The 130,868-nt window shown below is 47.0% G+C and overlaps 4 protein-coding genes and 2 long non-coding RNA genes across 11 annotated transcripts in view; 3 read left to right on the forward strand and 3 right to left on the reverse strand.

Annotated features, from left to right (window-relative positions):
• The window catches only part of LOC136364424 (uncharacterized), an 8,457-nt gene extending 5,150 nt beyond the window's left edge, over positions 1-3,307 (forward strand). The window contains exon 3 of the long non-coding RNA XR_010744149.1: positions 3,236-3,307. This is a non-coding gene — a long non-coding RNA (uncharacterized lncRNA). The remainder of the gene's footprint in view (positions 1-3,235) is intronic.
• Positions 3,308-28,223: 24,916 nt separating this feature from the next.
• On the forward strand, positions 28,224-84,378 carry COL13A1 (collagen type XIII alpha 1 chain). 2 transcript variants are annotated; one of them, XM_066324354.1, is made up of 38 exons: positions 28,224-28,253; positions 30,649-30,699; positions 34,466-34,501; positions 36,005-36,031; positions 36,856-36,882; positions 37,921-37,947; positions 38,049-38,075; positions 38,355-38,381; positions 40,426-40,482; positions 45,814-45,930; positions 46,376-46,417; positions 47,236-47,262; positions 47,981-48,016; positions 53,734-53,778; positions 55,491-55,523; positions 55,978-56,004; positions 56,607-56,669; positions 58,481-58,525; positions 59,655-59,741; positions 60,206-60,259; positions 60,471-60,515; positions 61,110-61,178; positions 61,767-61,790; positions 62,891-62,944; positions 63,576-63,620; positions 63,907-64,059; positions 64,874-64,972; positions 65,271-65,324; positions 66,062-66,103; positions 66,593-66,619; positions 67,886-67,966; positions 70,378-70,413; positions 72,487-72,540; positions 72,815-72,868; positions 73,769-73,804; positions 76,597-76,683; positions 80,618-80,656; positions 83,871-84,378. In XM_066324354.1, exons 1-38 carry the CDS (start codon positions 28,233-28,235, stop codon positions 83,901-83,903), a joined length of 1,908 nt encoding a protein of 635 aa, XP_066180451.1. In that variant the 5' UTR covers positions 28,224-28,232; the 3' UTR covers positions 83,904-84,378. The 2 variants fall into 2 exon arrangements, with proteins under 2 accessions (XP_066180451.1, XP_066180450.1); XM_066324353.1 differs by lacking the exons at positions 56,607-56,669; positions 83,871-84,378 and adding an exon at positions 81,231-81,679.
• Positions 84,379-94,052: 9,674 nt separating this feature from the next.
• On the reverse strand, positions 94,053-95,201 carry LOC136364427 (uncharacterized). Its single transcript, XR_010744150.1, has 2 exons — positions 94,558-95,201; positions 94,053-94,408 (listed from the first exon to the last, which is right to left on the reverse strand). It is a non-coding gene; the product is annotated as an uncharacterized lncRNA (long non-coding RNA).
• Positions 95,202-95,379: 178 nt separating this feature from the next.
• Positions 95,380-115,372, forward strand: MACROH2A2 (macroH2A.2 histone). Of its 3 annotated transcripts, none has more exons than XM_066324357.1 (9): positions 95,380-95,461; positions 99,838-100,071; positions 106,580-106,686; positions 107,893-108,090; positions 109,360-109,470; positions 109,833-109,932; positions 110,828-110,917; positions 112,563-112,737; positions 114,676-115,372. In XM_066324357.1, the coding sequence occupies exons 2-9, from the start codon at positions 99,900-99,902 to the stop codon at positions 114,839-114,841; spliced, it is 1,119 nt and encodes a 372-aa protein (XP_066180454.1). In that variant the 5' UTR covers positions 95,380-95,461; positions 99,838-99,899; the 3' UTR covers positions 114,842-115,372. The 3 variants fall into 3 exon arrangements, with proteins under 3 accessions (XP_066180454.1, XP_066180456.1, XP_066180455.1); XM_066324358.1 differs by lacking the exon at positions 95,380-95,461 and adding an exon at positions 96,652-96,731; XM_066324359.1 differs by lacking the exon at positions 114,676-115,372 and having other exon boundaries at positions 112,625-112,731.
• A 420-nt stretch (positions 115,373-115,792) lies between these two features.
• On the reverse strand, positions 115,793-120,352 carry AIFM2 (apoptosis inducing factor mitochondria associated 2). Its single transcript, XM_066324356.1, has 8 exons — positions 120,178-120,352; positions 119,207-119,322; positions 118,447-118,566; positions 118,006-118,098; positions 117,627-117,735; positions 117,281-117,433; positions 116,759-116,959; positions 115,793-116,249 (listed from the first exon to the last, which is right to left on the reverse strand). Exons 1-8 carry the CDS (start codon positions 120,350-120,352, stop codon positions 116,095-116,097), a joined length of 1,122 nt encoding a protein of 373 aa, XP_066180453.1. The 3' UTR covers positions 115,793-116,094.
• Positions 120,353-128,181: 7,829 nt separating this feature from the next.
• CHST3 (carbohydrate sulfotransferase 3) overlaps positions 128,182-130,868 on the reverse strand; it is an 8,664-nt gene continuing 5,977 nt past the window's right edge. For 2 of the 3 annotated variants that reach the window (XM_066324371.1, XM_066324372.1), the window contains 2 exons: positions 130,580-130,784; positions 128,182-130,433 (listed from right to left, as the gene is read on the reverse strand). In XM_066324371.1, the coding sequence (XP_066180468.1) occupies positions 129,203-130,433; positions 130,580-130,716 (1,368 nt within the window). In that variant the 5' untranslated portion in view covers positions 130,717-130,784 and the 3' untranslated portion in view covers positions 128,182-129,202. Of the gene's footprint in view, positions 130,434-130,579; positions 130,849-130,868 lie in introns of those variants that run through there. The other variant, XM_066324370.1, reaches the window with a different exon arrangement.

Genomic DNA, 130,868 nt, shown 5'->3' on the forward strand with positions numbered 1-130,868 from the left:
GCAAACAACTGGGAATGCTAAAGAGCTATTAATCTGCCCCCTTTGAAGAAGTGCCCTCCCTCTCACCTAATCTCAAGTACCCATCCAAAATAGACAGGCATTTGCAAGGTTTAGGAGACCACAGACATGGTCCTTTATTGTCAGAAGTGGTGTTGCTGTCGTTGCTCCGTCCACACACGTCAGCCCTGTCCTGTCACGCTTGTGGTGAGTTTACAAAATCCATGAAAAAAGCCCGGGCTGACTTTACTGCTCATTCTCAGCAGGTGTTTCAGCGTGACCCCCCTGGCCTTGCCCTCTTGCAGATGGGATTTTCCCTTTCCTTGCACTCGGCCGTGTACGGTGGCTCTCTAAACCGACAGAGATGCAGGTGGAGGTGATCAGCTGTGGCTCCAGCGCTGGTGAAGGCTTTTTTTCAGCCACTTGCCGTGGTGTAGGGGGAAGATGCAGCTGTTATGTCACTGGATAATGTGACAGTCGAGAGCAAGCTGGCTCTGCTGACAAAGCAATCCCCTCCAGAGGAAGTGTTTTCAACCTTTCTGGAAGGCAGTCTGTTGCTGCTGTTGATGTTACGCGCTCCAGGTATCCCCCAGGTGAAAAAGCAAACCCCAGATCCCAGGAAGGAGATTGCAAACACTAGAGCCTCCCTTCTTTTTAAATTTTGCTTACAGAAGTTAACCTTGCCCTAAATGAATGGTTTTCTTTTGCTTGGGAATGAAGCTTTTTTTCTTGGAAATTACATTTTTAGAGGGAAGTACTTTTGCTTTGCTCTCCTGAACAAAGCCAGCTTTTTGTGTTGGACCAGGCAATATTTTGCACAGTGGAAATGAGAGAAGCAGAAAAGGCTGGAGGGTTTGTTTTGTTTCACCATCTCCACCCAAAGTTGAACTGAGTTCTCCAAGAGGCAAGGAGAAACGCCGCGGCAGCGTTTGTTTAATAGACTGTGCAGGAGAATGAACGCCAGGCGCTCCTAAATCCCTGGTCGGTTTTGCCTCCCACTAAAGGGGAGCAATCCCACAGCACTCCCCAGGGATTGCAGAGCTCTTGGGCTTGAGGAGGACATGAGGGAGGAGAGGCAAGTGTGCAATGGCTGCATGGTCACAGTGCACAGGGCTGTGCTCCAGGCTGACCAGCAGCACCCACACCTCCCTCCCCAGGGGCCCTTATCCTTGAGAAGGCTATTTCACTTGTCCCGGGTCTTTCCACCATCTTGACCCTGCAGATAAAGCCTCAGGGAAATGTTATCAGGCCTGTTCCGTTCCCAGTCATGCTCAAGTCCTGCTAAGTCATCACTTCCCTGTCCAGTTATGCTGTTCCTCTCTTTGTAAGCCTGCACTGCAAAGCGGCTAAGGCTTCTTGCAGCACAGCCTAACTCGGCCATTCCCCTTTAGCCCCTCCAGTGCCTCTGCACTTGGGGCAGGGATCTGTTCCACGTTTCCTTGCAGATTTGCGTCCTGTAAAGGCCCCGTTGCAGCCAGGGTATTTGGACCCTTGTTGGCTAGGAAATGGCTTTCTGCTTCTGCCATTGCAAACCATCACCCCTTCCTCGTCTGAGCCTGATTCCCAAACATGGGAGCACCACCCAAATGTGCCAGTCTTGTGTTAGGATGTTTTGGTTGGCATGTGTAGATGGGAATGGGGCTGTGTATGTCCACATACCAATGTGAATATCCAAAAAAAGGCTCTGCTGTCCCACTTGTGCCCATGTTTGACCACTAGCAGTTAGAAGCCAGGCACTGCTGCAGAGCAGATCTGTGCCATCTGGGATGGCAGCAGGGTGGGAATGTGCCCAAATGCAGCAATTCACATGTCTGTGCTCTTAACTGAGAAGGTAAACACCAATGAAATGCTCTGTAGGAACTGGCAATTTTCCTTGCCTAAAACCTTCTCCTCACCCTGTTATCAAATAAACTTGCTATCAAAACATTTCAGTCTACCATGCAAAATAAAGCTCTGAAAATATTTAATTTCTAGTCAGTCACAACAACCGTTGCTCTTTTGACTTGCAATGAGGAAGCCAGTCCTTTCAAAGTGAAAAAATGGAAATGTTCCAGTCAATTCTGCCTTTCTTCATCCCAGGCAGAAACAAGTTGATTTACTTTTATCTTCTCTAACAGAATTTTCCCCTAAACTGATGCCTTCTTGAAGGAAGATGCTCAATGACTTGTGAAAATAAAGCAATTTCTATATGATCTTGGGCATGGGCTCTGTTGTGCCCTATATAAGGCTATTTCTTCTGAAATATTGATCCACGTGTGAAGTAGTTAAAAAAATACGAAGGCCCAGCTGGGATGGGATGTTTGGCTTGGAGGTTAGGAGGGAAGAGAGAGTGACTCCAGAGCTTAGGAGCCCCAGCAGCTCAGCCTTCTCAAATCATTAACCAAGTGTGGTTCGCAGGCATTAATTAATAACTTATTTAGATTGATTTGCATTTTCTTCACGAAATGACAGTTATTTTATAAAGTCTGTGAAGGGTGGTGAGGATGCTATCTCTGAAGCACATTTTGCTCAGAACATGGGTTAATTTTGTTGAAGTTCCCAGCAAGGGAAGATGCAGTGACCTCACGTCACTTATTTGCCCTTTTAAGAGATACACAGATGACTCCAGAGAGCAGGACACTGACATGCTGGCACCATCAGAAATCCAAACTCATATATGGAATGAGCATTCTGACAAAATTCCACCTTGTGGAAAGCTCTTGATAGGTTTTGTTGTGTTCTGCCCTTGGGGGAAAAGTTAAGTTTCACAGCGTCTGAAGATTTAAGGGAATGCTGTCGCTGTTTTCAGTTCATCTTCAGCCACAATCTTGCAGCAGGACCCTTCTGTCCATCCAGGTGTCTCCAAGAACATAAGGAGTCTGCTGGAGGGTGGAAGAGGACCTGCTTCAGCTCCTCATTTTCTGCCCACTGAGTGGGTCTTCTGAGAAACGCGGCTTTGTCACGAGGACACAGTCACCAATTTATTTGCCGCTGCCGGCTCTTGGTTTTGTAATGCCTGTCAGGAGGACCACATTTGGAGGCCATTACGAAACTCCCTCAGCCTGCTTTCAATCAAATCCCTCATTTCTAGTTAAAGACTATGAACTTCGTTGCCTTTCTTCATTCCTAAACTGCTCTGCCCTGTCTCTCCCATCTCTACTTGGGCAGCATCCCCTCCCAGTTCCACTTTTTCAAGAATCTGAGGCTTTGGTTTCAATGGTATAAATTAATCCTTTTTCTGTTTGTCCTCTCTTGGCAGAAATTAAAGTTCCACTTGCCAAGACATCGAGAAGTTCGAGACACACACCAGCGATGCAACTGTCCGGCAGGTAGGGATCTGGGACAGCTGGCACTTTGGAAGGATCTTTTTTGTCTACATCTCATTGAAGGATTTTTTAATGCAGTCTCCTGTGTGAATGCAAAGTTATGTGTACTTGCATAACAGTTTGCTGGAAGCATAGGAAATTCATATGGACATGTGGGCAACAAGTCTGGTGTGTACATAGATGCCCACATGCGACAGGAACAACAGGAAAAGTGATAGATATCCAGGTGGATGTCTAGATAGCCAATAAAGAGATAAGGATACATCTGGAGGACCAATGTTCCCACTGATTGTAGATATCAGTTTTGAAGTGGGTAGAGAAGCTCTTGGGAAGTGCATCTTTCTTGGCTGATTTTGGAAGGTTTGAGACATGTAGGCTAGATCCAACACCAAAGCTGAATTTTGGTGAGCCAAAATGCCTCTAGGGTGAAAAGATTTGAATTCCTTGGTGTTCTACAGCTATCCAAGGCATCTTGCAGAATTAACAGCCTTCTGCCAGAAGCAGCCATTTATGAGAGGCTTGAATGAAGTGGTCACTTGAGGTCCCACTCATATAACATACAGAAATATTATGGGATTGCCTAATTCCATTATGGTTTTAATCATGTTAATATCAAAAGGCTCTTTGAGACACATCTTCTGAAGTGGTTTCAATACAATAAGTGACAAATTGCCATGGAAAAAAAAATGTTTGTGAATGGCATTTCATTCCACAAGTATGAATCATTCAGCCTTCCTCGTTGTCTTTTGATTCATTTGACTAGAAAAAGATAGAGAAGTACCAGCTACCACTGACATCTGGAGTTGAAGTTCTGGGAGAATTTGAATCTGCATATTTAAACTGGGTGACTGAAACTTGTTTTGCAAAGAACATGGCAGGGAAAGTAATGAGCACATATGAAAATAGCATTTCCATTTTCAGTCATTTCTCTTTTAGTTCTATTTGGTGTCCAGTGTGACAGTATCTGGCAGTGTGCTTATTGAAGGGTATTTAAATGTGGTCAACAGTTGGGATAAGGGTGGATGAAATTACACAGGTGTTGTCTTTGCTGGAGGTAAGGTCTCAAGATCATTGTATTTAGGCTTGTACAGACATAGGAGACTCATTCTCTTGCCAGACTAAAATGGATTTGCAACACAGCAGCTTGTAAAAGCAAGACTTAAACTTGTACAGGTTTGTGGTGGAAAAGAGCTAAAATCCAGGATCCAGAACCGTAGAACATTGGAAAAAGCCTGATTTGACTAGTCCACATCAGGACTATTGGACTTTCTTTTTAGTCCCAGAAAAAAGCAATGGGAGCAATTTTGGTTTAAATTTGAAAGATGGTACAAATGAAATGTTTTCTAAGTATCATTTCTCAAAAGAACAGATCGAAACTGAGTTCAACTGATTGTAAATACCAACATTTTCCCTTCAATGGGAACACAAATCACAGCTCTCCTCCATTTTTAAGTTCTTACCTGGACTTGACAAATAAATGCCATAAAATCATGGGAGTGAATGCCCTCCTGGTGTTTTTGAGCCATCTTGGAGAAGGAAACTTTGAACTTGAATGCAGAGCAGAGAAAAAAAGATTTGTTCCTTTTTGAGGCCATCTGAATGTCACTCCTACACCACTTGTGAGATAGATGAATCACCCAGGTATTTCAGCACTGAGATCATAACGCTTGGTTACAGATACCCACATCCCTTGGGAAGCTTTGGCAGCAGTCTGTGCTGGATTTCTCATAACTCTTAGGTGCCCATTCATTCCATTAAGCTCATAGTATTGCTGAATAACAGCTTTGGTTCAGGAGGACAATAATAATAAATGTCTCCTAAATGTCTCATAAGGGTTGATGCTTCCTTTTTACCTGTCAAACTTCCTTGATCAAACATTCTACGGACACAGAAACTATATAAAAAATTCTCCCCTACCCTGTCAGCTAATCTGTGGAGGGAAATGAAACCATGGTCTAAAGCTGATGTTGTGGCTGGTGAGGTTTTGATTGGCTTGGAGCAGTACAGAAACAAAGGCACCTTCAGCCAGCTATTGTCTCCTCTTAGACCTTTTGCTCCGGGGTATTTCCCTTTGGTCTCCAGGCTGGTGCAATGCAGGCCACCTGACCACTTTTCAACGTGGTCTCTTTTCCAGCACAAGACCTTGGGAATACTTTTCCTCTATGCATTTTTTCCCTTGTGTTTAAAATGCCCCAAGGACTAGACAGCATGACTTTTGCGGGTGACCAAGGTATTCAGAAGCATCAAGATGTTGCAAGACTTGGCGCATGCCTGTTGCTTCTCACTGGCCCACTTCACTGCCTATAAACACATCATGCTCTTCAGCAAAAAAATGTTTATCAGAAGTGACATTTGAGTTCATCCCTAACTGTGAGTCAGGTCCCTGCATAGCAGAGAAGGGGAAAAGGAAGACAAGTTCATTTGCTGACCTGTTCAGTGCGGATGTCGAGGTCCAGGGCAGTGTTACCCATTGCCATAGAAGAGCTACAGAACAGATGGGATTGTGAACATAAATGGTTTGAAAAAGCTGGGAACAGGAGAAAAAGAAGGTTGTGAAGTGTATGACTGTGCTGTGGCTATCTGAGACCGTGTGATAAGGATTCTAGAAATAACATGGTCAGGAAAAGAGCACAGCTGTATTTATAGCAAACAATAAAGAAATATAAGCTGCTTTTGACTGGAGAGAGGCTACTTCGGATCACTTGGGCTGGGTGTGACTACCTGTGACTTGTTGCTCCTTGGCATTGTGGTTTTTGAGTTCAGAGGTCACAGTGGGCTTCTCCAGCAGTGTCTCAATGGGGAGGACATAACTTTCAAGTTTAGCATAACCTATCTGGGTAATTAATTACTTTGTTCCCTCCTTCTGTCCCCACTTACTGCTAGATGGATCTCAGACAACTTCGTACAGGCTGGAGAAGAGAAAGCTCAATGGCAGCATTGGCTGTACCCAGCTCTTCTCCAGTCCCAGATCCTGTGCTGGGATGTGGCCAACTGTGGGCAGGGAGCTCAGCACAGGTTTTGGTCGAAGGTTGTGGCATGCGTGGATGTGACTTGGGGAATTTTTCTGGGACGGAGCATATGCTTTTCCATATGGTGTGTGGATGTGGTTGGGAGCTACCTGAGGCTGGAGGATCCTCTTACAGCCAACTGACCTCCCTTAATTTCCTCCATGTAGTAAAAAAAATGCTGTGAGGGAAAGCATTTTGTTTCAGGTTGACACGGCAAAAAAATCCAAGCTTTCCTGGTCTAATCTTGATCCAGTTGCAGACCCAGACTGTGTCTGCCTAGGCAGCCTCAAACAGCCAGGGATTACACTCAGGGATTACACTACAACCCCTTCCCACAGCTTTCCTGGCAGAGGTGGATGCTTGTGTATTTTGCATATTGTGACTCTCTTTATTAGACCTTTCCCATCTTCCTCTCCTCAGCTCTGATTTTCACAGTCCTCATGTGGCTGTTTTTCACTGTGCTGGCTTTCTGCTCTGGCCTTCAATATCCCTAAAAAAAAAAAAAAAAAAAAAAAAAAAGCTGGCTGCTTTCCCTCTGCCTCCACAATGCTTGTTTTGGTCTGGTTTCTCCTTGGTCAGGTTGGGAGCCTGCAGTGCTGAGGGTGATCAGCCGTGCAAGCAGGGAAGCAGCTCAGAGGGATGCTGAATGACTTTTCCATCCCTCCCTGTGGCAGCACTCGGGGGCAGAGGAGAGACCTGGGCTGCAGGAGGAGGCAGCTCCCAGGGACTGGCACTGCCAGTCAGAGGAAGGTTGCACAGCCCTGCCACAAACCAGTGTATCTTCTGCTATTACAGGGGCTTGGAGGATGGTGCCACATAGCTGCAAAGATTTTCGCAGTGGCCAGAAACTAGTGTTTTCTCCGAAATGTCTTTGAGGCTTTGCAAAGGAATGTCCCCTGGGCATTTCTTCTCACACAAAATTTCACCCACGTTTCCTATCTGCCCCACCGTGGGGCACAGAGAAAGCTGCTTGGCCACCCTTCAGCTGCAGTTGACTTTACAGAGATACCAGCAGGAGATTCTGTAACTCAGAATTGTTGCTGCTGTTCCCTTTCTTGCAGGGAAGCTTGCAGGAGCCAAGGTACAGCAGTGGTCCCAGTTGCACCCAGGGGATGTGTGCCACATGATGCACACACTCAGTCCAGGCATTCTGCTTTCTTCTTGGCTACACACATCCTTTACTGTCCGGACTCCTCGGCACATTGGCAGCTGCTGGATGAGGCCAGCAAGAAACAGTGTAGGCTGCAGTGGGTGTTGGCTTCCACCCAGGATGTGACACCCAGAACCACCAGGTCCAGGTGATGGGAAGTGGATTTCTCACATCCCAACCTGTGCCTGTCCCCACAGACAGGTGCAGAGAAAGGAAAAATGCTGGGAAAGGCAGCAGATGAGGGGTTGGTTGGGATGGCTGGAGCAAGGCGAGGCTCCTGGGTAGTGTAGGATGAGCCTTGGCCCTGCAGCAGACAGGCAGGATATTGTATCCGAGTGAATGCATCCGTTTCTAACTTGGGATTTGTATCTTCTCCCCAAACATCTCTGTGAAGATGAGCCAAAAAGAGGGGCAGTGCCCAAGTCCTGCCTTCTCCCCACATCACAGCTGGGGTGCTCCATCTCTTGCCAGATTGTTTTCACGGCTTTTGTATTTTCTTGCTGTCATGTCTAACGTGATCCTTTTTCAGCTTGCTGGGGCTGCTTGGAGAGATCATAGAATCATAAATTTTTTGGGGTTGGAAGGGACCTTAAAAGATTATCTAGTTCCACCCCTCTGCCACGGTCAGGGACACCTTCTGTTAGACAAGGTTGCTCCAAGCCCTGTCCAGCCTGACCTTGGACACTTGCAGGGATGGGGCAGCCCCAGCATCTCTGGGCAACCCGTGCCAGTGTCTTGATGCTGCTCAAGGGCTCCCATGAGATTAAAAACATGAAGACACTGGTGACCCCTAAGAGGTGAAGGAATGTTTGGGATCCCTGGTGTGGGGTGAGGGTGTGGAAAGGTCAGCTTCAGCTATTTGAACAGCAGCAGCCACAAGCTGTGTCAGTGGCCCTGGCTCAGAGCCATGAAGAGGATGAGGTGGGAGGGTGCAATGGAACACCCTTGGCCCTGTGGCCCTACTGTGAGGAGGTGCATTGGACTGGTTGAAATGCTATGGTTTTGTATTTCACCCCTTTTGAGGACAGTAAGTCAGTCTGGCTTTCTATGCTGACTGTGCAAAAGGTGTTTTCCGCTTTGAAAGTGGCTTAACACAGCTTTTCGACAAGCGCTAACAAAAAAATTGGAAAAGAGCACTTCGGTCTCAAGCAGCTGCTCCTTGCCAAAAGCTTTGAGCTCTCTGAATTGTGTTTTCCCTTGGAAGGACTAAACCCTCGTGGCAGGGCTGACCAGAGAGCTGGGATCTGGAGGGAGCAGTACTTGGGCTGCTGCGATGGGCATCTGGCACTGCTGCAGCCACAGCAGCACATTGCCATGTTAGAAAATGGGATTCTCTGGCACACCACCCCCATACCACATCTGGAAGAAAAATTGCACCATAATAATTGCTTAAATACTACCCTCCTTTTCCCCCTTCTTTGTAAGATATCTTCCTGGGAATTCTATTATTCCTTGAAATTTAAATATATTCCCCCATCCACATTTTTGGGCCCTCCAGAGTATATACACACTTCAGCCTGGGCTGAAGTTGCTCATGCGCCCTGGGCTGCTGGCTGTATTTTGGGTTGGGGTTTGTTTGGTTTAGACATACTGTTGTTTCATTTGTTTTGAAGATGCAAACCACACAATGAATTCCATGGATTCTATGAGCAGTTATGAATAAATGGGGATGAACAATTCAGGAGAAAAGAAAACAAGTAGTTTGTTTGGTCTCTTAACTTTCTTTCTCTGAACATGTAGGGTGCTGTGCTCTTAACTGGAGTGGAGTCACCCCAACCTTGGCTTGTCTCACCTGTGTGTTGCCACATCCATGGCTGAGGGACAGGAAGAGGGAGAAAGGATGTTCCTTAAACCTCTAAGCATCAACTCATCCAGCTTAGTCTGCTTTTGGGATTTAAACTGACTTTATTAAGGAGTATTTAATAGATTTTAATTAACCTGCTGTTGTTGCCTCAGTGCAGACTAGGAGGGCTTGCATAAACCATCAATACACTTGTGAGCACGGTCTGTGCTGCAAGATGGTTGGAGGGCTCAAAGCATCCCTGTGGTGCTACCATCCAATAGAGTTAGGATGGCAAACACCTCAGCCTTTCCCTCTTTATCCAAAATATGCTTAGAAACAGCCAAAGGATTGAAAAGGGAAGGCACTCTGGAACAGTGGTGCTCTGAAAGAGGTTGGCCTATTTTTATGCACCCATCTACTTGTTCAGATAATTCCCCCTTGCTAGGCTCAGGGATGCCTCCTGTACACCCCAAGGCTCCCCTCTTTGTCTTTATATGCCTTCTTATTTTAAACTTTTAAATTAGGCGTTTTTAAAATATTAAACTGGCTGGAAGGTGGGAAGAATTTCCTCCAAAGACATGGAATTGCTATTTTTCTCTGGAGGCTGAGCTCTGCCCAAAGGTTCAAACAAGTGAACATTTCTATTCAGGGGTGTGCATGAGTCCTGGTAATGCCAGCATTAACTTCAATGGTGCTTGTGTATTATGGCCCAAATGTTCTAACCCAGCCCTGGATAAACCTTGGTTTGATACAGCCGTTCCCTGTGCAAACCCAGGGCTAAACTAATCTATTCGTCAGGCAAAGGTATGATGCGGAGAAAGGATTAAATGCATGGGAAAGAGATTTTGGAGCAGATACCTGCTGTGAAGTGCTCCGGCCAAAGCACAGATTGAGGCAGGAAAAAGCATTGTGGCTGCGCTGATTTTTATCAGGCAATGGTTCCGCTGTGACCTTTACTGTCCGTGTCCCAATAACAATCCAGTGGCACATGGCACCCCACGTGCAGACTGGGGCCTGACAGGTTGCCAGTGGGGCACCGGGGCACATGCTGAGGGCTGCAGCAGGGAGCTTCTGCATGTTTGACGGGTTTGTGTACAGATGTTTGGTAGGAGTGTTTACACCATTGCGTGCCTGTGCTTACAATGTATATGGTACATATGGGCATAAATCAGTGCCTTGACAAAGCGAGGCAAAAACATCCCAGCTGGCTGAGGAAACCCAAAGAGCACATTGCACTGCTACTGTATGGCAACGGCTTTGATTCAGCACGAGCGTGCTACCGGGGTGGAGGATTTTTCCCAGGCCCGGGCTGTGTGCACATGGCTGGGCTGGTTTGCGTCAGCTGCTGACGCATGTCCGGGCCCGCGACGCGGGTCTCGCGTGTGCTGCCCATGCTGGCGGCTCTGCGGCGGCCGGAGGAATGAGGGTGAGCCGTACTGGCCGCCAGGCCCCACGGCCGGGCGCGGCGCCCGGTGGCAGCCCAACCCCTTGTGCAAAGCGTGGGCGCCCGCCAGCCACGAGGAGTGCTGAAAATACCCGGGATGGGCCAAAGGAGAGGTTGTAGGCGCCAAGCAGCTTGCTCTGAAGCTGTTTGCGAGGGGACTTCACTTTGGTGCCCATGTTAGATGCTGCCGTGCACCTGAGGGCAATGGGGAGGTAAAAAGCGGGTTGGTGGCCTGGCCAGTGGCTCTGTTTGGTGTCCCTGCAGTGGGGCAGAAAGGGGTTTTACAGTGGGAAGCAGAGACCTATGAGGAGCCGTCCTCTCCAAGGTTTCTGCTTTTGGGGTGGTGATACCTGATCCCTGGTTGGCTTTTCTGGGCATCTGCCTACACCTTTGCCCTGTGGGGACCAAGGGCCAGGCCGATCTGCCGGCGCCCGAGGGTGTCCCAGGACGCAGATCAACAGGAAGAGGGGAGGAGCAGCTTTCCTTCCCCCGGATCGCCTTTCAGCCCTTGTGCCAGGCTGGGGCTGCAGGTACGCTGATGGTAGAGGGGCAGAGTCAGCCTTTAAAAGGCAGAGGTTGCATCATGTGGGGCTGGGCGGGCCTCGGGAGGCAGAAACCTCATCTGTTAAACATATACCGCCCTCCCTCCGCCGGGGAACATTCAATCCTCTCTTTGATGGACGTCCAAGAAAATACTTCTTCCACATCCTAAACTTGTTAGCACCAGTTAATCATCTTAACCTTCTTCCCCTCCGAACACACACTCCAATGAGTTTCCCATCGCTGGCAGCTGTTGGAGACACAGCAATGCTTTTTGCGCCAGCCTTCGCAGGCGAGCATACGGCCATTAATTATTAAACCTTCCGGCTGTCCCCCAGGTGGGAGAGCAGCTACCTACATCTTGTGCTGAAGCCCCTCCAAAGTGACTGTCCAGTGAGTCATTTTTAGGGTGGATGTACTTGATGCAGCTCTCCTCTTCCAGGAGCTGTACCAGGTCTGTGTCCTTCTGTGTATGGCCTCTTTGACATTATAGATGCATTGTGAAGCAGAAGCCCTGGGAAATATTTGTTTGCATTAGAGTGATGATCAAACATCCCAGATTAACATTGCAGAATGCCAGCAGCATGACAGTCAGCAGGGTTGGAGAGATGTGCTCACGTGTGGGGTCTGTGCCATGCACCTGGTGAGAACAGTGGGCTGTGACATGACACCTGGTAACTGGACATCTTCACTTTATTGCATGTGGCTATTTCTCCCTTTCCAACCTGGAAACCCTCTCGCTGCCCATTGTGCGTCTTCGGTTTTCCCCTCAAAATAAGGTTGTGTTTCAGATAGAGTAAAGGTGACACCCTGATGCATCCATCCTCTCTGCAGTGCCCACGGCTCTGGTGGGGCAGTGATGTGCCCTTTGATGCCATCTACCTCTTGCACATATGGGATTGGGTGACAGCCTGCTTGCACGTGCTCCCTGAATTGGACCAATTCAACCCTTCACTCCCCAAACCTGGGCTGGGATGATTCCTGTTCTGCTTGTCCATCCTGTTCTAGCCTGGCTGCTGAGACTCAATGTCTATTTCTTCCTCATGCAATGTCTTGGGCGAGCAGCATCGCAGCCAGGCTGTGCAGGCAGGCGGTAATTAAATCAGCACATTCCCCAGGGTGGGGGCAGCTGATTAACAGCACATGGGGAGCTGAGGCACACACGGGCAGTATCAATCCATCGCTTGCCTCATTCCTCTCCCTTAGGTTGTCCGTTTTTTTTGGTTTTTTTTGTTTGCTTTTTGCTTTTCCATTTTATTTTTTCCCTTTCTTTCAAAGAGAAAATGAAGATTATATCAGCTGAACTGGAATCTGAACTGACATAGCTTTGTGCGGCGGACTTGTTTATTATGATTTGGTGTTGCTCTGGGCAGTGTGTCCGCCTCGCTGGGGACCACCCAGCTGTCCCATCCACACCAGGCTACCCTTGCAGGGCGGCTCAACCTCAACCACCAGCAGGTAGAGGACCTTTTGGGAGGGCTCTTCCAAAGGCTGAACCTGGTCCTGGAATGTGGCACTGGGTGGATGCAGCCAGATCCTGGTGGCGGCTCTTTTCTTGTCCTTCTCCTCTGTCATCTGCCACTGCTGTCCAAGGGAGGAGATGTTGCTGGAGGCAACTGCAGCTGCTGGGAGTTGTGTGTTGGCCTTGTCCCTAACGGAGCTGAAGAACACAATGGACTAGGAATTTTTTAATACTTTTTTTTTTTTTTTTTTTTTTTGTTGTTTTTTTTTTTTTTTTGTTTAGGTTTTAAATATTAGCTTCTTATTAGAGTGATTTTGGTAGCAAAGATGGAGCAGTTATGTTTCCCAAAATGGTAATCCTTGCCTACAGATTAGCTTCTCCTTAGACCCTACAACATATAAGTGCCACACACCTGAAAGAGGGGTTGAAACCCCAAAAGTACCCACAGAGCTTACAGGTCTTTGACACCACCTTGGCCACAGCAAGGGAGCCATGTGTCAGCTCTCTGCTCAACAGGGAGCAGTGTACCTGGCTCTGACCCCTTTGAAACTCAGGGAGAAGCTGTGGTATTGTGAAGCTCTTTGCCATACCCTGTGCAGTGTGATTTAATGTGGGCTTAAAAACAGGAGAGGAGAGGGTTCAAGAAAGTTGAGGTTTCTTCTGAAAGGTGTAGCCTCGTGTTTTTTAGTTTACTCCCAGTTCATGTATGTGGTGATCTCTTGCTTATGGATGACCCGAGTGATTATAGAAAATGCTTCTTTTCTGGGGAAGCAGGTGGAGATGGAGGTTATCAGGTGTGGTTGTGAATATTTCTGTCTCTGAATTCCAAAGCCTTCCTGGATAGATCCCCATGCTCTGATATTGCACTAAACTGTGTCTTAATAGGCAGGGTCCAGGAGTTTCTTGGGACGGTGTTGGGAAGTGGCTCTCAGGCCCTTTAGAAAGGGAAGCTACAAACATGTGACTCTTGGCTCAAGGGCTGGTGTGGGGCATGCGCTATTCCCAGCCCCACATGGTTTGGCATGCATTCAGCCATTCCTCCCTCCTCCACATGGGTTTTTCTACGTGCCTTTCCCATGCAGCAAACTGTTGCACACCATGGTTCTCATTCCTCCTCTGCTCTCTTCTTTTCTAGAACAGTGAGGGCTTCCTGTTTTGATAGAATTTGCCTCTTTAGCAGTGGCTGAGGAGCCTCAGCCTTTTTTAACCAGGTGTACCACATGGCCCATGTACTTTGGAGAAACTCCTCTCTAAATATAGTGCCCTTTCCCCCTCGTGCCCTCAGGGCCTTTCCTTTTGTCTGGGAGGAAGAGCTTCAGAGTAACTGATGTCTAAACTTGCTTGGTTTTCTTCCAAGTTATTTTTTCTCTGCTCTGGGGAGAAGGGAAAGTATTTCTTGTGCATTTTCATTGTGTTCTCTTTTCTTTTTGAGATTATAATGGGATCTCTCATTACCTTAAAAAATAACCACCTGTATGCCTAAATAAGAAAAAATTTTGCCTTCTCAAACAAAATGGAGGTCCTGATAAAATTTAGCAGACTTACTGAGTCAAATCTGCCATGTTGGGGAGACAAGAGAATACAGGTGCCTTCCAGACCAGGCTCAGCAGGAGGCACCAGTTGGTTGGAGTGGTTGCTTCTTTGCCTTTCCACTTCGATGGCTCTCACCATAGTGTGTGCTGTGCATCTGGTGTTGGCACTGGAGGCAGCAGGGAAGGGATCTGCACGCTCAGTTCATTCTAGGTAAGGGAAGCCTTGAGTCCTTTATGCCTGTAAGCCAGCGCAGGTTGTCTCCATATGTGCGTGCAGCCCCAGCCCGGCTCCCACTGGGCATGGGGCAGCCAAGCCAAGCCAACATCTCCAGCATGAGATGTGCTAAAAAGCATCAGCTAGAGTTGGCTGAATGAATACTCTGCTCTTCTGCTCCATAAAACATGCTGAGCAAACCCACTTAGGCTCATAAACCCCATCGCATTTTTCCTTTTGAAAGGACTAGCATGACCCCCACTCTCTTCCACATGCTCTGTTTGGAAACAAGGCGACACATCAGGAAGAGCCTGAAGGAAGAATTTATGGTGTCTCTAATTAGTCAGTTTGTTCCATCCTTGAAGGAGAGGATAACGAGCGACAGGGATGCATTGCTGGCCTCTGGAGGAAGAGCACTGTGGCTAGGCTCATGTCCAACTGCTGATAGGGTAATTAGTGGTAACTGGGAGCTATCAATCATCTGGGGTGGAAAAATGTCTGGGCTAAAGGAAAGACCCTCCCAAACATTTTCATAACTCAAAAGGGTGTGAGACAGGGTCTGGAAGACAGTACTGGCAGTCCTTGAGGTATTTGAGGAAGGAGTCTATTAAAAGATAAATTGAACACAATGGTCTTTTGTTTGTCCCTGGGTAGGTGACAGAATTTGCTGTTATAAAAGTTGCAAAGTATTTTGGAAGGAGGAAGGAAGAAGAAAAGAGCTAGCAGATGAAAAAGAGAGAAGAATAACAAAAATTAGGGGGGAGAAAAAAGTAAGTGCACTAGTTATTAAAATCAGCTGGTTTTACAATTTTTGCAAAAATAGCAAAAACTATATAGGGGTAAAATGAATTATGCAATTTGTCAAGTGAATAGAGTGTGCTGTTTGCATTTGGAGTGCATGAGCAGAGAATTTATTCAAATAATTATTAGTTATAGTAAGGTCCAACTTTCTACTTTTCCCAGGCAACCACATTATGAGAGAGATTGTAATTTTCAACAGGAAGTAAAAATGCCATGGATTTTGGTTTTTTCGCTGTACCCAGCTATGATTTACTACGGCCATTTTTTCCTTGTGGTTCCTTCTGAATTCTGCAGCTCTCTGAGGAATAGGGCTTGTGCAGGGCTTGGCCGAGTGCTGAAGAAGCGGCCAGCTCCTCTGTGCAAAAATGAGAGACTCCTCTTGAACAACCAGCTGCAATTTTCCAACTGGTTTGGATCTCTCCAGAGCTTTCAAATGCCACCTTCTTATTCCTGGCATGGAAGAGGATGTGTTAGGGGATGTAGGGTGAATTTTCCAGAGAGATTATCAAACATGTGCCAAAGGTTGAGGTTTGTTGGAGTGGTACCTTATTGAATTGACATGTGCATCTTCAGACTAAGAGTTGTGAGGTGCTTCAGGTGCTCAGGTGTTTGAGGTGGATTTCTAAAACACAGAAGGAGTTGGGGAATTGGTGGGGTAGCGCCCATGGAGTGCAGGACCTGCGGAAGAAGTTGATAAAACTTAGCAGCTTGACAGAAAAACTGTTGAGGGCACAAGCTGAAGTTGTCCCAGAGCAAAGGAGCTATAGAAAGAGATCAGCTAAAGAAAATCATGAAGTCCTCGGCACAGTGACATTCAAGACAGGAGGGAAGAAAAGCTGTAAGGGTAAGCAATGGCTAAGCAAATGGGGGAGCAAGATGAAAATCTAAGAGGCTAGGGTGGGACTGTCAGGGACACCAAGAAAAGGCTGAGGTTGTGCCTCGTGTGTGAGGAGGAGACCTTCCTCCTCACTGGAACACGAATGCCAGTCACACCTGACAGCAAAGACATCAGCTTCTTAAAGAAAAGAGCCTTTGAGGGCTCATGGAGAGCGAGTGACATGTCAGAACTAAGGGCAAGACAGAGGTGGTGGCAGGGAGAAACTCGTTTTCCCTCTGTGCGTAAGACCCTGTGGATAAGGTAAATAGACACCATGTCTTCTGCCTTCATCAAGTTATCTGCCATTGACTCATACAGTGAGCTGAAGAGGTGGTTGCTGTTTGAGAATTATATTTCAAGAGACAAGAAGGCCACTGAGGGGGAGCAATGAGAACAACCAGAGGTCCAGAAAACATGGCCTCTGCGGAGAGACTGGAAGAATTAGGTTTTGTTTAGTCTAAAGACAAGAGAAGACTGAGGAACAGGACAGCAGACTTCAAATATGAAGTAACCACAAAAAGGAGAGGAATAAAAAAATCTCTTCTTTGAATTTGCTGTGCATCAGAGGTCACTGACTGACTTAAACAACAACACTGGAAATTTTGGGTAGTCTCTAAGAAAGATAATAAATATGAATCAGGGCTTGGGTATTGCCTGGTCTGGATCACTAGAGAAGCATGTGGTATTGCTATCCCCAGAGGACAGCAACAGGTTAGAGAAATATTTGCCCAAATAGGCTAGGTACAGAATTCTTATTCTTTTGGTTGCTTTGAAGATGTTCCCTCCTCAGTTTCATGTCACTCTCATTTCACAGGAATCCTTTAATCTTTGTTTGGTTTGCTCAGGGGAGGCAGAAGGGGAAGAGAAAAGGGGATAGTCAAGAACAGTGGTTTGGGGCTGGTGGTTTGCTGGAGCCTGGGGGCACACTGCCTCTTTAGCAGAAGGTCGTGGAGTGGAATGAGCTTGCCACCATAAGGTTTCCATTTACCATCCAGGGGTCCATACCACTACTGGAAAACCTGGGGGGGGCCTTCAAGCATGAAAACCCACTGGGTGAGCTGACTCTGGGAGTCCTTCCCAGGCCAGATTTCTCTGCTTTCTGTGGTGCTAAGTGCTCCAGCATGGCAGGAACAAATGCGATTATTTGCTGCCTGGGAAGAGCTTGCTGACCCATGGATGCCTGCTGAACACGAGCATTGTGCTGCCCAGCGCTGGCCATCCCATCATCTCTCCCCTGGCAGTGCCAGAGGTGCTCTATTTGTCCTGGGTGCAGCCAGCACTGTGTGGGTCATCTGCTCTCGACCTTTTCCTGCCCTTTGTTTTTGCAAGGGGCTCTCCCAAGTGTTTGTCAGAATATTTCTGCTTGTCTATGTTTGAGCACTTTAATTTGCCTAACAGGCTGGCTGTGGTTATGCCAAAGGCCCCACCTAACCCTTATCAGATTCTTCTGGCTCTGGAGGCTGACAGCCTCCTGATGTCCTTGTTTTGAAGCAAGCAGAGATGTTTGGAGATGCACTTGGAATCTCTGATTAAACTCCACTATCAGACCTCTTCTTTTATTTTTGAGATTAATGTTTAATCATGTTGATTTTTCTGTGAGGCTTCACCTTAGTGACTACTTCAATCATAGCATCCTTTGGACTTTTTTTTCGTGCTGTGCTTGTGGCCTTCTGCTTGCCTTGGGCTGGTGGCGGTGGTGCACTGGGATGCTCAGAGTGCCTGAGCACTGACTTTTATCCTTAACAGCTGCTGATATTAACTGTCAAGTCTTGGTGATGTCATGGGTTTGATTTTGGGCGTGAGCTTGAATAACTAGCATAAGCCGGTGCCTCAGCTTAGCGTTGGTCAGATCTTTTGGCAGTGAAATCCTGATGGTCCTTTCACTGTCCACTGTCCAACATTTCTGCAATCCTTTGAAGAACCTCTTGCCACTCTGCAAGGCTGTGGCCAAGAAAGGAATATTTTAGAGATAGAGGAGCCTGGCCTTTTGCAAGGGCTTTCTGCTCTCTGGAGTGAGTTATCCACACGGATTGTCTACCACTGCTGACAAAACCTGAAGCAAAATTACTGGAGGTTGTGCTTTAGGTAGTCAGTGCTTAAAATTTTTCTCATTATTTTCAAGATCTTTTGTCTTTAATTCCACCTACAGCTAATAATAATGAATTATGGCAAGGCACGTGGCATTTTTGCCTTTTCATTTGAAGTTCTCTGAGTTAATGTTCCCTCTGCCTCCCCTTGTATCATTCGTCCCCTGATGGAGTTAGGGAAGTTGGCTCTAGAAGAATATGAGTACTCTGGATCTGGTGTGTGAAAACTGCTACATGGGCAGTGTTTAAAGTAGGCCAAACCCATTGTTTGTGCTCCATGCACCCAGCTGGGGTATGCCTGCTCCAAAGTGAGGTCAGTCTGCATTGAATGCCCATGGAACCATGAATTAGGGGTTCCATGTCACCCTGGGTAAGGTCATGCTCAGGCCGCTGACATTTTAATCAGCATTTCATAACTAATTTCCTGGCCACAGCTATCTTTTTATCAATTAACAAAGTCCTGAATGTCAGGAAGTAACTGTATCTCTCTAACTCCCTAAGGCTGGCTTCTGGGTCTGTGAAAAGGCTGGATTTCCTCACAGGGATGGATTACATGTTTACATCTTCCCTGCTGCTGGAGTGTGCAGTGAGGATGACCCAAGTAAGCAACAGTAATATCTTTGTGATCCCTCTCTCTCCTCCTTGTCTTATGTATGCTACACAAGAGCAAAAAAACCCCCTTGTATGTGAGCTTTTGGAGCAGGCTGGAAGAAATGCACATTGCAGACACTGTACTGCCTGAATCCAAGAAATTAGAGAGAGAGAAAAAAAAAAAAAAGCAACAGCATTTGGGAACCTTTTGAGAATGGACACTTTTCCAGACTTCAGGAAATGCCTGTAAGTGGATGGGATCATTTCAATGATTCTCTTGGTCCAGAGAGCACTGCCGTCTCAATGTGAACAATATCTCTGTCATCAGCAGAAGGCCTCTCACCAAATCTGCTCCTCTATGTCCAGCTTTTAACATCTGATGGAACATGAGACTTTCCAGATTAGGATAAATTTGACCTGCTTGCAAAACTAAGTAATTCCTTTTCTGAGGCCAGAGAGGAGGAGAGTGCATTTTATCTCTATTAGTGGGTGAGAGAAAAGGAGTCATTGCAATTCTGTATGGGTCAATCACTGGTTGAAGAGGCCATGATGAAGATCAAGTGAGCAGAGGGCTCTGTGGCATGGCCTTGTTCACCACAGGTGTGGTCTTTCTGCATGCAATAAGGTGGACCTACCCTTAGGTGGCTGCTCACTTGCTCACTTGGGCTACGGAAAGGCAGAGCTTCTTTAAGGAAGTTTTCTGTCCGCGTAAAAACCAGAGCAGCTGAGAAGGGACAATGCAGATGGTGCTAATTTCCAGAGGCCATATGTTTGGAGAGACCTTGGGTACCCCTACAAGAATTCTTTGTTTTCTCAATGTTCAGTTTCAAAGGTACTCTGGAGGTCTTCTCTTTGCAGGAGACCACTGCTTCCTCCCACTCGTCCACTCCTGACACATTTTGTCCGTCCCCTCCTCCATCCCCTGCTGCTCCACAAGCCTCGCAGCTGGATAAACAGCACTTCCAGTCACTTACAGCCCTCCAGTGCCTTCCAGCGAGGCGCCGGCACGGAGATGTGCTTCCTGAGCAGCCCGTCGTGGGCGGACGGTCGTGCTGCAGCCTGCATGCCAGCACCGGCATCGCTCTGGTCCCAGCAAGATCAGGTTCAAAACGCACAGGGTCTGGAGGTGCTAATTACAAGCATGGGTTCTCTGTCTGTGCAAAGCTGAGGAATTTGGTGAGCTGGAAGCTCTGGGTCTGTCTGCCTGGCTGGGCTTCTCTGTGGAATGGGCTTGGAAACGTTCACAGAGGCTTTTATCGCATCTCTGTTGACTCGTACATTCTATGTTGACTGTTTATATGGAAAGGGGATCTAAGCTCATCTCCTATGCAGCACCACCTCTTTCTCGTCCCAAAAGAGCCTGCTGTACGGAGAGGACAAACCCTCAATAGGTGTGATTTGTACTCGTGGCTCTCAAGATTGTTGGTTCCTGGTTGTTTGTGAAGCTCTTTGGAGTTCACCGCCAAGACCTGGCCCACATGAGGGCTGGTTTCCACATGGTTGCTCCAAACTGGCTGGGCTTGTAAGGGACATGGGGACTGCATACAGTGATGATGTGGTGACTCTGTTGCAGTTCAGGTGGCTTTTGTAGAGGGTCCCACACAGCCTGGTCAATTTGTGGGTTTGGTCCCTTGGCTTGCAGGGTTGTCAGCATCCCTGTCTGGGCCAGAGCCGCTCTGCCAGGGCTTTGGACAGGGCTGAGCTCACTGCACTGCCAATGCTTGGAGCTGTTGAGAGTAGAGGCTCAAGAATCTCCATCCTCTTTTACCCACTCTTTCCTCTAATGTGCATTAATTTACTGCTTGTATTAAGGACCAAGCCACTTGAGAACTTCTGCTTCGCCTTGCCATTTATCACTGTAACAGAATACGACCAAAGCATTTTGCTGAAGCTTTATTTTGCTTCGTAAAACCCCCTATGCTTTGCAACAGCTTATCCAGCAGCACCTCCCCTCTTCCTGCTGTCTTTAGGACATCTTTCCTCCTCCTTCTCCTCCTCCAGCCCATGCAAGATGAGGTGGCTTTTGGAAATGACTCTGTCTGAGGGCTTTGCTTTCTCCTGGGCCAGACGGATGATGCCGGCATTTAAAGCCCAGTCCCTGGCTGGTCTCTCCCGATTGACTTATTGCAGCCAAGACTGTGTCCCTGCAGCTCTCTGATGATTGTTTACACAAGACTGTGCAGTCCCCTTCACATAGCCATTAATTTTATTGGGGGCAAGTAACAGAGATGGGCCTTCACTATTCCTCCTGCCTTTGATCTGTGTGGGGTGTGTGGCCCAGAGCTGCTGGCATTGCTGATTTACTCTGCTCTGTGCATGGAGCTTCTGCGGCAAATGAGCTTATGTTTGCTCTCAGTGGTATGGCAATACCATTACAGGCTGTGCTGCTGACTGGTTGTGTTAGGGCTGGAAGGGCAGGGATGGCTCAGGGTTTGCACGCTCTTAAGTTTTTATTTTAATATTAGCTCAACAGTTCAGTGCCCCAAGTCCACACAGACAGGTAGGTGGGTTATTAAGGGTCTGTAGTGTTGCTAATGGAAATAAAGTCCGTGTATTGGCAAGCTGTAAGCATTGACCTTGTGACAGGGCACTCAGTCTGAAACAAAATCTATCCAAAACAGTTCTCTCACAGAACTTTAATGTCATCCAAGCCAGACTCAGAAAACTCTCTTTTTGTTTTTTCTTTCTTTTCTCCCAGTCTGGCATAAATTAGGATTCCGGCATCAGTCTGACCTTGCTCTCCTAAGTGAACTGTCTGATGAGAAGCCCTTTTGTGTCTTGGATTTGGTATACCAAGTAGGACAGTGACCTCAGCATCAACACCAGTGGTGGGCGATTGCCAGGCCAACCAAATCTGGGTTGGCCCTGAGCTGCTGTCCTAAATTTGATTGGAGTTGTTTTGAGTTGTTGAGCTTTCCAGCTGTGAGTGTTGACTTAAGCTGTGTCAGCCATCGTGAAGGTGGTTATTATTTTCTGTGTTTTAAGCAAAAGTTGCTTTCTAGAGATAACCTCTTCTGATCAACCACAATGAAGGCTCTGTCTAATAGTGGCAATTTGACAGGGCAGTTTCAGGTCACTAAACCTGGTATGAGAGAGTCATGCTAAGTGAGAGGCTTCCAATGTGGAAAACATTTGTTCATCCAAAGTCTCTAGTTTCTTTTGTGGACTTTCAGCCAGGGGCATTTTCAGGATGACGGCGTATTCCGCAGGTGCTCACTGTGACATCCGTCTCCCATGCGAAGAGGAGGTTGCTGCCTGTTATCTGTCAGCTCGCCTGTTTTACTGCTTAGCCTTACTTCTTGGCACTGTGTGTGAAGAAAAAAAAAAAAAAAAGAAAACAGAATGTCTATAAAGTATGGAAAATGTAGGAACCCCTGACAGTTGTATGGTGTGTCTTGCTTCTCCCACAGAGAGGAAACCACAAAATAGTGAGTCCAGGGGTTTCTTTACACACACACAATATCTGTCAGGATTTTGAGGAATTTTCTGGGAACTGATGAAAGAAATGTGCTGTTTAAGCCCTGATATATATGGTACAACAATTCTGTGTGAGGGAGATGCAGTGCTCCACACTGGTAGGTTCCAAAAAAGATTTCCAAAATAAAAGAAACCCAAAGGATTTGAGGGAATTTCTTCCAAGAGGACAGATTGGCTTCTTTGGGATCAGAGGCAGAAGAAAAGGAGGAAATTTGCTTGTATTAAAGAGAAAAGGTACCTGATGTCTTTAATAGCTCTAGTTTCCTCATTAACCATTTTACACCTTTGCAAAATTAGGGTTAGTGGGTAGGAAATGGGTAGGAATTTTAGCAGCCAAGGGGCTCTTGCCTCCTCAAATTCAACCTTCTGAGCCCCCGGGGGTGGGCAGGATGTGAAGAGGAGTGATATAAACAACAAGTTCCCCACTCTTTTGCGTGATGGAGGACGAAAATCGTGTTTAACAGTATCAAGAGCCTGACTTACACGGCATTCCCAACACAGGGCTCTGACAGGGCTGTCAGAGGCTGCTCTGCACTAACAGTGGTTATTAACAGCTGCTAATTGTGGGGATATCTTAATTGACAAGAAGGGAGTTGGTGAAAGTGCATCAGCAAATGGGAACAGCCTGAGGATTAAGCCCAAAAGATGGTGCAATGTTTTTTTCTAGCTCTTCTTATTAGGATTTATTGCGTAAAAAAATTAATTATTGTTTATTTTTCTTCTCTCTTTCAGGTCCACCTGTAAGTACCAAACCTCTACAGTTTTAGAAGCTGTTGGCACAGGGTCTGTGGGGCATGAACTTGCAGCTTCCTGTCTGTGGTGTCTGGTGTGGTAGCCACCTTTGCAGTCCTGGCAGCCTGGGCCATCCCAAACAGCAAGTACTGCGGGAGCTCAGGACTGGAGTGGGGTGGGATTGCTCTTGGCTCCAGCTCAGCCTCCGAGGGGGAGCTGGAGGGAGTGCAGGGATGAGAAGATGGCAGATCCCCGTGGTGCAGAGATCTGTGTGTTACCAGTTGGCCCCGCAGCCTCTGGGGGAACTGCCTGTATGCGCTTCACATGCATGGGGTGCCATGTGCTGAATGAGATTTGTTTGCAGAAAAGGGAAAGATGGATCACAAACACATGGCAGGAGCTGAGCTGGAGGGATTTTTCCCTGCTACTTACCCTGGCTGGCTGAACTGCTGGGCCTTCAAGTATAGCTGCACGACTATCAATTTCAGAGGAAAAATTGTGTTGACAGCTTCCTTTTCAAATGTTAGCTAATGTAAAACCTCAGCGCAGACAATTTAGGCTTCAGGAAAATAGCTAGGTTATTGCAGAGATTTTCTTGCAGCTATTATGAGACCCACAGTGAACCAGAAGCAGCAATGCAAGGACTGCAGCCATGCATCCATAGTTCTCAACATCTTAAAGAAATGCTGCATTGTCTCCAGCACGGTCCTTCCAGAGGAAATGGTTTATATTCGTGTACAATAGAGGGACTATTCAGAGTTTCTGTGAAGGAACATGAGAAGTTAAACATACGGTAGTCATCTTTTGTCTGTTCACGCAAAAATGTCTTAAACGGTTTGCAGATGACATTCTGAGTAGTAGTTGCTGCACAACCTATTTTCTTTCCCCTTTCATCAAGCTGAAATGCTATAGACTGAACTCCCACAGATATACGAGCGCAGACCTATTTAATGACAGCAATCTTCCAAAAAGTTGCACCTTCTAGGCCAAAAGGTCTGAAAGCATTTCACAGCTGGAAGCCCTGATCCCCACAAAACTTCAGCAATAGCTTATCCCAGGGGCTTTCAGGACTGGCCGCTGAAGTGGAGGTATTTCAGCCTTAGCTGTGGCTTTTTGAGAGGAGAGCATGTCTCTGCAGGTGGCTGCAACTGGAGTCCCTTCATGGCTGTCCCTGCCACTTCAGCCTGGCAGCCCAGATGTTGGCACTAAAGGGTTGAGGTGGGCACAAATTTGTTAATGGTGTTGGCATTTCTATTATTGCTGTAAAAAATTAGGGAGAAATCACTAGATCAGCAGAGGGGTGTTCTAGAGAGCAGTCAGTGCCTTTGTGGGGTGAGGAAGATGCGTGCTCCAGGCTTCCTCTGCAGCAATAAGGGTTAGAAACCCAATATTGTAATGAGAGATTGAAGCCTGGCAGAAGCATATAGGACCACCAGAGAAGTGCTGACATTATATGCTACTGTGTCCTGGCTTTTTGCAACCCCTGAACCTGTCTCTGCAAGCAGCCTTCTAGGACAGGCTGTGAGGATGCTACAGCCAATGGAAATAACAAGAGGAAGTTGGGCAGACTGAGTGTTCTTTGCCAAAGTAGAATTTGTCTTGGACCCCTCATCTCATTCAGGACTTGAATTTCTGATCAGCTGGCGAGCGAATTCGACTCAGTCACTGTGAGCAAAAGTTCACCTCTGAAGGACTGAGCGAGCCCTATATGTCACTGTAGGCAATACTTCCCCACCCCTCTATATTTCTTATGATTGAAATGGAAATGGGTTTATGAGCAACAACCTGGCCTCCTACCTGGCTGATTGTCATACATATTGTTCTGATAGTGACCCCAAAGCAATGACCACCCCACATCTCTCTCCCATTTTTGTTTCCCAGCTTGCAAAAGACAGCAGGCTGTGTGACAGGGCTTAGCTCCCAGTGCTGGTGTTGGCTTGAGTGTGGAGATGGCAGAAATACTCATTAGAAATGCACTGAGCCCTGATTGCAGTCTAGGACAAGGACAAAAGCCAGGGAAATGGATATGCAACAGCACAGCAGCAAAAAGGAACTTCATGTTCTTCTCTTGCCCAACCAACACTTCTACCCTTATTCCTGAAGTCAGTCAAGGCTTTGATGAAGGCAAGGGCAACCCGCAGTCATGTAAGATATTTGATGAGATTGGGACTAAAAGGGGCGAAGGAAGGAAGTGATGAAATTGTGCAATAGTCCTTTTGCTGTCTGCACCACATCCGAAGCAAATGATCCTCTCACGGACATTTTCTCTCCCATTTCTGATCATGCAACATTTCTGTGGCAAGTGCAGCAATTCCATACATGAAAAAAAAAAAAATTTAGAAGATGGAAACTAAGGAAGAAAGTCAAAGCCCTGTAATTAACTTGTTCTCCATGGACTTGCAGATACCTTCAGAGCTCATGTGGAGAGCTGTGGGTGGAGTTGTGCCAAAAGGAGAGAAAACTTCACAAGCAGCAGATTAGGAAACCAAAGCAATCGGAGCTGATTGTCAAGGAGCTGTGGAGAGTTTTTCTAACCATTCTGTTTCCTTCCATGTGATTCCATGTCTTTATCAAGCCCTCCCTTCAGAGTTAGAGGCTAGCTTTTGCTGTTTTGGTGTATTTTGTTCCAGGGCCTCAAAGAAAGGCCATGGTTCCTGGTAAATACTTCATTATTTCTGTTTCATCCCCTCATTCTTTCTGTCTGGCAGTACTTCGATCAGGAGGCCACCAGCATTCCTAAGGTGGTAGAAAGTAGACTTGCATAAAAAATATGACATGGAACAGGACATGGCCCATACAGAAGGGACCACAGAAGCTTTGTAGGTCCAAACTTGAAGGGTAGCATAATCCTCATGGACCCATAATCCTCATTTCCACACAACCCTGTGTGTGGAAAACACTACTTTTGAAGATGTCTTGGAAGGTCTGGTTGAAGAGGCAAAGTGTGCAGTGTTCTCGCTGATGGAATTAGCTAGTTGCAGCAGGATTTAGAAGGCCCAAGTCACCTTGGGACAAATGCAAAAATCCGTAATAACAGTATCCGCATCTGAGTTAGTCATGACTGAGGAAGGAGCGTGGGTTTTGGAATTACGGCAGCGTGACTTCCTGGTGATGGTTCCATGCTCCTCAGGCTGCGGCTCACCTGGAGACTGCACGAGCCATAACAGGCAGGTTCCAGTGAAGGAAATGTAAACTGTGCTGCTGGCTCTCCCCTAACTAAGGACAGAGGCTGCTGGTTGCCTTTCGTGCTCTTTTAACTCTGCTGTGGGAGCTTCAGGCAGCTTTTCATGACTTTGTAACCAACCTACACGGTATCATCCACCCACGAGTGCTTTTTCCTGGCTCCTTGTCACAGACGACTTTTCCTCATAAACATCTGGCATTTATTTGCTGTCCTGCCGGGAGCTCCCCCTTTGCTGCTGTTGCTTGGAGGGCTGTAACTCTGCACAGTCACACACCAGATACGGAGCCATCATATACCACTCCAGGTACTCGTGGGAGACCTGAGACGGCTCAGCCCTGACCTTGGGCTCTTCCTGCTTGGGCACCAGCCACAGCAGAGATAGAAGAGGTAAATTCAGTTTTTACCTCAAAAACCACGAGGGAAATCAGCCTGGGTTCAGCTCTGGAGGAAAGGAGCATTTAAGGGACTAAAAGCAGAGAAAAGCTCATCGTTATGTTTTCCAGCAGCCGCAAAGTAATCCCAGGGCCAGATGCCAACACTGGGAGCTCCACTCACTGCTGGCACACAGAGATAGGCAAATATTAGCAGGACTGAGAACTCGCCTAAAACCCTAGAAGAATGCACTTTCCCATAATATATCCCCAACAAAACTTAAAATCAAGCAGCTCTTCAGGGTTTCATCCATCTAAAAGGGGTACTTTTGCAAAGTGTATATGGCTCTTCAATTTATCACAACATATGCTGTGTGGAAAGGAATGCCCCCTCCCCATACTGAACAGCTCCCCAGCTCTGCGGAGTGCAGTGGCTAAACTTCCACCAGGGAATGGTTTGATCCCAAGCAATAATGTTTGAGTTTGGGATACACAGTCTTTGTGTACAGCCAGAAGAACAAACAGAGCTAAGTGCCTTCCCCTTCCAGAGAATTCAGATTATATTCACAAGCGCTGGGACTGAACGCGTGGGGAGGCATGAAGAGGTGGCACCAATGAGGCTGGTGTCTCCAGCTGCAGAAACCAGAAAACCAGGTTTATGTCAGCCAGGGGCAGGAACCTTCTGTTTTACATAAGAAAACCCCAAACATCACTGGAAACAGAACTGAGGGATTATCATCATGTCATTTTTGCAAAATATAGAGTAAAAGCTACAAGACTGCTGAAGCCATAATCATCAAGATCCTTTAGCAATGAGCTGCTATCTTCCAGATCTGCAAAGCCTTCAGTTTTGGAGACCAGGAATGCAGAGGGGGTAATTTTGTTTTTTTTTTTTTAATTGCATAGTACAGTTTAGCTGTAAGAGGCAGCCAACTGCCTTGTAGGTAAGTGAGTGAAGAAAATTGTCACTGGTCCTATGTTCATGTGTTTATGAGGCTCTGTCCAGTGTCACCTGACCCAAAGTCATTCCCAAAACCACTGTTAGGGATCACTCACATGCTGACAATGCACTGGGAAGTATCTCAAAGGGGTAGAGGACACTGAAAACAGCTGCTCATATGTCTTCTTCCAGATGTGCTTTTTCCTGCGTCAGCTTGTGTTCTCACATTTTTCTCTTGCTTCTGGACAGGACAGTATTTTCAAATCTAAGAGAATGGCGTTTTCAAGTGATAACTCTATAAATAAATAGCCAACATTCAGATTATTTCGGTCAAGAAAGAGAAAAATGTGACAGTTGGCCACTGCAGGAAGCCAGTTCCCAGGACCTGGATTTTATGGAGTGTTGGAAATAGGGATTGTACTTTGTTTGACTGTAGACTCCTGTCCTCCTTTTGCTGCCTAAATTGCTGTATGTAATTTCTGTTGTGAGATGTGTGGGTTTGTCATATGTGCAAATGAACTGGTGGCTCACACATCCTAAAGACAGGTTTGGGCACACGCAAACACACTTTACTCTTTAACTTTCTCTCTCTCCCTCCCAAAACCTCTGGATATTTGTACCACAGTGTGAAGCTGCTGCTGTGGCTTAGTTCAGTAGCGCTGTTTCAGAACCTCGCTTTTGACAAGTTACCAATTGCCTCTGATTTTTGCCTTAATTGCCAGGGGGACAAAGGTGCAATGGGAATCCCTGGGCGGCCGGTAAGTCAAACCCTCTTTTGTGTGCCTTATCTTTCCCATTCTCTTCTAACCCTCAGGATTTGGGGATGGGGGAGGGTGGCTTTCAGAATAACCCTTGTCAGTTTGGGCAAAACTACTCTGCCTGAGCCCCACACCTGAGGGCTTCCTCTGGTCTCAGCAGGGTGACCAGCCCTGGAAGCCACATACATGCTGGGGAGGTGTTTCCATTTCACCTGCTGCACTATCCAGGTCCTCCTCTGGTTCAGCATCCCCCTGTTTGGGTGTCTCCTGCTGCCACCTCGTGCGCCAGCTGGGCTTGCTAATCCTGAGTTTCCTACACACACCCCTGCTTGCCACTGGCAGCTACCCCTTCCAAATAACTCTGCCCTGAGCAAAGGGGGCCATCCCCTGCCTGCCTGAGTGCTGTACTTCAGAGCTGCTCCTTGCTCGGGCATCCCATGGTGAGGATGGGGAAGAGGGCCATGGCAGGAGCTGAGGCCACCCTGCTCATCCCAGCCCCATAGCCAGGGTTGTGGGGTGGGAGAGCGTGCCTTTGCTGCTGACGCCTGTGTTTGTCTCTCTCTCCCTTTCTTTCTCTCTTCCCTGCACCCTCTTGCATGTGGCTGTGACGGCTGCCACTGACCCAGGGATTAAAAGGGCAACCCGGAGAGAAGGTGAGTCAGCTCCTTGTAGCCTGTAGCACCCCCAAACTGTCCTCTTCTAGGGCCAGCCCAAACTCCCCTGTCACAGTCATGGCCACTGCCGCCAGCCTTGGGCTTCCACACCCTTGGGCTGCCCCATCTTCCGTGTCAGTGCAAGTATATATTCCAAATTCCTTCTAGGCCACTCAGCCTCCAAAGATGCTGTGTTTCTTGTTTATGACAATTTACTAACAGCATAAGAGCCAGTGGGCACATGCAGGGCTTCCCTCAAGGCTCCCTGGATTTTAACCACTGACTTTCTCCCTTCTGGCAGCTCTGCTTGCCCCAACAAACCTGCAGCTCCCCTCTACCTCCCAGGTTAGCCTGATCCCTGGTGCAGGTGGGAGCAAGGAATAAAAGTGGCACAGCACGCTCCTATTTCTGACACAGTGGGATCTCTTCCTCCTGAGGAAAGCTGATTGTGCAGTTTAAGTCTGTAGGACACCATCTCACAGACTGTTTGCCAGGCAGTGAGTTGCAATTTGTACCCAAAAAGAAGTGCTGGCTTACAAAGCCATCCTGCTGCTGGCCCCCGTTTTGAGGTGTTTGGCATTTCAGTGTTAGTATGTTTTCCCCAGGGCTGTGAGTACCTCCCACCTGTGAGAGCAGGGAAATGGAGGTGTTTGGGATCCATGAATAACTGAATAACAATGTGTAGAAATTTAGAAAGGTATGGATATTTACCGGACAAGGAGGGTCATCTATTCACCATACCACACCCATTTGCTCCTCTAAACAACAGAGAGAGAAAAACACATCAAGGAAGGGTAAAGTAGGATTGAGATTCTTCATCCTTGTGTTCACTGTTTGCTCATTGGAGCCAAACAACATTATCCAACAGATCAGAATTTCCCACCTGAACCCATTCTGCTTTTTTCTCTGCATGTCCTTGCACTCGTTTCAGGCCAAAGTTGTCATGAAGGGACAGCAGATAGATACAAGCAAACAATGGGGGGAAAAAAATCACTCCTAATTTCCCCTGCTTCCCTAAAGCCCTCCATGAGATTCCTAAGTCTTTGGCAGTCCATAGCTTTGTTCTGCAGGGTGCTTTGCTTTCTTGCAGGCTGCTTGGCTTATGGGATGCTCCATCCCAAAGCTCCTCAGCCCTGGACACTTCTGGAGCTGCCTCTTAGGAATACACAATGTTTCCAAAGGGAGTGACACGTCCTGCCCATCGCACGCCGTGGGTGGCTAGGACTTGGAGAGGCAGCTGTTTCCTTTTCCAGCAATCACTTTGCTTTGTTTTCATGCACATCTCAACTGAGTTTAAGTCCGCAAGCAAGGCATTTCTGGAGGCAACCAAATAAGCTGCCTGCAGCTCCCATTTCCCTGGAGCCCAGCACATCCCTCTTTTCCTTACTTCTGCAGGACACAATCCTCCTGGAACTCGCAGGAAGGAAACAGAGTTTCAGGCCATCTTCCACACGTGCAATGGGGCAGAACCTCTGTTTTGTCAGAAAGTGTTTGATGTGTTTGTACTGATCCTTGCTGTGCAGCTTCCATTTTCTGGCACATCTGCGCAGCTCTCAAGGACATCTTTTCTCCCAAAGTGTCAGACAGGAGCTAGGGGAGGTCAAACCAGCAGCTGCCCCATAAGCCCTGAAGATCTCACACCTCAGGCATCCTATTTAACCGCAGTCCTGACAGGAATATAGTTGTATTTGTGTTTGCCTCTCCTATTCTCACATCTTTTCATCTGCTTTGTCTCTCCGCAGGGTGCTCCAGGAGAAGCTGGCATGTCTATCATCGGGCCCCGTGGTCCACCCGTAAGTGACTTTTCTCTCTATTTTTGTCTGATACAGGGCAGGTTATTGGGAAAGACTTAGGAGAGGAGGAGCATTGAGACTCAGCATCAGCTGGAAAGAGCAAAAACCCCTGTATAATGTGGTTTCCATGATGAGTCAGCCTTGGCTTTATACTGCTATTATATACTATATATAATGAAATTATAGCTCATATTCTAGAACAAATAAGGAACCCTTCCCCCAGCAAGGAAACCAAATTCCTGCTTTTAAAAGGATGAAGCATTTTTCCTTTTTGCAACACGGCTGCTATCACTTTTGGAGAAAATTTGCCCTTTGCCTGGCTGATTTCAGCCTTCGGCCTAATCAGCAGGGAACAAGCCCCCTGATTTTACTGAAGAGCACGATCAGAGCTAAGCCAGTGACTGGGGAGCTCACAAAGACAAAGGGTAGTGCAGAGGTCTTTGTCATGTGCCCAGAATCTTGGAAGCTCTTTGTCAGCATGGTTACTGCTTATCTGGCTGAGAAAAGGCAGGATTTTGCACCCTCTACGAGGTGCAACGAATCAGCCAGACAAAACTTTCTGCAAGGACAGGGTCATAAATAAAGACCAAGATGAAGAGGCACAGTGATTACTTGCCCTAGATGCTGGGTGCTTCTTGCACTGTGGTTCAGCCATCAAGCCTCTGCTTTTGTACAAGTGCCGCCAGACCCCTTCACTTCATCCCTGCACAGCCTCCACCAGAGAATTTCCATGAAAAAAGACCTGGCGATTCGATTCTCTCCCTCCCAGTGGGCACTTCCGATTTTGATTAACCTGTGAAGAGCACCATCCTTGACCTGCAGAGAGGACGGGCTGCTGGCAACCTTTGTTTCGCAGCGGAGGTCAAGTGAGAGAGACCTAGGCAGTGCGAACACTTGGCTACATCTGGCTTTCCAATTAACTTTCCAAAAGCCCCATGACAAGTGTTTCTAACAAAAAACAGCTCTGCCAGTTCCCAGGCCCACCTGCCGGGGATGCTGCAGTTTGAGAAGCAACAGAACCAAAGCCCAGGACTCAAATGGGTCTCCCCAAGTGTTTTATGCCTAGCAGATGGTCCCTGGCCACATGTCCAGGCAAGGAAGAAGTGCTGGCAAGTCTCTCAAGCCAGGGTCTGAGCAAGACCACCCCACTCCACAAACAGCAGATTTTGGAGGGTAAGTTCCCCGTTGCTTTTGCTGTTTCTTGCAAGCTCTGGCTCTCAGCCTTCTGAACAGTGTAATTATAGTAATCGGAGAGAAAAGCCATCACTTCCTGTCCATGTGGGTCCAGCAAAAGCGACAGTTTTCTTGAAGGATTGTGTCTGGGCTGCAGGACAATTTTGTTGGCTTTGGTGCTGCTGCCTTTGCTGCTGTTTGGGAAAGCATAGAACGTTTCATCTTTAAATCGGTGGAAGAATTAGATGGCAAATGGTATCTGAAATGGGAGTTTGCCTACACCAGTCAAAGCCCTGGGGTGCCAGGACTGGCCTAAGTCCACAGCTTCCCCCTGCAAAGCCTACTGTAAAGAGGATCCAGTTTCCTGGGGAGCTGGTGATAGGTCAAAAGGATGGCTGAGCACTGAAGACAAACATGGAAACCCTGGCCAAGGGGCCACTCGGAAAGATGTGGGATGACAAATAGTTTCCAGATTTTTGTTTGGAGGTTAAAGTTTTCACTTGAGCTCAGAGCTGCTTAACTCCTGGCCAGAGAGGGACAGTGCGCTGATAGTGGCAGAAACAGATGGTCTCCATGATTTGGCAGCTCCCAGGATTACATACTTCATACAATCAACATTTTAAAAAGGAGACAAGGAAAACTAGTCACCCAACAAAAACAGTCTCTTGGAATCGCTCGCTGCTGAACTGTTGTCTTGGCGTGATACCGTGCAAATCATTCTGCTGTCCTCCAAGGAGAAAGAGGCAACAGTCTGTAGTCTACAGAGGAAGCCAAATTGCACCATTTCCAGGTTTTTCTCCCTAATTCTTTTTTTAGCACTTTTTGTTAGGGAAATGTCCAACAGGGAACCAAAATTAATGAATTCTGGCTAGGCTCTTCTTGCTTCTTGCCTTTTCAGAAGCCAGTGGTGGACAGATCCTTTAATTTATGGCCTATCTTCCTTTCTGGTCACTGGCCAACAAGGCCAGGTGGTTTTGTGTGTATCTTGCAAAGCAAAGCTGACCAAGTTCAACTTTGCAGAACTAAAGAAACAGTGCAAATGTGATTAGGTCCTGCTAGCATTGCATACAAAACCAGAATTCTTCAGTGCGACATGAGAGATTTTGTGGTGGGGGCATCCCTCAAACCCTGCAAAGAGGCTATTTGGGTCCATCCTCTGCAGGGGTAAACCTTCACTGAGTCTCTCTGCAGACAAAGGGTGGCTGGAGATGTTACTTGAAGGTGAAGATTTTCCCTATCAGTGTAGCACTGAGGTCTCCCAAAGGATGGTTGTTGGTGCACTGTGGCAAATCTCAACCTCACAGCCCAGGAGGCCCATCCCCTCCTTCCCCTTCCCTTCCCTCAGCACCACATGGGATCACTGTAGATAAGGCAGAGATGCACCCCGATCATGCCCAGCTCTTTCCTAGGAAACCCCTGTGGGATTCCAACAGTCCAGCCACGGTAGCTTAAATTGCCGAAGAAAGCATTTTTTCCCCCCAAATAAGAGAACTCATAAGGAAGCTGGGAATTTTGGCATCATAGCATTGCATTCAGGGTAGGCAAGATACCATAGTGGTCACTTGATAAGCGTGGCACAGGATTTACCTCATCTGGCTGTTTCTGTCTACATGAGTATGCTTCAAGATCTGCTGAGGTCTGGGCCAAATGGGCCATATGCTTCCTGACCTGCCTCCTGCTTGTTTGGGAAACAGACTGCAAAATCCTTAAGTGAAGTGGTATCTTTCCTGGATACCACCAAAGGCACGGTAACTGTGACCTGGGATGTCACAGGCCCCCAAAATCAAAGAACTATGAAAAATTAACAGCCAGGACATTTTCTCTTTTTTTGGTGTACTTAAGCGGGGGATGAAGAAGCTGCCAAACACATCTCAAGCCGGTGTTTGCTGTACTTGATCCCAAACTAGTGGCCATAGTCAGCTAGCCAGGAGGGTGCAGGGGGAAACCTGGTACTCATGTTCCTCTCGTCACACAGCCTAACTCTCCTTTTTGTCTTAGCTCTCAGAGGATTAAAAAAGCTCCAAAACCCACAAAAAAGCCCCAAAACAAAAAATCACACACACCCCCTCGCAAAAAAACAGAAGAGAAAAAAATCATCTCCAGAATTATTTGTGAGGAAAATGAATGAGCTGGGACATGAGGGGAGGAGGAGGAGGAGAAGGATAGTTGTATTTAGACATCAGTGACCTGCAAGGTTTGTCTAGCACAGAACAGCACTCTGCATTAAACATCTCAGGTTTATGGCAGCGAGAATTGCCATAAAATGAGCTCAGCCTCTGGAATATACTCCAAAAGCCTAACATATGGGCTAGGGACACCCATTTAATTAATGTAGAAACTTCAAGGAAACTGCTTACAATCCAAACTGGAGCTGGTCCAGCATTTTCTTGGCCCTGTGTAAATTGGAGTGTGGAGGAGATATTTCCCCTCCTTCCCAAGACATTTTCCTCTTGGAGGGGAATTGGGTATCTCTTCAGTGAGCTGTAGGATAATTGGTCAGAGGCAGGAGGAAAGGCTCTATAGAGAGAACTTAGGATCCATCAAAAGTCATTTCAGTTCCTCTAAACTGTTGTCTCTGTTTCATCCTTCCCAGGGACAGCCTGGAACAAGAGGTTTTCCTGGATTCCCGGTAAGTGTAACTCTTAATTTATGAGGTATGGATGTGTGATATAACTAGCAAGCCTCATAAGTGCTTGCTGTATCTTGCTGTATCTCATAATTTCTGCCTGAAAACAATGACCTGATCTGATATCACTGGAAAAAGCAATGTATTCTTCATTTGATTTTCTGCCTTTTTTTTTTCCTTTTTCTTTTTCTTTTAAATGATACTTGGGGAAGGAGAAAAAAAAAACCCAAAACCAACAAACTAAATCACTCAACTCTGAAAGGAAATAAAAAAAAAAAAAAAAAAAGCCCCAGGTGTTACAATAACATAGTTAAAGCCAGATCTGTTCAGTAAAAGAAAACCATCCTAAGAAATACCCCGGTCCCAAACAAAGAAACAAACCCTAGGTAGGGGAAATTCCACCTTTAATTGAGCTTTTAGGTGATATTCCAATACCAGCAAATGCCTGGGATCCAAAAAGGGCCCTGCCTGTTGAGGGTCAGCTGGGAACTGTTCAGCTAGGCTGGACACCCTGGTCATACCAAAGGGAAAGGACATAAGACATGAAGGGGAATTCTTCTCCAGCACAGTTGCAAGGGAACAGAGATAATGCCCCGGAGAGGACAAAGCATATTTCATTTCAGTTCTGCAGTTGCTGGCAGCACTCTCTGAAGCACTGAGGCTGCTGAACAGCTGAACAGTTGCTATTTATTCATACGCATTTACCCTGGACGACTAGGAAGCCTGAGACAAACACAAACACCCCCTACATCCCTGCTCCCACCAGGCAGCTCAGCTGCTGCTCCAGGACACTGGATGTGCCAGAGCAGGTCTGTGAGGGAGACTCTCACGCCTGGAAAATGGGAGGGATGGACAGCCTCTGAGCTGTCTGACCGGGCTCCACGGCTCTGCCCATTGTGAAAAGGGGGGCTGTGAGCTGCCCCTGGACTGAGGAGAAGCGGATCTCTCCAGGCCCTTGTGGTCCTTTGGCTTTTGGAGGAGCAAAAATATCGGCCCAGCTCATGAGAAAGTGCTGAGTAGGACAGCCCTGCAGAGCCTGTTTCTCACCAAACAGTACCTTCAGCATGCGCTGAGCTGTATGTCACATCTTCCCTGGGACATTTTTATTATTCTGGCATTTGCAAAAATTCCTCTTTCCCCAAAGGTGGGTGCCCTTCTGAATCAGTCTTGAGAGAACTGCTGATATTCAACCAGCTTACCAAACACTGTCAAATTTTAAATTCTGAGATTTTTTTGCAAATTTCTTACGAATCCCTCCTTGCTTCTATTCCTGTGTCCAGCATTGCTGCCTACACGTGCTGACAGTGAGCAGGTCCGTGCTGATGCAGTTTGAAATCTGGGCTGGTAGTCGGTGGGCCAGGGACCTACCAGGACTTGACAGGAGGCCAGAGAGTCAGCTCACATCACCCCAGCCCATGCAGTCTCGTGGCACATAATGCTTCCTAGAGCAGATGGACAGACACCCTGAGGAAAGCATTTCTCATAATTTTTCATCTTTTATTTCAGGGCCCTATTGGCTTGGATGGCAAACCGGTAAGCAAAGAACTTCTCTGCAGGCTTCCTGCCCTGCCTCCTGCTAGGTCCCACTGTGCTGCCAGCCTGTCTTACACCGTATGTTTTAAGGGGATTATTTTGTAATGCCATGCACGTGCATGGATTAAAAGAAAATTATGAGATTGGCAGGCAGGAGGATGCCACAGATGCCTTGAGGGAGATGCAGGAGTCAGGAGATTAAGGAAGGCAGAGCATGACCTATTCCTTTCTAGATAAATCTATAAAATAGCAGTTCACAAGTGCAGCAGCCTGGCTGCTGCAGGGAAAGCTTTAGCAGGCCCTCCCACCCAGAATCAGAGAGGCAGAGCAGATCCCTGAGGTATCAGCCCTCTGCCTGAGTCAACAGCTTCCTTCTCTTTGCTGCTGTGCCAAAAACAGCTGCAGTGGAGGAGGGAAGGATCCTAAAGACATCAGTGAGACCTCCATACTGTCCTTAGAGATTTGCAGTAGAAACCCAAGTTCTTCACATCCTTCAGAGAGTTGGGCACAAATGAGCTACTTCTCCATGAACCCAGTGAACATGAAACCCATAGCCCCATGTAGCAGCCATGTAGCCAGGCTCCTCACGACACTCCTCCAGTGCTGTAATGGGGAAGGGGTCGGTAGCACATACCTCTGGCTTCTAATTTCCTGCAGCAGCATCCTGTTTTTTGCCATGAAGAACTTCACCCCCAAGAGAGATGCAGCAGCACCTTTCTTGTACTGCTCTGGGTACACACACTTCACTCAGCAGAAGATGTTAAATCAACATCCTCTAGAGTCTGCGGTGGCCAAAGCTGATGTGTGTTTCCTTTTTTTGGCAGGGCCATCCTGGACAGAAGGGAGAGATGGTAAAAATACATACCTTTGTCTGTGGGGTGTGGGTTGGCTTGAAATTATGTGCCTCAGCTGGAAACAAGCTCACGGGCAGGGTAGCAATCTTGCTTCAACTGATGCACTAGCTGCATCCCTAATTCTGTAACTTCATAATAGCAGTGCTGGGATGCATGTCTGTAATTTTTGCATTATGGCTATCACATTCATCATGTCACAACAGCAACTCTCTAGTTACGCATGGGATGTGTTTTCCTTGCAGTTAGCAATTATGTTCTTTAAATATACTCTGGGAGCTGACATTTTTTGTGGTTGGCCTCACAGGAGAAGTAAAAGTTGACGGAAAGATTTCTGAAAACCAATCTGGCAGCTTTCAACTTATCTAACAACAACTGAAAAAAGAATATTTTTTGTATTAAATGTGGTTCCCCCACCCCCTTGAAGCTCTTTCATATGTGCATCATACTAAAATGCTTTTGGTTGAAAACGATAAACTCAGACTGCACTTTATGGAAGCCCAAATGCTGCCTTGTTCCTCTTGACATCTCTGATGATGAAATCCCAAAAATGAGTACGTCAAGAGAGAGGCTCTGTAGTCACCTTCACTCACTAAAGTGTTGAAAGTTTTCTTCTGCTAATTCTGCAATTCTGCTTTTTGAGTCTGAGTGTCAGTGTAGCCCTCTGGCAAGCACGTGTTAAAGATCCCCCTCCCCACTCCCCTGTTGCACAATCCCAGCTCAGGCTTCAGTCCTGGCTGCTTCTGGTTCCATCCCAGTGCGTAGTCGGCCGAGGAGACGTGCTGTCAGCTGAGGTCCTGGGAACAATAAGGGTGTGTTTTCCTGATGATTTTTCCCTTAATATTTTCCCCCTTGGTGCAGCCAGAGCATGTGTGCATTTTCACTTCTCAGAGTAACAAAGGGAACCCAGATGTCTCTTGGGAATTTTCTTCACAATTGCTTTTAAAAGCTCAGTTTGTCACCTACTCCATACGCTGGGGGTTTTTTGACACTGTAAATGGAAAACCATCCCATGTTAAATTCTGTGTTTCTTTAAAGGGTGCTGCAGGTCCCAGGGGAGAACCCGTAAGTATCTCATCCCTATTTCATCTTTCCCCCTAATCCATTTCCCCTTGCATTCACTGAACTCCTTCATTTACTGAGGCCTTTTTTGATCACTTTTATAGGGACTTCCAGGACAAAAAGGAGAGAAGGTAATTTCAGTGGAGGCGTTGTTAAAAATTAAAAGAGAGGAGGGGGCTTGGTGCACTCGGTGCTGCTTGATCTGACTGTGAGTGAGGAGTACCAAAAGCAGAGGGCTCAGGGGATGGGGACAGGAGGCAGGGTGCTTATCGGGTGCAAACTGGCATAACCGCATTGAGTTTGATAGGGTCACAATGATTTACACCTTCTGGATCTGACCCTGCGTGCCTATTTTGGTCGCGTCTCTTTGTGGTTTAAACTCCTTCCTTTTTAATTCCCTTCTTTCACAGGGTCAGTGTGCAGAATACTCGCACAGGGTAAGTCATTAGCGTTATTATCCTCTGTCCCGTGCCTTCCCGCATGTTAATCCTCCCTCGTTTGAATGGCTTTTTGTTGGAAGCGGAGATCGTTTCGTTAACAAGATGCGTCATCTGGGCCCCCAGGGCAGTGCTTGGCTGACGGATGTGTTTCGCAGAAAAGCAGCAGATAAGGTTTTCCAGGGGGATGCTGGTTCTCTGGTCTGTTCCTGCCCACCAAAGCTGACCCCTAGATAGCCGCTGTCAATTCTGCTTCCTGGAGATCCTCCTGTGCTTTGTGCTGGAGAGGGGAAGGTCCATGTCCTCACCCCAAACGCCAGTGAAACCTGGGGGTTCTGGAGGAGTAGAGGTCCCCCACTCACGCCTTGAGTGCTGCACTGGCTCCGTGCTGCGTCCACAGCCTCTGCTCTTGTCGTGTGTGGCCGGGAGGCAGTGTGGGCTTTGAAGACCTGGGGAAAACTCTATCATCCCTCCTCTCTTTTTCTTCTCCCTCATGGCTAGTGCCATCCCTGCACAGAGAAGAGGGGAAGGGTTATGCTCCCTGTCTGAGTGTAACCCTGCACCCCCCGGCTATGGTGGTCTTTCAGGTCCCCAGCGAGTTGGTCCCCATGCTGCCCCCCAAACCTGATGAACTTTCTGCCTGCAAGGAAGAGGCTGAGTAGAAGGGTTGATGCCAGCAACTGTTTAATGAAAGCCAGGATGTTGCCCCACCTGCCCCTTCATCTTGGCCTGGCCAGCATGTGCCGCAGCCAAGAGTGGAGAGAGAACATCATGGGGTTTTAGGGGATTTAACTAGTTCTAAAAACAACCAGAGTGCTGAAAATCCACTGGAAATGCATTGGAACGACATCATATGAAGTGGCTGGAATTTGTAATCTGGGTGTACAGGGAGACAAGCTTAAGAGCTTTCTGTTTATTTTTGATGGGCCTCTGGATAATCAGCTGGGCTCTGGTCCCTGGCCAGGAGGGAGCAGGGTTGGAGCAGCAGAGCCACTGGAGAGAGAGCTGGGCTGGCAGCAAGGGAGAAAGGGGGCCATGGGTAAGTGCCAGTCCCTGTGCAATAACAGCCGGTCAGCTGTGTTTATTTAGTGGGCCGGCTCACTGGATTGTTATGTTAAAAAGAAGCCAACAACACTGGTCACCCAAGCAGTGTCCTGAGTTCCTGTTACAGCCTTTGGCTCTGACTGTCCCCGGTGCTCAAGGTGAAAAGCAGTGGCAGGACCCAAAGCAACACTGGGAAGGGAGCTGGTGCATCCCTGGAAATAGCCTGGGCTTAGGCCTGGGGGCAGACACACTCATTTGGTGGGTCAGGGTCGTAGGGTGACTGACGAGCTGCAGGGCTGTGACAAAGGGGAGAATGGTGGCTACAAAGCCTCACATCCTGGCAGTGTTTCCTTGCCTCTCGTGGAGATACTTTTGGTCTCATAAGGCACCAAGCTCAACATTATAAAAAGCCCATGAGTTATTCAAGGCTGAGACATGCTCACAGGAAGGGTGACTGTCCTCAGATCAACTCAAGGACAGGCTGTCCTGAGCTGCAAGTTCAGGGAGTCAAGAGGCACAGACCAGCCAGCAGAGGTGCAGTTCTCTTTCTTCCTCCCTGAATGAAACTTAGGATGGGTCTTGTTGCAAAAACGTGACACTACTGACCGAATCGCAATTCATTCTTGCTTTTCTGTTTGATAAGGTTCTTTGTCAGATGTTCTGGGTGAGGAAATGAAAATCAGCATCCTGACAAACTGGGGATGTTGTTTCAGTTTTGTTTCATATTTCTTTTCTTAGGAAGGAAACACAAGGTTAGGATATGTGCCTTGGCTCTTGTTGTAATTCCCTATTTTTTTGTCCGTATGAGTCTGTGTGGCCTGTGCTGCTGTGAGGGATGAGCCCACGCATTGGGGCTGCCCAGTCAGGGTAAGAGGGCCACTCAAAGCTGCCGCAAATGCTACTCAGGGAAATCGGGGGACCAGCCATGCTGTGTTTGCTCTCAGAAATGCTGTTTGTCTAACTGACCCCGTTTGTCTCATGTGTGTTCACTGTTCCCCAGGAATACCTAAGCACCACACTTGCAGCCCTGCGCTCTAACCAGATCCTTACGCTGAAGGTTTGTGGGTAGCTGTCTGAAGGGACCCAGTCCTGATGCAAAGGCTCAAGGGTGCAGATCCAGTATTGCACACTGCCTTCTGAAAAAAAAAACTTCTCATTGGAACACAGAGGGAGCTTGGTGGAAGTGCCTTCAGTTTTCTTCTCAGAACACTCACTGAATCCATTGCAGGGTCTTGTCTTGCCTGTTTTCAAGACTAGTTCTCTCCATTTTCCTCCTTATCCTTTTATCCTTTCCAGCATTCTCCCTCTGCTTCCCTGTAAGAGGTATAATATTTCAGATACCCTTCAGCATTTGAGCAGCCAGGCAAAGCCAGCTTAGCTAGCTCTCTCCTGAGCTAAGGGGCCTCCTGCGATGTCTTTTAGAAATGGGAGGTTTGCCTTTGGATAAAATCAGCCCAGCTGAATTTCCAGCAGCACTGCTTTTGGAGTGATAGCTTGTGGCTGTCTGGATCAGTGCATCTGAACACAACCACCTGATCAGGATGCTGCAAAATTGGGTTACCACTTCCCTTTGCAACAGGACTGGATCCTTGCTTTCACTGCAGATGTGAAGGACAATGTTTAAAGGGAATAAAATGTGCTGCTTGGAAGTGTATGGTTTCTGTGGTGGGACACCTGTGGGCACACCTCTGGGATCTGAGCACACAGCTCACATGGGGAAATGTCACACACGGGCACGTTTTTATGCCCAGGCACAGAAAGGCTCTCTCGCTTCTCCCTATGTAAATCAAGAGCAGCTTCAATGGAAAACTGATAGGAACAGGAAAGTGGATCAGGCCAGGGCAGCATTCCTGGGCCTGGAACTGGCACGGTGGGTGCCAGGGTGACAGCAGCGTGCATGCAAATGGAAACTGGATATAGCAAAAGGATGAACAAATGCTCCTCAGCTTTAGTACATTTGATTTCTGTGTGTCCGGGTCAGCTTTGTGCCCTAAGGCAGCATTCCTGGCTATAAGCAGTCAGAAGGTAGTGATATCATTGAGAAAGGAAAAACAAAGCGCAGGCTGCCAAGGCAATGCCCTGCTTAGGCATCCAGTTCCAAGGCCTGGTCTTCTCCCTTGGCCGTGGTGGCTGTGTTCAAGTCAAGTGAACCAGCCCAGGACCTCTGTGCTGACCTCAGCTAGCCTTTCTCCACTCCCTTCCATACCTGGAGGAGGGGTGAGAGCTGGAGGTATGCTGCGTTTCTTGTAAGAGAACTAGAAAACTGCACTTGGAAAACTTGGAGAAAATTTTAATTCTGATAGTTGCCCGAAATCTTACGATGATGATGATGGTAAGTTAAGAGAAACAGTCCCAACGCTGGACACCCTAGCAGAGCCAGTGAGGGGATGTCTTACAGTGAGCACTTCTTAAGATCGGCAGAGCTGAGTCAAAAATGCCATGGGTAAGTTCTATTTCTGAGCAGAGGAAGCTGTGAAAGCTCTGTGTGGTGGGAGCACTGGGATGGCGAGTGGGCACCCCACACCTGCCAGACTGGCCCCTGGTGGGTGCCCCTGTGAGCAGCACGGAGGAGCTCAGAGGTGTGCCTGCAGGTACCTGCGCTGCGCCCGCCCTGCGCCGCTCTCATGCCGGGCTTTGTTTTCATGGCAATCTCTCTGTTCCCTTCTTCTCTGTTCTCTCCCCTGGCTGCTCTCTGACTCTCGGTGCCCTAATGGCCTCCTTTGCCCTGCGACCTTCTGGTTTGATCTTCTTCAGCTGTTGCCTCTCCTCAATTCAGTGCGGCTGGCTCCGCCTCCAGTCATAAAGAGACGCACTTTCCAGGTAGACTTCTCCTCCTTGTTGCCTGTTTCTGAGCTTATTCCGATGCTTGCAGTTAATCAGCTTGCTACCTGTCTTTCTTTCCCTATAGAGGGCTTTCCAAGAGTTTCAGGCACAGCTGAGGGACTTTCTTTAAAGTGGAGGAAATCTTTGATGTGATACTGTTGATAAAAGGAAATGCAGTGAAGCCAGTTTTTGGAACTAAAAGAAATGGGCCATGAAGCTGTTCTTGGGGCTGTCGACAAGCAGCCTCCTCCCTTAAGGACTCAGTTCCTGCATATTCAATCTCCAGAAGAGGTTGGAAGCCTCTTGCTGAAATACATCTAATGTCTGTGAAATTTAACTGAGATGAATGAACAGGCAAACGCTTCTTCTAAGGGCTAGTCTAGTCTGAGGCACTTGGGAAATGTGTTTAAATAAGCTCTTAGAATGGTTTCATTAAATTGCATTAAATCTTTGTGTAAACACATTTATTTTGGTTTCCGGGGCCATAATTCATGTTTAGTTTATTTTGGGAATGAATTCATAAAGTGAATTACGGACATATGAATAGTGAATAAGAGTGTCCATAGTCAGAGTTCATGCGGCTTTTAATGAGGCCACTTTTTGCTCCCTCATTCCATCGACTGGGATTAGCTTTCCTGTATGGACAAACTGCTGCAATTACTCCGCTGAAGTGTGCTGGGCACTCTCTCTTAAGTGGCCGGGTTTGGTCACCCTGCTGCATGTCTAGACTAGACAGTCAGATGCTTGCAAGGAACTGCAGGATGCAAGAGACCTTTACCATGAGGTGCCTGGTCCTTGCCCAGCGCTGGACAAATCCTGACCTTAGCCCTTGAGCCTGTGGTTTCAGTTCAGTTTCTATCGATTCAGCATTCGCACCACACAGAGCCCCACGGATTGTGCTGTTTGCCCTTCAAAGTGACAGTCTGGAGAGCCAGGCCAAGGACTGACCTCTTGGGAAGGCTTTGAAAGCTGAAGTTCCTCTCCAGGATGAAGTGGGAAACTTGAATAGCTGCCCTACATCCTGTCGTCAGCCAGGGCTGCAAATTCCCTCTGTCCGCAGAGGAAAATTTCAGCGGAGAGTTTTGCCATGATCTGTTTTGCCTTTGCTGTATTCCTTCTCTAGATGCAACAGGGTGTGGTCTGCTCCTACAGATCTGCCAGCACCAGGCAATTCCAGGAGCCCAGCGTATGAATACTAAGAAAAAAAAAGTGAGGCTGCAAAATGGATGTTAGAACCAGTGCCTAGAAGAGAGGAAAATCCTGCTGCTAACTCTGAGTGCATCAGCAGGAGTGCTTTGCCCAAGGACTGGGGCTTAGCTCAGGCACGGGCTGAATGGGGTCCTCTGCGGGGCGGCTGAGCAAGCATTGCATTGCTGGGGCGTAGTCAGGGTGGCTGGCTGGTGTTTAAAAGAACTGAAAAATAGTTCCAGTCGACAGCTAAAAATATAGAATGACAACTGAGGAAAATGACACCTGATCTCCCACTTACTGTGTCTATTACTGTATCAACTTACTGTCCACTTAGCTCTGTGGGGGCCTTTTTGTGCTGAATACATTAACGAGACTATAATGATGTGGTAATAACACTTTGTGTGTTTAGGGATCTGCAAGGATGGGCACTTTCCTAGACAAAGCCTGCTGTGCCCAAGACAGCAAAGTGAGGGTGATGCAAACAGGACTTTGGATGAGCTCCTTCCAGCCACGGCCTGTTGCTGGGGCAGGGGTCCTGCTCTGCCCAGCTCCCTGTCCCCTACCAGCACCACATCCCAGCACCATGCTGCAATTTAGTGCCTTAAATTTGGAGTGTGGACTGCGCTGGCAGAGAGCAGCTGAGGTGGGAATAGAGGAGGGGAGAGCCGAAGTGAGATGGGCAAAGCCCTCTTCGCCTTCCCATGGTGCACCCATGCTGGGGTATTGTAAAATGCAGCTGGAGAAAAGTCTTTGAAGCTGGACGGAGAGCTCAAGGCAAGAGGAAATTTATATATTATATACAAAAGTATATTCCGGTGTCCTCCCAACATCTTAATTAGATCCAAATTACCTTCCATATTTAAAAGCTGTGAGACTATTTACCAGACAGTTGATAGCACTGAGTGTGGAAGATAAGGAAGCTTAGAAAAGAACCTGCATTCCCTTGCAAGGGCCACAGGATGAATGAAGATCCACTTTAAAAATGGGGAGAAGCAAGGGCATCGCTCCTGCCTGGCCCAGCAGGCTTCCCAGTGTGGGCTGTGGGTTGGGCAGTGAGGCACAGGAAAAGGGCTGTTGCTCCACACATGACCGAGCTTCTTGTGAGCCTGGCCCACGTGTTGGAAATTTTCTTTTAAATAGAGCTCATGGCAGAAAGCATGAAATTTGCAGCTTATTACTTTCATTTATCATTCTAAATAAAGCAAACATCCCTGTATCTGCATATTTTACTAAAGGCAGCCAGAATAAACAGCGCACTTGGTAGGAGCACAGGGAACAAACTTCATGCATTTCCCTCCAGTGTATAAGGCTCTAGAGAGGATAAATTCACCGGAGACCCAACTGCACACCCATCGACTTTTAATCGAGAAACAACCGTGTTTGGTTTCTAGCTTCCCATGGATCCACCAAGGAAAGTTTTTCAGATTTAAATTGGATCACTAGCAGTAGGGTCTTGTGGTAGTTTATCTAGGGAGGTGAGCCTAATAAGCGAACAGCTTAGCATGGGTACCCCAGTGCCCTAGGAGCTCGCTGGATTCATCAATTATAGATCAGCAGTCTGGTATTCAAACGTGCTGCTTCCAAGCCACTGTCTCGGCAGTGCCGCTTGATGCCACGTGCGGGTCCTTTGGGCCAGATGACATTGCTGAGGCATGAGCCACAGCCACTGAATGGCTACTGAGGGGCCCAGGGAGAAACCGGCTCAAACAGCCCCATTTCAGAGAGCTGAAAATGGCAGGTGGCTCAGCATGCGCTGCCTTGTTAAAGCTTAGAAAAACAGGCTCTGCCTGGTGTACTTGGGCCTGCCTTGGGTGGGCTCCAGGAACGCCATGATGATCGTGTTATTTTCGTTTGGGTTTGTGGCATTTCTACTTTCGGTCCTTGGCAAAACAGAGGGAGTGTTGTCCCACAAATATATGGGGAAAACCAGGCTGAGGTAAGACACTGTGGCTCTGCCTGGAAGTGCCAGTGTCATCACAGGAGGCTTTGCTTCACATGTGACTGTCAAGTGCTTTGGAAAGCCTCCTCAGACACTCAAGAGATACTGGTCTTTGACACATAAATTTAACTTGACTGGCTCAATGAAGAAAAAGGTCTCTTTGGACTGCTCTGTCATCACTAGATCCCTCTAGAAGGGAGCTCTGACCAGGTGACCTCAGATGTCTTTGTAAACCATTGGGTGCTGGCTCCTGCTTCCCAGTCAGCCCAGCTGTCCTTGGCAGGGCTCTCCATCACTCTTGGAAACTTCTCCTGGCAGTAACCTGGAACTTGCTTCTATCTCCTCTGCTTCAGTCAGGCTGGCCTGCCTTGGGCCCTTCAGGTGGTGGTGTGAAGAGTTTTCTCTGCCTGCTAATTCTTGTTTTACGAACTGCAGGGTGAACAAGGACAAGCAGGGATCCAAGGTCCCCCGGGGCCCCCTGGTCCACCAGGGCCTGCTGGACCAGCTGGACCTGAAGGAATCCCAGGACGTCCTGGGCCAATTGGACCCCCTGTAAGTCCTTACCAAAACCCAAGTCCTTCTGCTTCCCCATCCTCTAGGGCACAGGCTGTTTCCTCTGGCCTCTGCTGCTTCTAGTGAAGCTGAGATAGCCACGGATACAAGGCTTGCAGAGAATGAGGAGAGGAAGAAGTTCTGGGGAAGGAGGGGAGTGAGAGGGAAGGCAGAGATGTGAACTGGGCACTGCTGCTATCTAGACACACGGTGGGTGACACCAGGCTCATTTCCTCTTCCTCAGCTCCTGCAGATGGCCCTGGGGAGGAAGTAACACCTGGGGTGTAATTGTCATGCTCCCTGCCACCCCTCTGAAGTCCTGGCCCTGTCCTGGCAAGCAGCTGAGGAGGGTGGGAAGAGAAGCACCATTTATAAAATAATACTGTTGCTGAATGGCGGGGCAGAGGACAGCAAATGCTGCTAATGTACCTCTCTCTTGCAACAGGGCAGAGTGGGAGAACCCGGAAAGCCTGGCAGAGATGGAAAGGTGGGTACCAAAACCCTGCTCTGTTCCAGGGGCAAACGTGGCATGCTGGCTCTGTAGCCACTGTGGAATGAAAGGAGTTTCCATCTCTAAGGGTTTTCAAAACCTGCTAGCAGGACAAGCAAGTCTTGTCCCTGGAGGCAAATGCACCCCTCCACACACAATACCGGGGTCAGGGATCCTGTAAGCATCCTCATTTCTCTCTGAGGAGCCAAGGATAGGATGGCTAAACCCTTGAATTCTCAAAGCAGGCAACATTAAGGGGGGCATAGGCATCAGAGCATATCTAGAGTAATTTTCCTTTCCTGCCTGCTCACAGGCAGCTCCTGCACAGATATTTTGTTTATTTATATTTACACACACATATGTCTGGTATGCTTCATGGTTCATATCAGGTAAATTGTTTGGTTATTTCTCATTTAAAGACACAAGTGGTTTGTTTGTTAATATATTGTCTCTGTTTAGTTTGCCAGAGGAAGCTGCAAATGCCTGATTTACTGCAGAGCTGCAGTGGGCTGGGAACAAGTTCCCCAGGCAAGCCAGAGAAACAGAAAAGATTCTGGAGCATAATGCATAAGGCAAAACAGCTTTTTAGTCTTCAAATTCAGCAAGAAAAAACTTGGGGGGATGGAGCACTACGGGCATGAATTTATTTGGGTGTGTGGACTACATGAAGAATAGATTGGGAATGTTTGAGCTCACCAGTGCAAATCTCTAAGGGGTGTTTCAAATCAAACCAGCCAGCATCCCCCCCATCACCTTGCTGTCCATGTAATGTGTACACTTTCCAACCCCAGTGTCTGTTTTAATTTTATCCACAGGGCTTACCTGGGCCTCCTGGACCAAAGGTGAGACATCTCACCTCACTTAGAGGTGTGGAAAGATGATGAACAGAGATGGACTCTCCTGACGAGGACAGATGTGTACATTTTGACAGATGGAGGAGGGGTAAAAGAGGTTACATCAAATAGCTGAGAAAGATTTCTAACCCAGCTCAGCATTGCCTCTGGGGCCCAGCCCGTGTGCTGACTCATGGGTTTCGTCCAGGCAACATGTCTGAGTTACATCTCTACTGAGCCAGGCACGCCTCATCAGCCCATCTTGCAAAATTGTTTGCCACACACAGCTTTATTGGCTTCTTCCATTCTCAAAGCGTTTCCCAGTGCTTCAGGAATGGATTTTGCAATGCTATTGTTAACTCTGCCATGGTTTCTCATTTATTCACTTGCCAAAGTGCGAGGGAGGGGGGTGATTGTTGTTTTTCAGCTGCAGCCACCCAACCTAATTTGTTTTTATCTGAGATATGTTGCCAGGGTGAGGAGATAGGAAGCATAGAATGGGGGCACAGAGCTGACACCCTTTGCCTGTCTGCCAGGGCTCAGCCCAGTGCAGGTAACACTGACCTGTGGATCTGAAGGGACAGGAGCTCAATGGAATCAATCTGAGCAAAAGGCAAATTTTCCCCATGGAATGCTCTCCCATCCCAGCAATACCCCCGGGAAAAGAGCAGAGATTTGTCACTCTCAGACCAAGCTTCACTTTCTTTTGCCTTTTTGCCTTTTTCAGGGAGATGCTGGGATTCAAGGATACCCTGGCAGAAAGGTAAGGAGGGAAGCTCCCATGTTGTTAAATGAATCAAGTGCACTGATGCTTTGTGGATCACGGCTGAAAATTTGTGGACTATGCTGGAGCCTCCTGCGGAGCTCTGCTCCTGCTGGGTTTGCAACAGGCCCACAGATTCCCTGCTGTCACCTGTGTAAAGAGAGCCTGGGCCCAGACTTATCTTTAACTCTCCAGCAGCTCTGGAACAAACATCTCTCTGTGTATGTGTATGTGCCTCTCTACACCCACTTCCAGGCTGAAATGCATTTCTTGTGCATCCAGACCCATATGGGAGGCTGGAAAGGGCTATTGCTCCCTGGGATACAGGAGAGTCAATCCTGCTCTGGGTTAAAAGGCAGAAACTGGCCCAAATGCCTTCAGCAGCAGCTGATTAGCAGCAGGGTTGTCAAACCCAGAGGGTGAAATGAAGAGACAGAAGGAGAGACGGGGGAGACACAAAGGAAGATCAAACGGGAGAGAAGGAATGACGAGATACTGCTAAAGAGATGTCAGCTGGAGAAGGGGAAGGTGAATGTTCCCAGCAGGAAGGAATCCTGTGTCCCGTTATCTGCACGTTTTATTATGGGTGCTCTGCAAGCAAAATGGCAAGACCTGAGAGCTTTTTAATTAGCTCTGTATAAACGGAGAAGTTTTTGTTATGTCAGGAAGTGGAAATTATAGCCCCTGCAGACCACAGCCCACTCCTGCAGACAGACAATTTATTGCCCTTTCTCCCAGCGAATGGTTGGATTTTCCATTAGGAGCCCATCCTGTTCTGTGTGCACAGGGCAGGCGGCTCTTAGCAGCGACCTCACAGCGAGGGCCTCTACTACCAGCTCCGCTTACATGAAACAACTTGTCTGGCTAATTCACTTCCGAGCAAAGAGCCTGCACTGGTCTTGGAAGAATGAGCCCAAGGCTGTGACCTTTCTCTAGGAAGGAAGGAGGGAAGGAAGGAAGGAAGGAATTAATTTAGGGGACCAAATCCTAATGGGAAGAGAAAAGAAGGCTAAATGTTGAGAAAAGTTGTTAGCTCAGATATGATGTAGGATATGGGGCCGCTCCCTGCACTCCATACTTTTCATACACTGAATGTCTTTCTTGATGCACAATGGTGCTCCTCTCCCAGAGACCCAAGGGTAGGTTGGTGTGTGTGGGACACCTTGGTGTAGGACATCCTTGTCACACCTCTGCTGACCTTTCTGGCAACTCACTGGTCCTTTTCTGGCTGCTGTGTTTGCTTCTTCCACTGTTTCCTTTCTTCTCTTCCTCAGGGTGAGGTGGGCGAGTCAGGCCTGCCTGGTGCCCATGGCCTCCCTGGAGCCTCTGGCCCCAAGGTAACCCTTGAACTTGAGTCAGTGGGAGCACCTCTCAGGGACAGATAAGTGGCACAAGCCTATCCTAAAGCGATATCAAAGGCCAGGGGCTGGAGATAGTTGCCTAGAGCCTGGAATGAACCATGTAGCCGGGGCACTTGCTCCTGTGTGAAGAATCTGGCCCATTGTTGGCCAAGGTGGTTCCATGCTGTCCTGAACCAGGACCTACACAGTCTCCCATTAAAGAAGAAAACCAACCCAGCCTTTAGAGGCTTTTGCACCAGGGCTGTGAAAATGAGGGTGCTCTGGACAATTAAATGTTTTAATGGTTTCTACACCCTTATCACATAGAAAAGTGTTAGTATGGGCAACCTCCAGCATCCACTCCAAGGACTTAAACTGCCTTTGCACTCCCTGTGAGGGAAGGGCTGCAGCCTGTGTTTGACTGGTACCGTGTTGCTATGAGGAGAACCAGAGTGCTGGGGCTGCATTTATCACACCCCTCTTTTGGCTACTTTCTCTTTGTCTCTTGCTGTTACAATTGAACTGCTTGCTTGGTTTCCCTTTATGTTCACTGTCCCTCTCTGTTTCCCCCCTTTCTCTCTCCTTTGCTGGGCAGGGTGAAAAAGGGGATGCTGGCATAAAGGTAGGCATGACAAATATGTTTTTCTAATGCACAGTAGATCACCTGGGAGATACTGCTCCTGGGGCTGATGGATTGTAAGGGGAAGTTTGGTTCAAGGCAGCTCTGTGGGGTATTTGATGGAGTACACATCTGTGCCCTGTTTAACCAGAGACAGGCACTCCAAGCCTAGGCAGTAAATGCAGCCTTTATCCGTTCGGTGGAATTTGATTCTTACCAAAGACTATGAAGTGATTTGTTACATCTCTCTATTTGATGGTCTAGGTTGGGGTTTCCTCATAAAATCTGGTTAGCTGATGCATCAAATCCACTTAAACTCTGTGATTCAGGCTGAGGTTTGGCACCAGCTTTTCTGTCTGTTTCTGGACACTTTTTACAGGCTCATATGGTCTCTGCCCAGATGTTATCTATTTGACTGAAATTTACTGTACCCGTATATTTAAAGTATATTACTCAATGCAGACTGCGCTTAAAACATTACAACATTGGCAAGGGTTCATGGCAGTCAGAGCACACTGTGTCATGCCATAGATCTCAGACATCGTGAGGAAAGACTGGTCCTGTAATATTTGGAGAGGCATTAACTGTGACATGTACATTTCAAGTATTTAGTGTGTGGCATGCAGCTCATTTATCGTGCAGCACATACAACTTTCTATATCTTTTCCATCTGGGCGGATTACCGTTTGAAGAGAGAAAAGGCCCCTTCAGAGCTTACCAAGGATGCGTTACTTGGAGTTTAAATAAATGTTCTTCGGGAATGCAGGCTCTGGGTTCATAGCTAAATAGAGCAGCAGTGATTGTCTTCCTACGAGAAAACAATACCTCCTCAGAAATACTACACTGCATGTAGAGTCCAAAGGTTCCTTGTGTCCATCTCCACGTCAGTGTAATTCTATCAAGCACAAAGGTACTGCTGCTGTTTGTGCCAGTGTGAACGAAGGTGGAATTGAATCCAGAATTGATGTGTTTTGAGGGCTTGGAGTTTGCTGCTCTCTCAACAGTAGGTCTCCCCTTAAGCTGAACTGAAGGACTGAAGTCAGAGTGTGGCCTAGGAGGGAGAAAAGGCTGAAAGGAGAAGCTGTGTTGTGCCCTTGCCTAAACGCCCATGTTTCACTGCTAGCACTGGAACATCCGCTTTGCTCATGCCCATGTACAAGAACCAGTCGGCTCTTCATGAGAGTTCTGGCAAAGGGGAAGTCTTCAGGTATTGTAGCCAAGTCTCAGGGTCATCCAGAGGGTGAGAGCCTTCCCTGACTTGGGGCTACCCTGGAGACATGGTCTTGCTACTTGGCCCTTCATTTGTCTCTTATTCAGCACACTTCAGGAAGAGCGGAGATGAAACCCACCACACTTTTTGTGATACTAAATTGCAGCTCCAAAGGGGCACCTCGGCAGCCCCCAAGCAGCAGCTTCTTTCACACACAGGCTATCATTTGCTACCGTCAAGTTCACTTTGCTTTTAACTTCCTTCCTTTTTGCTCTGAGGAGTTAAAAGGGAAACGCAGACACATTCTTAAGTCAGCAGCCAGACCTCACCTAGTAGCAGCTCCTGAGCCTTCAACAGCAGGTGAATTTGTTGTCTTTGGAAATTACTTCTTTCTGTTGTCCTCCCACCTAGGAGAATTGATTGGGACTCTGGAAGACTTTCAAATCTTCCAGCTTTGGATCCAATTACCTAGACTAGATTTTACCTTCTCTTTTCCTTGAGGAGCCGTGGACAAACACTGTGATTCATAGGTTAGCTGTAGTGGCCAATTTTGCAGGAAATATCACTGCTTTGGCTGGCAGTAAAGAGTATCTCTGGCCTGAAGAGGTTTCCTAGTATCACACAGACCCCTTGTTCGTTTAACCAGTTCTCCCCACCCAGCGGCAGGTGCAGCACCTATAGATTGTCTCTCAGCTGTTTTTTTTTTTTTTTTTCTGTGGCCACCGTCTGTACTTCAATCATTTAAGGACTTAAATCTGTGTCTCATGAAGGTCATTAGCCAGTGATAGTGATCACCTGGGCCACTTGAATGAGCATTCGACTCAGTGCCCCTAGCCTGTCACATTCAGCTTCACTGATGTTTTCTTGCTATTTTTTTTCTGGAAGATCCGTAGGATAAAGCTTTTCCTCATGCTCTGGGGAAGGAGCCATAAAGTGCCCACAGCCTTTCTCAATAAACCCCTGATAATTTGCCTCTCACAGCAAAGAGCAAAAAGGAAAGGGTGTCTGCTTTAATCGGCAGCTGATGAGCCGATCAGCATGAGGCATCATTGGCACCCAGCGGGGATAAAGCTGCTCACACCAGGTAGAGGGGGAGGAGAGTGTGAGGTTTCTGCGTGAAGGGGAGAGGTGTAGCCTAACTCTTCCAGAGACACCGGGGACAGGCTTCCTAAATCGGCACGGAGTTCAGGAGAGCTGGGAGACGCTACCGGTTGCCTTCCTGGAGCCCCCTGGGCAGCTGTGCTGGATCTTTTGCCTTTTGTACCCAGCTCCTGACTTGACTTGGCAGCGCTGTTCCAGTGCTGCTTTTGATGGGCGGCTGCTGCTGCCTGGCTGCGGCACCGTGCGCGGCTCCGAGGGCACCGGGGGATCACAAAGGGAGCAGCCCAGCGGGTACTCGCTGTGCTACAATGGCTTTCAAACACTTAAGGGTTTCAAGATGTTCTGGAGAGTTGTTCTTCCTCCTTTTTCTCCGGCGCTGGGTTTCTTTCTCTTCTCCAGTGGCGCGGTGTCACGTTTGTTGCTGCCCGCTCTAATTAGCCCCAGCGCCTGTGTGATCCCGCCGGTGCCGGGGGCTGTGCCAGCGTCGTTCCGAAACACGGAGTAGGGTGGCTGCTCTGAGTAGCCCCTCCGGGGGTTTTCGTGCTCCCTCTCACCGAGGGGGTTCCACTTTGCTTTTGCAGCGCGAAATAATTAAACAGCTCTTCAGGCGGGCAGTTCTTCCAGGAACGTCTCTGGGAAGGGGGGGATTACTGTCACAGGCTGGGCTGCCCCATGGGGATGGTCTCTGCCAGCAGAGTGGTGGCTCCCAGAAGGGCGTATCGGCTTTCTCTGCTGGGTCTCACTTAAAAACGACAGGGAGCAAAGTTTGGGAAGGAGGGACCAATCCACGTTCTTCAGAGTATTCCTAATTATTGTTTTACTTTTCTTACTGCTGAAAATAGAGTCATTAAGTAGACTCTGTAGGGCAGGAGGTGCTGGTAGTAGGTCATGTATATTATGGTATTAGAAAGTGTTTTACAAAATACAGTTCACAGGATGCTGTAATTACAAAAAGTTCTTTATTAAAAAAGCATATGCATATGTCCCTGTGAAATAGCCCTTCTAAGCATGGACTGAACACCCAGAACAAAATGACAGCAGCAGTATGTAGATTGCCTGAAGATGTTTTATTTTCCAGTTATCAGCAGACAAAATTCAGGCTAACAGCACAAGACAACCCTTGAATTCTCTGTCTCTCCAAATAGGTTTGTTCATCCCAGAGTTACTGCAGGCTGAGTGCCTCCCTGTGTCCTACAGCATGCTGTGGCATGGGATGTGGTAGAAGGGCACAGAGGCCATGGCACTGGAGTGTCACAGTCTTGCTATAAGGCTTGAGAGGTGCCACTGATGGGAAACGGCCCCAGCTAAGGCAGTCAGCTTGGTGACAGTCAGGGAAAAAGGTGCATCACCTCACTCAGGCGGGTTTCTCATCACCTGTGCCCTGGACTCTCCTCATGGAACCCTGGGAGGACTCATCTCCTCTCTTGCTGTCTTTCTCTGCTTCCAGGGGGAGAGAGGCATGCCAGGGCTGCCAGGAAGACATGGCTCTAAGGTACCTTGTAACCAGAGGAGTGATGCTTGTCTGCCTGATCTCACCCGTAGCACTCGACTGCCCCTGATGCACAGGCATTTGTGTGTGTCTGTGAGTCAGTGACTGTCCTCAGCTGAATTATTTATGCTTCTAAACTGCAGAATACAGAAACTAATTTATGAAAGCTGTGGTGGGGGAAGAAGAGTTTTACAGAGCAAATGGCATGCCTAGTCTGATGCTGACTTGCAACATCAGTATCTTAATGCTTAACGCCAGTGAGAGCAGCCAGTTGCTGATGTCTGTAGGGAATTGGGGTTTTGTAAATTGGGTTGCCAGGTGACTGCTGCAGATGTGTGTTAGCCCAGCTGGGATAAGCAGGGCTGCCCGGGTGGGAACCTGGGCTAACGCAGCGATGAGTCAGGGTCAGCGTGTGAGCAGCCCTGCATGTCTGTGGATTGCAGTTTATGGGTAAATACTAGAAAATAACATGATCTGCATTCAAATAACATTGAACTACTGTTCAAAGGCTGAACAAAGAGGAACAGGCATCTCAAAGCTCTGTGAAGGCCTAACCAAAGCCACTTACTGCATGTTATCCCTTTCATGACACTAGCCTGTATTTGCTAAAACCTACTGACCCTGAGACAATCTGGAATGCTTTCCCCCTCAATTTATTGCATAGAATCCCTGATCTCCACCTTCTGTCCTTGTGTTTTTTAGCTTTTGTCCCTGATTTCTGTTTCAGAAAGCTGAGAGGTATGATCCTGCTACTCTCTGGCTCCCCACTCCTTGTTTGAACTTTTCCAAGCTTTTTTCATTTTGAACTTGACTTCAAGTCCTCCTCACTGCCTCATGTGCTACATCCCAACCTCTCGTATTTCCCAACTTCTAACACCACTTCACTCCCCTCTGCTTAGTTATCCCTCATGTTTTTTTCTTTTAACTGGACTTTTTCTAACCAGGACCTAACTAATGCTAACACAGGGGATACAGAGAATTGAGAGTGGATGGTTGACAGGGACAACCTGTGTTTTGCACCAGTGCTGTGGAGGGAAATGTGACAGTCCCTGTGGGAGCAGCCGAGACTCCAAGGCACCTGTCTTGGATGGCAGGGCAGCCTGCGCTCCATAGTCCCATGGTGATGGCTTGCCCTGCACTGCAGAATGACACCTGGAATGCTTGGAAGTCTGGTTTTTCCCCTAAGGTGTCAGGCTTCAGAGCTCTCCTAGAAACATTTTACTGCAGGGTTTGTCTTCTGTGATAAAAACAGACTGAGGGGGAATAGCAAGGCTCGGGGGTATGAGCTGGCCTTTCTCAGGATGTTTGAGCTGAGGTATCTGGGCTCAAGCCTTCAAGTGGGGGTTTGGTCCCTTGATCTGTCTTTGTATTCCTCAGTTATTGGACAGTGTTCTGCTTGCTGGCCTTTGCTTCGCTAGCAGGACTAAAACCAGGGAGGTGGGGGTGGAAATCTGCTTGTCTTGATTGGGTTGTGCTCATGGTGCCTGCCTTTGGAAGAGTTTTCTGGAACCTAGAGCCACTGCCATGGGTGAACAGCCACTTGGGGAATCAGGATGTGTGCTGCGTGGTGCTCCAGTTCCACTTCTGAGTTGTGGAAAGGAAAAGATGTGGATTTTTGCATTTTTAGTTTCACCTAACTGATGTAGTTTCTTTTTAAAAACTGTATGTCCGATTCATTTCGAACAAGGTGTTGCTGTCTTTCCTCTTTCTGCCAGGGCGCTCCTGGGATGGCCGCCGCAGGGATGAAGGTCAGTTTTGCCCTGCAATGCCTTGAATCGGGCACGGGCTGGAGCTGGGAGAGGGCGAGGCGCTAGAAAATGGTCGGACAGCTCCCACTGATGGGGAATATCAGAACTGCCGTGTTTTCGGCAGAGGTACCAGACCTGTCTCCAGCCTCACCCCTTCTGGCCGGCAGCGAGTTTGGTGAACTCGTATGAGCACAGCCTCCCCCGGCTATACCCGCAGCCTTGCTCTTCTCCTGTGAAAACAGAAGCAAGGAGCGGCAAATTCCTTTGTGCCAGTGCATGAGTCTTGCTTTTCTCTGCTCTTTTGTATACACAGCTGAAGCCCTCTTTTGCCCTAACTCACCAGCTCAAGGCCCCCATAGATGAATGTTCTTTTCCCCCCCTCTGATAGCTCTAGAAGGATTTGTACTCTCTTCTCCTGGTTTGTCACTCTGTTTTCCTGTCTCTTTCTCACCAGGGCGAGCCTGGGACTCCAGGAGAAAAGGTACTGTCAGAACGTTTTGCTCTGAGCCTGCACTTCTAGTGGGTTTGTATATTTTTCCCCTACCTGAGCAGCTGAGGGAGCTGAGGAATGTCTGTGCTCTTCCCAATGCCCAAATCCAGGCCCTAATGGCACCTGCCACTCCAAGCAAAATGGTAGTAGGATATAGTGATACCAATGGAGAGAGGGACCATACTGCAAATATTTCCATCCTTCTGTTCATGTCTGTGTCAATGGGAATACCTTCCAGCTGCCTTCCTCCTTTCCTCCCTATTCCACAAGGGGCACAGGGCACACTTTACTTAGGAAGTAGGTTCCCTCTGCCCCTTCCCTTCCCTTGTTCCCCTTCTGCCTCCCAGTACTTCTGTGCCCCCAGAAACCTTCGCATGTCCCTGCAGAGGGCTGTCCCCATCTCAGTGTAGTGTGCCCTGGTGTTAGTTCCCGAGGCAGGCATCGTGCACTCGTGCCCCATCCTCTCCATCCCAGAGCAGCTGGCTTGGTTTTGGAGCAGCTGGCTCCTCTTGTTTGAGGCTCGCTGGGTTATGTTACAGCGTGTGACAGCCGTGTAACAGACACGTTCTCTGTCTCTTTTCTACTCCACGAAGGGAGATTCTGGAGTCCCAGGGAGGATGGGCCCCCCAGGTTTGCCAGGGAAGAGGGGGCAGCGGGTAGGACATTGCGTGTTTGGGCTGCATGTTCTTGCAGTGCTGCGCTGTGTTCTGCAAGTGGGAGCAGCCGGGAGCCTGCCGTGTGCTGCCTTATCGTGCTTGTGGGGGATTATGTGTCCTTTGCTGGCTCTTGCCCCCTTGGTGAAGTGTGTTTGCGTGTTCCCTCTTGCAGGAGGTGGGGGCTGGTGGCAGGCAGGGCAGCATGAGATGCCTGGGATGCAGTCTTGTCCTGGGAACGATTAAGGACAGTGCCACATCTCTTGACTCCAGAAATAACACCCTAAATAGGGATTCAGTAATCTGACCTCCTTCCTTAAGAAATCCACTGCTTTGCACCCTAGTTCTGGCAGCACAGGATGTTTTCAGTGGTCCTTATGGACGTGTGTATTCAAATCAGTCTTTGAATGTGAAGTGGGATGCCAAGGTGGAATCAGGGATTCACAGAGCCCTAGGACAGGATTAGGAATTATATTTTTCAAAAACCTCCAATACCAAACCTTTTCCTTGGGAATGAAGTCCTGAAAATGTTTTCCCTCTTTCCAGGGGGAGCAGCATTAATTTAGCAATGTGCATGCTCTGGCAGGGAAAGAAAGCATGGGGAGGTGGGGGGGCTTACAGGTGGCTGGAAGCCAAATTACCTTGGAGAAAGGGGTCACTGCACTCTAGAATTGCCTGACAAAAAGATTGCTGCTAGTAGATTATTTTCCAGGGAGCTACTGGTGCATGTCTGTTCCTGAAGCATTGATGCAAGTCCTCTGCATGTCAGATGTGTGCCCTTGAGCTCTGATGAGCAGCACCAGCCTCTGCAGGCCAGCAGCACGGTTCCACGAGAGAGCTGGGCACCTGTGGGGGGAAAGAGGGTTTGAATTGTTCTGTACAATCTGTACAAGTTGAGTCTTGGAGTTGTGGGGATGGCGTCTAAGAATACACCTTTCCCTGGTGATGCATTTGAAACCTTTCTTCAGGGTTACAGAAACCTCCAACCTCTGTTCTGGCAAAATGCAGACTCCCAAACAGGACGGTGTACCTGGAAACCATGGGTTTAGCAGCTGGATGGAATGGTCTGAAGAGAACTTTAACACAAAGACCAGTAATTGAGCTCCAACCTTCAAAATATGGCCCCGGTGTCATGGTGAACTGAGCAAAGCCACTTCACCAAGGGAATGCTGGATGCTCTCCATTGCTCACTGCCTGTGGCATCCTCCATGCTCCATGGTGCCCCACACAGCTCAGCCTGCAGCTCTCTGGGCATCATCTTACACCATCAGCTGCTGTCTTTGCCATTCTTGCCACTCCTGTCTTCACTGCTTACACCAGCAATGCATGTCCCAGAGCTTGGCTGCCATCTGAGACACTGCACTGCTTGTGGTTTTTTTGGGAGCATGGTGAATCTGGGATTTGGAGCTAGAGAAGAGGAGCAGGGCATGGAGAAAGACCTGCACTTCAACTAAAATTCACCCTGGGCAACAGCTTCTGTGGGCAAATGGATCACGGAAAGCCTCTGTGGAAGAAGTGATAGAAAAAAGTGTTTAGCAGACCAGAGAGATAAGGAGGATACACAGGATCCCTTTCCCACTCACCTTCCTCTGGAGAGAAATGGCAGCAATGTGCAGAGATAGTCAAAAGGATGAGCAAAACCATGTAATGTCTTGAGCTAGTACTGCTCAAGGAGGATGCCTTGTCTGTGCCCAAAATAAAATCCCTAGGGAAGGGAAAGAGGGTGTGAAATCAGGATCAGTTTACCCTTTTGCTGCTCCTCAAGGATGGAGAGCCTGCAGAGTCAGCCTTGACCATGTCTGTTTTGCCAACAGGGTGAGAAGGGGCGAGCTGGTGACCCTGGACTCCCTGGCCCAAAGGTTTGTCTCTTTTTTGAATTTCTTTTTTGGTATTTGTTTTTGGTTTTGTTGGTTTTTTTTTTTTTTTTTTTTTTGTTTTGTTTTGGTGTTGGGTTTTTTGGGGTTTTTTTGTTTTTTTATGGTGGGGCCACTCTCACCCGTTTTCCTCCCTCCCTCCTGTGCACAGCTCTCACATTCTTAGCTGACTGTGGCAGTGAGTTCTGCACTGCTCAGCTGAATGTCATCTTCAGACAGAGATATGAGGGAGGCACGCAAAAGATGCCTTTTTGTAGGAATTGCATGCCCTCGTGCAGTGAGGGGAGGTTGTGGTCCTGGGAGCAGGACCACACAATCGTGTTCCAGTAGTTCCCCTTTAAAAGCATGACCTCAGATGTAACATGGCATTTCAGCCTCCCTCCTGATCCAAGATCCATGGATGATGAGGAGATGGGCTTTTGGGTAGCTGCACTGCTGTGCTCTGAGTTGGAGTAGCTTTGTGCTCCAAAGAGATCCAGGGTAGAGTCACATAATGCTAAGCCCTGAAACTGGCTTTTCCACTGTGCTCTGACATTTTCAGACAGAAAAAGCACCTTTAAAATCAGACTTGCACAGGGTGCAACTTTTTCTTTGGGAAAAGGGACAGCGCAGTGAATGCCAGTGGCCATTTCAGGAAGGGAGGAGGGTGTAAAGGCAAAACTTTCCTGTTACTGCCTTATTACCTGCCCTGTGCAAAGGACATGGTGTGCAGGGCTGAGTGGCTGATGACTACAGCTCCAGATGGAGACATTCCAAAAGAAGCCATCATCAGGTAGCTTAATCAGCTCAGTTTCAACAACAGAGGAGCGCAGTGTTCAAAAGGAGGCTGGGGGATGAGGCCTGTCCACAGGCAGCCTTGTGTTGCCGTGTGCAGCCAAAGGGATGAGGGTGGCTGTGGCTGCTGGCAGGGCTCCACAAGGACCCTCAGGCAGGACCATGCTGTCCTGGTTCCTGGCCAGCGGCTGCCTCCGGAGCCATGCCTCTCTGGGTTATCAAGAGTCCAGGTGATGGACCTTGTCTTGGCCGTGTCTCTCTAAGCCAGTATTTTGGCAAGTGAAATTACAGAGGTGCAAGTCTGAACGGAGACACATGGCTTGTTCTTCTTTGCAAACAGGGAGAGAAGGGAATTGCTGAGAATGCCTTGATGGGAGCTAAAGGAGAACCTGGCCCTCCAGGTCTGCCTGGACCCCCTGGACCAAAGGTGAGTGATTTTTCCTTCATGGAGTTGTGTGTTGTGAGGAGGGACTGCACCCAGCACAAGCTGTGCAGGAAGGAGCAAAGGTTGTATTCATCTGTGCCCACCTCTGATTACCTGCTGGAGGGATATCAGGTTCTTCAGAGTATTTTAGTACTGTTGTTCTATATGCTGCAGGTGAGAGAATTTGTGAACTGTTTTTGGAAGGAAAATACCCTTCTTGTGCTCAAATAGCTCCTCTCCAGGCTCTGTGAGAAACCAGTCTGAACATTCCCTCTGCGCTGGGTGGAACAGAAGGGTGCCTGGTGGGCAGCTGAGGCAGGAGATTCGGGCTACCTCAGGAGAAGGAAGGATAGGAGGGGTGCTTGGCTGGTGCAGTTCTGCAGTTCTCCCTCCTGGAAATGCAAAGCCAGCAGTGGAGTTGCACCCTCTCAACACAATACAAACCCATCCCTTTCTCTTACTGTCAGGGAGAAGCTGGTGACATTGGTCAGCCTGGTGCTGCAGGATCACAGGGAGAAAAGGTATGGAAGTGCTTTTGCACAACCCAGCTCCAGGTTCTGAGGTTCAGTAGCTGCAGATTTGTTCCTATGCATACAAAACTTTGCTGAAAAGGAGGATTTTAAATGAAGCTGTCTAGCCCAGACTGTTCCAGAGAACCAGCAGAGCATGATTCCTGGAGTTCAAGAAAGTGAAGGGACAGGCTCTGCTAAAACTGTGATCTTCCTGTTTCAGGGGGAGCGTGGTTCACCAGGAGACCAGGGACCCATGGGCCCAAGGGTAGGTGTTCCTTCACTAACAAAGAGTTTTGGCCCTTTAAGAGGGATCTAAGGATAGTGGGACCATGCTGACAGTCCAGATTGGGTCTTGCTATAACTAAAAGTACTCATAGATGAGCAGTGCCTAAGTTTGAGATGGGTTGTTTCTCCACTCCATATCCTCACCCCTGCATTAGAGGAAAAAATTCTCCCAGGCCATCTCAGGGTGGCTCATTCATAGGAGGAGGTACGTTTGGACATCCCAGTCTGGAGTCAGGCCCTTGACCCATCAGAAAAGGGCAAAGAGGATGGGTGCATGCCCACATCTAACAATTGGTCAAACAATCCAGTTCCTGGATTCTGGCTTCAACTTCACCTCTTCTCAAACTGTGAGCTTTGATGGTCATGACATGGTGATCTGAGCTGGGCTGGCTACAATTCTGTAGAATCTCTTGCACTGCAGAGGCTTTCTTTAATAAGAAAACTGGACACTCATGAAATGGGCTCCTCTGAGCCCCCTTTTTCAGAGTGAACCACAGCTCTGAGTGACCTGAGGGAAGGGCAAGGGCAGTCTTAGCCCCTGGCTGAAGACCTTGTTGTTTGTTTTTTTTTGCAGGGCCCCAAAGGAGAGCCTGGGAAGGATGAAATGATGGACTATGATGGGAACATCAGTGAAGCTCTCCAGGTAAGCAGCTGCTCTCCTGTCCTGTGGAGATGACTGTTGGGTGCTTTACTATTTCCCAAGGGATACAGCCAGGGAACAGTGTAGATCTCCTTCCTTGGTAGTAGCAGCAAAGGGAAGCACTTGGTTGTGCCATAGTCCCCTTCATCCCACAGTTCACTGTGTGCAGTGTTTTGATAAATACCTGTGCGCCTGGCCGGGCTGGCGTATTGGCACCTCTGTGGACACAGAGGTCACATGAATGCCCTTGGGAGTGGCCCTCAACGTGGCGTGGACAGTGAATAAAGTCACAAAAACTTCCTCCCAAGCATGGGCAGTTGAAGTGCAGTGAGCAAGTGGCTGTGCCCAGCTCCAGGCTGGCCTAGGTTCCACTGGAAAATGGAGAAATTGTAGAATAACAGCTATGTGGGACTCGGAGTGAGTTTTTAGTTTGGGTTTTGGTAGGGGTTTTCCCCTCTTAATAATTTTGTAAGCTCTTTATGGATTTGGGCCAGTGTTAAATTAGTGGAGCACAAGCCAGCTCCACGAAAAAGCTTAGTTTTCCAATGGCTGTTGTCTTTTTTAAGTTCTATTTTTTTTACTTTTTTCTAGGAAATACGAACTTTGGCCTTGATGGTAAGTTCCTGTCTACGCTGTGGGGTTTTACACAAGTAGCCATATGTCCATCCTAAGCCAACAGCCTGACAATTTAGGTGCAGCTAAAACACTTGCCATTGGGAGCTAAAACTGGGGCAGCTGACAGCTGAAAGAAGAGTTCATCTTGCCTTCTGATCTTGGCATTTGAATTCTAATCAGGACTTTCATCTCTCTGATTTAAGAGGTCATACATGCTGCTCAGAAGGAGCAGGGAAGAGCAACTCTCATGATTCTCCATTGCTCATCTTCCCAACAAACTATGATTTTAGGAGTCTTGTGGAATATTGTAGGGGCATCTGTGGATGGCAGGGACAAGGAACTCTACAGACCTGAGATATTCTAGAAACGCGTGGTTTTATTGCAAGGGTCGTGGGTAAAGAGGGCTGCTTTTGGCCACCAGCCTCGGCTGAAGGGAAGCCTGAAAGAGAGAGGGAGAGAGAGAAGGGCTGTGAGGTAAGGGAGGTAAAAAAGCTAAGAGGGGTAAGAAGAGTGCAGAGGTCAGAGCGGTAGAAGAGAGGGAGGTAGAAGAAGCAGAGGGAGAGAGCGGGCAAGAGAAGGGGCAAAGAGGCAAGAGAGCGAGGACCTTGTTCCAACACATTATATCTCCTTTTGTGTTAAATATTCTCATTTACAGTGAGCAACCAGTGCAAGATACAAAACCTACAGACTTTGCATGCAACCTATGAACACTACTAAATTACCATATCATCCTATATTCTAAACTCTAAAGACTACTCTTCTTATCTACTTTTTCCTTGATGCCTTGGCAGGGTGGAGACAGACTGCGTTCTTGGGTCCTTTTGTTTTCTGTCCTTCAACAGATCTCCAGTTAATCACCGTCTTTCTGCCTGCCGTGCCTACATCTCAAAGCTGGCCTTTATTTCTATTTCACTCTCAGATTTTATATCTCCAGTATTTCTTACCAGACAATCATATCCATAAGCCCTTCCTGTCCTGTCTTTCCCAACATAATATTCCTATCTGATTTCCCCTTAAACTTAGGAGAGGCATTTGGCTTCAAAACACAAAAATGCAAACCCGGTTGATAATATGATTTTTTTTTTTTTTTTTTAATCTAGGGACCCCCAGGACGTCCAGGTGTGGCTGGGCCTCCAGGGCCACCAGGACAGAAGGTATTGTCTCAGTTCAGCACTTGCAGATCTCAGGGAAACACGGGAGAGGTCCAGGCAGAATTCCCACCCACAACTCTTCCAGTGCTCCTATATTTCCTGTCCAGCACTATCAGACTGTCCTGCTGTCCTCTGCCACTCCTCCTCACACACAATATCCTGAAGATCTCTTTTCCCACAATGATAATGCCTAATCTGAAAGATGAACTATTCCTTCTACTTGCCCTCCTCTTCAGGAAGCAGCTTGTGGGAACCAAACTGTGGTGGGATTCTGTTGGTTGGGGACTACATGACTACACTGGGGGTGTGAGCTGACAGTCAGGATCAACAAGATTGGGAAAATTCTCAGGCAGTCACATAATGTAATGTTTCAACAGGAGGTTTGGTGGTTTTTTCCTTTTTTTTTTTTTTTTTTTTTTTTTTTTTTTTTTTTTTTTTTTTTTTTAATTCCACAGCTGCAGAAAAGCCCGGGGGTTTCCATGCTTTATTTTTTGTGATTACAGGAAAAACCTGGGTTTTTCATGCTTTTTTCCCCTGTGAGTAGTCAACACAGGCCCTTTTTCATCACAGTGCCCCACAGAAGGAGTCAGAATAGCTGCTTTCAAACTGCCAAAGTAACAATTCTGTGTTTCAGGGTGAAATTGGCTTGCCAGGTCCTCCAGGCCATGACGGAGAAAAGGTAAGGCATAAAGCTCTTCCCTTCAGAGGTCTTACCTGGAGTTATCTCTGTCACTGATATCACATAGTTGTTTTTCCCATGAGGGGAAAAAAGTATTTTGCTTCACAAAAATGAACATTAATGGTATGCTAATATCCTAACATTTGTCATGGCAATGCTACTTTGTCCTGTCTCCAAAGGGCATAACCGTGAGGGAAATGAGCAGTACAAGGGGCTCGGGGCCTGGCAGGAATAGCCTCACTCTATCTGTAAATGTTTCACTTTATGTCGTGCGGATTTCATTTAGGGACCACGTGGCAAGCCTGGAGAAATGGGCCCCCCTGGCCCTCACGGACTGCCAGGAAAGGATGGACCTCCTGGAATAAAGGGAGAGCCAGGCCATGCTGGGATCAGAGGAGAAAAGGGCGATAAGGGAGAGCCAGGACAAGCGGGCTCACCGGTGAGTAAATCAAAGCCTCTCTGAGTACTAGTGGCTACTCAGCTGACTGGGCAAGGCCCCAGGACTCCTTGGATGCCTCAGAGGTGGCAAGGTGGGTGCCGCTGTGTGAAGTGTCACAATATGGGACACAGATCCTGGTTCCTGGCATGTGTGTTGTATGTCCTCTTGCTAGAGTGGCTGTCCCCAGGTGTCTGCCCTGCTCTCGGCACCATGTCCCTTCCTCAGCTTGCTGCTTGGTGTCTTGCTGGCACTGAAATGCTGCTGAAAGCAAGCAGGTCTGACTGAGCCAGGAGGCTGAGGCACCAGCACACCCCCTTCTGGAAGGGCAACTGCATGGAGTAACCCCTCACAACCCAGCCACTTACTGGGGCAGAGTGCCCAACCTCCCAGCTTCAGTCTGTCACAGCTTCTGTGTCCCCAGCACTGCTCAGGGTAGTTATGCAACGACTTCCTGCCTCTCTATGGGAATACCAGGATGAAACTCCTGCTGTCTCAACAGCTGGCTATGGGGATTGATTCCTAGCATGGACTCCAGCAAACTGCATAACCCTGAGCAGAACTTGGAGACAGGAAAGCAGTACCACATCCCTACTCTGGGGACTGGTACATCCACGGTGACAGGAGGATGTTCAGCCATTTGCCCCTCTACTTTCAATACTAGTGAAGCCCTGCATTTCCCTGGATACCTGGTCGATGTCCAGGTTTTCAGAGTGCTCTTGGGATGACCAGAGCCAGTCTTGGCTCTTGCACTGATATCTTATATATTTGCCTGACTTAATCGTGCAAAACCCCACAAATCTTTCTTGATCTATAGGGTCTAGATGGACCCACTGGAGAGAAAGGCGAACAAGGTGACCAAGGGATACCAGGACCATCAGGATTGCCAGGGCCCATTGGACTGCCAGGATTGACAGTAAGGATGGAAAAGGCTGCTCTTTCCTACTTGGTAAAGAGAAAATAGCATAGAGCAACACACAAGGGCTCATTTCCCAAAGTGCTGAGTATCCTGGGAGCCTCAGAGCCCTAGCCCTTTGTTAGGTGTCACAGAATATCCGTCAGGCCTCCAGCAGCAGACAGGGAATGTGAAACACATGGTATGGTCCCACTTCTCCTGGGGGAGCTGCTGCTTGCATGGGTGGTTCACAGGGAGCCTCAATGGAGGGAGATTCCAGAGCACAGCCGGTGGTGATGGGCTCTGCTGTTGTGTGCAGGGAGAGAAGGGTGAGCCTGGGGAGCGTGGAGACAAAGGAAATCCAGGAGAATCGGTAGGTTACTGTTCCCGCGTTCCCTCGTGATCTCGGCTGCTGGAAACTGGCACGGGCCCCTCTGGTGACACCCCTTGGCTGAGGACAGCAAGCCTCATGCTGTGGGGCTGGATCGGCAGCCACCTCTGGCTCCTGAGGCCCTCCTTTCCCTGACACAAGAACAATCTATCTCACAACCACCAATCAATAAGGAGTGCCTAGGGAAGAACAGATCTTGGAAAGCATGAGAAATACTTTCCTCAGCATTTGCAGTAACTGGATTTCCTGGCCATTATTTGTGTGTGTATATATACACAGGTAATTTTTTTTTTCCCTCAAAAGATTTTGGTGTTCTTGAATTTGCCCATTCTCCCCTTAAAGCTCACTCCTAGCTTTGGAGTGCTGTGCAGCGAAGAGTCCCACAGGCTAGTGACATGTGTGGAGCCAGACACCACCTTTCCTGTCTTTTACTCTTTGACCCTATGCCTCCTTGTAGGAATGGTGGTAGAGTAGTGGAAGTGGATCTTTTTTTGAAAAAATCCTCCCTGCTTTCCCTCATCTTAAATATTGGCAACTTTTGCATAACCCTCCCTTGAGTCCTGCTGCTGCTTCCTAACGCAGTCCTTAGGGGGAGTCTGGGTTTCCCAGTCTGGTAGAGGAGCTCTGCTGCACCCTGTGTCGTGTCTCCCCTCTGGGCAGCCCCACTTTACCCCTGAGGGCAGCACATTGATGGTGAATTCTCTTGCATTGCTTTCCAGATATCTGGGCCCCCTGGACCCCAAGGCCCTCCAGGACCTCCAGTAAGTTTGAGTGATTCACCTGAGGAGCAAGGCATCGGGAATGGGATTAGAGTAGGCAGTGGCTGGGGAGGATTCTCTGTGGAGAAGACCAGCCAGAACCACTGCAGTGTTGAAATGTGAACATGTTTAGTATCACTTCCAAACCCACGCCCAGGGTAGATCAGAGATACCATGGGCTGGGAGGGCAAAGGAAGAAGGTTATGTTAGTCTGAGATGAAAGGGAAGACAGTAGTGAGATGGGATGGATAGAATTAAAGGGATCAACTGCAGAAATTGTCTTAATAGCACACCTGGCCCCCTGCCAGGGTGTTCTTGGCAAGAGGCTCCTGGTTAGAGAGGAGAACAGTACATGAAGTACCCATTACACAAATAAAGAGGGTTCATGCCTCAGAAAGAGAAACCTTTGTACTCTGCATGTAACTGGGATACTTGAAGTTTAAAGCTCATCCTGAAACATTACTTATATCTTGTCTCTCATCCCAAATACAGGGTCTTCAGGGGGTTCCTGGACCTAAGGTAAGAGTACAAAATATTTCATGCTCAGATGTAACAAAAGTTGTCCCAAGTGCTAGAATTCCTTTTAGTAACAACTTCCTGGTGTTCAGGTGGCACTTTTCTTCCATCTTGGTAAGAGAATAAATCCTTCTGGATATTTTCTTGAAGGAAATGGATTATCAGCTCTCATTTTAGGACCCAGAAAAATGGTAATTCTCTCCAGTTTTCACCCAGAGAAGTGGGAATTCACTGGTCCATGGAATTCTGCCCATGAGAACACAGCTGAAGTGTTTGTCTGGAAGGTGGACATCTGTACAGTGGGATGAATAGTCTGCCACACAGTGCTAAGGAACTGAAGTCTAGCTAAAAATTAATCTTAAAATTACCCTGTACAGTCTGCTGTAAAGCACCCAAGAACCTCAGTGTCCTTAGTGGTGAGAATCTTTCTAATCTCCATCTAAATGCTCAGCCTGCACCATTAGCTTGCCTGCTGTAAAACAGCTCCTACACAAAAAATAGTGGAGTGGAAATGTTCAAGGAGAGCTGTATCTTTCTGGTGATGTTCTGGGCAAAGATTGGAAAATGTGCAAAGTGTCTTAATTCTTCTGATTATCCCTAGTATTTGGCCACCAGCATTGTTTAGGCGCTAAAAGGATGGCTGTGTTTTAAAAAGCTTTATGAACATGAATGAGGAGCAAAAAAGTTTTGGGTTACATTTTGAATTTAAGAAAAAGGAGTATTTTAATATTGCTTTATAGTTTATAATACAGAATTTTAAAAATACAGCTGGGCAAAGAATACTGATTTGGGGTTTTTTTCCTGAAATGTTGAAACTGGTGCCTTAGCATTTACAAAAGTCTTTCTAAACATTATTTCTGTATGATTTTTCTTCAAGGCTTGTAGACACTCGTCATTCACTTCCAGTGGATCCACATCTTAAAATGTAAACCCACCGTATCAGATAACTTCTGGTTATTTATATTTATGTATAAATATACATACAGCAACAACAGCAGGGAGAGCAGCACCAGAATGAGCTCAGTTCTCTGAACACTTTTACCCACAGGGCCTGAGTCTCCTCTTATTGCCACTGAGTTAAAACAGGTGCTCATACAGAGGTAATTTGAATGACAGTGGTTTTCTTCAAATTAGGCTGAGAATTGGGCTAAAGCATTACTCTGCTGCCTCTTGTATTCTCCCTGCTGTCTGGCGCTTTCTGAAGGGAGGAATGTTTGTTATAAAAGTGCTGTTATGGTGGGTTTATTTTCTGCTCCATCCTTCCTTTAGGGGGAAGCAGGGATTGATGGAGTGAAAGGAGAGAAGGGTGCCCAGGGTGAAAAAGGAGACAGAGGGCCACTGGGATTACCCGTAAGTATCCAGGAAGTAAGCAGCTCTTTGTGAGCCAAACTTAATATCAGCTGTAAAAAGATCCCTCAATAGGAGACGCACGTGGGGATTTGGTATGTAAAGTCAGAAAGAGATGGTCTATAAATAACGGGGCCTTTGCTTTTTAAACCTAAAGCCTCAGTTTCTGTACTGAGCCTTCAATTTCTAGATCTGTTGAATAGATCAGCGATCACTTTATTTCCTCCTGCTTCTGGCAGGTCTGGGAAAAACAAGCAGTAGCTTTCCTGGGGGTCGTCTGCACTTCAGGGCAAGACCAGAAACATAAGTCAGAGATGAGGAAAGGGAAACGCCCTCCCCAGCCATTTGTCTCCTGGGCTAAGCTTTGTACAAAGCGTGGTGGTTCTTAATGCAATCAGCTTCTTTGATAGCTGAAACATTCCTGTCCTTTCTGCCATGGCATCAGTGCCCTGACCCAGCATGTCCCTGCTGTGTGTGAACTCGGTCCCATTAGCCTGGTGTTAGAGCACTGCTTGGCTGAGCAAGAGGAATTGGGGCACAATGTCTTATAGAGGAGCTGTAGAAGCTTTAGACACAAAGTTTGTAATGCCCAAGGGAGGAAAGCTCAGTATTTGGTACTTGCATCCTACCACAGCTTTCCTTTCCAACCACTGTCTCTTAGATAATTAGTTGGTGGTAACTTAGTCCCACCCAGTTGTTCCACCAGCCCCCAAGTTCTCTCATCATAAAAGGCACTGGTGGCACAGTAGACCTTCCCCCTTTCCCAAACGTTCTGCCTGGAATGAACACTGCAGAGTGCATCTCATGTACTGTGTGTCTTTGTTGTCCTGTGTTCAACCACCCAGATCCCTTGCCCCTGACTTTGGCTGAAATGTGCGTGTCTTTGTTTGTAAAGTGTTTTCTTCCTTTAGTTGTGCTTAACAGTAGTTCCTTTCTAGAGCTTGAATGAATCCCCTCTAACTTCAGGCTCTCAAATGAGCCCAGCATGAGTGCATTCCCTGGGGCTCTGGGCAGAGCCAGTGCGGAGAAAGGAGTGCTTTTGAAAGGCTCAAAGGCAAGGATTGTGCCTCAGCGAAGCAGCGAGAAGTCAGAACTCAGTCCCCTGAGAAATGCAAATGGAAGTTTTCTGTATAAATGGTTATTCCCTCAAGCCTGTGGGATATCTGGATAAGGGAAGGAGGTCCTTGTGACAGTCCAAGCAGAAGATGCCTTAGCAATAATCCCAAAAACTCAACTTTGTGGCAGGGAATGTGCCAGCTGCTTCTCCTACAGCAGTGAGCCCCATGGGTTCAAAGGTCCCATCACTCTTCCTGAGCTGTGGAGGTTGGAAGTCTGGCCCAGAAATGTCCTTTTAGGAATGTTGTTTGGGTCAGCAATATCAGCTCGCCAACCAGGAAGCACAGCTCGTAAGATCAGATACTGTGGAACTCATCTCCTTCTTCAGAGCCACTGAACTCTCTTCATAAGCTTTTCCATGACTGATCCTGTGTATCTTCAGCCTGTCAAACTAAATGCAGTGCCAAGCAGGTTCTGAAATACTTCAGACTGTAAAATCCTGCAGCTGGATCTGCTGCCTTTTACTCTGGCTTGGGGCTTGACATCATGCTGGAATTCCAGTCCTGATTGTCTGCAGTAGCCTTGGGCTTCTTCATGACAGGGTGAGGAGTTAGTAATGCCCAAGGGAGGAAAGCTCAGTATTTGGTACTTACATCCTACCACAGCTTTCCTTTCCAACCACTGTCTCTTAGGCAAGCCACTGGGCTTGATGGGCCTTGTGCAGAACCACTGTTAGGTCTTATGGATGAGGAAATTCAGGGCAAGAGCTGAGCAGACAGCAAAGCGCCACTCGATCTCAGTCTGGTGTAAATCTGCACTGGTGACACAGGGAGATGATCCACCTGTTTCATAAGCCCCCCAACAACTGCATGTAGAGTGGAGCAAGCTTGCAGCTGACCTAGTGGGTACCACAAGCCCTGGGTTTCTTGATAGCAACTTGAACAGCTGATGGTTCTGCACTGCCTATAAATGCCTTGGTGACCTGAGCCTTGTGTCTCACCTGTGTTGCCCAGCCTGCCACAAAGGCAGTGCAGATTCCAGCTCCACTATCACATTGTCCTTTTCGCCACCTGTCACAGAACAGCTGCTTCCTCAGGAGTTTCCCTGGAGGCATTGAGAGAGGGAAATTCACACTCTTAAGAGGGTCTGAAAGTTGCAGGTCAACATTATATGTATTCAATGTTTCTATTTTTTTGTTGTTTTGCTTGTAAGTGCCATCACCTGTCCTCGAGATCTTAATTTTTGTTAATTGCAAGCATATGTTTGTGTCAAGTCATTGCTTTACTCACCTCTCCCCTCCTTTCCCCTCACCCTCCTCCCCTCTGCCTTGTTTTTGTGAACCCTCCCTGCCTGTTCAGGGTGCTTCAGGTTTAGACGGCAGGCCTGGACCACCGGTGAGTTCTATTTCTCTGTTACCCCATGTTCGTCCTCCCCAGTATCGTGACTCATTTTGTGTCTTCAACATGAGTCTTGTTTACACCAGGAATAATCTTATTTTTGCCAAAGTAGGCTTGGGAGGGGGTTAAACTTATAGCGAGGAGTGATGTCACACACTTGTCTTCTTTGGTGCTACAAATCTGGATCCTGGGATCACAGCCTCCTTGTTCCACTCTGTCTCAGTAACAAGAAGAATGAAACCTCTGCATGGTTCCATGATGCTCTGTTCTCCTCTCCTCTTTACCCTGATGGGTCTCCAACCTGTTGTTCTCCATGAAATGGGAGACTCATCATCAGGAACAGTAGTCACAGGACAAGGAGGAATGGCTTCAAAGTGAAAGATTGAGTGTTTTAGATTTGACATTAGGAAAAAGTGATTTACTATGAGACACTGGCACAGGTTGCCCAGAGAAGCTGTTGGCTGCCCCTCACAGTGTGGCAGTGTTCAAGGCCAGGCTGGATGAGGCTTGGAGCAACCTGGGATAATGGAAGGTGTCTCTGCCCATTGCAGGGGATTGGAAGGAGGTGATCTTTAAGGGCCCTGCTGACCCCAAACCATTCTATGGTTCCAAGTAATACCAACCTGGTTCTGCAAACCAATCTGCTATTCTTGGAGCACAGCTGTTAAATAACAGCCAAATATTTTTAATACCTCTTGGGAAATCACAGATCACCCATATACAATCCATTTGGCTATTTAAAAACAAAAGCAATTTCTCCTTCTCAGTGTAGCTGAGAATAATTTCAGCTGCTCTGACTTCTGAAGAGAATCTGTGTGGCAGCTTATACAGTCACTTGCTTGGGGAAACTGTAGATGCAATTTTATAGAAGATTTCAACATATTCCATGGCATTAAATGATGCAAAAGTGAAGGCAATTAAGATTTCCACAATTGCACAAATCTTAAGGAGAGCCTGATTTTTCTCTCTTCCTTTGCCATGCTCGAGTTGTGTACTGCATGAGCTACTCCTCCACTTGTATTCTGCAGATCTTGACTTCTCTGAAAAGCTCTCCTGATCTGCATGAGCTGTCCTGCTTGCATCAGGGGGGGTTACTTTAGTGACTAAGGATTGCAGACTGACATTAAAAAGTGCAAGACTCTGCTTTAAGGCTCTTAGAAAAAGACTCCTCCATTTGGGAAGCTTACTCCTGGGTTCTTCCTAGGAGTCTGGTAATGTGCCTCAAAAGTGTCCTTTTATTGAGGCTCCATGAGAGAATTGTCGACTCATACCTTTGTGGTGCAGAGTCTGAGTTGGAGGTGCTGGAATCCTGTTCTTAGAGGGACTATTACTGAACCACCGTGTTACCAACATTAAAGATCACTTTGATTAATTTCCCAGAGGCCAGGTGAGTCTCAGAACCATCAAGGAAGTTTGGTGTGCTGGTGAGAGAAAAGCACTGGGTTTTCCTGTCAGCGTGACTGGGAGCCTGGTGGAGGGACAGAAACAACAAAGAGGGAGCAGAGAACTGGAGGATACTCCTCCTAGCTCACATCTGTGCCTGCGCACACCTACCATGCAGTGCTGCAGCTTGGGGTCTGTCAGCTTGCATGAACCACTGACCCACTGCTTCCCATCTCGCTCAACTATGCTGACCCTGGGAGGGGGTAAAGAAAATAAGGAAATAAGCAAAAAAGAAAAGTGAATTGCTTATCATATGTGTAAATGGCTTTTATTCTGCTACAGCTTTCAGCCTTGTCTGGTATAAACTAGCAAGAAGGAATTCCTGTTTGTGGAGCTGGTAGAAATGCCTGCTGAAATAATTGTCAAGAGAGAGCTTCAGAATTAAAAAATGAGGCTCTGTACAGTGGGCTGCTGTGATCTAACACAGCAGTTTCCATGTTCTTCAAATTGCCTTACCAACTACTTCAAATCAATCTCCACCAACACTGAAAGCTGCAGTGGTGCTAGGTGCCTTCTACCACCAGCCTGTCCTTCCAAACTGAGCTTTTCCTAAGGGAGCAGCAGTGTGGCTTTAATGAGGCTCTGGAATAAAAGCATCCTGGTATGTTTTCCTTCCTACAACTGCAGGGTATTCCAGGACCAATTGGGGTTTCGGGACCAGCAGGACCAAAAGGAGAAAGGGTGAGTTTGCCTCAGAACTGATGGATGCTTAACTTCTCTGAAGGTACAACAGCTCTGAGGGGTAGAGGAGCTCTAGGCTTTTCCAGAGCTGGAATTGCCCTCTCCTTGTGCATACAAGACCCTCAGCTGGGCCTCTTTGGTGCTTGAGTATCTCATCCTTGAAGGTTTTCAGGTGCTTTGAAATGCATTCTTTGCTTTTCTTCTATGGTGCTCTGCTGCCTGTATGTACTGACTAGGAATGTGAACAGTTTCTACTCTTTTGTGTCCATTTCAGGGCAGTAAAGGAGATCCTGGAGTTGCAGGACCAATGGGGCCAGCAGGGCTTCCTGTAAGTACGAGAATCCTAGGGATTTATCTCCAGAGCCTTTTTCCTCGCTGTGGCTGACAGCTGAAGATTCTGCTGTAATACAGTGTTCACAGTCACAGCTGGGCTAGGCATAACTCAAGTTACAAGATTTTGTTCACTACGGGAGTGACAGAAAAAGCTGAGTAGCTTCAGAGCAGCCTGAGTGATGTGGACAAGGCTGAAAGGCAACTGTTAATTCACCTTGGTCCTTGAATAGGTCCACCTATTCCTTGACAATACCCAAGGAAGCTGTGTGGGACTCCCAGGGTGTGTTTCTTAGTCCAAATCGCAGCTTTTGAGCTTCTCTTTACCTTTCTCAGCCTGGGTGCTTGCCTCATGCCTGTCTGAGAGAGCCCTGTCTTTTCATAGCAGGGACAAAAGCTGCCTTCAGTGAGGTTAATTCCACTGTCTGGGATTGCTTTTTGCAAAATGGGGCCAGTGTTGGTGCTGTGGTCTAACACAGTCATGGAGCAGCTGTGTTGTTTAATACAAAAAAGAAAGTTTGCATTGTCATAACTAATTTATTTCTTATCTGAAGAGACTATAGGGTAGGTAGTAGTGGTGTTACTACTACTATACTATACCCTATATATATTATATATTTATATATATAATTATATTTTATATATACTATACCCTATATATACTGCTATTCCCTATGCTACTACTGGTGTTACTACTACTAGCCTGCATGGTCTGATGGAGGTGAAGAGGAGGTTGCCTGCTGGAAAAGTTTTGTTTATTTTTGACATAGCCATTGGTACAAATAGAGGAAAAAAAAACAACCCAAAACCAAATCCTGAGCACACATTCTTCTCTTTAGTGGGAATATAGTGACATCTGCTTGTTTTCAAATATTTCTTCTGTGTTTATGCATTTCAGGGTTTACAAGGTCTACCTGGTGACAAAGGAGTCCGGGTAAGTTACCAGAAAAACTCCTTGTGTTTAATTGCTATCATCTGTACAGTGACAGCCCAGAAAACTCCTGAGCACCCGTTGCAGCCAGCATGTGTTTGTGTGCCAGACCTTCATCCAAGTAACTTTATACACATGTGTTTTAGAAGGTGATACCTGTAGCTCATTCCATCACGTGGAACATTGGGCTGCAACTCTCTGAAGGCTGTTGGAGGGATTTTCTGATGTGTTCATTGTGGTCACACCTCTGTTCTAACTGAAGCACAGGACTCGAGTTAGGCCAACACGTTGGAAATCCTGCTTATCTAGTTACTGATGTGTGTAGGGAATCATGGGAGGATTGGCTGAGGTGCAGCCAGCAAATCTTATTTCAGTACTTCTAAATTGTCCCTGAAGCATGAAAATAATGTTGTCTTCTAGCAAACAATCCTGCAGAGAATTTGAAAGATGGAAATTTTGAAAAGATAAATTAAATTTGCCTGTCTTGAAGAATCTGGCCTGAAGTCTCCTCAGGCATTGTCCTGAATGGATGTGATGGTGAAGAGCTGGGTCCAACTCAGTAACAGGAATGGCAGCTTTCCCATCGTACCACCTGTGTTATCGAAAGATAAACATTGCTAAGAAGTGCATGTTGAGAAACTCCTGTTTTTTCATTGGGTTTTCTTGCCTGTTAAGGCTTTGGATCTGAATCTTTTTGATAAAACCATTTAGGAGCTATGATTGGATATAATTTATATTTAGAAATATAAATTACTTTTGGATTCGAGTCTGTAATTTTACAATTGTGTAATTGTCAAGCAGTTCAATACAGTACAAGTGTATGTAGTCCCACCTTTTATTCATAAGACACTGGCATCATCTAAATTTATCTGGAGGTGTAATTTTTATAGTGCATGTGCCCATGTGATGATTTCATTATATGGATTTGCTTTTGTTGTATAGTGAGTGTTCTCTGTCTTCTATCTGTAATGGATTTCTGAACTTAACTCTGCACAGAAGGGGCAGTTTTGGACAGCACTAGCCAATTGGCATCTTAAACTAGGGGAGAAAGGTTCAAATTTCATGGAAGCATCAAAGTTCTCCCCTTTTTTAATCATTGCACTTCTGGCTTTGCTTCTTAACGTTCTCTTCACTTTTGTTTTGCTTGTGTGGCTTCTAAAAAAATGTCATTTTTAATTCCTACACTTTTTCAGTTGGTTTTTGAACTGTCTTAGTTAAAAGAAGGATCATTCATTAGCTTTAAATGGGATTTCTCTGAGCTCTGGCAAAAAAGCAAGTGAAAACTGGGAGAAATTGCAGCTCCGTGTAGAGGATGAGCTGGAAAGCATGAGTGGGGAGTTTTGCTGGCCCCTTGGAAGTGTGCATGCCTCACTGCAGCCATGGTTTGCAATGAAAAGTGAGAAACTCAGGAGTATAAATCGGCAAGTGCAGTATCTTAGGGGACCCTAGAAAATACCCCTTTTGCCACTGAGTCTTTGTACAGGAATTTCCCCTTACTGTGAAGTCTCAGTTTGCCAAAATCCTCTCTTTTCATCTATGATTTTTAAATCCCAGAAATGCTCAGCTGCTCTCTGCTTGGAGCAGGAGATCAGCATAGCTGTGCCTGAGGTTGTGGCACTAATGGCAGTGGGAACAGGCAGCATTTTGTGTAACCCAGCTGAAAAAGTGTGAACCCTGAACTTGTCCTGCTGTTATTTTAATGCGGGAGGGTCTGGGGGGTGGGCTTGTGTGTGTTTGTGCATCTTCCTCGCTCCTACAGGTCCACCTTTGTCCCCTTTATCCCTTCCTCCTCTTCCACCTTTCTTCCTGGTTCCTTCCTGCAGAGCAATCCATGCTGCATTTTTCCTGGGTTATCCTCTCCATTCCAATGCTTGGTTCTGGGTGACTTTTCCTCATTGCCTCTCCTTTCCCATCCATTTCTCTTGCCAGCTTTGGGTTTAACACTTTTTTTTAAAAAAGAAGAAGCAGCAGCCTGTGCTGTCTGATTTTATCCCTTAATTCCTTTAACATTCCCCACGAGGACCCTAAGTTCAGTTCCTTGTGCGCAAGCCCCTTCCCCGTTTCATGCTCAGCAGCTTTGAGAATTTCCTGTTATACAGAAGGATTTGGTGTGGATATAACTGGCAAATACCACGCTATGCCCTGCCTTGTGCTGCCAGTTAAGGATCAGGGACCAGTTGCTGCCCTGTGGCTGTGCTTCCTAGGACGACTCTCTGACCTAACAGGTTTTTTGGGAGAGCACTACTCAGAGCATCCCAAAGGACAGCCAGACTGTGCAGACTCAGAGCTGAGTGCTTCCTTCATTCCCTGGCTGACAGTTCCCTGAGTGAGACTTTCTTTAAGAATGGGAATTCCGAGGGGTAAAAAATGCATCTTGGTGCTATCCCAGAGCTCTGGTGGCAGAGGGACCTTTTCAGCCAGCTGGAGATTGAGATAAGGTGACACACTGCTGGCCAGAGGAGTGGCTTCCCATCCTGTGTGTCTAGAGTCAGCCAGTTCTCCAAGGTGCCCCTCTCTGATGGATGGGAAGCCCTGAGAAGTGGTGTGATGATCCCTTTGATGCCAAGCCCTCTCAGTCTGTCAGTGTGGGACTGCAGCCACAGTGTTTACGCAGCTCAGTTACAGCTCAGCAGCTCCATATGTTGATCTTCTCTTAACATCTCAGAGGGAAATTTATTTTTAAATGTTTCCTAAATGTTTATCCTTTTTTAAACTATCGCTGACATTTGTTTGAAATGGATGATCCTAAAGCTTTTGTGTATTCTTTTTTTCTTGGACTAAACTATTATTTACAGGGGGAGAGGGGCAAGAAAGGCTCTAGAGGGTCTAAAGGGGATAAGGGAGACCAAGGAGCACCTGGATTAGATGCACCCTGTCCGTTGGTATGTCCTGTTTCATCAAATGTATTGTTTTAAGATGTATTGATGGGGAAGACAGAAGGAAATTATAACATAAATAATGGTCTCGCAAAAGTACAACATTTGGAGAAGGCCCGGCTGGGTTCCCACCACAGCCTGTGCCAAAGCTGTGGAACCAGCTTGATCCTCTGAGAGATCAGGCTGCTGAGTGACCATGGTTATGTTCCTTCCTCTTCCAGACCTCACAAAGCTTGGGTACATGGGGTGTCCCATGTGCTGGGAGCTCAGGGCTTTCTCCACTGTGGATAGAGCCCTGTCTCCTTTGCTGCTGGTTATGCTTCTTCTCTGGAGATGCTCAATAGGATCAAATCTATGTGACAGCAAAACTGGAATGCTGGTTTCCTTGCCTTGGAATAACAGCCAGCTGATGTGATGGCCTGAGAACACACAGGGCACTTGAGCTGCACTACCCAGAGGGAGAACAAGTCTCAGTTATCCTAAATGAGAGGTGTTTCTGTCAAAACAGATTTGCTATAAGTCTAGGCAAATGAATAAATACATAAATATGTGTACATTTTAAACTAAATTCATATGCTGCCAAAAATCTGCTAGCAGTGCCACAAATTCCAAGAGTACTTGGGGATCGTGCTTTTAGAAATCCAGCTGCTGGGTTTCTTAGTGAGGATTGAAGGAATGGATGATTGTGGAATGGAGGAAACACCATTCCCATCCTCTCAGCTTTAACACAGAGAAGCACCTCCTGGCTCGCAGATGACAGAAAACCAGAAAGGAAACTGCTCCTGCTGCGGACACAGCTCCCTGTGCAGACAGGGTTCTGTGCTGGGAGTGCAGCTGAGTGCCCTGTGCCAGTCCCAGCAGGGACTCGGCCTCTCCTCCTGGGTAATGGAGCTGGCTGGCACTGACTGAAATAACGATAGTGGTTGATTTCATAAACAGGGTCTCCGAGGTTTTAAAGGCGAGAAGGGTGAGCCGGGGTTACCTGGGCTGGACGGCCTGGATGCCCCATGCCCATTGGTATGGTGTACCTTCCCTTTCCTGCATGCTTGTTTGCTTTTTGGCTCCTGGTGCTATTTTCTGATGCCCCCAAATAGCTGCATGCCCTAGAAACACCTGTCAGTTCCTTCCTTACCTGTCTCCATACTCCCTTCCTCTCATTGCTGCTGTCAGACCCAGGCCCTTCCCTTCATTCTGATTCCCAGCTGCTGCCAGTAGTACTTTGTGGCATGAGAAAAAGTAGAGTTGGAATGTGGTTTTATTTACAATTGCTTCACTTCTTCCTTTGCCTTCACTATGACAATTTCCAGTAAACTAGCGTATGCAGACCCAGCTCTGCACTGGCTTGGCTTCCTCACAAGGAGCTGCAGTGCTTGTGTCCTTCATTAACTCTATTTTCTAAGTGCTTGTGTGTGTTGAGCACAGCCTGACATGGTTTCACATGACCTCAGTCACCCCATACATGAAGATGACTGAAAATAATAGTTATCCCATTAGTAAGCCCATGTGAAACATATTAATGGGTAACACTTAACCTCCCTGCTGAATAATTCCTATTTATTACTCTCCCCAGAAAAGTATTCAGAAACACTTAACCCCAGCTGATTTCTTAGTGTCCCAGGGAAGGCCACCAATTTATTAATTTTCTCTGATTTTCCTGGAGATGCAGCATTCAGGTGACATTTTTGCTCCCTGGGACAGTCTTAGCATCCTTAATAAAAATAAACTTGTACTCCCCTGCCCATCCAGCCCTGTTTGGCATGACAAGGTTTGCTTTAGGATGGTCCTTCCAAGCTTTACACTCACTTAAGGATGTTTGATGCCATCTACAAGGGATGGGATATTGTTGGTTCAATTAGCTGGGAAAATGCATCCCAAAGCAAAAAGCCCCATTTAGTTTGAAAGGTTTTCCTAGTTTCTTGAGGGAGGGGAAAAAAAAAAAAAAAAAAAAAAAAAAAAAAAAAAAAAGGCAGCCATGAACTTGCCATTAAAAGTTTTTGTTATTTGAGCTTTGTGAAAAGCTAACATAATTTTTCTTCCTCGGCTGCTGCCATTGTCTCTTTGGGGTAGTGATTTCTGGTAAAGTTTCAGTTGCTGCTCTGTAAATTCTGAGTAGTAGAAATTTCTTCCAGTCCCACAGGTGAAACCCAGAACAGTGCACAAAGGAGGAAGACCACAGAGACATGTTTTGTCTCTTAGTTATCATAGCCAGGTTTCTATGGAGTAATGTCTGGCTGAGTAAGGCACCTAATTTCACAGGTGCAAGGGTTCCACCACTGCCCTGGCAGATGACGTTTCTGGTTTTGTCACTGCTCCCTGTGAGAATTCACCCCACATGGCCATATTAGAACTCACTTCTTTTCAAACCTATTTTCATTAGGGGAAACTTGCCAGAAAATCTGATGAAATATGGATTGTTATTTTTTTATACATGGTGTTCTGGCATGCAAGCTAGCTTGGGAACATGAATAAGCATGTTTTTTGATCCAACTAGGTTAAAAGCTTAGCATCCAGCTGACACATCCATGTGAGTACCTTATGGAGGCTGTGAACTAATTCTTTGCACATCTGAGATATGTGGAAGGAGATCCTTGGCACTAATAAGCATGTCATGTTTCCGTTCTCAGCACATTTGCCCACAATAAACACTTCCTTGTGACCCTGGTCTTCCTTTGATCCCTACGCTGTGACTCCCTGGCCTCCCATTTCTCCATACACCTAACTTCCCATCTCCTCCTGCCATGCACTATGCCAGTCAGTTGTATCACCACCAGTGTACCAATGGGAATACTACAATTTAATCAGTAAATAATTTGTAATTCCGTATTTCCATGTACTTGCGGGAAGGGGAGGAAACAGCACAAGGAGACTGAAGTCCAAAAAATGCATTTGAAAACCAATGTTGTTATAACATCATGGCAAAGTTCAGTTCATCAGCCCCCTGGAAGTGCATCTTCCAGTAAATAGTTATTTCTCAATATATTGCTGTGCCTTTGCTTTTCTGATTGTATTTTTTGTGGTTTCCTGGGGAACAGTGCTAGACCATGAATCTGCCATGAATACACAGCACAAGAATTTGACTTCTTGTGTCAGAGCTGTATTTCCTTACACCTGACTTTATCTGCTGCTCCAGGGCACCTTAGCACTGGTGTCATATCTAGCCCATCAAAGAGGGCTGTACAAGGTTGAAATGAATGGCAGTCATTTACAAAAGCATTTCCCAGCCTTGGAGCCCAAGATATTCCGGTTGCAGAAGTGCCAGGGGCTTTTCACAGAAATCCCACTGGCTTCAATAACGTCAAAGTCCCTTTTCAGGGAGTCAGCTGAGACATCCTGAAGCAGCAGAGGGGCTGCTCAGCTGCTTGTCTTCCTAATTTCCCTGGAGCAGCATCTCCCAGAGGCAAGAGAGGATAACTGGATAGTGTCTCACATGACAAAGCAAACCTTTTAACAGACAGGGCAGAAAGGAAATGGAGATGTTTTCCAGACCCTCCTCACGGTCTGAGGTTAGTGCTGACTCTGGATTGGCTTTTAAGGCCAGTGTGCGAGAGCCAAGCCTGAGGACACAGAGCAGTCACCTCTCACCTTCCACTGCCAGCCCGTGGCAGTGTTTATCTGGCTGAGTTGGACCTCCTGTGTTCCTTCTTCCTTCGAGGAATCCTGGATAGACTCCTTTCTTACGGGAAAGTGGTTCTCCAGTACATCAGCCCCTTACACAGCCTGCAGGCATCTCCCCTCTTCACCCCAGCCCCTGCTTCAGGCTGCACTGGTTCTGCCAGCCGGAAGTCTCGGTCATCCCAAGGGTGAGGAATATCTCTCAGACTATTCCTCCAGCCCTGGTTCAAACTGTTTGTTGCAGTAACAGTAAACCCACGCCTTCCTTTCTCCATCTCTGTACTACTTTCTGTGTCCTAAACTGCTATTTTATCCGTCTTTTTCACAGGGGGAAGATGGCCTTCCAGTTCAAGGCTGCTGGAATAAGGTAAAGTAATCTTGGAAATGTTGCTGTGCTGAGTCGGCAGTGCCACAGCTCTTGCTGATGTTTTTCCATGAATCTGGCTGAGGGCAGAAGTGGTGTGGATGCATGGATGGGATTTCCAGGACTGTATCCCAGAAAGTGGCAACCAAAACTCCTTGTTTGTATATCACATTTTAGCTCTATGGGCTACAAAGGAGAAAACTGTATCTATGGCCTTTGAGCTGCCTGGCCCCAAAGCATTCTAATCCTTGCACAAGGAGAGATTTCCACCTGGATTCCCTCAGGCAGCCCCTGCACTCCCCAGGAACTGGCCCACCTTCAGTGCCTGCTGTGGTGTTAAAGCCAAGTGCTCAAGCCACAGTGGGAGGAAGAGGGTAGAGGCAGAGTCAGCATGGGATGAATCTCCTGCCCTCACTTTGCCACCTGGAAAGGTGGAAAAGGTCCCTACTGAGATCCATCACCATTGCTTTTCCTCCTGGAGAACCCAGAGCCAGCTTCCCTAACAGCATCCTTCCCCCCATGGCATGGGCTTTCCCCTGTGAGCTGTCACTAACACTTATTTATGTTTCTTTTGCAGTGATGATTCTAACCCTGGACTGACCTGTGTGTGTTACTGTAAATAGAATATTTATTTTTATACAGTGTTCTCTGAAATGCTAAAAGTTATGCATTTTTACAAATTATTAAAAAGTGGCTTTTTTTGTACAGAAAATACTAAATCTCCCCTTTTCCCCATTTGTCAGTTCTCTGTATGATTCTAAGTTGCATTACGCTTGTTTTGTCATGGAGTACAGCTGTAATATTTACATGGTATTTGTGTACACATGATAAATATAGGAACTTAATAAATTATTGCATTAAAAGTGCCCAGAGGAACTGCCCTGTATAGATTTAAAGGTCGTTTTCATTTTTCATTCAAGAATATTTCAAAATATTATGTATTTTGTATTAAAGTGAAATATTAACACTTCTGTTGTGATGAATTAAAGTGTTCCTGAAAAACCTCATAGTAGTCCTTGTGCACTGAGAATGTAGAGACACCATGATGTATAATTATCCTCCCATAAGCAGGAATAACCCTCATGAAAACAAGCCCTGGTTGGCAAGAAATTCTGATCCCTTTCTAAATTGTAGGCCTTCAAGCAGCTGAATTAAAGCCTTATTTAAAATTAAGCATAACACAGCATGCCTTGATATCCTAATGAATGTGTCTGTGAAATCAATCCACATGACTTTTTAAAATGTTTAACAAAGGTCGCATACCAATTTGCAGTGTGTAATTATCATTTGCATATGAACATCTTAATTATTTTTCCTGACCTACCTTTGTTGATGTCTCAAGTCTAAACTACTCAGAGAGGAAAACACTACCAGGCTAAAGTGAACATAACAGTGTGCTTTCCTTAGAAAATGATGGGAAAAGTGGAAGCCTAAATCTACTCCCTAAAACACGTCCACTTGCCTTGACCCTTCACATAGGAGGCAAAGGCAGTGGGCAGTGCAGAAGTCTCAGGGGGAAGCTACCAGTATTTAATGATCCCAAAGGAGGAACATGAGTGGTGTTTATTAGTGAGACTGATTCACTGAAGTCCTGCTCTTTGCATGATGCTGCCACTGCAACAGGAATTCGGCTCCTCCTGGCTACAGCTGGGCCAGTGGAAGGGGTCACCACCATGATCCTCCCTATACTCAACTATTGATCTGTTTACAATCTGTGAATCAATTATTTTTCCAGAGGATTTCATGCAGCCTTATAGCACCATCATAAAGAAGTGATAGAGTAAGGGATGTAGTTCCTTTGTACACAGGGAAAGGCCTGTTGGTGACTGTTCAAGGAACCCAGCACAGCCTCTGACTGCTGCAATCCATCCGTCACCTCGCCCTCTAAGAAATTTATTGAATTTCATCTAAAAACCAGTGAGGTTTCCACTGTCCTGTGTCCTTTCCCTCCCCACCCTGCAGGCTGTTCTGACTCCAGTACTCTCACAGTTAGGAAACTCCTTGCAACTTTCAACCTAAACTAATTCCTAGTACTTACAACCATTTGTTCTCATGCCAACATTGTCCTTGGGATGAAACATTTCCACGCACGATGTTACCATGAGATGTTTGGTGTACTGGAGCTGAAATAGCACAGAAGGAAAATTAACCACAGAGCACTGAGAGATTCTCACTGGTTCTCTCAGTAATAGATGTCGTTAATATAAACCCCAGCTCCCTGTTAAAAGGCTTTGCAGCTGTGAAGCCGAGCTAATTGGAACAGCTAATGTTCCAATTGTGTTTTAACTGCACACCTGTTAAAACAGTTACTAAAGATCCAGCCAGATGCACTCCTCCTGCGTTGGGTTTGGAAGGTTGTAGTAGCAGCAGTGAATTCCTGCTCTGATCTTGAAGCATTCAGCCGCAAGGTAGGATGTCTGAATGCTTCAGTCCCTTCTAAAAATCATGAGTAATCTTAATCCTTAAAAACATAGAGATCCCTATGAGAACCTGCCAATCCTTCCTGTAACCTTTGATCTATGTAGCATGGCTTTTGTGTAGTTGGTTTTTGTGATTGCACTGTGTGGGATTGTTGTTGGTTGTTTTAATCTGATGCAAGAGCAAAGTGAATGCATACCTGTTACCTTGTCCTGACACAGCTCCTGAAAGGTTAAGGACTCTTGAGGTGGTGCTGTACCTGTTTTATTTCTTGGGCTGTTTTTCAACTGCTATATTTTGTGAGAAAGCTCTTGCCTGAGGTGTAAAGGACCTTGAAGTGGAATTGCTAGAACTCTTGAAAGTACTTTACTTCGGTCAGCAAAGACTTACCTACTACTGGGAAAATGTGTAGGGTACCCACCAATTTAAAGGTTGGAAAAGTGACAGATGTTCTCTGTGGCTGTGGCAGATTATAGCCTGGGTTTTTAACTGAAGTACCAGATAATAATTTTCGATTGCTGTTCTACAGCCCCAATACTGATACAATCTCATCAGCTGCTGGGGGTAGACAAGAGGGCTCAAATCAGTGATACCACACTGACCTGCTGCTCTTCCCAAACTTAAGCTCCTTGCATGTCAAAAGAAACCCAAGCACGCCGGCTGGGTTTGTACCACCCCAATTCTGGCAATTTAGTTTCAGGCTCTGTCCCTACTAAAACCTGTAACCAGGCTGCTGTTGCTGTGGATTCCTGTCAATTCCGCCTGTTTACACGTGAAACCTTTTGTCTGCCACTTCAAGGGTCAAACTCCTTGGCTGATAGCCAGAAAGTGAGTCTGAGGAGAAACTTGAGAAATGGCAGTGGAGTGAAAGGAGAAGACCTTCCTGAAGATTTGCTGGAGATGTTTTGCAAGTTCCCTCCCTGGAGCTTGGGAAGAGTTCCTCAGCAGTGCACCAGAAATGTGTGCCCAGATGCTGGGGCTGTGAGTGCTCAGCGTGCCAGCGCTTTCTACTTTGCTTTCTGTTTTCTCCCAGAGGCCAGTGGCAGGGGTTGAGAATGGCACCATTATATTCTTTTTCTTAGTCATTTTCACTTCATTCTACTATGGTGGTCAGACTTTTCAGATGAAGAATTAGGCTCATTTTCCAGCAGCAGCTACATAAATGAGTGCAAGACATAGACAGTATTTCTGGGAGGGGATCCTTTGATCCAAGAAAGAAACCCTTCTTGAACAATTCTCTTTAGAAAAAGCAGAGAAACCCTCGTGTTCAGTTCAGAGTACTGCTCAGAGAGGTTGTGATAACACTTTTTGCTTACTAGGTGACAAACTTCCACCTGTATCATTGATGATTCCATCTTTAACCTTTTCATCACAAACTTTCTTCTCCCATTTAATTATAAGGAAATGACATTGGTATGCTTGGTTTTTTTTAAACATACTGGATTCTGAAGGCATGACATATGTTGTCAGAAGAGGAAGATGTGGAATGTGGAAAAGGTCTGTTTTCACTGACGAATTCCTTTGCTTCCTGTACTTGTGCTTTGGTCTCCACTGCACCCTCTGGATGTACTTTGTCTGGAGCCCTCCAGGAATGTTTTCTGCTGGCCCGTTAAGGCCCTTACGTGAGAACATATCCACAGATGTACATCCAGATGGAAAAGAAGGATCACAAAGGTTCAATTCCACTGTTATATGTTTTAGTGTGTTCACTAAAGGGAAATAAAGATATGGAAAAGTGGTGAGGGCTTCGAACGACATTTCCCAGCTGCCTGAAGGGCAGAAGAGTGAAGCCTGGATATTTCCTACCAGCTGCCATGCAAACCTGGCATCCTTTACTCAGCTCCCACTGCTGAAGGTAAACATGTAAGCTCAAGCCTTTCCACCACAGCTCTTGCGATTTATTTAAAAATCCCCAAATTTAAAATAAGTACCTATCTTTTGAGCATGACAAAACATCTCTAATTCCCTGAGTGCATTGGGAATCCCGTTTGCCCAAGTACTAAACCACATATTTACTTTTAGGGAGTGATTCACGCCGGCCTAAATCATGCCATTTGCACATTGAAATACTTCGGTGAGCCAGGGCATTGTTATTAGAGCTAATGAGTGATATTATCTCAATCATTAGACAGATCCAAGTGCTCAGCAATTCACATTACAGTTGGGGAAAAATGCTGATTTCAAGCTCAAAGGGATGCTATTAACCCAGAGCAATCCCAGATTCAAACACTCCTTGTCAGCACAGGTTGAATCATTCTGATCTTCTGATAAGGACACCTGTACCTGACACCCATCTCCTCTCTCCAATGCATAGAAAATCTACTGTTAAAATAAGTCCAGGTTTGCAAAGGCTGGGGGGAAGTCCTGCTTTCTGGTTCATTTGAAGACTTGAAGATTTTTTTTCTTAAGGTTTCTAACAGATATGTTCAGGAATAGGGTAGCGGGAGAAGAAATTATTTCAATTGGGGAACCAGGCTGGTGGAAAGATTAAGTTTTTTAATTTTTTTTTTTTTGGGGGGGGGGGGGAGGGGGGGATGGGGGTGGGCAGAGGGAGAACCTGACCAGAACTGCAGGCGGTAGGTGTGCATTTTTCCTTCTTTTTTAATGAAAACCATTTTATATATATAGTTTGATAATGTTACTTTTACTTTTTGTTAATGATTTTTAAGGGCAATTTGTTTGCTCTATTCTGTTTTCTTGTGTTTTCTTTAGGTATACTTTTAATGGGCTTTTGAATAAGTGCGTAAAAGTTCCTCACCCAAAATGTCCTAAGGACATTCCTGTTGTGTTTTTTCTCCCCAAGTTCAGTCGGGAAAAGGTGCTCTCTAACGGCAAACCCGTTTTTAGTGGGGATAAACTTATCCCCAAAGGCCACACCTAGGGACCAGGTGCCAGTGACTTCTCCCAGACAAAACGCTCCCTCCACTAACTCTTCATTTACATTTACAAAGATCAAAAGGGCTATGTTAAGGACCAGCCGATTGGAAATGGTCTCTTCCCACCTTAGGTGGTCTGTCTGAAAGCAGTAAAGTCTGGCAAAAGTCGCTGTGTCCTCTTCGGCAAAGTTCTACGGCCTGAAATCACAGGCGTGGCTAGAAAGAGCTGAAAAGTTAGGAAGACGCTTATTTGAAGATGACAAGTTCTAGGAGGGTACCTGCTCAAGTTTTATTGTCTGTTGCTACTGTTTTCCCTCCTCTGAATCCAGCAGCACACTCAGGTTCAAGCTTAGCTTTAGTCTGTGCTTCACTCTGAGCCTTTGTGCAAATGCTTTGCTGGATGAAGGTCTCCCCTTCTTTGACACTTGGGGTTTTTTCTTCCCTTCCCCTCTTTTTGTTCCTATATCTTCTAGATCAAGACAAAATAACTGCTTTCTTTTCTGCCTTTCCAGAAAATCTCTGTTGGTCACGTTTTTATCATTTTCCACTCACTGTTATTATCTACTCTTCCCCCCATCTTTCCTCTCTCCTTGTAGGCCTGCTTTGGTAAACATTTTGGTCTGATGAGAAAACCGTGACAAAACACAAATTAAGATTGGCAGATGTTTGTGATTTATTTAGAGTTGACTGTAAAGCTTTTACTGTTTGAAAGGCAGCAAGGGCAGTTTAGTTTGGAGCTTTCTTATAATTTTGTTTATTCTTTTTTAAACTGAGTTAGAATATTGCAGATTTTTTTTCCAAGAGAAATCTGCTAAACTTTCATTTTTCCTGCAAACATGAGTTTGTTGAACTGCTGTTTCAAAGTTTAGTAAGTCAGACTCTAATGGCAGGTATGAAAGGACTGATTGTGGAGCTTGTGCAATGCAACTTACACTACTGCTTTCCATGGTATGCCGTTTGTCAGTCTCTTGTCTCTGGTGGGGGTTTGCTGGGAGTGTGAAATTCCATTTTGTGATAATTCCATTGTTTTTTCACAGTCATGTTTCAAAATGTTGCTTCAGTAAATCGTCCCTTTTGCTCTCCCGCAAAAATTGGTTTTCCCTGATGTTGCACCCTACCAGCAGTGCCACAGACCGAGCAGTTTCACCCTTTTTTTGAGCCTTTCAAAGGAAGAATATCAGCTCCTTAACTTCCACAGCCTTTTCTGGGTGATGTCAGTGAAAAGGAGAGGGAGACACTTAGCAGCAAGACTGTGCAGGCCACCATAAGCAGACTGCTTCTCCGAGCCTGCTCCCTCAACGTTTGTTCACGACCTGTCCCATTCCCACTCCCTTGGCTCTGCTATTCCTTGTTCTCACTCACCATTACATTTAAAGGTGGGCAAACTGAGGCAGAGCGTTCACTGTTGTGTTCACCCCCACCCCAAAAGGGCTGAGATTATTCCGCCCCCTGCCCTGGTACAAGGAGGAACGGCCTGACCCCACACCACTGTCATGGCTTTAGTGATGCAAAATGAGCTGCAGATGTTTAGCAGGGCAGCAATGGGAGGGAGTTTCTGATTTACAGGGACAGCCTGCGGATGTCATGGGCTCTCCATGCTTCCACGACCAGTGGGTGCAGCGGTTGGCTGTGTGGTCTCTATCCATGCTCCGGCTTGGAGGTGGCTTAGCTCCTCCAAAAAGTCACATTGATCCCCCCTGGCATTCAGAGTCCTCAGAGCAAGAGGAAACATGTCCCTGATGGCCTTGCCCACACCTGGAATGCTTGTGTCATTGCACTGCTCCCGTTTCTCTTATTTCTGTCACTTGGACACCAAATTCCTTGGAACTGGGACACTTTCTGTCCAAGATCTGCTCATCAGCCAACAACAGACAAACAGTAATGACCTGCAGGAGAATGATTTCTGAAGCAACTCTGTGTCCTTAACATATATTTCCTTGTATTTTACAAGAGAGATTTTTCCCCTTTGATGGCATAGGTTGTAGAGTATTTTTTGTAGCTGAAGTAAAGTGATGAATTGTAAGTAGACCTTGACAGGGCATTGCTTCTATGTTTCTCTTGCAGACACTGATTGAGATGTTTAAATCTGAATACATTTTGTACACGTTTTTCACATGGAACTTTTCAGCCTGTATATTGACCATCCAATATATTATTTATTATGGTTATTTGGCATTGATTCATGTATGTGCTGTGTATACCTTTGTGTTACCAGTAATTTCTACTGTCATTGTGCTGTTTCTAAGACATTATTTCAACTCCTTTTGACATAGTTTAGGTACTTGGAATTTTCTGGACTTCCACAAAATTCCACACTAAATAATTGCTAGAATGAAGAGAACAAAGGGCTGTTCTTTCCCACAAGCTTTTCAACCTCAGTAGGAGCTTCTTCAGCCAAAATGAGCATTTGGCTTTTGTTTTTCACTTTTTTCTTGTTAATACAATAGTGCTGATTTGTTTGGTTTTTAATCCTGGGAATTCTGAATTCCATGTTGACCATTCCTAGCAATATTTTACAAAAGTAGAGACAGCTGTGCCATAAGGAGTTATACTGATCATAACAGAATTGAAATATTGTAATTATTTGGTGTTTCTTTATAAATATTTTTCCACTATTAAGTTTTTAAGCAAATCTTTTCTTGGTGTGATATAAGATTAAAAAGACACTAAAGGGCTAAACACTCAACACGTACAAGGAAAGGGATTCAGGTAAATTATTTCCATCTGTATGAGTGAAAAATAGCTTAGGAATTTTTATGTCAGAACAAAAGCTGAGTTTCAGTTACACATTTCCTGAGTCCATTAATTGATCCAGTGATTTCAGTGAAACTATCCTGGTCCTGGAAACCAGAGATACACTTAACAACCCCCTCAAACCCTCAGTAAATAAAGCTGTGTTTGTAAAAGTGTTGCTTAAATACAGCATCTTCAAAGATTTCTGTCTTCTTGTAAAAGATGGGAATTGTATGTTTAATCACCAAGTACCCATTTATCAGATAAAGAAGACAGTGCTGATACTATCAGAGGTGCTGGTTTATATTGTGACAAAAATTGCTATGTAGAGCTGTGTATTACTGTTTTAAATACATTACCTTAGTAAGGTATTTATATTAATTATCTACATTAGAGGAACAAATATGTGAGATTTTAGGAGGAAGTTTATTTGGGGAAAGGGTTTTTGGAAAACTAAAACTGGGCTAAAAAGCCAGGCAGGAGGTTATGAAAAGTATCTGTGGTTGGAGGGTGGTTGTAATTGTAAACATGACATCATGTTTAAAGTGTTATCCCACTCTATTCCAAGAGGAGTCTGATGAATTCCCTGTGCCTTGTGTTGAAGCTTTACTCCTTTGTGCCAATGTTTTAGTGAGGTTTCTATTTTAACTTACAAATTAAATACATACATTGATACCTATTCCAGTCTGCATTTGTTCCCTATGATGTACATACTTCCTTCTCCTTTTATAAAAATGCCTGTTTACCTACGCATAGTTTGTGTCTTTTGTAAATGACACCACATGCAAATCATAGCCCGTAAATTCACTTACAGGTGAAGCCACTTCCCCTGTGAGGGGTGGGTTTTAGATTCTTATGCTGAGGCAACCACGCCATCTGCTGTTTGCCAGTCAGGCCCGGCAGCTGTGGGACAGGTACGAAACGTCAATGGATTTAGGAGAGAAACCACAACGGATTTAAAAAGACAGAATTTCAAAGACTGTTATCGCTAAAAAATTAGACAGCTGGAGAGAGGTCAGAGTCCTACCTAGTGCCTGTGTTAAGGGAAAGGCAGCAACATCTGCGGAGCCCGAGCACCGCATACTGTGGAATTGGCAGGGGAAAAGACACCTTGAAACCTCCCATGGCATGAACAGCAGCTTGCTCTTACAGCAGGAATTAATCAACCATAAGTCACAAACACACACTAATTGTGGAACTGAGAGAGCAAGGGCAAAGAGGGGAGAGACAGACTCTCTCTAAAATTATTGTAATTATCAGCTTTGTGTGTTGTCTTTCCTTGAAACCGAGAGAAACGGGGGAAGGTGTCCATCCGTCTCTTCCCTCAGCTTAGGGGTACAGCTCCTCCCCTCTCCTGTATGCCACGGTGTGTTTCTGCGTGAGCCCAATCACCAGTGAGCTTGGTGTGTGAGGCAAAACCCTCAAGGATCAGGATGTTTAACAGTGATTGATGCTTTAAGTTATATAGGAAAACAAACATGTTTTGATGATCCAACTTGGAATGGAGTATATGTTTAAAACTGGCTTTTATCGTTCCTTAAGGCTTCAAGGATGGCTCCTGGATATGTATTGCTCTACCCTGGGAGAGTAGTGAAATCTTGCCTTTGTGCAATAAATAAATGTTCTGAAGGCTTGCTCTGTCCTGCCTCAAATGTGAGACCCAAAGGTTGGCTTGTTTCAAAGCATTTTCATTTATTTGTAGGACACAGTTGAGATATTTTTTTCTTTTAGGGCTCTGCAGTTAGCAGGAAAAAAATAGCTAATGAGGTAAACTGTCTTGTTTTTAATCAGACTCGGGAAGAATTATGAAAGCAGACAAACAAGCAGTGCTGTGCTGTCCTTACCTGTGAAGCTGCTCTGAAAAGGACTTGGAGCTTAATGGTCCCAGCCAGGGAGCCAATGCGCTTGTCCATGTCACCAGAGGGGAAAGGAAATGTGTATCATTGCTCCAAACTACACCAGAGGGTGTAACAGCAAAGAGGCAGACATCTTGATTAGCACAAGAATAATCAATCAGATCTATGATCCCTTTGCAACACGGTGAGAAGTGTGATCTATTCAGTACAGATCTGGAGGGATCTGGAGTTCAGTGACTTGGTGATGAAACAGCCCAATGACACATTGCTACATCTTTGCTCCTCTGACAAACACTGTTCTGCAAATGCCAAACCCAAATCATGGCATCAGGAGTCCCCAGACAAAGAATGTGTCACTTTCTGCACCAAAAAGCTGTGCTATAGTAAATGTACAAACACTGTTGCAAGTAGCTTTCTGTAAGAAATTCACCAGGATAGAGGTTTTTCTGCCTCTTAGCTTGGCAGTGCCTGGTTAGCACATTGATCTGTGGCCAAAAGCACCACTCACAGATGTATCATTCATCCATCTAGCTTTCCTCAAACTCAGAATTTGAAACAGGTATTTTAGTAGCTAATTGCAGTAAAAATTGCAGTCCTTGTGAGGCACAGAGCACCAAGCCAAGAGCATCAGTCCTTTCTCAAGTCACTACTCAATTTCCTTAGCTAGAAGTCCTGACCTGTTCTAATTCTTTGGAGTAGCCATTCTATACTCACAATTCCCACAATTTTCCCTATCCTTTTCTGGCTACTCTTTCTGAGTTATGGACAGGGATTCTACAATGTATTCCTCAGTTGAAAACAATGTTATTTTCTGGGGTTTGTTACCTTATTCTTTTTTTTTCCCTCATTCTACAAGATTTATTTGTAAATTTCCATTAGGAAAAAAAAAGTAATGTTGATTGTGATTAAATTTTTAATTAATACTTTAACTTATATGACTAAGGAATAATTAAGACCATGATCTCTGCAGTCAGCATAGCTGTATTTAAGGATAAGTAACAAGGATTAAAACCTCATTTAAAAGGATGAAAAGACATCTTTGGTATTTTGTTTGATGCCTTAAGTTTTAGCTTTCATGTTTTTCAGATTCTGTGCTGCCTAGGGGTGCAGTTCTGAGCCTCATATTCAGTGCTGGTGAGCTCTCTTCACAGAGTAGGTAGACAAAACAAATCCTTTTCCTGCTGAAGACCAAGGACAACTTTCAGTTGTCTCTAACAAAAAAACAGGCACTCCTTGAGCTTTAGCCCAATCTGGGATTGCCTTGAAACCTCTCCAAAAGCGTAAACAACAGTGGGCTGAAGGGAGGAACAAGAAGGATGGGACCTCACAACCTGTAACTGGACAATTAAACCCCAATATGCAAACAGACCAAAACTTATAAAAATGTATGACTTTGTGACCAGTCATCCATTTTGTGACCATTCTTAGTCACACCTTGGGTGTAGCCCTGGCCAGGCCCTGTCCTGCCCAAGGTGGATCCTGGAGGCCTTTCAATAATACCTATTTTATTCTCCAGCTCTGCCCAGTCTCTGTTTCAGGTCAGCCTTCCCAAGGCATCATGTTAAGCTAATAAGCTATATTTAACTTTTAAAATTAGTTGGTGTTTGGGAGGGAAAGACCTTTCCCCTTGCTTACACACTATAGCTAACCTGTGACTGCAGGTAATCAGCCTACGTAGAACAACATGTCAGAATCTGACACACAGTCTTTAAATTCTGAAGTACATGGGGTGATCTAATTTAAGAAAGTACTAGTAAAAGAGAGTTCTCCAGAAAGTTAGGATGTAGCTTTTCTGACTTCTTTAACCCATTGTACTGAATCTACTGGCATAACAAGCATATAAGCAATATGAAAGGTGGAGGAAGGGTTTAAAATGGCTAAAAAATGAGAAAAATCATTCATTACAAAAATATAAATTAGTTGCAGAACTCAGTTGTTACAGCTATTCTCTACGATCATAGTATAGATGCACAACAACTTTGTATTTGGTTATCCTAATGTTAGGGCAATGCTTACACTGATTTGATCAAGTTCCCTGGATTATACACGGACATAAAATAGAGCTATTGGAGTACTCAGCATTGCTGTCCTGCCAGGATGACCCTGAATACTTGCTAGCCTGAGCGAGAGTGAAGCCCTATCCCTGGGTTCTGGAGTTATGAAATATTCATTGCAATGTTTGAGATATAACAGCTTCTGGCCCAAAATGAAAGTGCAATAAACAGTCTGTTTCCCCCATAGCTGAGGAGTCAGGCAGGCAGCAGGCTAGAAATGATCAGAGAGATGTGTTGTTTATTTTGATAAAGTAACAGATTGTATTTGTGCTCGGAAGGCAACAGGCAGATGGTCTTTGCACAACCTAGAGAGGGCAGGCCCCGCTCCTGCTGAGTGGGGAAAGCTCTGCTTGACTGCAGCATGGCACAAATTATAGTTAGTAATAATTCTTCCTTGAATAACTCCACCTAAATGGCCGGAACATATAGGCACTGTGACCAGAAGTCTCTTACCTGCTCTAAAAAGCAGCCACTTCCAAGGGCACCATTGCTGCAGAACAAGTCACACCTGGTAACTGTTCCAGTGCTGCCTTGCTCTGATCTGCACTACTCAAAAATTCTTTATTGCGTCACAAAGCAAGTCCCAATCTTTCAGAAATATTTGAAACAACATAAAATATCCACGTAAGGCTGTTAATATTTAGGTTAAGGATAGGCTGTATCGACTGGAGAAACAAAAAGTGGAATATGAGTTTATGATGATACTATTAAAAAAAATCACAACAGCAGGAAAATTGGTATTAAAATTCTGACTGACTAAAAAAGTGTTACACTGTGAAAATCTTTGATGCCCTCTCTTGCACTTCTCCAGCACTCCTGTTTCCTTCAGGAGAATGTTGTTTATAAACAGAAAAGAGTTGTTATAAACAGAGTGACTTCTCCTAAGGTTGAAAGTTTGCCTCACACAAAGGCTTTTTTTTTTCCTTGAAAGACCTCCCACATGCTCACGTTCTTATCACACAGCAGCTATTTGATGCTAAATTCTAACAAACCGGGAACCTTTTCAAAAACTGGGGATTCTTATTTTGCCTTATCTCAAATTATTTTTAATTACAAAGCCATGTACTGCGTGCACGATTGTAAGGGTTATTGAATGCAGTTACTTGTATCTGGAAATAAAAAATGTAAATGCTTTTCTTCCTTTTCACATGGGTCTTACATAAACATTGATTTTTATGCTTAGTGCTTGAAAATCTTCTTGAGCTTCCTCCTAACCAACCAAATATGGTTCAATACACTGACAAGCCTACAAATACCTTCTTCCTTTGATAAATTCCAACTCTCAGAGGGCAAGATGTAGGTAAGGCTTCCTCTTACATGTAAAATAAGTCAAGCCCATACACATGAGGTTTTTCTCCTATGGTCTCAAAGCATCTTGACTTGGTTTTCAAAAAGAAGTAGGAAAGAGAACAGACTCCAAATAATGAATCCATAGCAGTGCTTTGAGGCTCTTACTCAATGCTTGAAAAGAGAAAAGGTATCTTTATTTCCATTTTAATGGCCGTCAAAATACAGCTGTGTAAAGTGAACTGCTTTACCCAAGGTCACACAGCAGCCCAGGAAAACGCAGGTCCTGAGCTCATGCCCTCTTTTTTCACGAGATGGTGCAATCCACAATTAACATAACCTGGGGAAATATTCCATTGCTTTTTTACCCACCAAATCCAATTCTGTGCAGACACAAAATTGCTTACTTTGGCAGAGCCAAAAACCAAACTCAAATGAATATTTGATGATTTTTTACAGCGGCAAAGAGAATGCTGAATACATGAATGGTTCTTTCTTTCTGTTGTTCCCAGACACCCTCCTGAAGTAACACTGCAAGCAAGCAGGAGTGGTCTGTGTTAATAATAGATCTCCTAGGCATTACAGTAGCACCCAAATGTCTTTATAGCAAAATCAGTGCAACAATGCAAAGTATTTGTATAGCAATGATGGTATAAACCCAGTTTGATGTAAAAATGTACCTGAGACGAGTTAAAGAGGTGTAGCCCTGTACTCTCCTGTTTGCAGCAGCCTCTGCTCACAGATTTGACGCTGCCAAGACTCATAACGCAACCGCTTATTGCATCTCTTGGAGCTTGAGCTCTCGAATCTGTGCGACTGAAGGGAAGAAAAGAAAAGCCCTCAGCTTCCATTCAGAAAGGAAGTTTGCAGCCCTCACGGACTAGCTGGAAAGCCCGCAAGCGCGCAGAATGCTCCAACGCAAGACAACACAAAGAGCTGCCGGCACTCTTTTGTTACGGCCGTTCCAAGCCGACTCGGGGATGCTGGAATATTTGGGTTAGAGGCACCATAGCGAGGCACACAGGCCACCCTGCCAAAGTGATAGAAGGATGGGTGGCTCTCTCTAACAAAAAACAGGCGCCCCTTGAGCTTCAGCCCAGTCTGGGATTGCCTTGAAACCTCTCCATCTCCGAACTCCTCCACCCTGCGAAAGGATGAGAAGGCTTCCTGCCTTTATGCTCCCGGCTACCACAAGCCCACTGGGACTAGGGTCAGGGGGCCCTTTCTCCGCTGGGCGGGGAGGGGGTTCCTGCCCCCACTGCAGGCCCTGGGGCCCGGGCGAGGAGGGCGGCAGCCAACAGAGGGGGGTTGTAGCGGGCCCGGGCTGCAGTGACTCCTCCTAGAGGCGGTATGTGCGGAGCGGGAGGAAACCCCTGCCACCCCCCTCACCAGCAGCCGCCATCACCGTTGAAACATACAATACGGGGAGAGCGGCCGAGGCGGAGCGAGGGCGGGGGGAGCCGAAAAGGGAAAGTGGGGAGGAAAAGGGAGGGGGGGCAAGGAGAGCAGGAAAAGAGGGGGAGGAAAAAGAGGAAGGGAAGACAAGAAGGAGGAGGCGGCGGCAGCGGCGGTGGGCGCCTGCAGGTGAGGGAGCGGCGGTGCGGGGACTCCGGGGGCCGCTGCGCGGCCCTGCTCCTCTCCTTCCCTCTCTCCCCGGCCTCAGGACCCACCTCCTCCTCCTCCTCTTCCTCCTCCTCTTCCCGGCGCCGCTGCCGTTCTCCGGGAGGGCCCGGCCATGGCTGAGGCCGTGAGGAGAAAGGGCGTGAGAGGGGCGGGCGATGAGGGGCGGCCATAGGAGGGCGCGAGGTGGTAGCGGCGGCGCGCGCGGGGCCGGCCCCGGGTAACGGGGGTGGCTGTGGTGGTGGGGGGGGAACGGTTCTTCCTCGCTCGTTGCCTCCGCTCGGCCCCCGAAGCGCTTCCCGTTCCGGGGCCCTGGGGCTGCCGCCACAGCCGCCCCTCGGCGGGCAGAGGGCGAAGCCTCCGCGGTGGCGGCGCTCGCTGAGGGCGGGGGGAGTGTGAGGGGGGAGCGTTTGCGCGGGAAAGCCAGCGGCCACACCCCCCACACGCACTCCACTGAGCCTCGGCGCGCCTGCGCGGCCCGGCTGCTGCTCCCGGCCCCCTCCTGTCGATCAGGCGGGTGGTAGCCAATCACCGCGCTCCCTCTCCAGCACGGGCTGCCGCAGCGGCCAATCAGCGGGGGGAGTGGGCGGGGCCGTGGTGTCAGGGCAACGGCGAGGCGTGCGCGGGGCGGGGCGGTGGCGCTCAGCGGGCGGGCCCTGAGGGGGCACGGGGCGGCTCCGGGCGTGGCCTCGGTGTCCCCCTGGTGTCCCCCGGGTGTCCCCCGGTGTCCCCCCGGTGTCCCCCCGGTGTCCCCTCGGTGTCCCCCCGGTGTCCCCTCAGTCCCCGGTGTCCCCTCGGTGTCCCCCCGGTGTGCCCCCGAGCTCGGCAGCTCTCAGCGGGGTCCAAAGGCTCGGTGTGGGTCCGTACCGAGGCCTGTCCTCTCAGCTCCGCGGCGCCGCGGGGATCGCTCGATGTTGTTTGCCAGTGGGACCTGCTTCTTGCAGGTTTGGGGTACCCCGGAAGCCTCCTTCACTGGGAAGGCGGTCTGTGTGTGGTTCTGGAGGCCGGGAGGACACCTCCACCTGCCCCTGAATAGCACTGTGTTTGTGCTTTGGTGCCTTAGCAATTCGGTGAGGTAACGAGCCCCTGCTTTATGTTTCCCACGCTATTTTTCACAAATATTTCGTTTGTGAATGAATGTGCAGCCCAAGCTGGCTGCAAGGTGGATCTGTGGGTTCCTTGTCAACTCCTAGCTGTTCTAATAGATCTTCAGCTGGAGATGAGGGAAGTGCAGGTGTGTGGATAGTCCTGCATATCCCCTTTATTTCAGTCTTTGACTGCTGAGTTTGAGTTCTCTCAGTGTTTGGAAGTCAAGGTGCTCCCAGGGCTGGAGCCTCTTTGCTCGGGAGACAGGCTGGGAGAGCTGGGGATGTTCAGGCTCTGGGGAAACCTTACTGCAGCCCTCAGTACACTTGAGTGGGGCGTGTGAGAATGAGGGAGAGGAACTTTTTACATGGGCGGATAGTGACACAACGAGGGGGAACGGTTTAAATCAAAAAAAGGAGAGATTTGTATCAGATGTTACGAAGGAACTCTTCCCTCAATTCTTTCCTGTGAAGCTGGGAAGGTCCTGGCACAGGTAGCCCCGAGAAGCTGTGGCTGCCCCATCCCTGGAAGTGTTCCAGTCCAGGTTGGATAGGGTTTGGAGCAACCTGGTCTAGTGGAAGGTGGACTCTTAGGTATTTTTCCAGCAGGCAGAAGGAAAATGTCACTGGTTGCCCTGGGCTCTGAAGAAGGCAAAACTCAACAGAGGAAAGCCCTGCTCACAGTCGTTGTAGAGAGCTCCGAGAGATGTGGTAGCTACTCAATCCCCCATAGTAACACAGGGATGTTGGAGTCATGGCAGGGTGGGAGTGTGCCGTGACCAATTAAGGGATAGGGAAAATAATTGCTTCAAATTGCCCAAGCCTGATGTCATGGCAGCCAGATATAGATACAGCCCTTGTAGCTCAGTGAGGACGGACTTAGCGTGAGTTGCACAGGTTTATTTTTAAATGGAGGGTGCACTTCATGAGGAGAAATGTAGACATGATGAATCAGCTGGCAGGGAGGGAATGAATGTGGGTAGACTTTTCAACTGATAAGCCCTTGAGGCTTGGCTGTGTCATCAGAAGAGAACAATTAGGACAGCAGTGCTCAACTCGTAGCTCTTTACCTGTTGGTTGCAGTTCAGGTGAGTGTGGCAGGGCTGAGCTCATATGCCTCTTCCTGCAAGGAAACCAAATCCCTGTCTGGGATTTCTTTGTCCACATCCACAGGAGTTTTCTCAGCATGTTTCTTTGTCTGGGTCCTGATGTGATTATGCCAGATCTTGGCTTTCTACCAAAAATTGCCTCCAGTAGGAGTCAAAACAAGACGAGAGCACACTGTTGTGTTTGTTGCTCCTCAGTGCACCCTGGCCCATGTAAGTTGCAAAGCAGACAGTGTTAGCAGAGTTTTGAAAGATCTTGTATTTAGGCTCTCACAAAATTCTGCAAACGTAACCTGCAGTGCATTTGGAAAGTATTTTGAGATTCTGAAAGTTGGCTTGGCAGCAGGAGAGTAAATAATGGCAGAGGCTTCCTGTGAAAGAGAAAGGGAAAAGAAAAGAGTAGGCAGGGGTGGAAAGTTCAATGATGCAACATAAGGACGAGACAAAAATAAGTAATACAAAGTGAGTAAATAAATTTATCTAATGCAGCAGCATGGCCCAGAGCAGTGTGGCTAGTTGTATACAAATATGTTTTGATTTTCTATCACGGAGATCAAGTGCAACAGTGGTATTTTCTGTGGATCTAATCCCTTGATTATGCCTTTTTCCATTGATTTTCACTCTACTGGGATTTGATGCTATAGGAACAAATATATGAAAGGTTAGCTTGATATAATTTTGGTACAGGTAGTGTACTCTTTCAGTGTGGACCTCTGTTGGGGTTTCAGTACTGGACTGAACTCTCAGGCGATGGAACTGTCCTGCCGGCATTGCAGGAACCTGTTTGTACCCTACTGAATACGTTTATTAAGTTCCCCTTTAAAAGGAGTTATTGTTGCTCTAAAGAGAATGCTGTTCCAGAAATTGGCTCCTCTGATGGCTAGAAGCCTAATTCCCAGCCTAGGTTTATTATTTGGATGTTAGTTGTCATAAAATGAAAAGGACACGTTTTAAGGGTTGTTATTATTACGAAATGGAAAGTTTATGAAGGGTTTGTCACGAAGGGCAATTTTCATTGTGGGAGGGACCTTGGCAGATCACCTTATCCAGCCTTGAGTCCCAAGGCAGATCCAGTGCTGCTGGATTTCTGACATACATTCTCAAATTGCTCTAAAGTTGTCCTGATGGGAAGATTCTGCTGCCTCCCTGTCTGACCCAGTTTGGTGCTCCTCTCTCTCCTCTGCTATGCAGCTTCTGTAACAGTCACTGCTAAAGTGAACACTTGCTCTTTCCACCTTCACAGCATCCTCTTGAGTCTCTAAAGACCAGTGTCATGCCTCCCCACTTCTTTTCACCTTACCTTTGAGCTCTCTTACCACCACTTATGATTCCAGGCTGGCAGTTGGCACGGAATTCAGAGTGGGATGGTGAGCAACGCCAATTTTGACGTGTCTGTGTCTGATAGGTTTACTGCTTTAATCTTTCCAAACTTTTCTTGTCATTCCCACATAATACATTGCACACAGAAAGAAAGAATTGTCTGACTAATACACAAGGACATGCCAAGGTTTTATAGGTCCCTGCTGATTTTATATCCTTGATATTATAAATGAAAACATTATGATAAAATGTAGTAGTATCACCTAGATTCATCTTAATGCTTTGCAAAGTGTCTCCCTCATTTTATTTCCTTGTTTCACTGAGGTGAATGAATTCTGGGAGTGAGGTAACTGTGCCTTCCTTGACAGAAATACCATCTATGGCAGACCTGCTCTTTGTTTGCTTCTGAGGAGTAACCAGGCTCATAATTAGGCCTCCGGGGCAGCTATCAAAATGGAGTTAAAATTAATTTTTGTAGAGTTAGATCCTTCCCAAACATTATTGGACCGAGAGTGAGACCTAGGGGTGTAACTGTGACCACATGCAAGCTTTGGAGTGGAGTGGCAAGATTCCACGGTTTGTTGTCTGTTCATCTGTAATCTTGTGGTTGCCAGAAAAATAAGGAGAAAACAAGATTTGGTTTCCTGATATTGCTACACTGACAGTACAATTCAAAAACGAAGTTATAGCAAATATTCCAGTTATCCCCCTTTTAATGAATAATGCCTGCATTTTAACAAGAGTTGAGGGTGGGTTTGGACTTTTGCTTCCGGAACAGCAGCAGCGCACGAAGATGTTTCTCATCAATCCTGTTTGCTGTCTCTTGCAGCCCTTGGATTTGGAGCAAGGCATTGAGAACCACCAGCAAATTGAGAAGCAAGAGGCTGCAAGATGTCAGGGCGGAGCGGGAAGAAGAAAATGTCCAAGCTGTCCCGCTCGAGCAGGGCTGGGGTGATTTTCCCTGTGGGGAGGATGATGCGCTACCTGAAGAAAGGGACCTACAAGTACCGCATTGGGGTCGGAGCGCCGGTGTACATGGCAGCTGTCATTGAGTACCTCGCAGGTAAACCAAGAACCTGCTCCTGAAGTGCTCCTCACACACAGAAGCCAGGGTTAGCCACGGGATGACATACAAACATGTGAAGCACTCGTGGAAATCAGGCTCTGCAAGTGCAGGATTTGTTGAAATCCACTGAAAACGCTAAGGAGGGTAATTTGTCTCCTGGAGAGGCTGAGGGTGGAAATTCTCTCCTTTAGAGGCACCATGCTTGGTCACTAGCTGGGAGTGTTATTTTTTTATTGCTTTGCAGAGTGAGGAGTCGCATCTGTGTGGTTTCTGTCCCAGAGAAAACTGGTATTAATGAGGCTTTTTGATACACCTAAATGGGATTAATAGGAGGAAAAAAAGCAAACCCACCTTGTACTGCTTCTGTAGTTTTAAAATGTTTTATTGGCTGCATTTCTCCTTGCAGGACAGTGTCAAAGTGTTATGAAATATAAAGGTGGAGATTTTTTTAATTTTAAAAACCCTTTTGCTTTGCTTAAGTGTATGAAGAAAGTGTTCCAGGGTTTAAATCTTCCTACATGCCTTGAGTTTTCTTTTTCCTACCTTTCTGAAATTGAACTTTGGGGAAGGGACAGGTGTCCCATGGTGATAAAACATATTGTGATTCTGTACAGAAATATTTCAGAGTGTCCTATGATAATACCTGCTGAGTTTCTTGTTTAATTATGGAAAATAGCACTTCAGCAAATTGTTAGAAGTCACGATGCAGAGAGCATTCTGGTTTGGGTTACTCGGGGTTACAGATCAAGACTGAGGTGCATTAGAGAATCTGTGAGGAGTCACAGCCTGGATGGGATTAGTTGAGTGAGTTGTGTTTCAGGAGTGTAGTTTACTGCCAAGATGTCATGAAGAAGCTTGCACAGAGCCTGGTTGTCCATGTAACAGGTTTTATGGAAACACCGCTGTCTTTTTTACACATGAAACTTGTTCTCATTACCAGACAATAAAAGCATTATTTTCTTTAGAAGGTATAAAGAAAATCTGAGATGTCACTAATAAATCTCACAAATTCCACTATTTCACTATTAAAATTAAATTTATCATGAAGCCTGATAATACATTGCAAAAATTTCCATGTTTGTGGCAGTATCTTCCAGGATGAGAATCAAGTTTAGTTTTTTTTTTTCCCTGAGGCTACTTCTGGAGCTGGAGTGACAAAGTATTGCTTGTGTTGAAGAAATCACAGTAACTTTTATAACATAGTGTGATGCATTGTGACTCTGCTGACCTTCTGTCTGGAGAGAAATACTTTTTTCTTCTCCTACTCCACGGGGAGATATTTCTAGGATAAACATTTGGAGATGCTTGTTCTGATCTGTGGCAGTTTTTTACAAGGTGCAGTAATAAATTGTCAGCAGCACATCTGGTGAGTGCAACATTTCAGTGGTGCAGACTGACTTGTGGTCAGCACTGTTTGCCTATTACCTGAACCAGAACAATGTATGTCTTGGCTCTGCTCCTGGATAGTAAGTGCAGTTTAATTGAAATCATTAATCTGATATGAGCAGATTAGCGTGTGCCTACACTTTTCTTTAGAAAAAAAGAATGCGTGGTCAACCAGGCAAGAAGATTGCCAGAGGTGTGGGCTGGGAGCCCACCTAAATTGTAAGGGAATGCTATTTTCAGCTGCTGGGTTCAGCAGAGAACTCCTGTATATATTGTGATAGAATGGAGTAATGTTTCTGAGCAAAGGTCTATTGCTGGTGGACTGTGTTCTTTCCAAACCAAAGTTCCTGTGCTCTGTCCAGGATTTTGTTTGGAAATTTTACAAAGATTGAGAGTTTGAAAAAATAGTGTTGCAGCATCTAACCCTGTTGATCTAGGTATTCCTAATGTTACAGGTGAATAAAGTCTTTGGTTTTGGGAAGGCTGCAGAAGCGTAAAACATTTCCAAGGATGTTGTTGAAGGGGGTATTATGTGCCAAACTGCTAAGTTTTCTTAACATTATCTGATCTATCTATTACAAACGCTGTTCTTTTCTCCTGGATTTGCAGCTATGAAATGGTGGTTCCTCGGGATGAAAGGCTGCATGCAGGGGAACTGCTTCAGGCTAAATCTTGGGAGGGTGGCAATAAGGGACTGTCACTTTTTAGCTGTTTCACAGAAGCACATCAAACTTGTTTTTTTTTTTTTTTATGTTAAAACATTCATGAAAACTTTTTGTCTAAACTCCTGAGTGCTTCTCTGTGTTTGATCAGAGATTTGATGCTTTACAGAAGAGGAAGGGTGGTCTTCAGAGCCGCAGAGAAATCTGCTCTCTTTGGCCAGGCTCTAACTTGGATAAAACATCGGTTGCTCATGCTCAGGAGTGACTTTGACTTCAACAACTAAAATCTCTGAAGACTTGGTCCTCACTGAACACTTTCCAGCCTCTCTCAGCTCCTGGATCATAACACTGTGGGGAGGTAGTAGTTATGGAAGAAGAATATTGATGTTAGAGACAGCAGCAGGAATAGATCTGGCTAGTGGGGAGAGCTGGACTGATGACCAGTAGGCAAATAAATGGTGAGGAGTGTCCAAATATCTTGCCAGGAAGCTGGAGAGCAAGTTGAAAAAAATAGGAAATAGGCCAAGAATTGGATGGAGGCAGTGCTGGTAATGAAGAACCTGGGCAGGAATATTGAGCCTGAGTAGACAGGAGAAATGGTGGCTGTCCAGGAAAGGCCACTGAAATAGGAGTCTTAGTGTGGATTGCCAGGGAAAGAAGATTGGGCTGTGGAGCTGTGGGGAAGCAAGTCATGGCTGGGATAGGGGCAAGGTGGACGGGGCAGGAAGGGTCAAGCAGGACCAGAACCACGTGAGTACATGCATTCCTCCAGGGCCTGGCATGGCCCAGCAGACCTCTGTGAATGACCAGTCTTGCCTGGTCTGTTGTTGGCCTGTATTTGTGTTGCCACAGAGCACTGAGCCTCGTGGCTGGTGTCGTCCAGAGGGTGCATGTACATCTGGAGCATCCTTACTCCCAGTTTTTATGAGGTTGAGACTGGTGTTTAACTTTGGCGTGTGTTCTGTGTCACAAAATACTAGACCCCTGGTTTTTCCCTTTGTAAGCAAGAGTGATCATGGCAGCACCTCACAGCCATTATCACCCCCAAATCTGCACTTTGCCTTATCAACCTCATCATTAAAATGCCAGCAATGACCACAATGCAGAGGTGATCTCAGGAGAAGGTACTTTTACCTCAACTGATCAGCTAATGTGAAGATCTCTTCACCGTTCTAAACCTTTCTTTTAAATCTCTCTGTGCTGTTTTACATTTTAGGCTTGAAAATCATATTGTAAAACTGCAGCTTAATTCCTATCCAGAAGGTTGTGTTTGCTGAAACAACGTTGAGTTCCACTGGCTTCTGAGTTAAAATTCTGGGAAAAATTGGTCTGAGTCCCATCTGATTGATGGATTTTGCAACCAGCTCATGCTCTGAGTGTCCACAGAGCTGACTTCAGGCACAACCACCTAAATCAAGCATCGGCTGCTTATGTCCCACAGGGCATCTTCCTAAAAAGTAGGCAGAGAATACAGAGGCTCCTTGATGAGGAAGGACAAGTCATGTCAGGGTGTGCTGGTCAGAGGAACTTATGGAAGATCTCAATGGAAAACCATCCTCTCTAAATTACAGCAGAACACAACACCAGCAAAGGCTTCCTCCTTCACAGGAGTTACCTGGAATGCTCTTCTGCCTGTTGTGCTCATCTGCCATACAGAGACAAATCCAGCAGATAGTCTTCCACTTGCAAATGGAGGACCAAGGACTCCATCATCAATAGATTTTTGCAGAGTAAAAGTATTACTGGGAGATTTTTATGTGGTAGTGTAAGAGGAGCTGACACAATTTTTCCTGAAGGGGAGATGATAAACAAGACAACCTGTATGAAATCTTTCCAATTTGCTGTCAGTCATTCTCATAGGCCTTTCTTAGCAGTCCACCTTTCTGCAAACTCAGTTGAACAAAAACCTTTGGCCTGGCTAGGATGCTTTAGTTCCCAGACATTTCAAATCTGCTGATCCATCAGCTAAAGAAACCTCTTTTTCCATGTATGTCACTGGACAACAAGATGTAATCCTACTGAGGTTATAGCTTGGATGCAGCTTGTCTCTGCTGGAAGAGAGTTATGTCCTTCTGAAGATAGCTGGATTTGAAGTTAAACTTCTGATGTGGAGGCATCTTTGTGGATTTTGACTCTTGCAGGAGGCAATATTATTTGAGATTTCAATGTAATTCTTAATGCCTGAAGGTAAAACCAACTTATGGCTGAGAATATCAAAATGCCCAGTTCCAAGAGAGCTTGTTACGTTATAGGACTTTATTATAGGATCTGTGTTCTCAGACTAGTCTTTTTAAAATTTAGGTAATCTCAGCTGTTATGATGTTTCTACTTGAAATGTAAAGCAGTTTCTTTAGAGATCTATTACTGTCAGCAGAGCATGTGATAACTGAAGCTTCCAGCTTTGATATTGTGTTTTGTACATGCCATTTTATAGTCTTAAAATTATGAGCCCCTGCCTCCACTATTAGAAAAAATATGCATAGAAACCTTCATTAGAAGGAGGTAAGGCAATCATTTACCTATGCAAATGTTTGGCATCCTCTGGTAAGTCATGTACATATTCCACAGTCTGCCACACATCACCTCTGCCTCGGATTGCCTTCTTCCCAGTGTCCTGTGATGGATGGCTGGCATTTGAGTGTTCTGCCTTTTTTGCTCTTAACATTAGGCAGAGGACTAAGAGTGCACCATCAGGATGCTGCTGGCCAAAGGACCCAAACCTGGGGCAGTGGGGTGAGCACACAGGTAGCAGGGTGTGCATGTTGTTGGCACACCTGAAAGAACTTCAGTTCCCACACAGGTAAGTATTTATTGGTTTTTGGATTTTTTTTTCCCCTGATGCAATTTTCCTCTGCTATCAGCACACGTCTGCAAAACCCACTGGAGGAGCCTGGGTCTCTTTTCTTGCTCTCTGCTCGTCTGCACAATGGATGGAATCTGTTCCTGCTGTCTGCTGCTGCGTTAGCTCTGCTGGCAGAGGTCTGGGAGAGGGTCTGACACTTCCAGCCCCATGGGGGTGAATATAGATGGATTATGCGGGATCTCTTTTCAGTGTCGTCCTTTAAAATCCAGGACAGACTAAGAAATGCTAGAGCCGAGAGGTTCCTGCCCTAACTTTTACATTTCACTGTGAATATGCATATACATTTTTAAAAAAGGCTTTTACATTTCCAGCGTCCAGTTAAATATGTATGCTGCATAGTAGTGAAAACTGGAAGACAAATTTGTACTTTTGTTATTCTAACAGAGTGGATTGAAAGCTTGTATTTTTCCCATGAGCCAGAGCTAAGCATCATGTTGAAATTATTTGGATTTTAGCCAAACATTATGTACATTTCCACTAGATTTTTCATTAAAGTCTTTCTTTTTATAATAGTTTTAGTTCTTTATGTACTTTGTAAAAAGGAGTAGGATGTCATTAAAACATCTATAAGTTATCAACAGGATACTGATTGGCTGTAATTTTCTTATTCCTGTTACTGAAAAATGCAAACACAAACCAAAAACCCAGACGATAGGGACCCTGTATACTTTTAAAATGAAACAAAGTGTGAATATGATTTTTAGGAGTAATTGGAGGAAAAATAATTCCTTTCTCCTTTCTTCTCAGTGTTTCAGTAGAGTTCTTACATGTGAAATAACTTCTGAGTAGAGGCCGAACTATGTAAGCTAATGAATTATACTGATTGCTATGGTCCAAATAAACTTAGGAAGATGTGTCTGTATTTCTGTAATAATTAGGAAGAGCTCTGTGACTTTGGTAACAGTATAAATGTTACTGCTAACTTAGATAAACTACCTTTGAAGTGACCTCCTGTTTCCAGAGATGTAGAAGGACCTTTCTATCAGTATTTCATGCATTGAAGCTCTCATGTTGTCTCTGCTTGCATCTGAGTCAAACCTTTCATATCTTGTTCTGAAATGAAGCTTCTCACAGATTTTCAGTGCCCTTTAATGCAGAGTTCCAGCAGTGCCTGGCTAGTGTGTTGGCTTTCCAAGTATTTCTTCAAATGCACCTCAGTCTTCATCTTCCCTGGTCCTGAGAATCCTTGCTGTTTGTCAGAGCTGTCTGTTCCGGGTTGGGGGTTTCACTGCATGCTTGACTGTTCTGTTGTCACAGGGCTGCTGATAGATTTTGGACTGCTGATGTACATTTTTAGGGGTTTTTTTTTTTGCCTTTTTGAAAGAGAATTCTGACTTGAGACTCTTAAAAGAAATTATGTGAACCAAGCTTAGCATATTTTCTCCTTTAGGGAATAAGGAAGGACAAATGAATTTATCTAAATTTACAGATGTATTCAGTGGGGTTTGATTTCTGCCTTTCTGTAGCAAGAGCCCTTTAAATCTGGAAACATCCCTGAAAAGGTAGGCAGATAGTAAGAAGCAGTGTAAAATGGGTATGCAGCATGTCGCTAAGCTGCATTTTTGTTACTGGTTTTTATCTTGATGTGTTACAGCCGAAATCCTGGAGTTGGCAGGAAACGCGGCGCGGGACAACAAGAAGGGGAGGATTGCCCCCAGACACATCCTCCTGGCAGTTGCAAATGATGAGGAACTGAATCAGGTGCCTGTTTACATTTTGGTGCAGGAGTTGTGAGCTGTGGCTTTAGTGAAGGTGCTACCAGGGAAGGTTAGAAACAGCTTAGTCTGAGACATGAATGAGATCACAGTTATTAGAGCAGAAGATTGTGCCCTCTTAAATAAAAGCAAGCAAACACAAAGGTTCTGAGATACCTCATCTTAAATCTTATGGACATAATCTTTGGTTATTCTTAGCCTATGAGTCCTGTTGAAACAAGTAGTCTTGATGCTTCACTTTTTCCTCAGGGACATTCACTACTTAAAGAAAATGTGCAAGACCTTTTCCCAAAAGCTGTAGAAATGTGTGTTTTCTATTAAACTGGCTGTGAGGCCCATGTTGGATAGGGATCTGGCTCACTCTCTGCTATTGCTGCCTCCCTGTCTGTTTGCCCAAACTGTGGTTTTCAGCACTCTGGCTCCTGGGATCACTTGTGAGATCACTTCTGCTAAATTTGTTGAGTGAGGACAGAGATCACAGCAGGGGCTGCAGATTGTACTATTCAGGGCTGCTGAAAAGGTTCAGTCAGAGTATCTCCTCTGTATGAAGATGGATGATGTCATTCACACTTTGAATACTCCTGCACTTAATATGACTGCTTTAAATAATGAAAATGTGGTGCTCATGAAGTCATGTGGCTCTGTTTCCAGTCAAGTGGAGTAAAAATTCAAAACAGGCCAGAAGAGAAAGTATGCTAACACTACCAGCCCTTTCCCAGCTCTCTGTTTCTGGTCAGGGACCTGTGAACTGGGATCTAGATCCAGTGTTGTGTCTTAGGAATTAGCTAGACTTTGTCCTCTACATGGTATCACAGCCCATTCCTGTTGTTTGCCTCTGCAAATCAGATCCTTGGAGCTTTTCCTTACTTTCACTGCATCTGTTTCCCTGCCAAAGAGGTCTGCATCCAGTCCTCCTCTAAGCAGGGCTCAGAGTGTAGTGCAGTCCTTTTTTTAAGCAGCTCACAGACACTCTTCTTCTTTTCCCCTTCCTTACTCACTGCTTGTGAGTCACCAAGGATAGGTTTGCACTGGAGGAATGATTGTATAGCAACAGAATTCTCCAGGATGTGCTGGCTGACTTTGCTGTCACCTGCCAAGTTCCTTGTTAGGGTAGATTTTTTCCCTAATTGTTTCTTGGTGGTGCAGACTAAAGGATCTGTAATATGCTTCCACACACTGTTTCTCCTTGCAGTTGCTCAAAGGTGTGACTATTGCAAGTGGAGGTGTCCTGCCCAGAATTCAGCCTGAGCTTCTGGCCAAGAAACGAGGTGCCAAAGGCAAATCTGAGACCATCCTTTCCCCTGCTCCTGAGAAGAAGGGGAGGAAATCCATGGTGAACAAAAAGAGTGGGAAGAAGGCAAAGACTACCAAGGCCCGGACGTCCAAAAAGGTAAGCGTGGGGCAGGTACAGATTTCATGTCACCCTCTGCAATATTTGCTTGCAATTGCGTAGAATCTCTTACCTCCACACTAACTGTGGGAGTGAACCCTTTTCAAGTAAAGGAAGCTGTGTTCAAAACACTTTCTACCAGAGAGATGTCATACCTTCAGCCTTGTACAGTTACTGAGTTGCTGTTAAAGATTTTTCACTGTCTGGACAACTTGTCCTGACATGGAACATCAGTGTCATTATGACAACCTTTTTGTTTCATGTGTTCTTAGCTGTGCTGTTGTTAGTGATTTTAAAAAGAAGAATAAATCAATCAGAACTTGACTACTGCACTTTCCCTTAGAGTTGCCTATCCTCCATCACTATCCAAAATGGATAAATTTGGTAAAGCAGTAACCTAGATCAGTGCTCTTGGTTTGTCATTCCAGAGCATGCACCTGGAAACACTTCTGAGTTTTTCCTTGGGTAGGGTTAAATGATATCCAGTTTTGACTTAGACTTTATAAACTTGGATTAAGCACATTTTTCTGCTGGCCTCAAAGTTTTAGTACAGTTCCATAGCTGATAATATGCAGAAACAGCCTTTAAAAAGAAAACAGAGTTGCTTAATGGGATGTTTAATTGGATGCCTCTGTGTATTGATCTCAGCTACCACCTTACTTTGAATTGTGCACATGCAGAGTTTGGTAGGAGGTGGTGGTAGCTTCTTGAGATACCTTAAAGCAAATATTGAGAGATGTGAGAAGATGCTCCTTCAGCCCTCTAGGACTGGTAGATTTGCTGCTCCTGGAGGTAAGCTGTAAGGCGGCTTTATCGTTTAATAACTAAGAGTTAAACATTTGTTTTTTAGATCACAAAGTTGTTTTTTCTTCAAATTGGAGCATTTGACTGGGTTACTAAGTGACTAAGTTTGATTTAATATGAGGTTCTGCTGTGTTAGCAACAAAAATAAACTAACACATGCCCACCCATATAAATACAACCTTAATTGTCACTAAATCCACAGATGGGTGTGGGTGCCCTGCCTCTGAATGTGACTACAAAAGTATGTAATGCCTCAGATGAACCACTGATTTAGCATTATATAAACAGTGCAGACCTTTGTTGTTACATAATCTTAGGGGATTACAAGGCTATGAGTAATGTATTGATCTGAGAAGATAAGATTTGTTGTAAATTATTAAATCTCTCCATTATTGAATAATGCTAGATGTTGATTATTTTGTTTCCTTTGAGAAGTCTTGCTCTTTATTTTCTCCTATCAAATAGAACAAACAAAAGGACAATGAAAAAGAAGGAGCTTCAAATTCAGCAACTGAAGATGGACCTGGGGATGGTTTCACTATCTTGTCTTCCAAGAGCCTTGTGCCAGGACAAAAGGTAATAAAGAGCAATTACAGATTGGGGCTTAGCATGAAAGGAAGGATGCTTTTCTCTTAAACCAAAGCATTTCCAAAATCAGCCTTTTTTTCTTCAGATTGTGATGTTAGAACATTAGTTTTCTAGCAATAACGTCCTCTGGAACAAGCTCCCAAGTTGTGGGCATATCACCAAATAATCTGAGTGGTGTGCAAATTAATTAAATAAAAGCTAAAAGTCTGAATCACACATACTGAACAGAATAAAATAACTGGTCTCTGAAAGATTGAATCCAGCCTTCTTTCACTTCAGCCTTATGGTATGAAAATGATTTTGCACTTGGATTGCTATTTATTTTTTCCTCCACCTTCATTATTTTTCAGCTTTCTCTGACACAGAGTGACATCAGCCATATTGGCTCCATGAAAGTAGAAGGCATTGTTCACCCTACAACTGCTGAAATAGACCTCAAGGAGGAAATAGGTGAGGCTCTATACACACTGTAAAAACACATCTAGAGCTGGAAGAGTAGCTGGGCTACTGGCTGCTTGCTGAGATCCCATCCTGTTTCATCCAAATCTACCCCAGGCCATAAAATATCACTTACAGCTTCTGAAAATCAGGCTGGATCTGGCTAGGTGTAACAGGCTAATCACTAATTTGTCTTTTTTTAATGACAAGCAAAACACAGATAATTTGTTGAAGCACATGAGCAGCAAAGGTGTAAATAATTATTATTGAGGTGTTCATTAGCTTATTTTTACATTTACATCTGAATATTGCATTGCGAAATTATATATTAATAACACTTCGAAGTATAACTTCCATTGTAGGATGTTACGTGATTTAGAAATACTCATGTACAAAGCCTTATACTGCTCATGTGAAATAAAGAAATACTGTTATTGCAAATATGGAAATTTAAGCAGGAAGGAGGTAAAAAGCTTTTCAGCCAGTCACATAGGGGCACAGAATCTAGTAGCAGGCTTTTGGATCATTGTTTTTCAGTCATCAAGACCTTCACTGGCATCCCAGCTGTGTTTGTTTCAGTAAGCAGTAGGGTTTGTATGTTGGATTCATTTTGGAGGCTGAAAGCCTGAGTCCTGAAAATCCCACTCCACACTATTTCAGCCACGAGTCAGAGTAAATAGCATTCTTACAGATATTTATATTAATTTCCAGTAACTGCATATAGAGCTTTCAAAACCATGCAAAGTAAACTTTATCTGTGTCTAGGCAGAGTGGTAAACATAAAAATCAGCTGCCGCTGATAGAGGGAGACAGAACAGTGTGTGTACAGTGTTCTTTTAAATAATGTAGACTTGTTTTTCCACGCTGATACTCTGAAGCCAAGGCCTTTTGCTCTGTGTCCTTGCAGGCAAGGCACTGGAAAAGGCTGGAGGCAAAGAGTTCTTGGAAACAGTGAAAGAGCTTCGCAAATCTCAAGGACCTTTGGAAGTTGCTGAAGGTAAAAAGGATAATCTTTTCTCTTTCGGATATGGCTCATTTTATATGTTCTTTTCTCTGGACATTCTGACCCGTTCCTGTTGTTATGTGTCTTTGCTTATGTGATGTAAATGTTTCCCCCTAGCTGTTGCTGATACGGGCAGCCAGCTGAGAAGGAAAAAAAAGAATAGGATACCTGTGTGCTGTGCACATTCTGTCTTTAGACTGACCGATTTGTCTTAGGCAATTTCTGTCCATGGGAGTCCAAAAATTAAGCAAATCTTGTGCCATCTTTCCTGCCCTGTTTGTACTGCAGCCTTAGTGAGAATCAGAAACAGCTCTCAGCCTAACATATGAGGCATAGGAAAAATTAGTGATACTTTATAAATTATTCTCCTTTATGCATATTTGATGAATGTGTATAACCCAAATAATTACCTTACTTTGAGCAAAAATGAAGATGTGATACAGGCTGTAGAACTGCACACTTTTTGGAAGAGCAATTGCTCAAGCACTGCAGCTACTTAATTAGAAGAGCTCCCTTCAAGGGTTAGCACATTTGTAGCAGGGAATAGTTTGGGACCTGAGATTGTGCTTCCTTTGTGGACAAATTCAACGAATTGAAGGTGTCTGCAAGACAGATGGAGAAAAGTTACAATATGCCTTATTTGGCTTAGTATCTCTATACCCAAAAAAAGAAATGCTTCAAATAGTCTAGTTTTGGAAAATTCCTAATTGAGTACCCTAGTTTTATAGTCCGAAGTGATAGAGAAATTTTTATACAAGATAATTTGCTTCACTTTCATATCAAATCAAATTTATATGTAAAATCAAAGTAAACTACTTTTCTCTGTCAACATCCCTACCTAACCAGAAGATAGACTCGTTTTATAGTATTTAGACAGCTGGTTAAAAATTAAAGTAGCACAGAATTCCTCTGTGATGGAGAACAAGTGAATACACCCAGGATTTTCTTTTGGCTAATTCTATCCTGCACAGCTAATTTCAGAGTGTTTAACCTGAGATTACCAAGACACCCAGACTTTCAGTAGTGCTGATGGTGACAATTGCAACAAAAGCAAACTGATGCCATGCTGTAAGCTCTGCAGGTCCTGGAGAAATATTACACTTTCTGAAAAATTAATCTGAGACTTCTAATTGGACATAACTGGTGGGGACTTTCAACAAACAACTTTGATTTTCATGTCATTGTCTGAAATTACCCAGCTGTGAAGTGGGTGTAAGTATTACTCCCCAGCACTCTGGATTGTAAAGATGATGATGATGCAGGATATTTGTGCAAAGCACTCAGCTACAACACTGCAGAAATGTCTGTCGATTACTGATACTGTTTTTAGGGCAAGGTTTTTGTACTTTGCATAAAAGAAACCCAGAGGCCATGCTGAATGAGAGAGCTGAAAACCATTATTGAGTAGCTGTGTGCTAACCACATAAGCCCTGGCTTCTTTGGTCTCCAAAGAAATAACAATTGATCACAAAAGGAATGATGAGACAGGTTATGATTGCAAGTGAGGCACTGTGGTGTATTTTAATCCCAAATGTATTTCTTTGGAGAGGCGATCTAATTAAGAAGGTGCGTTGGGTTGAGAGGTCATTGCAGAGCGGTTTCTGTTCCAAACTAAATGTTATATTTTCATTTGTGTTAGCTGCACTCACTCAGTCTAGCGGCCTAGCAGCAAAGTTTGTCATCCACTGTCACATCCCACAGTGGGGCTCGGACAAGTGTGAAGAGCAGCTTGAGGAGACTGTCAAGAACTGCTTAACAGCTGCAGAAGACAAGAAGTTGAAGTCTGTGGCTTTCCCCCCATTTCCCAGTGGCAGGTAGGACTCCCTGTGTCAAGTAGCAGAGGTAAAATTGGCTGTCAGAGCAGCTGCTGTGACAGAGAGGTGCCCTCTTGCCCTCTGTGCTGCTGCCATCTGACACAGACCTGCTCCAGAGGAATCCAGCCTGAAGTGCAGCGTTTGCATGAAACTGCCAGAGAGCCTTTGTAAAGAGAAATTAGCCAACCCACAGGAGAGCTCAGTGGGCTTGCTGTGTTTTCTATTGCTAGGGCAGTCATTTTCATTCCTTTGCACCACCTTGGGTTTTGTGTCCCTTCATTTTGCTGTGGGGTGTCTTCTTAAACCTGCATTTGTACTAATAAGATTATACCAACATAATACTGAAGGCAGGTAACAATGATGCCACCTGAGCTACGTGGATGTGGGGTGTCCACTTAAATCCTTCTGATAATGGATATTTAAAAGACTTGCCACACAAAACTTTTCTTTCAGAAGAAAATCTGTTTCTCAAATGTAGCTGTGCTTTCAAAAGGGAAAATTGTTAAACCAAGTATACCAAGCGTGAAGCCACACATCTCTTTCTCAGTAACTAGCAAAGCAGAACGTGCTTGACTAAAAAATCTGAAGTTGGTTTTTTTTTCTTTCAAATTTCTTTGTAAATCAACAGTTTGTTGGTCTCTGATGACAAGAAATCTTACATAAGCCCTGCTAAGTGCAGTAGTTGTTATTTTGTTTTGGAGTTCATGTGCTTATATTTATTTTGAAATGTATCTACTGATTTTGCTAGTATTGCCCAAAGAGTAGAGTACATAGTACAGTGCTGTTGTATTGGCCTGACAGTGAATTAAATGAAAGTAAAACTGTATTTGATCAGTGAAATCGCCATACATCACTGAATACACAGGAGGTGAAAATGCCATTTTTACACACTTACTCTTCAAAGCAAAGTATAATTTTTATGGATCAGGACAAAAGAATAAATAGAGGGGCAGAGCAACTTTTAATATTTTTTTAATACACAAATCTTTTTGTATAGTAAAAATTAACTATAGCTTTAAATGCCAATAGAAATACTTTCTAGACTTCATGTCTTCTAAGAGCACATAATCAGAATAATCCATTCTTGGACCATTAGTCTTAGTGGAGATCCTTCTGCTGCTTTGGTCCATTTCACTCTGTTGCTCTTACAGTTACTCCTCCTAACAGAAATAGTCTTGCCAAGTGCTGCTGGTTTACACTTCATTCATCAAAGGACCTCAGAATTTCCTGGAAAAAGGCAGTTTTTCAGATAGGACTTCCTGGTTTTGCTGTCATTTTATTCTACCTACACGTCTGCACACGAAATACTTGTGTTGTGGGTAGATAGAGAATTATACTATATCAGTTCTGTGAATTTTCATTTTCCTCTGTCCCTCCCATCTTACGGACTATTTATGGTAACTGATTGCAATAGATGAATACTTCAGTTGTGCCAGATCTTTTTGATGGTTTTAAATATAAATATGATTGTAGGTTAGGGAATATTACCATCAAGAGGAGTGAAGGACTGCTTAATTTGGCTTGGAGTTGTAATTTCAATTATTTTCACAGGAATCCCAAGCAAACCATTTTAATGACAGAATGGGGAAATCAGCTAAGTAGGTGATGTTTTGGGTTTGGCTTTTTTTTCCATTTTCAGCTAAAAAAAAAAATCATTCTTTGAAATTTTTAGCATAGCATGGAAAAGTTTAATTCCAAGGGCATGCATTTAAAAAAAAAATTGTGTGGTCATGAGAAGTAAAAGCAGATGAAAAGAGTGGCTATGCCAGCAAGGAACCTTAATTCAGCAGCAGGTGAATACTGATATCAGAACCTTGGGGTTTGCCAAAGTGCAGCTGGCTCTACCTTAGCAGCCTGTGGCTGTAACAGCTCTGGCTGGCTTCTCTCAGCATCACTGCCCAACACTCACCTGCTCTCTTTTCTTCCCCAACCACACAGAAACTGCTTCCCAAAACAGACGGCAGCCCAGGTGACCCTCAGAGCTATTTCCACCCATTTCGACGGCACCAGCTCTTCCTCCTTGAAGAACATTTACTTTCTGCTCTTCGACAGTGAAAGCATTGGCATCTACGTGCAAGAAATGGCCAAGCTAGACACTAAGTAGCAATGGCAGCCAAATGAAACTTTATTTTTCAACAAACTTGAGTAGCATTTAAAGCATTAGAGGTGGGTTTTATTTTTTCAATGTGACGATGAGGGGGAGTGGTAGTAGTGTGATGTGTTGTGACTTGATGGAGAGCTGTGATTAGAGATGAGAGGGGTTTAGTCTGATTTCTTCATACCATTTTTATCACCTTAAGCAATTGAGTTACCATCTGGCTTCAGGAGTTTAGTGTCCTTTGTTATGTTAGTTTAGAAGTTTTTAAAGAGTAACCTCATTTTAGATTTGTAGTGATGATTTCTTCTCACGCACACACACCACTTTCAAGAAAGCTCTTAAAAATGTTCTGCTCCTTTTTCCCCTCCCATGAGGGTAGATGGTAAACTTCTGCCTTCAGCCCACAGAGAGGTGAAAAGGGTTTTAGAAGTGATGCATGAGGAGTTTCTGTTTTGCTTTTAACTCACAATAACCACTGTAATTACTGAGAATATTTCATGGTGATTTTGTTTGTTTTATAAGAAAAAAAGAAAAAGATGTGTCAGGTGTGGTTATTATTATAAACCCTAATTTTGCTCTGGGGATTTCTCACCCTAAAAAGAAAAAAAAACGGAAAAGAGAAGAAAAAAAAGCAGCAGCATCTGTAATTTAAGTGCTTGCTGTATCGCAACCAACAGCTTTTCTAGCTGAAGTTTGGTGCTATGAGTGGCATAAATAAAACTGCTGAGGAGATTTTGACACAAAGCTGCATTATATTCTGTTAAATTCCAGACTTACCATATCCCCTTCCAGGTTTTAGACAGGCATTACCCTGGCAGCAGTACAAGCCATTTTCCCTGCAAGCTGCAGAGCAGATGCCAGATCTGTAAGAAGCAGGTCCTTCTTAGAAGAGCAAAAAATAGAGAAAGCCAGGGAAAAACCCCCCATAAACAACACATAACAAACAAACCACAGAGATTCTGAAAATCACCATGTTTACTGTAACAAATCAAGGTAAGCCAAGGTTGTTGCTCAGAGCTCTCTTAGTGGGGGGAGTAAAAGAAGCATTTTTTCTCTGGTTTTTATCGTGGGAACTTCTATGCAGTTCATTTGGAAAGTGCCTCCTTCCCCTTCACAGCAAGGCAAGCACCTCATTTATGTGTCACGGTGACAGGTGGCTTGAGGAGGTGCTGCAGAGAGCAATACCCGTCAGTCCAAGCAACAGAAGTGCACCCTCTTCCAGTTGCTGTACTCCTTGCTGGATTGTTACTGGTGCCCTCTTAGGAGGGCATTGTCTGTCCCATCATCTTCCAGCTCTTGGAGACGAACAGATCCCGGCTCTTGGCAATGGTCACTAGGAGACGTCCCACATAGTAACCATTCACCTGGCCTACACCATCATTCCTGCCCATGGAAAGCAGGAATGTTAGTGACCCTGCAAAGAAGATGTAGAGGTGTAAGTGAAGCAACTGTTGTCCAGCTCCCCTGCATCCACGTGGAACAGCTTTCAGCATAGTTCTGGTGTTTACATCAGTGCTCATGAAGAAGACCCATTACCCAGCTAGGTTTTTGAGACCAGATTGTTCAGTTTGTGTTTGTTGTAGTTTAAGGGGAGAAAGAAGGAAAAGGGAAGTCATCTTACTCCCAAGATTTAACTGGACAGTGAGCAGTTTTAAGAAAAGAAAATAAGTTTGATGAATAGCAGACTCCCACCAGTAGATTTGTCAAGACATTAGTGAAGAAAGGGTATGTGTGGTAGACTGACACAGGTAATTAATATCTACACTGTGTCTTAGGCAAGGACTAATATGAAGCCTGAGCTATAAGCTGACATGACCCCAACTGTGAATTCAGTGAGTTCAAAGTCCCATGAGAGTTAGACAGCTGTTCCTTGCAGAAAAGCAGCTCAACACCTAAGGCCAGGTGCTAGGAGCTGACCTTTACCTGGCTTGTAGGTTTTGAGAGGCTTCTGCGTCAGGCTGTTGATGATATTTGTCACCACGATGTTGGCGTGGAGCCCAGCATGGTAGGCCATCTTGGGCTCTTTGAGATCTGCGCAGTCCCCGATGGCATAGATGTTCTCACAGCCTTCTAGCTGGAGGTGCTGGTTAACTTTCAAAGCACCGTTACTTGCCATTTTGTCACCTGTTTTGCGAAACAGCAGGTTTTTAGAAGCAGCTTTGTGTTGCTTGTTATGGCCTGAGATCCCAAAGTGCCGCTGATGTAGTTGACACAAAGTGAGGGGTTGTTTTTCACCCTCTTTTCTATATGTCAGGGAAGAGATGCTTTTTGCCTTGCTGTAGTTAATCATTGCAGTCTTGTGCAAGGTATCATCCTTTGATATTTCAGTAGAATCACCCCCACACATTGTACACAGTCCACTCCCCACCTCACACCCCTCAGGCACCAAACACTGAAGAACTGTGTTGCTTCTCCCCACCGCGTAGTTTGGGTTTTTTCACTTACCAAATGCAGCAGCATATGCAGAAGAGTTAATCTTTATTCCCGTGCATGGCACCACCATGTCAACAACCACCTCTGTGCCCTTCTCTGTCCTTACTACCATGTCTTTCTGGAACTGGTTTGGCCTGAGGTTTTCCATGTTGCTGACCTTTTCACCTGTTGCAACAGAGAGCCCTGGGTCACAGACCTTTGCTAGACTGTGGTTTCCAGCTAACCCAGAGAAAGAGGAATTCAGTGGAGCCATGTGTAACCAAAAAGTCAGAAAAAGGACATCAGGAGATGCTTTGGCTAAAGGAAGAGTGACTCGTAGTTGTTCAGAGGCATTTCAGAGGCATTGTTAAGGACATACTTAACAGAAGCTGGACTCCTTTGCTGAGGAGAATCTCTTTCACCTTCTGACGGACACTGGCTAGCAGCTCCACATCAGCCAGATCAGCTTTTGAGTGAATGAGGATGACCTGTTGGGGACAAAACAGCAAATGGGGACACAGGAACAGAACAGGACTCAGTGTGTGCAAGGTGGGAGTAGCTATGGCTGGCCTCCATCCACCCTGATTGATGCCTGCAAGAACAAGCCAGGAAGAGGCACCTAGTGCCACAGTCCTTGCTGGTGGCTGGCTACGGGCTCAGCAACCAGATGTGCAGTCATCTCGGGTACCTCCAGCAGCACCATCACAGAACAATCTTGAAAACCAGGATGAAGTTAATTGTGATGAAGATGCTCCTACCTCTTTGTCTGGGTACTCGGTTTTGATCTCGGCAGCCATCTCCACTCCAGCAGCACCACCTCCCACTACCAGGATGCGCTGAGATTTCTCAGTCTTCAAGAGAAAATGTGTGTTAGAAGAGAACTGCAAAGGGCAGGAAGCCAGATACCTTCAGTCATTCCATGGACATTCTGGTACACAGCACAGGCCCAACAGCAATAAACCTCTTGGGTCATTAAGAGGCAACAAGAAAGGAGTTGCTCTGTGCACTCTTCCTGCCTACTCTGTAACACTGTTGAGCATTTCAGGTTTCCCCTTGTGCTAGAGAAGCCATGATGAGCTCCTTGTCCTGGCTGCTCCATGTGCCTTTCTCTAAGACACAGCTGGCTCCAAATAGCCACAGTATCTGGACAGGGAGGCTGAACAAAGGCAGGCAACACTTCCTAAGAGTTGATTCCTCACCTCTTTAACCAGGTCTTCATAGGTCTGGATGGCACTTTCCATGTCAATCACTTGGTTGAACTTCCCAGGGAATGGCCCATCACTGCCTGTTGCAAGAATGAGATGGGAGTAGTATATCTCCTGTAAGGGCAGAAGGTAGAGTGGGATATTAGATCTCTTGAAAACAGAGCCTAGAATGAAGTGGTTGCTTCCTAGACATTCCCTCCATCCCTTGCTCCTAACCAGGAAATTACTTGACACTGTCAGGAAGTGACTTCAGAAGAGACCCATTCCAGGTCACACCAAGTAACTGTTCCTCAAGGTCTGAGCTAAGCACCATTCAGGAAAGCTGAGAGCTTTAATGAAATTACCCTAAATTTACAGGGAATAACCTGATATTTATGCTGGACACTCACAGCTGGTTCCAGAGACTAACTTCTCTCCTTCACTCTCTCCCGAACAGAGGTGAGATCCTCTGGCTGCAAAGAGTGATTGATGCTGCTACTCTTGGCTCTTCCTGCAGTTAAATAAGGATCTGAGCCCCAGGTTTAATTGTTGAGCTCCAAATCCAGCTCTAAGAATAAAAGCTCAGCTGAGCAGGAGATGGGGTTGGATATTTACTGCACACCCACATCCCAGCACAGCACAAGGCCACTTAGCTTGGGTGGAAGGGATGGAGCCATGCCAAGTTCTTCAGGAGGATGGAACACACCCTGCTGAAGGCTGGCTCGCCGCACTAGCAGGTGATCCCATAAGGCAGCCAGGTCATTGCAACACTCACCTCACCATCACTAAGCACAACTTGTTGCCTCCCAGGGTCTATGCCCACAACCTTGCCTTGTCGGAAGCTGTCCCCAAAGGTGACCGAGTAGGAGATGAAAGTGTTCTTGGCAAATCCTGTGGGGAGAGGAGACAATGGGAGAGCTCTCCTCTGGAGGCTAACAATCTACTCTGTTCTCCCCTCATGCTGTCCTTGCTCAGACTAAAGCATGGTATGGATCTGGGATTGTGGGCTGGGCTTTTGCTGGGTGTTATCTCTGCCCAGCAAGGAGCTTCAGAACCATTGCCCCAGATCACAGGACATGATTGCTTTGTTTCTGCTCCTCATATCTCCTGTACTGGTTTACCAGTAACTCTTTCTGTAGTCCTGGCAATTTCAGGCTGGGTGTCAGAGGCTTTTTTTTCATGTTATCTGCCTCCCAGACCAAACTTTTGCTATCCTTTTGATGCTTATTCCCAGCCTCGAAGTGATATTTTACCCCTGAATTCACCAGTGACTGGACTAATGGAGTTGGCCCAGCTTCCAAGTAAGGGCCCAGAGAAGCCTGAGCAGCTCTCTGATAGGGTTTTCTCATCCAGAGCCTCAATGCTCAGCTGCTCCACATTTCAAAGGCACAGAAAGTGATTGACTCACCCAGCTACTGTTGCTTTTAGCTTAGTCACCTTCTAAACTCTTGTAATAAAAAAAAAAAAAATAAAAAAAATAAATTAAAAAAAAAAAAAAAAAAAAAGTCGGGGTGCGGGGGAAGATGGTCTGAGCAGTTTTTGCTCAGTTTTCCCAGCAGATGTGCAATTAGCTTAACCACAGACGGGGCTGTGGGTCCTCCTGATGCCAAGAATTTGTTTTCCAGATGGAAAACATCAAGTTTTTTCACCATCGCAGGGCGGAGGAGGCACTGCGGGCACCCCCTTGCCGCTCCCCGCGTCCCTCCGTAGGCCCCGGTGGGACAGGGGATCTGCCGCAGCTCTTACCGCTCTGCACGGCGGCCCGGAGGGCGGCCACGTTGTGATGGAAAGCATCTCTCATGTCCACCAGGACGAAGGGCACGGCCCAGGACTTGAGCAGGCTGGCGGCCGCTATACCTCCGAAGCCGCCCCCGACCACCACGACCCTCACGGAGTCGTCCACGGACAGGCGGGAGCCCATGGTCGGCGAGGCAGCGGCGGGCTCCCGGCGGGGCGGGCACGGCCCTCTCGGGCGGAGCCGTGGGCGGGACCGGGCTCCTGGGCGCTGGGCCCGGAGCGTGCGGAGCCCCGGAGCCCGCGGAGCCCCGGAGCCCGCGGAGCCCCGGAGCCCGCGGAGCCCCGGAGCCCGCGGAGCCCCGGAGCCCGCGGAGCCCCGGAGCGGCCCCGGAGCGTGCGGAGCCCCGGAGCCCGCGGAGCCCGGAGCCCGCGGAGCCCCGAGCGTGCGGAGCCCGGAGCGTGCGGAGCCCGGAGCCCGCGGAGCCCCGAGCCCGCGGAGCCCGGAGCGTGCGGAGCCCCGGAGCGTGCGGAGCCCCGAGCGTGCGGAGCCCGGAGCGTGCGGAGCCCCGGAGCGTGCGGGGCCCGGAGCGTGCGGAGCCCGGAGCGTGCGGGGCCCGGAGCCCGCGGAGCCCGGAGCGTGCGGAGCCCGGAGCCCGCGGAGCCCGGAGCGTGCGGAGCCCGGAGCGTGCGGGGCCCGGAGCGTGCGGGGCCCGGAGCCCGCGGAGCCCGGAGCCCGCGGAGCCCGGAGCGTGCGGAGCCCCGGAGCGTGCGGAGCCCGGAGCGTGCGGAGCCCGGAGCGTGCGGAGCCCGGAGCGTGCGGAGCCCGGAGCGTGCGGGGCCCCGGAGCGTGCGGAGCCCGGAGCGTGCGGAGCCCGGAGCGTGCGGAGCCCGGAGCGTGCGGGGCCCGGAGCGTGCGGGGCCCCGCGTTCCGGGAGCGGCTCCTGCCAGACCAGCACCTTGTCCCGAGCGCAGAGCGCTTCTGCTGCCCTAAGCCCCGCCGCGAGAAGGGGACTGAGGGTCTTTCAAACTGAAGGCTCTACTCTTAACTTCACAAGTCTTGAAGGGTGGATGAAAAATGCAGCAGAGGATGGCTCATTCCACCTGAAGAAACAACCCCTTTGGAGAGGGAAATTAAGATTACAGAATTACAGAATCAATCAGGAAAAGACGTCTGAGATCATCAAATCTAACCTATGACCAAACCAGCACCATGTCAACCTGACCATGGCACTCAGTCTTTCATTAAACACCTCCAGAAAGGGTGAATCCATCACCACTCTGAGCAGTCCATTCCAAAGTCTCATCACCCTTTCTGTAAGGATATTCTTCCTGATGTTCAGTTTAAACACAGAAAACATGTATTTGCTCTGGATGGAGCAGGAAAGGGAGCCCAGAGATGGCTGTGTAAAAGGGAAGATCACAAAATCTTGGAATGGTTTGGGTAGGATGAGACCTTAGAGACCATCTGGTTCCAGCCTCCCCACCATGGGCAGGGACAAGAGCTCAGCATCACCATGATGGAGATAGTGGCGCATAAAGAGGGCTGAGGAGGTAGCAGAGGGCTCTGCAGAAAGGGGAGTAGGGGGTGGAGAAGGTTGACAGTATAAAGGACATCCAGATCGTGTATCTTCTGCAGCATGGAAGTTGCCTCGAAGACTCTCTGCTCCTGTGGCATTCTGGATAAATATAGCTGCTGGCCCTGTGGATAAAAATAGCTGCCGCACACACTGCGGTGCTGTAAGCTGGCAGAGCTGCCCTCAAACTCCCCTGCTCCCCGCCCTGCTCCTCAGCCCTCCCTCAGCGAAACACAGCCCGGTGCCAAAACCAGCTCCCGGGAGACGACGAAGCAATTTTCCCGGAAAAGCAGGGCCTGGACTCAGGACTGCCGCCAGAGGGTGCAGCCAGCTCGGCCGTGGGGACATTGGACACGGTGTCCAAGTCCAGCGCATCCTTGCCTCGGCCACGGGACAGGCTCGGGGGCTGGGGAAGGAGGGTGACAAAGGGGTCGAAAGGAGTGGGAGGCGTTCCTGCACCCCACGCTCTTAAGCCTGGAAGAGGGCTGGGAGGGGAGAGATGAAAACCAGCAATAGAGCTGGAATGGAGAAGGCCCTTAATGGGAAAATACACCCAGGGCACGTTGATGCTGTTTGTTTCACAGGACTCCGCTGGAAATGCTAACGTGTTCAATAGGAGAAAAATTTTATTAAACTGTGCAATATAAACCTTCAGAGCTGCTAAACAGAGGCACCTGTCCTGGCCAGGAGATGCAGGAGCTATGAATGCCCAGAGGCTGGAAAATGTCCCCAGGGTAGCAGTGCTCCAGGTCTGCTCCCTGTCTTTTCTCCAAGTACTGGCATGGTATTATCTGTGAGGAGGCTGCTGGAAGAGCCTGGCGATGGCTGGCTTTGGAAAAACACAATGCAGTGAAAAAATTGTGAAAAACCAAACCCGCCTCCATTTCTAAAGGGATGAATTCTGCAATTTAAACCTGGTTTAGGCTCTTCCCTCAGATTACATGGCTTGCTTGTGTGTGAAGCCATCCCAGTCGGGGCAGGATTGTCCTTACCTGTGTTACTTCCTTGGTGTTTCATGTTGCTGGAGCAAAACTGAATCAAAGGCCCATTCCTAGCAGATGAGGATGCTGAGGATGAGTTGCCACTTCCCAAATGCTGCTTCCCTGACCCACTTCCTCTGCACCTTTGTGCCCAGCCCTGTCTTTTCCAGAGGCAATTTTGGGCTTTTCATGCCAGGCATTTTCCTGTATTTTGCAGCACATACCCACTGCTGGGAGTAATCCATTACACCAGGAGTGCTGCATTAATTTCCCCTGTCACTTGATGTTTTCCCTCTCCAGGTATACATGAGGGCAACCTTCAGTTGGACAACAGAAGATCTGGGCAACCTTTCAAAAAAGGGGGGGGGGGGGGGAAATCTTCTGAATCAGTGAGTTGGAGATACACCAACAAGCAAAAACAAGGTTACTGGCAAAAAGAGTGCCCAGAGCAAACAGGGAGGGTAAAAGGAGCCTTTGTGAAAACCTCACATCCAACCGCAGGCAAACAGGAAGAAACTCAGAATGCCCAAAGCTGTGGCCAGAGAGTGTTTCCTCATCCAGCTCAAGGCTCAGGTTTGGCAGATGGGATGTTTGGATATTTCTCCAGCTGGCTGCAGGCAGGTGCCTGCTCATCAGCTTCAGAGAGAGGTTTGTCTTCTGCTGGTGGTTGGTGGGGCAGAGGCAGGTGGGCAAGCCCGGGGCAGTGATTTGCATGCCCTGCCCTGTTCCAGGCTCCCTGAACTTTTCCTCACAGCTGCCCCATGGACCAAATGCTCCCTGTAGGCATTGGGGTGCAGTGGGAAGGAGGAGGTGTAGGGAAGGGGCTCTGTGAGATGTTCTTGCCCCAGTTTGCCACTTTGAGACAGGCAGCATGGGTATATGTACCTCTCTGTGAGTCCTCTCCTCATCAGGTGTAATCCAACATCATCCAGAGCTATGAGACATCCCTGTGAGGATGATTAATCAATGGATGGATACAACAGTGCTGCGTGGGGAGATTTTAGAATGCCACAAGAGTCTCTGCTCTGCACTGGCTTGAGCCCCTGTAAGCCTCTGCATCTTTGTCCTGCCCTCCCTGATCATCAGGGCAGTTTGGCCCCCCCTAACTTTGCAATAGCCCAGACAGGGTGGAAGAGGGTTAGCATTCCTCCCTTCACCTTTCTCTAGAGAGGCGTTCTCCCACCTGGGCCAGGCTGAAGGCCCCATCCTTTCCTGCCAAGCCTGAGCTGCTGGCTCACAGCCATCTCTGCAAAACCCCAAATCCTCTCCTGTATCAACAGCCTCACACACCACATTCCCTCTGCTCACAGACATGTCCTGCACATCATCCTGTGACAACCCCAGTGACACCAGTGTGGCTGAAGCTCTCTAGCTGTGCCCCTGGAGGCTTTGCTTCAGGGAAAGGGGATTTTGAGTCTCCCAGGGATGAGGGATTGCTCTAGACAAACTGCCTGGCCCATCCTTGCCCCACAGCTGCTCATTTTGTCTGGGTGAGCTGGGTGCCCCCACATGCCTCAGCCAAGGTGGAATCCTGTCAGTTCAGGGCAAAGAATCACCCGGAAACCAATTCAGACAGTTCCTGGCTGCTTTTAAACATCAACACTGGGTATTTTATACCTTATACATAAAAATCTACTTCTAGCAGAAATCAACAAGAAATCAATCCTACTTCTTTTTATTCTCTCCCCGACAAACCTCATTTTTCAATTCCAGTTTTTCAGTGGCTTGAGGAAACAAGCTGCTTCCCATGGATGACAGCACGGAAATCACCCTATTTTGGTCAGGCTGGCCTATTCACGTTTATTATGGGCAGCCAGAAAAGGGTGTAAAGATCCCAAGGGTGAAATGCAATGGTCTCTGCAATTAAGGTGATCTTTGCATCTTTAAGAAGAGCCGTGCAGAGCTGGGATCTCCCTCCAGTCCACCCCAGGGCTGTGCCATAATGCTGTTCTCCTTTTTCCTGGGATCACAGTGTGCTCCGTGCCCAGATGCTACTCAGCTCTTCTTTTTCTGCACAACCACAGCAGAATGAGTTTTCCAGGCTCAGCGTGCTGTGGTGACAAGGCTTCACCTCATCACCAACAAATTTGGGTTCATCCCAAGGCAGGTTTTGGGGAAATTGGGGTCATGTCAGCTCCTGGCATGAGGTGAGCAGGAACTGAGCAGGTCTGTCCTTCCCCTTGGAGGAAACCCCAGCTCAGACAGCTCCTGCAACTGCCTTTGGGTTTTGTGCCATGTAGATCTTTCCTGCCCCTCCAGAGCTAAGCACATAGCAGACATTGGGAATTTTTTAGGAAGGCCATTTTGTGGGCATTCATCCTTTATTGTGCTGTGATCCAGGCAGGTGCCAATGAGAAGCTTTATCAGCTTTATTCATGCCAGCTGCCTGGCTATAAAGGATCTCTGGAAATTCTCTGGCTCCTGCAGCAGCAGAGTCCAGAGATTGACAGTGTGGTGGCAACTTTCTTCTATGGGATAACGTGGTTTGTGGCATTAATCCTTGTGGGGAGGTAGAGAAGCATAAAGGATGTCAGTGGCTGGGGATTCTTTGGGAAAAGGGAGAGGGCTTGAGCAAGCTCCTTTGCTCTTCAGGCAGTTTTTGAGAAAGAACAGCTTTCACTCCTAATGTGGGGATTTTTTTTTCCCCTTGCCCCCCAAATTTCATTACAGTGAAAGCAGAGCATAGAATAAAACTGTGTCATGAAAAAAAAAAGGGGGCCTCACAGACAGGCAGCCTTTGTCTGAAGGTGTAATTACAGGATAAATATGGGATGCAGACCAAGAAATGCAGTCTGGTCAGGCATGCAGTCTCTTAGAAAAACACAACAGAAAACAAGGTTGTCATTTAATGCTGTAATGTCCACATGTGCTGTAGCCCTCGTGGGTCCCTCACTGGCCCATGGGTCTCCCCACTGACCCGGTGTTTGGATGTTTGGATGGTGCAGCTGTAGCCATGGACCAGCTCCCTGAAAGAACCACACCAAGCCCCATGATGGAGAAAAGGCAAGGGTTGATCCGGCCTTCAGCAGAAGCCAGTGGGGCTGGGTGAGGGCAGGCAATTGCTGGCATGGTGGATTTCCTTCCCTCCAGCCCTTGATAGGGCTGTGAGGAGACATAGGGGATTAGCTCATCCGATCCCATTAAATGGAACTGGATCAAGTGAGGAGAAGGGTATGGAGGGTCAGGACAGCCAGCAGAGCAGCCACCACTTCTGCTGTTTGGGAGAAACCTCATGCCAGGCTGGAAAAAGGCCTCTGTATGGATTTCTGTGGACCAGCCTGGCGGCTTGGCTTCATGGCCCAGCAGGGCTACCTGGGTGTTAAACTGCATGCATCTAAGGTGGCATTTCAGAGACTTGCCTGTCTTCACCACTTTACTACTTGGCACCAGCAGCTTCTACCTCAAGCAAGAACTGCCTCTCCACAGCAAGCCCAGCCATGCCAGCATGGCCCCAGGCAGCCCTGAGTGCTCCAAGAGGGAGGCAGAGAAACAGCAGGATGTACCTGCTGTCCAAAGTCAACTCCGGATTAGACTGGTGGGAGGGAATTGTTTCCCAGAAAGATACCATTTAGAGGGGATCATTTGTTAAAACTCTCACTGGTGCCCATCATCTTGCATCATCTTCAATGACCTGAAAGAGAAGCAGTTTTGGCTGGTGGCCTTGTGCCATGGGACACGTCTCATCACTGCACTGGGCTGCTTGTAGAAAAGGTCTCTCAGGTGACAATTAGCATCACCACAATGTTACCAAATTCCTCCAAAGCACAGCCCCAGCAGGCTGGGAGGTGAGCCTGGAGGCAGTACAGCTACAGGCTGGGCTTCTTTTATTTCTGTATTTTAAACCAAGCTTTAGTACTGCTTTATTTCAGAAAGCTTAGATCTTTTGAAAAGAGGATTGAATTTTTTGGGTTTTGTTTTTTTGGCATTGGTGTCTGTGAGAAAGGGTGAGGCTGCATCCATTGCAGCTCCTGTTGCGGGCTTCCTGCGTGGTCCATCTCGATGGAGGTATGTCCTTACTCTAAAGCACTGTCTCGCTATGACTTTCCCAATCCATGCTTTTCCTCCCAAATCCGTGCCTTTCGTCCTCTAGGGAAAGGGCTGGACAAGGCCTGGCAGCTGCCAAGCAGAGTGAGAAGGAGGCCCCTCTTGTGGGGGGACAAACCTCCCCGCAGCCAGGTCAGGGGGAATTCAGCTGCTCCAGCCTCGGAAGGAGCCGTGTCCCCTGTGGCTTCCCGACGCCCCTGGCACCGCGCGGGACTCCGTGGGTTTAATGGCAGCAATTAGCCCCGCGGAAACCTGCATGGGTCGGGGGCATGTTTTCTCTCTGTCCTGGTACGTTTTTGACGGGAAGCTGGAGGGTGTCCAGGAACAAATGCTTATGCTTGGCGAGCACTGGCAGGCTGGAGCCAGCCAGGGCGGAGGCAGCGCAGGTGGGAACGGGTGGCCGTGGCCGTCCCGGCTGGTCTCGGCTCAGCCCAGCTCCCGCTCCCCTCGCCGCTTGTTGTGCGTGTTCCTGGATTTGCCTGTCCTTGTCCCCTGAACCCGGCTTTCCAAGCCCCGAAGCGCCTCTACCCACGCTGGGATGGGAGGGGGACCCTGGGCACTCTCCAGTGTCCCTTCTTCGGCTGTGGCAGCTCAGTAGCTACTCACCCCTCATGCTGCTTCACAATTACCCTAAAATTATTTTCTCTGCAAAAGCCAACATAACGGTGCTTTTCCAGAGGCATTTACCAGGAACCTGAGTGACCGCGTTCCCCCTTATGCTGGCTGAGCTCTGTGGGCTTTTCCCAGCGCGCAGCTGCGGAAAATCCATCTGACCTCCGTGACCCTGCCGCTTTCCCAGCAGGAAGCCTCCGAACAAAACCCGATTCACTCGGCAGCCCCGGGGCTGCTTGTGATGCCGAGAGCTGCGCGAGAGGCGGGGAGGAGGCTGACGCTCTCCATCGCCTGTGAGCCGTGAGGATATGCCAAAGAAATCCCTGCTTTTGCGGCCTTTCCTCATCCAGCTGGCACGGAGCCCCCTGAAAGCACACCTCGAAGCCAGATGCCGCCCGGCCCTGCTCGGAAAACCTCCACAGCCGGGGCGGGCGGGCGGATGGCGGCCCGGGGCTCCGGTGTGGCTGCTCCCCGCCGGCCGGCCCCGCGCTCCTCAATGCCGCCTCTGTTCTCCCTCTCGCGTCAAAAACGCTCTTGTGAGCTCAGCCCTTCGCCGGACCCCCAGCGCGTTCCTCCTGGCCTGCAGAGCGCAGCCCAGCTGTGGCCAGCTGCTGCCTCGTTTCATTTATTTATTTTTGCTTTTGGCCAACAGCTCTAGTTGGGGAGAAGGGGACATGCGGCTGCTGGCATCCCTCTGGGCTCCTTGGCAAGCCTGAGGTGGAGACAACCACTCTCCACCAAAGTGCTTGACTTCTCCCTCAGGTGGCTGCCGTAACCCAAAATACCTGGGAGAGAAAAAGAACGAGGGCTAAAAATAGGCATTTTAATTAATGAAATGTGAATTGGAGGGGGCAGCTCGGCACTGGGTCACCATCTGCACAAGGCAAACACCCTGGAACTCCCCGGACGTCTGCCAGGTTTGGCCACCCACCAGTGCTGTTAGCAGGTATTTCTCAGGCTCCCCCCGGGCAGGGGACGCCTACCAATACTAAGGAGACAAGAGATGCTTTCGACTCTGTGCCGGTGGTTTTGTTTTTAATCAGATAAGTCTGACCGTCTTTCAGCACCGATGAAGTTTGCAGTCAGTCGCGGGGCTGGGGTTACAGCCTCTCAGTCCCTAAAGGTTCTCCCAAGATCATACATGTGCTGGTCTCCAGCCAAAATGAGACCTCCGTTCTGGGGGTCTCCCTCTGTGGTATGTTGTGCTGCTCTGATTTTTGGGCTCAGCTCCTTGACCAGCCTCCCCCTCCTTTTCACATAATAAATAAATAAATTTGCCTGGTATTCAAATACACAGGAAAAAGGGAAATAAACCCAAACCTCCAAAACCAAGTTTGAAGAGCACCAAACCATAGTCACCTCATTTTGTTGTAGCCCAAGTGCTGTCCAGGGCTCTGTGGGCAGTTTCCAGTTTGTGCTGGTGTATGAAGGCACTAAACCAAGAAGGTCTCTGAGGTCTGGGTGCTTGCTGGCACCACAGGGATTTTGTCCTTGCCCTGTCCCAGCTGGCACGGGGGGTGGCAAGGCAGAGGTGCTTGGTCCTGTCCCTCTCTGCTCTTCCTCACTGCAGCTCTCAAGCTGGGGAGGTGGCCCTGTTGCCGACCCCACCGCCTCTCACCCTTACCGTTTCCCCATTCGCGGAGAACTCGTGCCATTCAGGCTCTGCAGGACCCTGGTGCCAGCTCTGCCAACATACTCCGGCTCCTGGGGCTCCCATCTGGCAGCAGTGAGGAGCATTTTTGGGAGCAGGGACCTGCAGGTTGTCTCTGGACCGGCCAGGAGCATGGCCGCAGCCCCTCCTTCCGCCCCCGCTGCCCCGTGCCGCTACGTGACCCAGGAGGGCTGTGCCTCCTCCAGCAGGCTGAAGGAGCGGTTGGCCAGCGCCGTGGGGCTGCTGGCCAGCTTGTAGCCGAAGAGCTGCATGGCTGGGGCACAGGCATCCTGCACCACCTGTGCCAGCTTGAAGGGCATGCTGAACCGCCACTTGTCGAACTGCTCCGATGAGTTCTTGCACGTAGAGTAGACGTCATTGCCATCGTGGGGAGCCTGCGTGTTTTTGCCGATCCACTCCTCCACCTGCGGGGTGAGGGGCAGCCCTGCGAAGCGAAACATCTCCTGCGCCTTCCGCAGCGGTGCCCGCGCCACGTCCTCGTAGCGCACCAGCATGTAGCGGCCCCGCAGCCAGCCTGGCTGCCGCAGCCCCAGCTCTGCCGACACACGGATGCTCTCGCAGTTGCCCCGCAGCCGCTGCACCTCCTCCTCGTGCAGGGGAGCCTCCCCTTCGGACGCCCACTTCTTCCAGGTCTCATACTTGCCGGAGAAGGCCACCATACGTGAGGCCAGGACGGCGCGGGGGTCCCGCACCAGCTGGATGATGCGCAGGTCCAGCCGAGGGTCCTCCACTAGCGGCTGCAGGAACTCCAGCTGCCGGATGCGCACTGTCTTCAGGGCCACGTGCTGCTTGCGCCGGCACGCCTCAGCCGCCAGCGTGATGTTGAGGGGGCCGCAGCGGCGGTTCTTGCAGTAGTATTTCTCAAAGACCTTCTTGGTGCTGGGTGTGCAGACGGGCTCCTCGCACAGCGAGTGGCTGGAGCCCCGCCGAAACAAGAAGGGCGTCAGGTGGCCCTCAGGCACTGGTGAGATGAAGTTCTCTAAGATGTAGAGGTCGCAGAGGAGGAGCTGCTTGAGGACATCTCGGTAAACCAAGGCTGAGCCCACTGCGCTGGCCCCCCCCGGCAGGAAGGTCACTGACTTCTCGACATGCCAGAGTGGCTCAAAGAGGTAGAAGATGCTGCTCTGCTGGTTGAAGAACTCCCCAACAAAAGAGGAGCCAGTGCGGGTGGTGGCCATCAGCAGGACGTGCCGCCGTGGCCCGGTGTCCCTGTCACCTGCCAGCTGCAGGGTGATGTTGTACAGGTGGGACCTCAGCTGGGAGAAGGCAGCGTCCAGCTCCTGCAGTGAGGCCAGCGAGCCGTTCTTGGCCGGTGCCGCGCTGACCTCCGTGCTGTTGGCTTCTGCCAGTGCCTGCGGGGACTGCTTCAGCTTGTCTGACACCCTGTGGGGAGACCCAGCCCAGCCTGGAGGACAGCGGGACCACCCTGCATCCCTGTGGGGGACTTGGGGGATTCCTGCTGCACAGGAGCTCAGGACTGGGGGAGAGGGGCTGAAAACCACGGGCTGGCTCAGCTACCCGCTGCCTACCTGGAGATGAAGTTGTTCTCTTTCTCAATGATGACAAGGCTGATGACAAAGACCAGCAGGACGGCGTACTTGCTCCTTATCTTCAAGCAGTGCAGCAGCTCCCAGATATCCTGGGGTAAAGCGCATCGGATCTCCATGGGGAGCACACACGGGTCCCTCCTGCACGCTGGGAAGGTGTCTTGGGCTAGGGCCTTGCCAGCCCTGCCTGTGGGGAGAGGAAGGCTCAGCATTTTCATGGTTTCCTGTGAGCAGGGTGAGAGGCTGAGAAAGGCTTGACAAGAGCAGTAAA

The sequence above is a fragment of the Sylvia atricapilla genome, chromosome 8 (assembly GCF_009819655.1).
Source record: "Sylvia atricapilla isolate bSylAtr1 chromosome 8, bSylAtr1.pri, whole genome shotgun sequence".
NCBI lineage: Eukaryota > Metazoa > Chordata > Aves > Passeriformes > Sylviidae > Sylvia > Sylvia atricapilla.

What these genes read in the sequence shown, in the direction of transcription:
- MACROH2A2 (XM_066324357.1), top strand. Translation starts at nt 99,900, where the DNA reads ATGTCAGGGCGGAGCGGGAAGAAGAAAATGTCCAAGCTGTCCCGCTCG. An exon ending in AGGCCCGGACGTCCAAAAAG is followed by an intron (nt 108,091 to 109,359) that starts GTAAGCGTGGGG and finishes CCTATCAAATAG; the next exon opens with AACAAACAAAAGGACAATGA. An exon ending in GCCTTGTGCCAGGACAAAAG is followed by an intron (nt 109,471 to 109,832) that starts GTAATAAAGAGC and finishes ATTATTTTTCAG; the next exon opens with CTTTCTCTGACACAGAGTGA.
- COL13A1 (XM_066324354.1), top strand. Translation starts at nt 28,233, where the DNA reads ATGGGAATCCCTGGGCGGCCG. An exon ending in TACGAACTTTGGCCTTGATG is followed by an intron (nt 61,791 to 62,890) that starts GTAAGTTCCTGT and finishes TTTTTAATCTAG; the next exon opens with GGACCCCCAGGACGTCCAGG. An exon ending in AGGGGGTTCCTGGACCTAAG is followed by an intron (nt 66,620 to 67,885) that starts GTAAGAGTACAA and finishes TCCTTCCTTTAG; the next exon opens with GGGGAAGCAGGGATTGATGG.
- AIFM2 (XM_066324356.1), bottom strand. Translation starts at nt 120,352, where the DNA reads ATGGGCTCCCGCCTGTCCGTGGACGACTCCGTGAGGGTCGTGGTGGTC. An exon ending in TTGTGCTTAGTGATGGTGAG is followed by an intron (nt 118,567 to 119,206) that starts GTGAGTGTTGCA and finishes CTGCCCTTACAG; the next exon opens with GAGATATACTACTCCCATCT. An exon ending in TGCATATGCTGCTGCATTTG is followed by an intron (nt 116,960 to 117,280) that starts GTAAGTGAAAAA and finishes TTCGCAAAACAG; the next exon opens with GTGACAAAATGGCAAGTAAC.